The sequence below is a fragment of the Rousettus aegyptiacus genome, unplaced genomic scaffold (assembly GCF_014176215.1).
Source record: "Rousettus aegyptiacus isolate mRouAeg1 unplaced genomic scaffold, mRouAeg1.p scaffold_m13_p_3, whole genome shotgun sequence".
NCBI lineage: Eukaryota > Metazoa > Chordata > Mammalia > Chiroptera > Pteropodidae > Rousettus > Rousettus aegyptiacus.
Genome location: NW_023416306.1, coordinates 135252760 through 135396938, shown reverse-complemented (window position 1 = coordinate 135396938; position 144179 = coordinate 135252760). Strand labels below are relative to the sequence as shown.

The 144179-nt window shown below is 38.7% G+C and overlaps 2 protein-coding genes, 1 long non-coding RNA gene and 3 pseudogenes across 5 annotated transcripts; 2 read left to right on the top strand and 4 right to left on the bottom strand.

Annotated features, from left to right (window-relative positions):
• Positions 1-8868: 8868 nt before the first annotated feature.
• SPESP1 (sperm equatorial segment protein 1) lies at positions 8869-36875 on the bottom strand. Of its 2 annotated transcripts, none has more exons than XM_016145744.2 (2): positions 36682-36875; positions 8869-9959 (listed from the first exon to the last, which is right to left on the bottom strand). In XM_016145744.2, the coding sequence occupies exons 1-2, from the start codon at positions 36743-36745 to the stop codon at positions 8971-8973; spliced, it is 1053 nt and encodes a 350-aa protein (XP_016001230.2). In that variant the 5' UTR covers positions 36746-36875; the 3' UTR covers positions 8869-8970. The 2 variants fall into 2 exon arrangements, 1 of the variants encoding a protein (XP_016001230.2); XR_004950066.1 differs by lacking the exon at positions 8869-9959 and adding an exon at positions 36124-36551 and having other exon boundaries at positions 36682-36823.
• Positions 36876-59144: 22269 nt separating this feature from the next.
• LOC118600869 lies at positions 59145-59260 on the bottom strand (annotated as a pseudogene).
• A 25036-nt stretch (positions 59261-84296) lies between these two features.
• Positions 84297-84393, top strand: LOC118601096 (annotated as a pseudogene).
• A 2961-nt stretch (positions 84394-87354) lies between these two features.
• LOC118601280 lies at positions 87355-87473 on the bottom strand (annotated as a pseudogene).
• Positions 87474-100497: 13024 nt separating this feature from the next.
• LOC107511423 lies at positions 100498-105503 on the bottom strand. The gene is made up of 2 exons (XR_001597078.2): positions 105316-105503; positions 100498-100838 (listed from the first exon to the last, which is right to left on the bottom strand). It is a non-coding gene; the product is annotated as an uncharacterized LOC107511423 (long non-coding RNA).
• A 96-nt stretch (positions 105504-105599) lies between these two features.
• On the top strand, positions 105600-142879 carry ANP32A (acidic nuclear phosphoprotein 32 family member A). Of its 2 annotated transcripts, none has more exons than XM_016145746.2 (7): positions 105600-105867; positions 134696-134845; positions 135081-135203; positions 137598-137796; positions 139065-139162; positions 141296-141359; positions 141619-142879. In XM_016145746.2, the coding sequence occupies exons 1-7, from the start codon at positions 105814-105816 to the stop codon at positions 141678-141680; spliced, it is 750 nt and encodes a 249-aa protein (XP_016001232.1). In that variant the 5' UTR covers positions 105600-105813; the 3' UTR covers positions 141681-142879. The 2 variants fall into 2 exon arrangements, with proteins under 2 accessions (XP_016001232.1, XP_016001233.1); XM_016145747.2 differs by having other exon boundaries at positions 105652-105867; positions 141622-142879.
• Positions 142880-144179: the final 1300 nt, after the last annotated feature.

The following is a 144179-nucleotide window of genomic DNA, read 5'->3' as shown; positions in this document are numbered from 1 at the left end:
TTGGGTGAAGGGTACATAGGACTTTCCTATATCATATTGACAACTTCCTGTAAAACTGTAATTACTTCAAGATAAAAATTTAAAACAACAGCAAGTTTGGGGTCTCCCGCATCCTGGTATTTTATTACCAGCCTCTAGTACAAGCCTTGGCACAGAGAGGTGCTCAGTACATGTAAGCTAAAGAAGCAAAGAGTCTCCTCTTTCTGGGCCTCAGTTTCTCCATCTGCACAATGAGGCCGCACATCTCACACATGTCCAGTCCTCACATTCTGTCCTGTTTGGGCAGCACATACTCCTGCCCGTGAAGCCAGTCAGATGACTGTCCTTCTCAGCATAGAGGTCCCCACACATTCTTCCTTCTCTCTCTCTCACCCCACAGGCTCCATAGGCTGAAATCCCATAAGTTTCCAGCAAAATATAATGATAGTGTGACAAAATTGGTAGCCAAATTAAAATCTAGATCTTCAGAGTGCTAGCTCCTCTGGGACCAACCCTGGTGCTTCCTCCAGGCCCTGCATGGTTGCCTGGGCCTCCTGATCGAAGAGTCTGCTAGTGCAACAAACTTTTTTTTCATAAGTCATTTCTGTGTCTGCATGTCTAATCCTGTATTCTTGATTACCTTTATAATAATCAGCACAGAACTAAGCACTTATTCTCCATTGATCATTTCATTGAATCTTAGCACAATATAGCTCTTCTACCTGCAAGGTTTTTCTGGCTGGTTTAACAATCAAATAGACATGAGACAAGCAACCAAATTGAATACATACACTTGTATGGGAACCCCAAAGATAGGAGAAAGTCAGAGACCCCATATGCAGGAGAGGTTCAGAGATAGAAAGGGAACATGGGTGTACAAGACATCCTGAGCTAGGGGTGGGGTAATGCACCTTGCGGGCTTCAAAGGGTCATTGCAGGATGATAAAAAAGAATAGACTTGAGTAAATAGAAGTTTGTCCTGCCCTGTAGGTAAGTCGAAAGTAATTACCTCTGATAATGTCTTATTATGGTCAAGGCCCCTAATCAAGTTCTTCTAGGTAATCAGTGAAGAGGCAGAAGTTTCTCTTGAGCCTAAGGTTAAAGTTGCCTTTGGCTCAAAACAATCCACATACCACAGAGGCACATCTTGGGGTGACTCATTTTGAACCCCTTTAGGAGTTTATGGGAACCCCCATTTGCCCTCCTCCTGCCAGCTAATGTAATAATAATAATGAGGTAACTACTCAATGGTAACAGGCAGATCAGAGTGGAGGTTGGGAGTGTGATCTTTCAGATTGGCCTGTGTAAATTCTGAATCCTGGCCCTGTCATTTTTAACTACATATACTCAGGCTTTAGTGTCCTCACCTGCAAAATATAACAGCACCCACCTTGTTGCAGAATAATCAGACTGGCAAGATACCAAGCAGCACTTGGAGAGTTTGAGAACTCAGATTTATTATGCCAGCACTCCCAGAAGAGCTAGCACTCTGAAGATCTAGGCCCCAATCTCAAATGCAACCTTGCTTTTATAGGGCTTAATCAGCAGTTACAGCTTTACAGTTGGCATGGGCTGATTGGTTAATTTGTCCTCAGGCATTTACAGACTGTGGGAGTTGCTATGGGTTACAAGCAGTCACAGTGAAATTTTCAGACAGGGACTCAGACAATACATCTGTTATCTAGACAGAACAAGCAAACGGAGGGATGAGTGTTTAGTTAATTTCAAGGTCCCAATGCCCTTTGGCCCATGCAGCAAGCATATCTACAGAAGCAGAACAAAGAGCTGATTATAAGGTTAGCCACTTGAATGAAAACTTCCTCTTCAACCTCATATATTGTGCTGAGATTCAATGAAATGATCAATGGAGAATAAGTGCTTAGTTCTGTGCTGATTATTATAAAGGTACTCAAGATTACAGGATAAGACATGCAGACACAGAAATGACTCATGAAAAAAAGGTTTGTCGCACTAGCAGATCCTTCGATCAGGAGGCCCAGGCAACCATGCAGGGCCTGGAGGAAGCACCACGGTTGGTCACGAGGCAGAGGAACAGGGAAAATCAAGGGTAAGAGTCTTTATTTTCATTTCCGTGGACGAGATGAGTGAGGCAAAGTAAGCATATTTAGGATTGACTGGTTCGAATAATTTTGGCAGGTTCTGGAGAACAGTGGCTGTCCCTAGGTGTCTGGTACCTAGCCCTGGGGGTAATTGGGGATGGGGAATAGTATCCCACAGTGTAAGAGCAAAAAAATAAAATTTGGGTGGGCCTATGGGTTCTGGATTAGTTGGTTTGCATATGAAAAGTGCACTTACAGTTACTTGCATTCTTTAAGAACTAGCTAATCCTGGGAGGGTCAGCAAGGCCTCAGAGGTTAAGGCATAAAATACAGAGAATAAAAAAACTTGGTTAAAACACTGATACATGCCCAATACATTTTTATCACACTGGTCAGACCGTGTACCATATGCCATAGACATTATCTTATGCCTTCCTGTAGCAGTTCTGCAAAGTTATTTTGATCATCCCCTTTTCATGAGTGAAAAAGCTGAAGTTCAGAGAGTTCAAACAATTCACCCAGGGCCACAAATCAGTAAGGAGCAGAACCAGCATTGGACCAGGTCTGACCCTTGTGCTCTGTACTCTGTTTTATATAGGTCTTTGTATGAGCCCTCTGGCCAGGATGGGCACTCACAAGGCCTCCGTTTATCAATACAGAAGAGTGGCTTTGTCCTTGGAATTAGATAGTTGCAATGGTTGTAAAACTTTATGAATACGCTAAAACCATTGAATTATACACTTTAAAACAAGTAAACATTGAATAATAGTGATAACACCAAATACTGGTGAGGTTTCAGAGAAACTCACGTATTGCTAGCAGTGAATATGAAAGGATCTAGCCAGGAAAAAGTGGGCAGTTTCTCATAAAACTGAACGTGCAGCTAATGTAGGAAGGAGGCAAGAGAACTAAAATGTTAAATCAAGCTATATTCAGAGACTGCAATATGATGATCAGCCCTGCAGAACCTGCAGAACAAAGGAAGAGTTCTGCTGGGATTGCTAACAACCTATTTCCCCACAAGGTGAAGAGAAAACAGGAAAACCATCTGTAAGTGGCACCCTCCACAAAAATCATTCATTCCCTATAGCTAATACCATGGGGACCTACGTATGGATTGAAGGCTGGGAATTGCCAGCAGGCCTTCCATGCTACATGTTCTTACCTTTTCATGCTACCTACTCTTATGCTTCCTCACTGCATGTCTATATCAAAGGAAAATGGGTAAACAAAGTTTTTAAACTGTAACTCACAGGAACTAAAGAATGATATATAAACCACATTCCCCCTTTTCACCCTTGTCTTGGTTGTATGTCTTTGCTTTCTCTTGTCTTTGCTTTTTCTCCCTAATAAACATTTCTTTGGACTCTAACTTTGGCGTGTTTGAATTCTTTCTTGCACTCCACCGAGAACCTTCTTCTGTCTCAGTGCAGAGTGTGAGCCTTCCACCCCACTCCAACTCTGGAGAATTTTCCCTGTCCTGCATTCCAACTACCCTACGGTACAACAAAGCATTTTGACATCTGGTCATTTATTCCAGAGAAATAAAATCTCATGTTCACACAAAACCCTGTAAATGAATGTTTATAGAAGCTTTGTTTTTTAATAGCCCCAAACTGGAAACAGCCTAGAGGTTCTTAAACAGGTGAATGGTTAAACATACTACTCAGCAATAAAACTGAATGAATTGATTCATGCAACAACCTTGATAAATCTCCAGAGAATTGGGCTAAGTGAAAAATGCCATTCCCAAAAGATTATGTACTGTATGATTCTGTTTGTGTAACATTCTTGAAATGACAAAGTTATGAAAATGTAGAACAGAATAGTGGTTACCAGTGATTAGGGAGAGGTGAAGGCAAGAAGAAAGAGGTTGTGGCTGTAAAGGGCAACATGAGGCATCCCCCTGTGGTGATGGATATATTGTTTCTTGTATAAATATCTATATCTTGGTTGTAATATTGTTTTAAAGGATTTAAAGGATTTAAAGGTTTTAAAGGATTTACTGTTGTGAGAAATGGATGAAGAGTAGATTTCTTTGTATTATTTCTTACATTGTATGTGTATTTATAATTATCACAATATAAAAGTTTAATTAAAAACTAGTAGTTCATAGGGGTGGCTCCATAGTGTAGTGGTTAGCACATCTGCTTTACATGCAGAAGGTCCTGGGTTCGTGCCCCAGGTGCGCCAGGCCCTGGGTGTGCCAGGCCCCAGGTGCACTAGGCCCTCGGGTACACACCCCAAGTGTGTGGGAGGAGACACCCCACCTTCAGAGATCCAGTCCTCAAGAGGAAATGGCAACATCCATAGGTGAGGGGTGGAAGTGGTGGTGGGGGGGCAGGAATTAAAGAGGGGGAAAACAAAAAAAATGACTAGTAGGTCACAATAATGAGACCACTTACCGCTTAGAATACCTCTAAGAACAGTAAAAATGCAGATCATTGACAATACCAAATGCTGATGAGGATGTGGAAAGACAAGAACTATCTTCTCTGTTGCTTGTGGGAATGCAAAATGATACAGCTTCTTTGGAAGAGTTTGAGTTTCTATAAAACTAAACATACTCTTACTATATAATCGAATGATTGTGCTCCTTGGTATTTACCCCCCAAAATTGAAAACTTATGTCCACACAAACATCTGCATATGGATGTTTATAGAAGCTTTATTAATAATTGCCCACGCTTAGAAGCAATCAAAATGTACTTTAATAGGTAAATAGATAAATAAACTGTGGTACATTCAGGCAATGGAATCTTATTCCGAGCTAAAACTAAATGAGCTATCAAGTCATGAAAAGACATGTAGGAAACATAATGCATATTACTAAGTGGCAGAAGCCAATGCGAAAAGGCTACATATTATATGATTCCAACTACATGACATTCTGAAAAAGACAAAACTATGAAGACAGTAAAAAGATTAGTGGTTGTCAGAGGTTGAGGGAGACAAAGGGTTAAATAGAGCACAGAGAATTTTAGACCAGTGAAACTATTCTGTATGATGCTATAATTGTGGATACATGTCATTATACACTTGTCCAAACCCACAGAATGTACACCAAGAGCGAACCTTAATGTAAACTATGGAATTCAGATTATAATGTGTTCAAGTAGGTTCATTAATTATAACAAATGCACCACTCTGGTAGGGATGTTGATAATGGGGGAGGCTACGTATGTGTGGAAATAGGGAGTATATGGGAAATCTCTGTACCTTCTGCTTAATTTGCTCTGCTCTAAAAAATAAAGTCTATTTCTTTAAAAAAGTTAAAATCATTATAACACTAGAATAAAACAGAAGAGTGCTGTAAAAACTCACAGTAGGAAAAGCAAGATGCAATACCTAAAGCTTCCCAAAGGCAAAAATGTATACATTTGATTTATAAATGTTTTAAATTTCTACACGGAAAAATCAAAAGATGAATAATAAACTGAACCAAATATTTGTAAAAAAACAATACAAAATTCCTTATTATATAAAAAGATTGTATGTATCACTAAGAAAAAACAAACCAATAGAGAAATAAACACAAACAGATCATTTCCAGAAACAAATAAAAACATAAACTTGAAAAAAAGTCCAATTTCACTCATAATTAAAGAAATATATATTAAAACTAGATAACATTTTCATCTATCAAATGAGCCGAAACGTAAAAGTTCGCTAAAATAGTGTATGTTCAAAGGTGTGAAAAAACTATCAAAATTGAAACAAGTCTACACGAAAACCTGCTCACAGATGTTTATAGCAGATTTATTCATAATTACCAAATCTTGGAAGCGATTAAGATGTCCTTCAATGGGTGAATGGATAAACGGTAGTATATCCATACAGTGTAATACTATTTAGCACCCAAAAAATGAGCTGTCAAGTCACAGAAAGACATGGAGGGATCTTAAATGTGTATTGCTAAGTGAAAGAAGCCAATCTGAAAAGTCTATACTCTACGCTTCCAACTATACTGTATGACATTCTGGAAAAGGCAAAAATATAGTGACAGTAAAAATATCAGTATTACCAGGGGTAAAAGGGGTGTGAAAAGAAGAGAAAGGGATGAATAGATGAAGCACAGAAGATTTTTAGGATAGTGAAACTATTGTGTATATTGCTGCAATGGTGGCTACATGTCATTATACATTTGTCAAAACCCGTAGAATGTAAAACATTGTGAAACTTAATGTAGACCAGAGACTTCAGTTAATAATAATGTATCGACACTGGTTCATCAGTTGTAACAAATGTACCACACTAATATGTAAATGTAAATAATAGGGGAAACTACGGGGGAGAAGAGGGAAGTATGTTGGAGCTCTGTACTTTCTGATAAATTTTTCTGTATGCCTACAACTGCTCTAAAAGAATAAAGATCAATTTTAAAAAAGGTCACTATTGAAGGATTCTATAAACTAATTATTTTGAAATTATTATATTTATATTTTAAATATATAAAACACATAATATATATTAAATAAATAAAATATATTTTATGCTATATTATTATATAAACTAATTATTTCCAATACACACTGGACCACTGGGAAACCAAATAATAGTGAGAAAGTTTCTCTTTATAGACATTCCAACTAATAAAGGAAGGAATGATATCTCCATTTTGCAATACCTGATGAATTAATCTATCTAGGTATTGATCATCAAAGCCTGCTGAAGGTACAAAAGGAGATACAACCAAATGGTAAAATAGGACATCATCTTGACAAAAAAGAAGAAAGAAAGAAAGAAAGAAAGAAAGAAAGAAAGAAAGAAAGAAAGAAAGAAAGAAAGAAAGAAAGAAAGAAAGAAAGAAAAAGAAAGGTAAAAGAGAAAAACCTGAGTCTGATAAAGATCCTAGATCCAACTACTAATTTACAGAAAATACAAAGGACAAGAAAACATGCTAAATGGCATCATGGGGATGCAATCAGCAAAATCTATGTTGTGTAAAACCATACATAGGTCAAATGACAAAATTCTCTGATGAATTTCAAGAGGTGGAAGAAAATCTTTATATTAAAAGAGACTTACAAGTCAAATCAACCAACCTCAATTATGAACTTTACCTGGATCTTGATTCATACAAATTCTAAATTAAAAACTTATTAGACAATTGGAAATTTGACTAGATATTTGATGATATGAAAGAATTAAGTGTTTATGTGTGATATTGTAATAGTCTCTTTTTTAAACTTATTGAGCTTCACACTGTTCAATTTACATATGAAATGAAAAAGTATCTAGGATTTATTTTAACATAAAATAGGAGAAAAGGAAAGGGGATAGGAGTTTAGGTGAAGTAAGACCGGTTATTAGTAGAAAATTAGTGGATGATGCGTGTGTAAGTTTATTATATTAGTCTGTTTATTTTTGAAAGTTTGAAATTTTCCATAGTAAAATTATTTTTAAAAAATAAGCAACAACAGTAAACATTAGAGTGTTATAAAATCTATGTAGTCCTTTTTATAATACAGCTAATTGTGTGGGAATTACTTTTAATCCCTGTGATTCTCGGTCTCTATATTCGTTCAGTGACCAAATCCTGCCAATTTTACCTCTTAACTGCCACTTCTTTGTATCTGGTCCAAGCTGAGTTTGGCCTATGTATAGTACACGTCTACTTTTACCTATCTCCCAAAGTGTAGCCAGGGTGGTATTTTTTTAAAAACAAATTTGATCATACCCATCCTTTGTTTAAAATCCACTAATGTCTTCTCATAGATCGTAGGATAAAGGCTAAACTCTTCAATATACAATTTAAGGCCTTGCAGACCTATTCCAACTGACCGTGCATACCTCACCAACTCTATCTTGAGATACACTCCCTTGACTGTCTACGCTCCAGGTACTTCTTAAACTTACCATACTCAGTGCATTTGCACATGCTGTTCCCTCTACACAGAATCCCTCCCTCCCCCTTACACACACTCTCAGGGTAGCTTTCCCATTATTTTGGTCTAGGTGAGGTCAAATTTCTCACACCTTCATAACAACTTGTCAGAACTGAAATTTAAAATTTGTCGAAAGTATTTGTTTAATGTCTGTCTTTCCTGCTATAATATAATCTCAAAGAGAGAAGGAACTAGGTCTTATTATTGTATCCCGAAAGCCTAGCATTTTGTCCTGCATATAGTAAAAGGTCAATAAATCTTTATTATACTATAAATGACTGGCTTGGTGAATAAACAAACAACAAATAAATAAATTTAAATGTAATACTGTTAAAGTCATGAAACAGAATTACCTGCACCATAATTACAATATTACACAGTTAACCTTAATGTTAGTCATACTCCCAAATAAAATATTTGCAAAACTTCAATGCATATATATAAGCAAACAAAAAGAGGAAATAAATGAAAATGACTTCACTACAAATCCAGGTTACAGTCCCTCACTGATATTTCAAAAGTGCTTAACAACAAAGGAAAAGAGGTGTATGTTAATACATTATCCACCTTTCAAAGGCGGCACACATATAGCCAAATAAAAGTAGTTCTGATACAAGGTCCTCCTATGCTATTCAGATGGAAAACTTGGCTTCTCTGAAAGGGTAATAAAAACCATATACACTATAATTTTACATTTATATGCAATTATTTTAAAAAGCTACATATATAGGATGCACACTGTCTCTTAACTCACAAAATGGGTGAATTTAGCTAATCTATTCAAGTAAAACCAAAGCTTAGACATTTTCAAGATTAGATCTTGATAACTTTTTAAATTAATGAGAAAAAAGTACAAACTCCTGAACCAAAATTTTATTTTAAATTATTAGGCTTTTTAGGGCATACGAAAAATTTTCATAACACGACATGTAAAGATGTTAGCACATTAAACTACAATAGAACATATTTTTATACAACTTTTGAATCATTAATATGCTCATTTCTCCTGTGAATGAATGCCCAGTTTGCTTAAATCGCCTTCGTCAAGGAACATCAAGTAGGTTTAAAATTTTTATATTGTTGTTTAATAACTTCCTAATAAGGTTTAGAGTTTCTGCTTGACTTATACATATGTCTCTTTTCAATGTATTTAATACTATAGTAGCTTTTTCTCTCATCTCTGGTGGAACATATTTAATATCTAAATATTCAGATAACTTAGATCTAGAATTGTACAGCATGGTAATAACAGTACCAATGTCATCAATTTTACCACTTCGTTCTGATGGTAAAAACTGGGATTCGTACATTTTTTCTAACTTATGTTCTGCCGCTGCCGCTAGAGCAAGGCTTCGCTTCAGGTGCTCTCTAGAGGCTAGAATGTCCTCTCTATACTCTGGCTTGAGACTCTCAGCATGAGGTACATGGTGTACCTCTGAATTAATATCTGAAATTTTTTTCAAAATGTCTTCATTACTCAAAATCAGTGTGTATCTTTCAAATGGTAGTGTTTGATATTCTCCTGAGAGCTGAGGAACATCTTCTTCTGTGGAGGTGTCGAAGTCAGTCCTCAAGGTACCTGGGGATAATTCAGTGACATTTGGCTCTGGCTTTGGTGCCTCAGTTGGTTTTACATCTGGCTCTGGCTCTGGCTCTGGCTCTGGCTCTTCTTTTTCAATATAAGGTTCTTTTGAATGTAAAACAATAGAAATATTGTTTGGTTTAATAGACCAGAACGCTGTACTTTTAGTCCGTTTTCCCCTCCTTGCTTCCAGTGTGAAGTCTCTAGTAGGGAAAGTTGTAGCTCCGTCAGTGGCGGGGTTGATTAGAACATCATTCGCAGTTGAAGTGTCATCGTGAGTAATTATCTCCTTAAATTTTGATATCTTCGATCTCATAGGATAAACATTATTTGAAGACTCTGATTTTTTCTCATGGCCTGGCTCCCTAGTGGGAACACTTAGTAGTACGTTCTGTAAAACTTGTACATAATGATTCAAGTTTTGTTCTTCGTCAGGTGTCACAGTTATGCCTTAAGGGAAAAAAAATCAAACGATAAGTCACATCTATTATCATATATGACATACTGACAAAATCTACTGGCCCAAACCTACTTCACATGCCATCACTTAAAAGTTGAGACAACAAACCAAGAAATAAAGCACCTCTGACACAGCCGACTCTCAAAAAGAGCAAAATTATCTTTTCAGATTCTTATTGAAACAGATGAGCAAGATTAATGCGAAAGGCGCATATTAACACAATTCTCTGCATCTTTTTGCTTTTATTCTCCCATTTAACTTATGATTCAGTAGGCAACTTATTAAAACAAAATTCTTGATTATGTCTTCCAACACAGCAGTGTGCTGGAGTATGTTCACACTGGCTCACCAGAGCTGTTTATTAAAGTTTTAGGGATTTTATGGGACAGATCTTAAACATAGACATCATTTAAAAATTAAATTATCTAAATTTGCAATTAAATAAATTATATTAAAAACAAAGGTAATAAATATTCAAAACTCATCACTTTCTTATTATTTCATAATACTATTTTCTATGCTCTTGAGGTTACTTACATCTAGGATATCTGTATGATAGAAATACTATATAATGGCATACTACTGTATATCTTTTTCTACCTCCTTGTTCAGTGATGTCAAATAGGTAGCTTGAAATCAACCATGATGGGGCAAATACTATAAATCAGGGCTTACCCATCTCTCCAAAAAGTCAGTTGTTAAACATTTATCAGTATACCACTGCCTTCAAGCTAGCAAATATCTAACTACAACCTGTGGATCATATCTACCCTCAGTTTTTGTAAATAAAGTTTTATTAGAACCCAGACAGTCTTGCCCATTCATTTCTATATTGTTTATTGCTGCTTTTGGCTGCAACAGTAGAGTTGAGTAGTTCAACAGAGACCACAGAGCTAAAAATGGTGTCTGGCCCTTTCCAGAAAAAGTTTGCAAGTTCCAGTGTAAACCATCAACTTTTCACTCTTACAACAAAAATGACCCTTGTATTTATGTTAGTATTTTGCAGCATCTGAGTGGTGAAGCCTCTCATTTCCAATGTGGAAAACAGAAAAGATTGTTGAATAAGATATTCCTAAATTCTGCTCAACTCCCCTACTCCTGAGACAGGAATTTTTAATGTTAAGAGCTGAAATTTTGTATTGCCTGTAATTTTGAATTGATTTTACCACTATTGTGGATAAAAATTGATTTAATTCAAGGAAGTAAATCACTTTTTACCAAACTCTAATGTATAGCTCCTACCTGAACCTTTTCTCTGCAGGCAAAATGAAATATAGTAACAAACTTTCTGTTCAGGAGGCACTTTTATTCAGCTGTTTGACAAGCATGAAATAGTCTAAAAATGCTTTATATTTACATTCCTCTTTCTTCCTTAACTCTTCTGTTACAACTTAGACCGGATGAAGTTTAATCAATATGGAAAGCATATTTTTAAATTAAAAAAAATTTTTAATGGGAACAGTTTACACTTTGATTTTGGCTCAGTGAAACTGATTTTAGACTCTGGCCTCTAGGGAGAAAATAAATTTCTGGTATGTTGAGACACCATAAATTTATGGTAATTTGTTATAGCAGCCACAGAAAACTGACACAGGAATATAATAAAATCTTCTGAAAAACATAATGCAAACTTCTACACATGGAAAGATACACCATGTTCTCAGACAAAATTCAACAACGATGTGATAGTAAAAAGATACTACACTTGTCTAGAGATCTAGATTTTAAAAGTAGATTCTCAATTTTATGTCATGCTTAGAAACGCCTTGCATGCTTCAAATCCATATGATAATGACTGGGCAAAAAAGGAAGCTATATAACATAAGTTAGATTTTTATATTAACCTTATACTCATATTTTTAAATCATGGACATAGTATCATACTTTGTGGATTTAAAAAAAAAGACAGAAGAGTAACAACAAACTCATATGGATAGTTGCCTCTAAGGAGAGGAAATGGGACTGAAGTTGGTCATTAAAAGGGACTTTAGACTTATCTATAAAAAACACACAAGCACACACACCCAATTACTTAATATAGTAAACCATTAAAAGTTACATTTTAAAAAGTTAAATATCTTATGTAAAAATTGCATTGTCTTGAAGGAAAATATTAAGTAAAATGAATATGAAGCCTAGTGCAGAGAAAAAAAAATCTTTGATTCTGGTCCTGGCTCTATCATTTTCTATCATCATGACCTTAGGTAATTACTTAATTTCTCTGAACATTTACTTAACCAGAAAATTAAGATACTTTATCTGCCCTTTTATCTCATAAAACCAAATAAATTAGACGTTTGAAAACACTTTAAAAGCTACAGAGCACTATATAAGATAATAATATACTCTATAAAGGTAATTGCTTAGATTTCTTACTTTGAAATATAAACTTAAGTCCCTAAAAAAGAACATCAAAAATGTGATTTGGATACTAAATGGTAAAAACTCTAGAAGTTTTCCCGCTAAAGACAGAAACGTCAGGTGCTAATATCACCATTACTGTTTAGCATGGTATTGGAGCTATTAGTCAAAATAATTAGATAAGAGGGCATAATTGGAAGCATGAGAATTCAGAAGAAAAAGGTTAAATTATCTTTATATGCAGATGATTTAATTCTATATCTAGACAACACACAGGAATCCATTGAAAAGCTACCACAAAAGTAGCGAGTTAGAAAATCAACATACAAAAATCAATATATAAATATAAACCAATTATGAGATAAAATGAGAAAGAAGATGCTATTTTAATAATTAAAAAAATGAAATAAAATATCGAATAATAAATTTTAAAAGACATCCTTAAATCTACATGAGGAACTATGCTTTGCTAAATATAGATGTTCAGAGATCATATCCTAATCCATGGAACCTATAAATATTACTTTACATGAAAAACAAATCCTTGCAAATGTAATTAAGTTAAGGATCTCGACAAAGGGGATTATCCCAAATTATCTGGGTGGGTTCTAAATCCAATTACAAATGTTTTTATAAGAAAGAGACAGAGATTTGATACAAACATAGACAAGGAGGTGATAACATGGAAGAGGTAGGTGGCAAGGATTAGAGTGAAGTAGCCACAAGCCAAGGAATGTCAACAGCCACCAGAAAAGTGGAAGAGGCGATGAAAACATTGTCTCCTAGAGCTTCCAGTGGGAGCACAGCACTGCCGTACACCTTGATTTTGGTTCAGTGAAACTGATTTTAGACTCTGGCATCTAGGGAGAGAATAAAGTTCTGGTAGGTTGAGACACCATAAATTTATGGTAATTTGTGATAATAGCAGGCACAGAAAACTGACACAGGAATATAACATAACTTTCTGAAAGAAATAATGCAAACCCTTCAAAGAAAAAAAGATGCATCACATTCTCAGACAAGAAGATTCAACCTCATAAAGATGGTTAGATGTCATATTCTTTCTGTTAATGTATACATTTAAAATGGTCTTAATAAAATATCATTAATTGTTCTTTGGAGATAGGAGAATGGATTATGAAGTTCATTTCAAGAACAAATGAGTAAGAATAGCCAGAAAAACAGGTGTTAGTTCTACTAGATATTAAAATATAAAGCCTCTATTATATAGGACTGTCTATGAATAGAGAATGGAAAGAACAGAAAATACAGAAATAGACCCAACTGCATATTGAAATATAGCTCAAGATGAGGAAAAGTTTTAATTTATAAAGTATTCCAGCTAATAAATGAAGAAGCCATTTGTAATTAGAATATGATCATTTTGCAATGATTATCAACAATGATCATTTATATCACACACAAAAAAAATACAAAATCAGACATTATATGCTTCCTGATGAAAGAACACAATACCATCTATAAAGTTGTATTGCAAAAGAGGTCAAACTTGAATTTAACAAGGTCTCTCTAGGTCTAACTAATAATATACATTGAACAACAAAAATATATATATAAACTACACCATAGGGATGTAACCAGCAAAATCTAGACTGCAGGAAACTACAGGACATTTAGATCCAATTTCTTCAATATTTACATTGCAAGGGGGAAAATAGAGGTGAAGGAAGAAATATAGGTTAAAAGAGAACTAACAAATGTATCAACAAATTACATGTACAAATCTAATTTGAATTTCAATTCAATCAAATGAATTAGAAGAGAAAATCAGGAAAGTTTGAACACTGACCAGATTTTTTTTTTAATGTTAAGGAATGGTTATCTTTTTAGGTGTGAAATTCAAATTGTTGTGTGTTTTTAAGTACTTATATTTTAGTGCTACATGTTGAACTATTTACTGATAAAATCATATGATGTCAGAATTTACTTCTAAATAATCCAAGTCTGAGAAGTTGGGGAGAGGGAACAAGGAGGTTAAAGGGAAAGGAATGTGGGTAGAGATAGCAGTGAAACAAAATCAGTTCGGGTTAATAATAGTTGAAGTTGATTATAGATATAGGAAGATTTATTATTTCATTCTTTCTACTTGTATGTATATTGAAATTTTTCCATAATAAAATGGTTTTTCAAATCTGTTCTGAAAGAATTTTGATTGTGAGTGTCTATTCATTACCCAAACTGAAATCTGCTACCAACAAAGGCTTAAATGTTTTTAAGAAGACATTTCCATTAGTCTGGTAACCATTCAATTTTTAATCATTTAACTTGTCTCTTATCTTATTTAACTTAAATAGGATACCAGGTTACTAAGAGATGAATTAGATTATCAAAGGACAGGAAAAGGAGATATTTACTGCTAGCTGATTCCTAAAAAAACCTGAACTACTCATTATCCCTTTATACTGTTACTCAGGCAACACTTTAAAAAGCCTGTTCATGGCTGCCTAACAGAGCACTCTACCTTTAACTTCACTTTTCCTCCCTTCTTCATGTACCCTTTGTCTCCACATAGTTCTGTTATTAAATCCATCATTTTCTCCTCCACACACTTCCCACCTCCTTGCTTTTGTCCCTCTAAAACATCTACATATTTTATATTGAGTTTCTCAGTTCTACTAATCAGAACTGCTCCTGAAAATCAACTTGACCTTTATAAAAATATTTGGAGACAACATAGTAAAAGATAGTCAAGCTTCAAATATCCCTACGATTGGCTCTGGCCACTGTGAAAACCTGCTTTTCCCCATTTTTCAGGAGGTACTAGAAGGATGAACAAAATTTAAATTCTTATGAAGACCAGAGTAGTCAGCTAGAAGCTGTATTATTATACATTGAATATTGGTAGTCCACACTGGTGTACTTTATAATATACCGTCTATTTTTACCAGGTAGTGATCCAACCAAGCATAGTAAAGTCTCAGGACATAGCCAACCAAGCTCTTCCACCTTGAGAAACCACAGCGCTGCTCTCTAGGCCTCTAGCAGAATGGCTACCTGCTAAGCAGGCTTGAGATTAGCAGGAATCACAGATATGAAAGTTAAAGCTCAGCATGAGGCTGTCTGCACTTCTCTTCTTGAAATAGAACAGAAAGAAGTAATACAAGAGAATAACACATGACAGATATAACAGGAAAGTAAACAACATGGTAAAACAACTGTAGGAACAACTGTAGGAACAAAAGTGGTATGAAATCTGAAGAGGAAATTGGAAAATAGTAATCAAAAAGACCATAATAGCTCTGACTGACTGAGCAATTACTATATGTTAGGCACGATATTAAGGGCTTTGAATGTGAGGAGTGCTTTTATAAAGAGGAAAAGGAGGGCACTTAGAAAGGATAAGTAATCTGCCTAAGATTATATTCAACTTTAAGTGGTAAGAATGGGATTCGAACACAAGCTGCCTTATTTCAAAGCAGGTACACATAACAACTACACAATGCTGTCAGAGAAACATAATACAAGGATGCTGGCAAAAAGCAGGAACATAATGATAAAATTGTCTGGAAATAATCAACTCTTTTAAAATACATGTGAATATTAATATATAATCAATTAATGAAGTAAGTGAATAAAATACACAAAATTTTGCTCTGCTGACAACTGGACCAAAATATACCCTTTTCATATATTTGGATGTATTTGGAAGTATTTAAAACAACTGATCCAAATTTACTATGTTTTCCTACTATAAAGCATGGGTAGAAACTGACAGTCAATGACTTACAAAAGAATAAATTCACTCACATAAGGTAAAAGACAAATTAATTAGTTTTGAGTTTATCCTAAGGAAAATAATAAAATCATGATTTAAAATGAGCAATGAAATATAAAATTTCAATTAACAATCAATACATTCAAAATATGTATTTCCTTCTCATAGAATGGCCCATTAAAAGAGGAAGAAGAAGGGATAAGGGATAACATAAAAGCCAACTGACATGAAAACTTGCTAAAATTCACTGTTCGTAAAAGAAATGCAAGTTAAAAACAATTTTTATTCTGCCAGTCATGGAGGCAATTTTTTTTTTAAACAACAAAACCTAGGATTGTCCTGTGTATGTTACTTTCTTAGTAACAGAACTTTCTCACTTCCTTACTTCCAGATCTTTCATTAATCTCTCTCTAGCACACTGATTTTTTATTTACAGAACTTACGGTAATTTTAACTATATGTTTGTTTAATATTTGTTAACTGCTACATAGTTAAACTCTTTGAGAGCTGTGACATCTGCTTTGTTCTCTATATCCCCAGTCTAACCAGTGCCTAGAACCAAAGTAGACAGTCAAAAAGCACTTGTTAAATGAATGATTGAATGAATGAACCAAATGCTGGCAAATATAAAATTAATTGTGCCTCCAGTAATTATCTTAAGGAAATAATCACAAGTAAAAATTTGTATAGAAGAATGCTGTAGAGGAAAGACTGATTTTTTTTTTTCTAACTGTCCAATAATTATTAGGGAGAAAATTCGGGCAATTAAAAAAAAGGTTCTCTTATTTTAGGCAAAGTAGGCAGTTTTGTTAAAATAATAAAAGATACAGCTTTAACCTTATTTTTCTAAATTTCTAGGTCTAAAGTTTATCTAAAACAAAATAAACATTGTAGTTAAACTGTTCAAATTTACAGAAACTCCTGCACATCTTCTAACTGGCCCTTACTAAATGGCCTAGTATAAATTTAGATCACATTAACTAAATTTGTATAAGTTCTATTCATTTTATTTTATTGGATTTTATCAATATCTAAAGTAACAAAGCATTAACATAATTTTAACTAAATTATAATTTTAAGCAATGTTATAATACTTCCATAGTTTTAAAGCATACAATTTAATTCTTTTTAGTTTAGTCACGGTTGTGCAACTATTACCACAATCTAAGTTTAAAACAGTTCCATCACCCCTAAAATCAATCCATTCCCAATTTCCCTACCTCTCTTATTCCTAGGCAAACACTAACCCACTTTCTGTCTCTGTAGGTTTGCCTATTCTAGACATTTCATACAAATGACCATATGTGTTCTTGTGTGACTGGATTCTTTCACTTGGCATAATGTTTTTAAGGCTATCTATATTGTAGCATGTATCAGTATTTCATTCCCTTTTATGGCCAAATAATATTCCATTATATGAATATTCCACATTTTGTTTATGCTCTCATCAGTTGATGGGTTGTTTCCACTTTTTAATGATTATGAGTAATGTTGCTATGAGCACATTTGTGTACAAATGTTTGTGTGGAAGTATGTTTTCATTTCTCTTGAGCATATGCCGAGGAGTAGAATTCTAGGTCATATGGTAATACTGTGTTTAATGCATTGAAGAACTGCCAAAGCAGCTGCATTCCCACCAGCAGTAGATGAGGGTTCCAATTTCTCCATATCACTCCAATACTTGTTATTCTCAGTCCTTTAGATTACAATACCTTTGTGGGTATGAAGTCATATCTCATTGTGATTTTGATTTGTATCTCTCTAATGGCTGTTGATATTGAACATCTTTTCATATATTTGTTGGCCATTTGTACATCTTTGGAAAAATATCTATTCTGTTTCCCCGTGTTTGAATTTTTTTTTTTTAATTATTGAGTTGTAAGAATTCTGTATATATTGTGGAGACCAGTTCCTTATCAATATATATGATTTGAAAATATTTTCTCCTACTCCATGAGTTGTCTTTTCACTTTCATAAGGTTATTGTTTGCAGCATGAAATTTTAAAATTTTGATGTACTTAAATTTATCTATTTCTTTCCTTTGTTGCTTGTGCTTTTGGAGTCATATCTAAGAAATTACTACCAGATCCAGGGACACAAAGATTTAGACTTATATTTTCAACTAAGAGCTTCATGGTTTTAGCTCTTACATTTAGATATATAATCCAGTTTGAGTTAATTTTTATATGTGGTTTGAGGTAAGGGTCCAACTTCATTCCTTTGTCTGGTGTCCATATGCTGCAAAGACTTTTTTTTCCCCCACTGAATTCTCAGCATCCTCATCGCAAATCAATTGATCATAAATGTAAGAGTTTCTTTCTGGACTCTCAATTCAATTGGATTAATCTATATATCTATTATCATGCCAGTACTGCTTTTGTACTGCAATTGTAATTTTGAAATCAGAAAATATGAATCTTTGACCTTTCTTCCTTGTTTTCAGGATTAAGGGCTGTTCTGGATTCCTTGCAATTCCATGTAAATTTTAGTATCATCTTGTTAATTTCTGCAAAAAAAAGCAAGCTGGGATTTTTTTTTTCTGACAAAGGTAAGATTAATTTTTTCCCGCCAATGCATATTCCAGCACCTAGATCAGTGGATGCCTAGAATGTTGTAAATGTGTGAAACATTTTTATAGGAAAAAATTAAGAAAAAATAATTGAGTTAATATTATTTTCAAGGAGTACTTAAGAATGGATCAGTACCAGTTACTTGGTATGTCCCATGTGATGAAATTCTATAAAAGTACTTTTGGACAATTAACTGATAACATCACATTTCAAGCACACCTTACTTTCCCTGTTATCTTTCATACAGAGGGTGGCTACAACTTTCTCTGATGACCACAGGGTGACAGCACTTTTGCATACTATATTAAGAGCATTCTAGTATGTGTTTTGTGTTTTATAGTTTGTCTTTAAAGTCAAACTGAAAAATTTACACACACAAAAAAAAACATGTAACATGCTGAGCTTTTGCTAGGGATTGTAATGAATCCATAGATCAATGTGGGTTGTATTGCCTTCTTATATACTTATTAACAGTCTTCAAGATTATAAATAATATATTTGTACAACTAGAATCATTTTATATGTACTATTTTATTTAATCAGCTTTTGTCAGTGTTTAAACATTTTTTGAGATATGCCTCTTACATATTTTTAAGTCATTAAATTTTCTTGGCCTTGAAGCCACAAATTCAGGAATCTAGAATATTAGATATCTTTCACCTGAGGAGTAAGCAACACAAATATATTATTTCTCATTTCATCTTCTAGGACTAAATAGTACAAATTTGATTTACAGAGCAAGATTATTTTGGACCAGGAAAACAGAAGACCCGATGTGTAAATCTTTGGCTTCTAACATCTTTGGGATGTTTTATCCACTCTATTTCTTTCAAGAACCACATAGGGAAGAAGAGAAGGTAAGGTAGCAACCAGCAACAACTGGTGAACCCATTATCAAATTCACTTGGCTTTGGAGCACCAAGTTCTCTTTATCCTGTTGTGGTAGAGCCATCAGAATCAGTTGGAAGAGCTCTCTAGTATGAATGGACCATTCTGACGCATTTCATTAACTCCTGAAACAATAAGGTAGTTTATCTTCTAATACATGAATTTTGTCTGTGAGTATCCTCTGGGGGGAATAGCAAATAAATCATGAGCCTGTCCACAAATATTTTATCGGAAGAAAGTACACTATTTTTGTAAGCAATGATTTGTATTAGTTTTTGTGTTTTGAAATACTTCTGCTATCTTGGGAACACAAATAAAATTAAATGTAAACAATATTTTTAAATACTTGAATAAAATTCATCTGAGTAAAGTATTAATTCTTTGCAAAGTAGTTCTTAAAATTTTGAGTTTTATTATGACTCTGGGCTTTTTATAGTCTTAACTTATATTATCATTTTCTTTTTTTATACTCTAATGGTCATAACTTAGCCGGTTGGAGCCACTGTAAGCTGTCCTTTTTCGAAGTAACCTCTGAATTTTTAAAGCATTCTTGCTTGTTCTCTGGCAGTTATTCCTGTCTGCCTCCCTCTCATCTCTGTACCGCTTCCACTCATAGCCCTCCTGTCCATACTGTATCTCCCTAAACATTAAAATCAGCTCTTTTCAAAGAGTCTGGTTTCTTCTAAAGGAAAACAACATTAGAAACAAAAATCTGAGGACTAAATGTGCATATCAAGAATGGTGTTATGGAGTGACATTGTTCTTAGGCCATTTTAGTCAATAAAATTAGAAAAAATATATATTTAAGGCATTAATTTTTACTGATCTTTTCCAATTGTTTTTTAAGCATTTTATTTTGTTATTAGTTTCAAGTATATAGTACATTGGTTAGACATTTATATAGTTTATGAAATGATCCCTCTGATTACCCTATCTTCCCTCTGTCTCTATACATAGCCATTACATTACTCCAGACTGAATTCCCTATGCCATGCTCATCTCCATGACCACCTATCAACTACTAATTTGTACCTCTTTAACTCTTTACCCCTTTCTCCCAACCTCCTCAACTCCCATCCCCTCTGGCTGTCACCAGATTGTCCTCTATATTTGTGACTCTGTTTTCAGTTACTTTGTTCTTTTTATTCCTTAGATTCCACTTGTAAGTGAAATAATATGGTATTTATCTTTCTCTGTCTGACTTATTTCACTCAGTATAATAACCTCTAGATCCATCCATGTCATTATAAATGGTAGGATTTCATTTTTATGGCTAATATTCCATTGTATATATATATGAACCATAACTTCTTATCCAATCGTCCATGGATGGGCATTTAGTTGCTTCCATATGTTGGCTATTGTCCAATTATGTTTTAACATTAATTTAAGGCATTCCTACCTTAATTTTAAACCCCTCATCTAAATATATAATTGCTTTCCTTTTTGTAATGTGATAAGCCATACAACTATTACTTTAGCTGGAAATCTCGATGAAAACTGGCATAATTATTAGTTTCTCAATAACACTTTATTAATATTAAAACTTAACATAAAAGTACCAACTGAATAATGAGGTTGAACATTAATTACAAATGCCTTTGTATAAATCGACTCCACTCAACTAATTGTCAAATTATTTATTTGAGATTATTGGTAGTTCTTAAAAGTTTTGTTGTTAAATACACAGCTGTCTGATATATTCTCTATTTCAATTCTTTAATTCTAATTTGAGACTGTTGATGCTTGATTGACAATGCTTTCTTGGTAGCAGCATTACAATAATATTTAAGGGAAGCTTGGTCTTTAATAGATGGATGAAAAATATAAGCAGTTTGATCTGTCGTATTCAAAATTTTTATTTTTATTTGGTTAACCTAATGATTCGTGTGGTTACATGAATATATATATATATATATATATATATATATATATATCTGGATAAACCCAGTTTATCTAGACATTTAGAAAATTCTAGTCACATAAATTTCTATGCAAGATTTTAAATAGCTGCATACATTAAAATATCATGTTTGTAAACTAGGCTAGGCTGGGAATATTTTAATATGTGGTTTGGGTGCTGGTTACACAGTGGTATTAACTACAAAAATTCATTAAGCTATACACTTGCAATTTGTGCACTTTATTGTATGTGTATTATATATTTAAAATGTCATGCTTTTAGTTCTGTTTTGCATTACAGTTACTGGACATTAACACAAAGATAAAACAAAAAATCCTTTTTAAAGAACTAGAGTTTACAAATATGTGGTGACAGGAAGAAATCTAACTATGGATGGTGAACATACAATGCAATACATATATGACTTACTGTTGAATTGTACACTTGAAATTTACTGGATTTTATTAACCAATGTTACCATAATAAACTTAAAAAAATAAAAAACTAGAGTATATAATAATTTAATTTTATCAATAGATGTTATTTTTATTTCCGTTAGTAGAGCTAATTGAAGACATATAAACCAAGAGCTTTATTTCCCTGATTCATTATGCCATAATTTTTATTACTTTGAATGAAGAGAAAATTAATATAAAATTTCTTAAATTTAAGACTATTGGTCTGAAAATGGAACTCATAAGATTTTTTCTCTCTACCAAAGAGTTAGGGGTGGTTTGGTTTCACTATCTCAGCTGAGAAACTATGATTTCTATAGCCAAAGATATTAAAAAATTTTAATAAATTAAAAAAATTTTTAGGTCTAGTCAGTCATTTTAAACTACAAATACTGGTTATACGTATGTAAATAAACCAGCTTATTTTATTTTTTTAAGAAATTGAATTAAAAAACAAGAAAGTTAATGCTCTATCATCTCTGCAAAATACATTATAAACTGAGTTTTTAAAATGATATTTGTAAGACTCAAGTTCTAAAAAATGCACTATCAAGCACCAATTTAAATATCTAATTGCATACATAAACCACCAATTGGTAACAGGTATAAAAAACAAATAATTTCTTCTACAATATCCATTTTAAAAATGGATATATTTGAATGTGTTTTGGGTAAAAACCTAAAAGGCTATACCTTTAGCTGTTTCTGGAGAGATTTCCTAATCAGTAAAGCTAAAATGAACAATTTTGTTCTAGAAAAACCATACACTCCAAAAGAAAAAAAAAAAAATGCTTCTATGCTCCTAAAAAGTGATGGCATGCCAAAAGTTACAATAAAATGTAATGATAGTAAAATGCTAACATTAAATATCTTACACAGTAATATACCTAGTTTCTTTGAAACTGAAGTTTTAAGAAAAGAAAAACCATGTCACCTTAGTCTCAAAGAACCAGCAGTTTCTACACTGAATAAAAAAGGAAAACCAAACCAGTCCCACCTCTTCTTTGGCTCAAAAAAAAAAAAAAAAAAAAAGAGTGGGGAAAAATATAGTTTTTAAAAGTATGTAATCTCAAATTTGAGAACTTTTATATGAAATATCTTTACTTCGAAAGATAATAAAATATATGACTAAAATGAAAATAAGCAATTTTAATATTTCTTTGAGGAGTTCCTTATTTTATGCTATAATTTAAAATTTTAGAAGAATAATGGTAAAATTTAGGTCTTTTTAAAAACTTTACTTTTTTAGAAGAGTATTTTCTTATGCATTGCATTTGTGTGCTGATTGTGTAGTTATCATAGAATGTAAAACTGGAAAATAAATAAGGCATATCCAAATCTACATAGAATTTGGATTTTTGTACTTCAGCTAATATAGCTAACCTTTTCAAGAATTGTTTTGGAAAACATACAAATATAATGTTAAGAGAGGAGAAGAGGCATCTGAAAATTGCAAAGGAAAGGGCCTGCAGAAATGACTGACTCTGCAGATTAAAGTCCATTCTTAACTGCTCCCCCTGCCTTCTGCTCAGTGCTCTCCAACTAACATGTTTTCCCACAGCTACCTCCCCCACTTCAAGGACTCTCCAGCTCACATCTGTTGATTCATAGCTTGCTATCCAACTAATGTTCTTCCTTATATCTGTAGCTGTGTAGGAATAACAAGACTGCTTGTTATGTTACAATTGGAGCTCAGCCTTTGGATAGGAATACACCGAGCCGGTGCCGGCATCAATAAGTGCTACTTCCTGCTTATAGCCTTTGTGTCCCATCTCTCTGTTCCAGAATCCTAGAACAGTGCTGATAACGCCAAGGTCGCGGGGTCTACAAGGGAAAGTGTCCTGTAGATAGATAAGACCAGTTGTCTGGAAATTCCTCTCCCCTTGCAGCCTCTCCCCATCCTGAGTCACAAAATGCATGTAAAACTTCAGACAAAGGAATCACATGCCCCTTGCATGGACACTGCAGAGGTATATAAACTGTAATAAATCTAAGCAAGAGGAGCTCGTGCATGGTGTTGTTAACCCCATGCGCTCCGCCAGCCAATAAATTCTCCTTCCTCTGAGTGTCCAATTTCCTCTGTCGGGTGTCGCTTCCTGCAACATGCGAATAGGGGATTTCAGTTGAAATATGTTACAAACCAAATACTTGGTGTCTTAAAAACTGGTTATTATAAAACCTACTCATTATTGTAGAATTATAAAGACCAAAAGAATTTTTCAATTAAAATGTTCTATGTATAGTTTTTAAGTGTTGTAATTCTCCGATTATATTTAATATGAATTGTATTTGGTTTTGGCATTACCTTGATTATATTTCCAGACATTCTTAATCATGCATCTGTAGATTAAAACAGTTTTAAAGTAATAGCATGTGTATTTATCTAAAGACTTTTAAAAGAAAAAGACTTGAGGTTTGGGATCAAACCGCTTATAAAGTTAAAAGAAGGCTGCTAGTTAAGAATGCCTATAAAAATGCAAAGCTAAAGGAGAATTTTAGACAAATTCTCAAAATATTCAACTTATTTACATTCTAATTTATTTAGAATTACCACTCAGATAAAATTCTACTTAAATAATTTAGACATATGTCTGATAGTCAATTAAGACTTTGTTCTCTTTTCTAAGAACTAGTACTTTGTACACAAACTGAAAATCATAGACAAAAGCATTGAAAACCTAATTCCAACATATTTTGATCAAAATTAAAAATAAAAACAGGTCACATAATACCTATGTATACTCCACTTAGATGTTCTTGTTTACTTGTTAAACACATTGTCTCTTCCATAAGCCCTATAAAATGTTTTAAAACAATATATCTGAACCTCTACTTCCAAAAAGATAGAGAATATGTACTTTTCCCCTAGTCTTCCTACCAGAGCACAGTTAAAAACCCTGGACATTATATATAAAATAAGCATAAGAAGACTCTGAAAGGTGGAAAGAAAGAAGACCAACTAGGGACTTCAGGATCCAAACAATGACATAGCAGTGAGCTCCCTGGGTTTTCTTTTTGCCACATACACCTCAGACTGGGGGCTGGAGAAACTGGCAACCCAGAAACACCAATGGACAAAGACAGAAAAGGCCCCAAGAAAAGACTGCTCCTTTTATAGCCAAACAACCAGGAAAGTGGTAGCCTAGCAAGACAAAATACTTTTAAGACAATAAGCACTGTATACTAGCCAAACGCCAGAGAAAACATTGAAGCTTGACCCCATCAGCAAAGGCTGAGTGGAGAACCTAGCTCCCACCCTCATCCTGCTTCAGTGAGGTGCTTCAAACCCTTTGCCCTTATCTCACGAAAGTGCTACTACCAAGTATAAATTAATACCTTCTCTTCTGGTAGATAAGGCTGAGAACCTGGATTTTCATCTCCACCTGGTGGTAAGAAGGCAACACTCCTCTTCCACTGCTGAAGTGATGTCAGAAGCCTCGTTTAAATCTATAACATAATACCTAAAACGTCTAGGTTTTATTCAAAAGCTAGTGTTCACAACAAGAACAAGGAAAATCTCAATTTGAATGAGAAAGAATAGTCAATAGATGCCAACATTAAGATTATACAGATATTAGAACTATCTGACAGGGATTTAAAAGCAGCCATCATAAAAATGCTTCAATAAGAAATCATGGACATGCTTGAAATAAATGAAAGATAAAAAGTCTTAACAAAGAAATAGAAAATCTCAGTAAAGAAATAGAATATATAAGGAAGAACTCAACTGAAATTTTAGAACTGGAAAAAAACAATAATAATTAAAATGAAAAAAATTCAATGGATAGGCTCAACAGCAGGATAGAGGGGACAGAGGACAGAAGCAGTGAACTGGAAGATAAAATAATAGCAAATACCTGATCCGATCGCTACAAAGAAAATAAACCAAAACCAAAAACAAACAACAAACAAACAAACAAACAGAGTCTCAGGGACTTGTGAGACTATAACAAAAAGATCTAACATTCATGTCATCTGAGTCTTGGAAGGAATAAACCCAAAGAAACCCATGCCAAGATATAGTGTGATCTAACTTCCAAAAATTGAAGACAAAGAAAAAACCTTGAAAGAAGCAAAAGGGAAATGACACCTTATCTGTGGAGAAAAATGATCTGAATGACAATTTTAATTCTCATGAGAAACCATGGAGTTCAAAACGAAACATCATACTTTTCAAGTGCTGAAAAAAAAAAATCCAGAATTCTCTATCAAGGGAAAATATCCTTCAGTAATGAAAGGATAATCAAGATCTCTCAGATAAAGGAAAATTGAGAAGTTTTTGCCAGAAGTCTTATCCTAAAAGAATGGCTAAATGAAGTTCATTAAACAGAAAGGAAATGATAATAGAAGGAATCCTAGAACATTGGGAAGGAAGATAAAATAACAAAAGAACAAAAATATAAGTAAATGCAATAGACTTTCCTTCTCTTGAGTTTTCCAAATTGTTTGACAGATGAAACAAAAAATATAATACCATCCAATGTGGTTCTTTAGGAAATATTTAGGACAATCATATGAGTAGGAGATGGTAAAAGGACATAAAGAGAGGTAAGGTTTCTACATTTCACTCAAACTGGTAAAATGTTGACACTAATAGATTCTGATAAGTTATGTGTACATAATGTAATACTTAGGCTATACAAAGATATATACCCAAAGCACTCTAAGTCAAATGGAATTCTTAAAAAAATCAATATCTCTCAGTATGAATGCAATCTGATCACATGCTTAAAATATAATTTACATTTTGAAAAACTAAGGCTTTAAAGCCAATTAACATTGCTAATTTAAACATATAGTTTGATATAAGAATAAATACCTAGTAAGTTAAAGGTAGTAGCAAAATGTTCCGTATAATTGGGGGAAACCTGGTAGCTCAGTAAAGAGGAAAACATAAACTTTAAAATTTTTACATAAAAATACAAAGTTAAAATTCAATTAAATATATCTGGTCTTTGTGCTTTAAGAACTCATACATTTTTACTTGGCCCTGGGCCCATAATCATAATGTGGCAACTGGTGATTGCAACTATAATTTAACCCAGAATCAGGAATGCTCTTTTTAAAAGACACAAATATAACTATGATTTTTAAAAATATTTTTTATTTTTCAGTTACAGTTGGCATACAATATTAGTTTCAGGTATATAATATAGTGATTAGATATTTATATAACTCACAAAGTGATCACCCCAATAAATCTAATGCCCCTCTGACACCATACATAGTTATCACAATATTATTGGCTATATTCCTTATGCTATACTTTATGTCTCCACCACTATTTTGTAACTACCAATTTGTACATTTTAATCCCTTCCCCCATTTTCACCAACCCCCCACATCTCCCTCCCGTCTGGTAATTCTCAAAATATTCTCTGTATCCATGAATTTGGTTTGTTTGTTTGTTTTTGTTCTGTAGATTCCACATATATGTGAAATCATATGGCATTTGTTTTTCTCTATCTGACTTACTCCACGAAGCACAATGCCCTCTAGGTCCATCATGAAATATCTTTTCCATCCCTTTACTTTTAGTCTGTGTGTTTTGTAATCAGAAGCAAGTTTCTTTGTAGGCAGCATATGTAAGCATTTTGCTTTCTTATCCATTCAGCCACCCTATCTTTTGACTGGAGCATTTAACTCTTTTTCATTTTAAGTACTTGTTGATATATATGTAGTAATTGTCATTCTTTATTTATATTTTTTTCTTTTTCTTAAAGAAATCCTTCCAACATTTCCTGTAATACTAGCTTGGTGGTATTTAGCTATTTCTTGTCTGGGAAGCTCTTTATCTGTCCTTTGACTCTAAATAATAGCTTTTAGGGTAAAGTAATCATGGTTGTAGGTCCTGGGTTTTCATCACTTCAAATATTTTATGCCAAGCCCTTCTGGCCTGTTGAGAAATGGCTGACAGTCTTGTAGGAACACCCTTGTAGGTAACTGATTGCTTTTTTCTTGCTGCTTGTAAAATTCTCTCTTTGTATTTAACCTCTGGCATTTTAGTTATGATGTGTTTTGGTGTTGGCTTCTTTGGGTTCTTCTTGTTTGGGACTCTCTGAACTTCCTAGAGTTGTATGTCTATTTCCTTCAACAGGTTAGGAAAGCTTTTTGTCATTATTTTTCAAATAGGTTTTCAATTTCTTGCTCTCTCTCTTCTCTTTCCAGTACCCTTATAATGCAAATGTTTTTATGCTTGATGCTGTCCCAGAGGCTCCTTAAATTATCTTTTTTTTTTTTTTTTGGATTATTTTTTCTTGTTGCTGTTCTGATTAGGTGTCCTCAGCTCTTCCATCCTCAATGTCACTGATTTGATCTTCCATTTCATCCACTCTGTTGATTCCCTCTACTGTACTCTTCATCTCAGATATGGTATTCTTCACATCTGACTGGTTTTCTATTATGTTTTCCATCTCCATTGTTATATTTTCTATCTCTTTATTAAAGTTCTAAGTTTATCTATTCTTCTCCTAAGTTCATTGAGCATCCTTATAACCAGTGTCCATGTGGTAGATTGCTGGTCTCCATTTTGGTGAATTCTATTTTTGGAGCTTTGTTTTGTTCTTTCAAGTGGGACATGTGTCTTTGTCTCCCAAATTTGGCTGCCTCTCTGTGACTGATTCTATGTATTAGGTAGGGCTTCTAAGTCTCCCAGCTTTAGTAGAGTGGCTTTGCGTAGTAGTTGTGATGTGGGATCTGGTGGCACAGTCCTGGGAGGGGTCTAGCTATAGTCCAAGTTCAGTCACAGCCTGAGTGCCTCTGGGACCACCTGATAAGGGTCACCAAGCAATCCATAGGTGGCTGCCACCCATGTTGGGCTTATAGGTACTTTGAAAGGTCAAGTTGGAAACTGAGGCTAGCTGCCACTAGGGTGGGGCTAGGTACTACTCAGCAAGAGGTACAGGGCATGCTGAGGTGAAATGCTGTTTCTTTGGGTTTTGTGTACCTTTAGGAGATTTTAGGAAAGTCTGCAGTAGAAGCCAAGACAGCTCATTTGTATAGAATAAACCACTAGAAGTAGCTTGAGTGGGCCCACAAGTTAGGAGAGGTGGAATCTCATGGAATCACCTGGGCAGAGCAACCTGTTACCCAAGTTGGTGAAGACCCAGATATGGTGGTGCCTGCATCTGCAAGCTGGGAGTGGGGAGGGCTCAACAAACGAACAATGGTCACTTCCATCACGTCTGTTCAGGAGAAATCCACCCCTCCAGCCCTCACCCTGAAGCCTAACAACTCAGTGCCTCCCAGTGTGTCCCTCATGTCCCTTGAGCAGCTGCCCCAGCACTGTTGTTGAGCTCAGAAAGAGTGAGTCCATCAGCGAGTAAGGCCAGGCATAGGCCCTTTAAGAGGAACATCTGCAACTGCTGCAGCCCTCCTCTCAGCCGCAACCTCTGTTGATTTTCACAGCCAGAGGTTGTGGGGACTTCTCTTCCTGGCTCTGGAACACTGGGCTGGGGGAGCTCAGTGTGGTGCTGGGACTTTTCACTACTCAGGTAGGGGAGGGGACCCTGCAGCCAAGATAGCCCTCCCAATTCTCGATGGCCACATGCAGTTTTGGGACCTAGCTGTTTCGCATCTCCGCCCTTCCTACTGGTTTGTGGTGACCTGTTATTTTGTCCCTAGTTGCCCCTAGTTTCTTCTGTTCAGCCAGACCTCAGGCAACTCCGTGTGCTGGCTGCTCTGAAGTTCTGTGATAATTTGGGTGTGGTCTTGAGAGGAGGTGTACACAACCTCTACCTTCTATGTATGCCCCCTTGACCGGTCTCCATCTATAATCTTTAAAAAAAAAATTTTAAATTTAGTTTCAAGTATACAGTACATTGGTTAAACATCTATACAGTTCATAAAATGGTTCCCCCAATTGCATCCTCCCTCCTCTAACCCTCCACCTAGCCAATGTATTAATGCTAACTGCATTACCTATGCCATGCTCTCCATCCCAGGGACCATTATTAATCAGCTACTAATTTGTACTTCTTTAGCCCTTCACCCCATTTTCCCAGCTCACCATTCTCCCAGCCCCCCAACCCCACTATATTTGTGAGTCTGTTTTTGATTAGTTTGTTCTTTTTATTCCTTAGATTCCACATATAAGTGAAATCATAGAGTGTTTATCTTTCTCTGTCTGACTTAAATACCTTCTAGGTCCATCAGAGCAATATCTTTTTCCATCCTCTTCCTTTTCATATGTAGAGGTCTTGTTTTCTTATCCTTTCAGCCACTCTATCTTTTGGTTGGAGTACTTAATTCTTTTCCATTTGAGGTACTTGTTGATAGGAATGTAGTTATTAGCATTCTTTATTCCTGTTTTTGATACATGTTTTTCTTCTTAAAGAAGTCCCATTAACATTTTCTGTAATACAGGCTTGGTAATGATGAATTCCTTTAGCTTATTTTTGTCTGGGAAGCTCTTTATCTGTCCTTCGACTCTAAATGATAGCTTTGCTAGAGAAAGTCTTCTTGGTTGTAAATCCTGGGTTTTCATTCTGTTGAATATCTTTTGCCAAGCCCTTCTGTCCTGGATATTTTGAGAAATCAGCTGTCAGTCTTGTGGGTGTTGCCTTATATGTAATTATTTGTTTTTGTCTTGCTGCTTTTAATATTCTTTCTTTATATTTGAACTTCAGCATTTTAATTATGATGTGTCTTGATGTGGGCCTCTTTAGATCCCTGATTTGGGGGATTCTCTGAGCTTCCTGGGGTTGTATGCCCATTTTCTTCATCAGGTTAGGGAAGTTTTCCATCATTATTTTTTCAAACAGCTGTTCGACATCTTGATTTTCTTCAGTTACACCGATCAGATGAATATTTGGACCCTTAATAGTGTCCCATATGCTCCTTAAATTATTTGTATAGTCTTGGCATCTTTTTTCTTGCCATTCTGATTGAGTGTCCTGATTGGCTTTCTCATCCTCTAGATAGGGCATGTGATCCTCTTCTTTATTCATTTTGTTTATTCCATTTAATATACTTCTCATCTCAGATAATGTGTTCTTCATTTCAGACTGATTCCCTTTTTAATATCCACTTCCATATTTTTTATCTCTTTGTTGAAGTTTTCACTGAATTTATCTACACTTCCCAAGAGTTCATTGAGCATCTTTATAACCAGCATTTTGAACTCTGCATCTGTTAGATTACTTGACTTCATTATATCTGGATCTCTGTTCTCTCATATGGTTTCTGCTTCTTTGTCTTCCCATTTTGACTGCCTCTCTGTGTCTGTTTCTATGTACTAAGCAAAACTCCCAATTCTCCCAATCTTATTAGTGTGGATTTATGAAGTAGGTGTCCAGTGGCACAGTCCTGAGAGGGAGTCAGCTGCAGTCCAAACTCAGCCCAAGACTCTGCCCCTCCGGGGCCACCTGTTAAGATTCAGCAAGAAATCCACAGATGTTGTGCTTACAGTTGCCTCAAAAGGCCATACTAGAAACCGAGGCTGCCTCCAGTGTGAGTCTTGGCAAGGAGCACCTGACTCACTGAGGATACACCTGGATGTGGCTTGGGTGGAGCCGCGAGTTGGGGGAGGCAGGTTTTCAGGGAATCCTCTGGGCGAAGCGACCTCTGTAATCCAGTTTGATGATGTCATGGCTATGGTGGCGCTGTGTGCGCACACTGGAAGGGGAGAGGTCTCAACAGGAAACAATGGATACTGCTGGCACTTCTGTACAGAGCGGGTCTCGCCTTGGCCCTTGCTCAGACAATGTCTCCCTGTAAGACCTTGGCGTACCCTGCAAGCAGCCGAATCAGCACTGGTGCTCAGAGCGAGCAGGTCCGACACCGCGAAAATCCACTCGTGGTTGTGGCCCCTTTAAGAGGCTTCTGCAGCTGCTGCTGCCGCAGCCTCCGTCTCACTCAGCTGCTCCGACCTGGTAGCCCCGCGTCCTTGCCCCGTCCTACCTTCTGTTGTTGTAGGGTGCTTTCTTGGACTTCTCCCTAGTTGTATGGCTTGTTCCTCTAGATCCCAAGCGATTTTCCCTTGCTGCTGCTCCTTGTTTCCATCACAACTTTGATTTGGTCATCAGAGGGATGAACAGAGCCTCTATCATCTACGCCATTTTTTTTTCTCTCCGCCTATGATTATTACCACAAAAGTGAAAAACAACATGGCTTACCAATATTAAAAACTCACGTATATAAAGCTTAACATATATCCAAACACTGAATTACTTAATAGGTGGACCAGACTCTGGATGAATATCCTTAAGTTTGAAGAACAAATTGCTTGTATTTTCCATCCATGTTTTGAAGTGAGCTCACAAAAGATAGATTGTCCTTACTCTACAGAAGTTAGATGTTGCAAGTAAGAATTAATACCTGAAAGCCATCATTATGTAAGAACTGCCAGCTAAAACAACAACATCTTCAAATTAAAATAAACTTAAATAATTGAGCTGAAGTACTACTTCCAACTCAAATAACTGTGCTTCATAGTGGGGTATTCTTAAAGCGGTCACAAAAAGAAACATTATATCTTGTTATTTATCCAGAAATTTTCCTATAATCTGTTAATTCAAGTTTTAATTTTTGCTGACAGCTAAAACAAACAAGTAATTATATTCATATTAATTAAATGTACCAGTGGAAAAAAATATAACTGTAGAGTTAAGGGTTGGAGAAAACAGGGAGAGGCTGGTAAAAGGGTTATAAGACATAGTCCTGGGGAGCTAATGTGTAACATAGTGACCTTAGTCGATACACACAAAAAGGTAAGTATATGAAGTGATGTGCATTAACTCAATGGTGGGAATCCTTTCACAATGTATGTCAAATCATGATGTTGTACACTTTAAATGTAATTTTGTCAATTATATCTCAATAAACCTGAAAAAAAAAAGAAATGTAACTTTATGACTTTGCACTTCTTTGTCTTTATGTTTTTGGGTAGTGTCTTCCCACACTAAATATGAGCTTGCTCTATGTGATTGTCTTGGCCTATAGGACATTAGCAAGTCTGACATAGCATAGGCTTGATAAAAGCTTGCATTCTGGAGGTCTGTAAAACTCTCTCCTGGAAGCAAGCTACTATGGTATAAAAACACTTGAGCTAGACTACTGAAAGATGAGAAGTCATGTAGAGAAAGGACCCTGGAAGATGAGAGGCCATGTTGGATGTTCTCACCCCAGCTGAGCTTTCAGCTGAATACAGCTGTATGAATGACCTCAGCTCCACCATATGAAGCAGAAAAACTGACTAGCTGAGTCCAGTAAGCCACTGAATCAGGAGAAATAATAAATTTGAGGGGGGGGGGGAGTCTTTTATCCTGAAACAGATAACCAAAACAGCTTCATAAAATTATATTGTCAAAAAGGAATACAAATTGAGTTTCAGTGAAGAATTAAAAACCAAGAAGTTATCCCATGTATAATGTTAAAGTTAAATGGAAACAAAATAAACTCGTGACTTTGAAATATATCTCTTTTAGGTCTGTTCAGTAAAATGACCTAAAAACAATATCGCCCCAGCCCATAAATCTGAAATGGATTCCAGGAACTTTGGTCTCTGATACCATGTTCTACTATGTCTCCAAAGAAAGAGGATGGCTGATCTCATTCAGAGCAGGGAAGATACAAAGCAGTCTTGAGAACAAGCTGTCTTTAAAAACGTATGGGATCCTAAGAAAACAACGTAGAAGGCAGCTCAAAAGAACAGAAAGACAGAATTCCCCCCCCCCAAAAAAAAACATTAATAGACAGGTTAATAAAACTACTACTCCCCTAAAGGCCACCCTCTGGACATTCACGTATTAGATGACATACTCCTCATTATCTAAAACATCAATGAAGTGTGTTATGATATTCCATTCCCAGGTTTGCAAGACCCTCCACAAGGGCCATAGCCTTGAGCCTTGAAAGAGTGGAAAGTGAACTTGCAGCACCAGAAACAAGTGAATTTTACCTTTTGAATGTACCTGAAATAAAAAGGATCTGCTTCTCCTTTTAATATTTATTTGCCAACAGATTTGAACAATTATTCTTGTTTGCTGTCTTACCACTTCCCTTGCATTCTGTGGTCCTTTAGGACAAAGGCCTTCCTAAGGACAAAGCTAGATGTTAAAGACTGACATGTTGAGCCTTCTTTGACACTAACCTAGAGAAGCAAGTTAAGAGGTTTTGTTTTCCGAGCTTAAAAGAATCCTCTATCATTAACTCTACCTTTGCTGAGCTATCCAAAGAGAGGATCAGGAAAAAAAACAATTTATTCATGAGAAACAAACAAACAAAAAAAAACCCAAAACAAACAAACAAAGAAAACAAAACCCAACCTAATATTTCACATTCTTGTGTTTGTAACTTCGGGTCCATGAATATTTAGTGACTCAAAATTATAAAAGGCAAATTATATAATTTATTTCAATAGTAGTTAATAGTACTTAAATATATAACAATCATGTTAATAATACTTTAGAAGTTATACATTTTTAAAAAGCAAAAAGAATTCTCATTAAAAAGAGAAGCATGGTATAATGCAAATACATTAAAGATGATTTTTAAAATTGGAAAATGTTTAAAATTGTGAAATAATCAGATATAGGGAAATTAATTGAATATACATAAATTTTAGCATAAAGAAAGATGTTTATCCAGCACCATCAGGATGTGTGTGTATGTAGAAAAGTGTAGACTGCTATACACTCTAGTCTCATTCATGCCCAGCTGAATTTAGATTAAGTGGGTGCTAGCTAAACTTGGCTTGGACCCATTAGAAAGATATGGGCAGTTACAAGAAGTATTGAGGTTTTCAACAAAAGTAATTACTTAATATCCAAGTTGTTTGTTTAAGATAACCTCACAACTGTCTTAGTATTCTAGAAAAAAAGCATCAAAGTTGCTTCATTATAAAAACCCATTTGCCTTTTCTTTGGCATGAGAGGGCATTTTTTTAAGTGACTCTCTCACCAACAATTGTCAGAATAGTGGCCATATAAAATAAAGAATACATAACTGATTTAAATCAAACGCAATGATAAGACTAGCTTCTTTTGGCATACTATTGCAAAAATAAAGAGACAAAATTAAAATTACTTAGAGTAAAAGAATGAGAGAGACAGATAAAGTAGCTATGTTAGCATTGCCTTACATATCCCTTCATCTACTTCTGTGGATACGAGATAAATTACATTTTCCAAGATATCTTCTATGATCTATGATCTATACATATTTTCCTTATGTCTTATATCACCTATATCTTCAACACAAAATCATTCCTTTTCTGAGAAGTATCTTTTCATTTCCTACTAGCCTTAAGAAAGCTTAGGGATGAAGGTACAAAGGGAAAGAACGGGCCATGAAATTATGAAGTTAGGTAGGTGAGTGCATTGAGTTTGAGTATCCAAGGATTGCTATTCAGCAGTCCCAAAGAGTACTATATTACAATATTAATGTCACCTCAACTAAACTCTCCATATATGTCAGTAGACCTACTGATCTACAACTACCAAAATGCAATAACTAGTATTAATAATAATGACTATCAGGCATCAAGAAAAAATGATATCGTCGTTGGTATGTTCTGTTCCTTTATGGCAAAGAAGAACATTTTTACAAAGCTTTTTTGTTTAAAATAAGTAACAATAATAAGTGCTAGTATGTAAGGGGCTAATTGTAGTTGTCTAGGACACTTTATCCAGAACTTTTGCCACTACTATTCATAATTTAGGATGTGTTGTATTTTCATTCTCAAAATATAATTTTTAACTAAGGCCTTTTAATGATTCTGAAATATAGCTATATATAACTTTAGTAATTTTTTACACATATCAAATTTTATTTGGTTGAACCAAATCTCAACATTACAAAATGTTACAATGAACTACAGTTAGACTGATGGACAAGCCTCAAGTCATATCTAGACTATTAGATCAGATACCGAACTGAAATACCTCAAGGTGTCCACATGCTAATATAGTAGTCTTAGTGCCCATGAGTTTGACCTTATCAGTTTTCAGCTATTGGAGAAAAACAAGTCGTAAGTTATAATTTTGCTTGACTGAGGTTTTGAACGCTGTGCTCCTGAGAATGCTCTGTGGGAGTGCACAGGTGGTCAGTAAGTGTCCCAGACCATTGCCAACAATCCATGTTCTCCATGTTTTACCACAGGGATTAAACTTTCTCTGTAAAGGGCCAGACAGTAAATATTTTAGGCTTTGTGGGCCATACTGTCACTGTGGCAACTACTTAACTCTGCTGTTATAATGCAGGAAAGCAGCCATGGACAATATATAAGGGAATGAGTGTGGTCGTATTCCAATAAAACTTTATTTATGAACAATGAAATTGGAATTTCATACTTTTTCACATGTCACGAAAAGATCACATTTCATTTCACACTTAAAAATGTAAAAACTATTCTTAGCTGGCCAGCCATACAAAAACAGGCCGCCTTGGCCCACTGGACGCAGTTCGCCCACCCCTACTTGATCACACTGCAGTGACTCTCCAGCGACTCTCCGGTAAAAGGGGTCAGGGTTCACATCAAGAAACGTCTCTGCTAGGAAGAGGAGGTCTCACGCACAAGCCCCATGTGCCCAGCCTGGCGCATTCCCAGACAAGTCTGGGATCCACTGTCTGGATCACTGTGTTGCCAGGTCACTCTGAGGAATGCAGGTTCGCGAGGAAAAGGTCCTGAGCAGGAGAGGGACACACCTCGGCATAGGAGGCCAGGACCCTGGACAGTGGGGTTTGGAAGTTGTGTAAGACCAGAGCAAAGAAGAGCCTGGATTCAGGCGGACCCCGAAACCCCGTGGTTCCCTCAGGAATGTCTCCTGACTCGCTGCCGCCTTAGGCAAGTCACTCACTCGGATACGCGGGCAAGGACGAAGGCCATAGCAACAGCGCAAATAGAAGCACTAAGGACTTCATGGGCACCAACCGCAGCACTCCGCCATGCGACCGGAACGTCCTAGGGCCACAAGGCCGGGTACCTCAGGGCGGAAAGAGGGAGGTGTTGGAGTCCGATGGTCTACCTCAGGGCCCTGGGCGCCCTGCAACGGTTCTGCCCAGAGCGCAAGCGCAGCCTGGGTGGGCGTGGAGCCGCGCGCAGGGGGCGGGGCGACCGACCCGCTCTGGTACGCATGCTCCCTATGACTTAGACGCTCTACGCCCAGCGCAGGCCTCAGAACGTCTCGACACCCCGACGAGTGCGAGGCTCTGGGGGATGGGAGTGGCGGGGCTCGGCCCATCCGTGGAAGCTAGGCACAGAGCTAGCCTAGAACACCGTCCCTACGCGGAAGGAACAGTCTGTTGAAAGAGATGGACAAATAACCTAGCAATTACAACAGAGTGAAAAGTGCTGTAATGGAGGAGGTGCTAGGCACTGTGGACCACTAAGCAAGTCCCACCCCACCCTCATCCAAAATATGTTGGGAGGAGGTTGCCTAGTTGGAAGAAATCTTAGCGCTCCCGAAGAACTGAAGATAGGGGTTAGGGACTGGGCGCAGTTGTGGGAGGTGAGGCAGGGAGAGGTAAGCAGAGGCATTATTAAAGCCATTGCAAAGGACTTTGATTTTGTTTCGCTTTCTCAAAAGATTACATTTTTTCTTTCTTTCTTTTTTTTTTTTTTTTTAAAGACAAAACTATAACTTTGGAGAATAGATCCGTGGTTGTCTGAGGTTACGGATAGGGGAAGGTGTGGCTATAAAGGGAGAGCATAAAGGAATTTTGGGGGGTGGTGGATAGTTGTGGCCACAAAATCTAAACATGTCTTAAAATTCATAGAACTGTTCAGTGTTACTTTATGATAATTAAAAAAAATTCGCCGACATACATCGCTGCCTCAGGATGCAAGGGGCTTGGATTTTCTGAGGTGTGGGAGAAATACTGCAAGGTATTAAGCTGAGAACTGTGTAATTAGATTTGCATTTCAGAAAGTTCACTCCTTGCAGCATCAAGTATTGGTTGAAGGGAAGCGAGACTAGAAGCAGGGAACCAAATTAGAAGAGGATATTCCAGTAATCCAGGCATGGATTCATAGGGGCCTGGAGTCTTGGTGGAAGAGGGCATGGGACATGTGGACAGATTTGACAGACATTTAGAGCTAGAATCCACAGACTGGGAAATTGATCGAATGTGAGGAATGAGGGAGAAGGAGATGATGCTCATATTTATGGTTTGGACACCTCTTCACGTGGTGTGAGATGGGGGTGTAGAGGTGGAGGAAGATTATTTTCAACATGGTTCTGTTGAGATGAGCTGTGACCTACTAGAGTGGTCAGTACAGGAGCAGAGGGATGTAGGGCCTTCGAAAGAGTTAAGATGGGAATGGAGGTTGAGGAGGCATCAGCATCTAGAAGTGGGGATGTGTAAGATTGAGGGCAGTTTTTAGAGTGAGCACTGGACCTTAGACAGATCCCTGGGAGACACGGGTAGGCTACAAAGGGTAGGATAGGCCTGCAAAGGAGACCGAAAGTGGGAGGAGGAAAACCAAGAGAGCATAGAAGGCAAAGATGCTTCATGGAAGAAGAGTCCAAAATTGTCAAATACTTCTGAGAAATCAAAAAAGAGAAAGACTTCGATTTAGCAACACGATCCTTGGCAGAAACAGTTTTAGTGGAGCGGTTTGGGCGGAAACCAGACTACAATGCGTTGAGGAATGAGTAAGGTAAGGATATGATGATAGTGCAGACAATTTTTTGAAGTTTCATGCATGAGTCTTTAATGTGCTCTACTAGGGCTTAATTCAAATATAGCAGCCTTCCAGAATCAAACAGTTATAACTATTTAGAAAGCAGCCTGGAATGTGTAACAAAAACTTTAACATACTTTAAATACTATAATATATGTATTAAGGTAAGGGGGGGGATATTTTCTAAGATATGTTGTAGTGGACCACATTTGAAGTATTAACTGAGGTCCCACGCTCCCTGAGCTTCTTCGTCTCTTACCTTTCATTCTACCTCTGAGATCAATGATCACCTAATGCATCTTGAACAGAGACATTAGAAGAGGGGCTGATTTTTTTTTTTTTTTTTAATTCATGGTGCGGTTAAAAGTCAAAGCAATTCTTTAAGAGCTGCTGCTTAGGTGAAAAGTTTGTTTTTTTGTTTCTTTTTCTTTTTAGTTTGTGTTTTTAGTGGACATGCATGGCTTTTAATATCAAAAGCCAAGAAACTTGGAGGACAGGAGAACATAAACTATAGGTTAGGGGAGGATTCAGGATGATTTAGGTCTGTTTCTTGATCTAGGGTAAAGTTTCTGGGAGCAGAAAAGGTGGGGGTTGCCATTTGTATACAGAGCCCCCTGACAGTTTTGAGGGTTGCAGAGATAGCTTGTGTCTCCCTTTCCAGGATAGAATTCAGGGGAAACGTCAAGCCTCTCAGTCATGCTGCACATCCAGCATGGGGCCAGAGCAATTTCATGGCTATGCCTGGCTGACTCAGTTAAGTGGACAGGTCAGATGACAGCTCAGATTGGAAGAGCATTCTAGCGTTCCTATGCCCTAAGGGATCTCAGGAATACTGAGAGAGCGCCTTTGAACTCATCCATGCCTGTGGCTTAGAACAGAAGGAGGCAGACCTGGCACACAGTACTCAATAAATATTAGCTTTGGTGTGGCCGGACCTAGTAACTTGATTCTAATAAACTGAATACAACAAAAGTGATAGGATACCACTTTGGAGATGGGAACGCAAAAGGACCGTGGCTTCCATAGTGGGCACCCTCACTCACTCTCTTATTGATTCACTGTGAAGTAAGCCAGCTGCCATGTTTTGAGCTTCCATGTGGAGGGATCCACATGCTGAGAAACTGATGTCTCCAGCAAAAAGCCAGCAAGGACCCAAGGCCTGACAACAACCATGTGCGTGAACCTGGGATAGAATCCTCCCCGGGCAAGCCTGGAGATGACCACAACCTAGTTGACATCTTAATTGCAGCCTTCTGAGGGAGACCCTGAGCAAGAGGTACCCAGATAAGCCATGCTTAGATTCCTGACTAAAAACTGTAAAATAACAAATGTTTGTTGTTTTAAGCCACTTAGTTTGAAGGTAATTTGTTACACAGCAAGAGATGACAACTAATAAATAGTGTTATACAGAGCCAATGATTGTTGTACAGGTAAGGCAGCTGGAGCACCTGTTGCTGACAATGCTGCCATTGGTACTACCACCACCGTGACACTGCAGGATCTCTAAGACCTGAAGACACCTTCTTTTGTTGCCCCCACCACAACCAGAGTCCAGGATCACTCGTTCTGTGACCACCAAAGTACCTACTGCTACTGCCATCTCTAGAACCACATGGGAATCCCACTCTTGGCCACTGCTACTGCTGTTTGGAATAGACTTCCTAGGCCTATCAAAATCCTGTTGTGTTTCAAATCCCAAATACCACATCTGCTAGGAATCGACCTCTCCTTTATCCCTCCAATTAGAATGTATTATATCTTCCCTATCCCATATTTCCATAATGCTATATTATAGCCATTATTTCACTGAATTACTGTATTTTATGTTTTTATAAGTCAATCTTCTCTAGACCAGGTCTTTGAGGTCCAGGAACCAGATCTAAGCTATCCCTGCACTGCACCCTCCCCAGCACAGCCAAAGTCTTGCATTCACCATTCACCAGGTGCTCAATAAAGGCATGCTTTAGTTCAATTGAAATTAAAGGCTGGGAATTTTATATAGGCTTTACAGAATCCTAAAAGGAGCTAAGAATGGCAAGACAGCTACAGAGGCAACTTTCAGCACAATTTTCAATTTCAGGAAGGAACTCCTCAGCTCTAAGTGTCTGTGACGCCTTTATTTAAGCCCAGGTGAAATAAATAGCACGTTGTCTCTTCGTCTGTTCTTTCCTCTGTACACATCTGCAAGTAATTCTGGACAATAAGTTCCTAGTTGTGGAATTGCTATGTCAAATGGAATGCACCGGTTTCTATGCTTATCAATAGTATAGAGACTTACTAATACTGGGTGTCGTCATCTTTGAGGACAAGCCATGTTAAATATGGTATCTCATCGTTTTAGTCTGTTTCACTTTTTTTTCAGTGAGGCAAAGGGTTCTACCTACTCTCTCTTTCTGTCCCCACCTTGAACTTTCCCTACATTTCTTTTCCTCCTAAAGCTCACATTTACCTGCTTCGTATTCTTCTATTAACCCAGTGGATTTGAATTAATAGGCTATGACTTTGGGGAAAGAAACATATTTGGTAATTCCTGCCTTCATCATCATAGGCCACTTGCCTAGTCATTGCCAATGCAGTTTTCAGATGTCAGTTCTCAAATGTTACTTCCTAACAGCACTTGTCACAGTGCATAATAAAATAGTTCTATATGTACCAACTGAAAGAACAAATGAATGAATCCACCCATCTTCCATCCATCCACTGCACCATTCTAAAAATCACCGTAGCGCTTAGCATAAGAGCACCTGCAGCTTTGTCAGAGAAAGGCTTCAGCCACCTGGGGGCAGCAGAACTTCACTAATGCCTGAAAGGGTACCTGGCAATTACTGGAGAGCAGATGCGAGTCCAGGAACTGGATTCTGCTGTTGTTGCGCTGGGGCGCGTTTTGCTATTTACTTTCATACCTTACATTCTAAGTGCACCAAATAGCATGTAATAATATTTTAAATGATTGATTAATAACAGCCTTTGTTCTCCAAGTGAGATTTTCTTTATTGGAGGCCATCTAGAGGAATGTTGCACATCTAGTCTTTCTCTAACTGTTAAAGCTGCTCCAGTAATGGCTAGGTGGATAGCCATAGGAAAGAAAAGAGCAATTAGGGGGACTATATTATAAACTATATAAATGTTTAACCAATTTACTGTATACTTGAAACTAATAAAATTTAAAAAAAAAAAAAAAAAAAAAGCTGCTCCATATCCAGCCATTGCATACAGACCCAGGCTGAATTTAATTTATAAAATGAGAACTGAGAGCACACAGAAGAGGCACACTGATCATCGGGAGTGCCCTCTTTCAACAGGCTCTGTCCCACTTACAGTAGATAAAATGCATTTTTTATTCACTATACAGGATTCTGAATGGGCTTCATGGAATGTTTTTGTTTTGTTAATAAATGGATGGCAAAGGAAGTACTGGAATGGGGTTGGGAATAGCTGGGAAGTGGTTTAAAGCATATGAACCTCAGAATGTTTTTAGTTCTGTCCAGGAAAACCCTTCCTCTGTTCTTTTGGCTCTACCAAAGTCATTGTGCACCCTCGTGACAATCTGAGAAGGTAGCTTCCAGAGATGTCAGAACAATGATTTATTGCTCCATTGATTCATCCACATAGGAAGATCCTGGAATTCTAAAAGATTCCTCAAAACAAACTTAATTTGAATTCACTTAACTTTTGAAAAATTGAATATGTTCCCACTGTGAAGGAAGTAAGGACAGGGACCATGTCCTTTTATGTTTGTGTCCCAGGGACTTTTCACAGTGCCTAGATGAATGAGGGCTCTCTGTAAGTATTTATTGAATACCATGTTAAACTTCCTGATTGATGCCACCAAATCAAATAGAAGGTGATCTCAGATCAGAAGGACCTTAATTTCTCTGGATCTCATTTTTTTCCCTTATTCCTCAAATAATAACCCTGTATATTTGAATGCTGGCTTTAGTCTAAACCTCATAGACTCTACATTTCTTTTTATACTTACAAGTATACTGGAAGGGTAGGCTATTATTAGCATCCCAGTTCCATAGATGAGAAAACTGAGGCTCAGGCTAAAAGGTTGGTAAGGTAATGCAGCCACAACCTGATACAATAAGACCGCAAAACCCAGGTCTTTTGACTCTAAGTACAGTACGCTTTTCACTGAACCTCTCTAGATTATGAGCTCATCGGACTAGTCAGTCTCTTGAAACCCTTTTTCTAGCTCCAGCAGTGGCAGTGGTTCTCAGTCCTTACTACACATTAGAATTAAAAATAATCAAAACTATGTGGTATTTGCAGAGGGGTAGATACATAGATCAATGGAACAGAACAGAAAATCCAGAAATAGACAGACATATATGCCCAACTGATTTTTTACAAAACACAAAAGCAATTTAATGGTGAAAAGGTAAACTTTGAAGAAATGGTGCTAGGGCAGTTGGGCATCTATAGGTTTAAAAAAAAACTCAAGTTAAACCTCACATCTTATACAAAAATTAACTCAGAATGGATCACAGACATAAGTCTATAAAACTTTAAGAAAAAAATAATAGAAAATCTTAAGGACCTAGGACTAAGCAGAAAGTTCTTAGACTTGACACCAAATCATAATCTGTATAAGAAAAAATCAACAAATTAGACTTCACGAAATTAATAACATTTGCTCCAAAAGGATGAAAAGACAAGCTACAGACTTAGAGGAAATATCTGCAAACCACAAATCTGAGATAAGACTAGTATCTAGATTATATAGAGTTCTCAAAACTCAACAGTAAAAGAAAAAAATCAATTAGAAAATGGGCAAAAGACACAGACACTTCGGTCAAGAGGATATACTAATGGCAAATAATGTACATGAAAAGATATTCAATATCATTAACGATTAGGGAATTGTAATTAAAATCACCATGAGATACCATTACACAAATATCTGAGTGACCAAAATAAAAACAGTGACACCAAATGCTGCCAACGATGCAGAGAAATTGAATCACTTATAAATTGCTGGTAGTATGTAAAATGGTGTAGTCATACTAGAAGACAGTTTGGCATTTTCTTACAAAACTGAACATTAAACAACTGTATTACTTGGGAATTGCAACCTTGGGCACTTAACCAAGAGAATTGAAAACATGTTTATGCAAAATCTGGACATAAATGTTAATAACAACTTTATTCATAATAACCAAAAAAATTGGAAACAACTCAGCTTTCATTCAGTGGGTAAATGGTTAAAAATCTATGGTACATCCGTACCATGATATACTTTCCAGCATCAAAAAAGCATGAGCTACTGATACATGCAACAATTTGAATGAATCTCCAAGGAATTAAGCTGAGTGGAAAAAAAAAAAACAGAACAATCCCACTTAGTCCTGGTGTATAGTCCTTTTCAATATGCTGTTAAATTTGGTTTGCTAGTATTTTGTTGAGTATTTTTACATCTATACTTATATATTGGTCTAGTTTTCTTAACTGTGATGTGTTTGTCTGGATTTGGTATTAAGGTAATACTCACTCTATAGGAAGAGTTAAGAATTGTTCCCTCTTATATCTTTTGAAAGAGTTTGAGAAGAACTGGTATTAATTCTTCTCTAGTATCTCATAGAATTCACCAGTGAAACCACTTTGGCCTAGACTTTTCTTTATTGGGAATATTTTTTATTACTGATTAAATCTCTTCACTTTTTAATGGCCTGTTGATATTTTCTATTTCTTCTTGAATCAGTTTTAGTAATATGGATGTTTCTAGGAGTTTGTCCATTTCGTCTAGGTTATCCGATTTGTTGACATACAGTTGTTCATAGTATACTCTTACAATCTTTCTTATTTATTAAAGGTCAGTAGTAATGCCCTACTTCCATTTATGATTTTAGTTGTTTATGTCTCATCTTTGTGTCAGTAATTCTAGTTAAAGTTTGTCGATTTTGTTGTTCTTTTTAAAGAACCAACTTGATTTCATTGATAACCTCTGAATAGAATAGATAATTCTGTTCTCTATTTTGCTTATCTCTGCTTTAATCTTCATTACTTACTTCATGCTGCTTGTTTTGGGTATAATTTTCTATATTTTTCTAGTTTCTTAAGTTGTAAATTTAGGTGGTCGTTTTGAGATCTTTTTTCTTTTTTAATGTAGGCATAGATTTTTCCTTCTAGTACTGCTTTCATTGTAACCTATAAGTTTTGTTATGTTGTATTTTCATTTTTATTTGTCTCTAAATATTTTGTAATTTCCCTTATGATTTTTTTCCCTTGATCCTCATTGGTTGTTTAAGAATATGTTGTTTAGTTTTTGCCCATTTTTAAATTTTCCATTTGTCCTTTTGTTATTGATTTCTAGTTTTTTTCCATTGTGTTTGGAGAGTATACTTTGAAATCTTTCAATCTTTCTAAATTTATTGAGACTTTTCTGTGACTTAATATATAGTCTATCCTGGAGAACGTTACATGTGCACCTGAGTGAAATGTGTATTCTACTGTTGTTGGGCAGAATTCCTATATACGTTAGGTCTCGTTGGTTTATAGTGTTGTTATTATTATTATTATTATTATTATTATTATTATTATTATATTTCCTTATTGATCTTCTGTTTAGATGTTCTACTCATTATTCAAAGTGGAGTAGTGAAGTCTCCAACTATTATTTTAGACTGTCTATTTCTCCCTTCTTTTCTGTCACTGTTTGTCATTAGTGCATGTGTTTATAATTGTTATAACTTCTTGATATGACTTTATCCTTTTACTAATATATAATGTCCTTCTTTGTCCCCTTTTAATAGTTTTTGACTTAAAGTATATATTTTTTTTCTAATTTTAGTATAGTCACTTCCGTTCTATTTTGGTTACTGTTTATATGGAGTATCTTTTTACATTCTTTAACTTTTAACTCATGTATGTCCTTAGGTCTAAAATGACTTTTGTAGACAACATATAGTTGGATCATTTTTAAAAATCTATTCTGCCAATCTCTGCCTTTTGTTGGACAGTTTAATTCATTTACCTTTAAAGTAGCTGCAGGTAAGGAAGAGCTTACTTCTGCCCTTTGCTATTTGCTTTCTGTATATCTTATACCTTTTATCCCTCATTTTCTTCCTTATCACCTTCTTTTGTGATTAATTAATTTTTCCATAGTATAACATTTGCTTCCCTTCTCATTTCCTTTTGTGTATAATCTTTAGGTATTTTCTTAATGATTACCATGGGCATTACAATTAACATCCTAAATTTATAGCAATCTAGTTTGAACTGATTCCACCTTAATTTCAATAGCATACAAAACCCCGCTCCTATACAACTCTGTGTCCCCCTTTAGGTTGTTGTTCTCACAAATTACATCTTTATACATTGTGCACCCATTGACATAGATTTATAATGATTGTTTTTGCTTTGTCTTTTAATCATGTAGAATATAAAAAGTGGGCTTAGAAACCAAAAACACAATACTAGTTTTCATGTTTACCCATGTAGTTACTTTTACTAGAGGGAGATCTACATTTCTTTCACATGGATTTGAATTACTGCTTATTGTCCTTTGATTTCAACCTGTTGATGTAAAAAATGTCCAAGCCTGTAGAGAATCTGTGTAAGAGTTTTCTTGAACCAAACTGATGACATATGCTGGAGAACAAGATCTTAAATGTTCCAGAGAATAACAGTTTTGCAGCTTCTTTTATGCATTTAAAATTAAGGAAGGGACTGAGGAAGATTACATGGAGATGGGAGAGAGCAAGGCGGGGATTAGATTACAGGATAGTTAACAAAATTATGTGTTCTCTTGGGGGTAGCTATTTCAAAGGTGTATTAACCTATATGCACAGAAATAATGAAGAGGGCTTGCTTATGGCAAAGAGAAACATTTTACTAAAGAGTTATATGCATGAAGCATAACTACCCATCATGACCTGCCCAGTTAGGAATTTTTAATCAAATCACCCTGTGACGTTACTTTCCATAGAACCCCTCTTTCGTTCACATACCTGAAGAACATCTTTAACATTTCTTGTATGGCAGTTCTATTACTGATAAGTTTCCTTAGCTTTTGTCTATCTAGGAATATCCTAAGTTGTCCTTTACTTTTGAAGGATAATTTTGCCATATACACAATTTTTAGCTGCCAGGTCTTTTTCTTTCAGAACATTAAAATATATAATCTCACTCCCTTTTGACCTCCATGTGTTTGATGAGAAATCTTCCCTTATTCTTATCAAGGATCCCTTTTATCTACTGTGTCATTTATCTCTTGCTGCTTTTAAAATTTTCTTTTTGACTTTGGCTGTTAAGATGTTGATTATGTTCTCAGTGTGGATTTCTTTGTGTTTATTCTTCTTGGAATTTGTTGGGTTTCTTGAATATGTATATTCATGTGTTATATCAAATTTGGGGATTTTGGAACCATTATTTTTCAAATATTCTTTGTGCATCTTTCTTTCTCTTCTCTCCTTCTGGGATCCTCATTATACATATATTGGAGTGATAGATGGTGTCCTGCACATCTTTTAGGTTCTGTTAAGTTTTCTTTATTCTTTATTCTTTCTATTCCTCAATCTGGATATTTTAAATTGATATATCTTCAAGTTCCCCAATTGTTTCTTCTTCCTGTTCAAGTCTGCTATTGAAACTTTCTAATGAGTTTTTCATTTTAATTATGGTATTGTCCAGCTTCAGAATTTGTTTGGCTCTTTGTTTTTTTATCATTTCTAATCCTATTAATATTCCCTATTTCTTCTTATCTGTTCTCTAGTTTTTATTTGTTCATGGTTTCCTTTAGCTCTTTGAGAATATTAAAGACAGCTGATTTAAAGTATTTTTCTTATAAATTCAATTCTTCCTCAGGGGCAATTTCTGTTAATATCATCTGTGAATGGGCCATACTTATTTCTTTTTATACTTTGTATTTTTTTTGAAAACCGAATATTTTGAATATTAAAATGTGGCAGCTCTGCAAATCAGATTGTTCTTTCCTTCAGTGTTTGTTTTTGTTGCTTGCTATAGGCTTCAGCTGTTTGCCTAATTACTTTTCGAATTATTTTCATAAAGTCTGTAATATTTGTTATATGTGGTCTCTGAAGTCTCTATTCCTTTAGCTTGTGTTCAGCTAGTGTTTTGACAGATTTCTTTGAATGCCAGCAACTGAAACACATATACACAGAGCAGGGGTGGGAAAAGAGAGAGAGAGAAAGGGAGTCTATCTCTAGCCTTTGTACATTAGCGCAGTCTTAGGGCACTCCTTCCGTGCTCCTTCATCTTGTTTCAGTTTCTAATTGCTCTGATTAGAGCTTCCAGTATGATGTTGAAAAGCAGTGATAAAGAGGGCATTCTTGTCTTGATTTAGATTTTAAGGGGAAAGCTTTCCATCTTTCACCATTGAATGTTGGTTGTGAGTTTTTCATAAATGCCCATAGCTTGGGGTCTTTCTGTTGTGTTGTTTTCTTGTCAAGCCTATACAGAACCACCGGTCTGGTTTCAGAAGAGAATTACTGAATGTTGGAAGTGGAAAGAACCTAAAGTTTATAGTCCAAATCTCCCATTGTATAGATAGAGAAGCTGAGGCCCAGAGAGACCAAATATTTTGTCCAAGTTCACTAGAGTTGTTAAAGGCAGAGCTTAAACCAATAATAATAGTAACTATGATTTATTATCTGCTGATTGCATATAAGGTACTATGCCAGAAAAACACCCTCATTTATTCTTCATATTAATCCTATGAGGTAGGTACCATTATTTTTTATCTTATAAGTGAAGAAGCTATAGCTTGAGAATTTAGGAAACTTGTTTAAGGTCACTAACTTATGAGTTGATGAGCCAATGAGCCTGGGTGATCTTGTTAAGTCAGAAAGTAAGGAAACTTTCAAAGGCTTATACAAGCTTATCAAAGGGAATAAGTCAGCTTGAAGAGGTACTACTAGCCAAATGTACAACAATGTGAGCAACAAAAATTACTTAATGGAATTGGTTGAAGTACTTAGAATTCATTATGATATGATATAATACATCCATAATGCTATTCAAATAATAACAAAATAACAAACTCATTTGCTAACAGTTTTGGTGGCTATAACATTAACCTTCTTACTTTGAAAATAGGCTATTAAAGGAAAATGATTAAGCATTTATCCCACATTTTCATTAGGAACTATTATCAGAATAATCAAATAAAACTTGTTGATGAGTGAAAGTCTTATTTACAGAGGAATGTCAGATAATAAATGTAAAGGAATAATAAAATTAGCAAAGCAATTTATAACCCTTTAATGAAGTAATCGATTCAGACAAAGATCAACAAAAGATGTTAAAACCCTTAGGTGAAAGATTGAAGGAGAACTACTATTTACATGTTTACGAAGTTTATTTCATGGGTTACTAGCTAAGCATGAGAAGAAAAATGTAATTTTACAATTCTAGGATCAGGCTATCATCATCTTAACCAAGTATCACTCTTAGCACTGCAAATATTGGGAGAACTAGATTCATGCGCCTTCTAATATGAAGATATATGAAGTATGAAGCACCACCTATGAAGTATTTTTTGCCAAAAAATGTTTAACTTCTAGTTGAAAGGAAGTAGAAGGAATGGAGAAACAATCACGCTTCTCTATGAGGAAGCAAGAGACAAATCCATAGGTGGGGCTTCGACAAGTGAATGGCAAAATAGTTTAAGATTAAAGAGACATTCAATAAACACAAATGAATAAACCAGCTGTAAAGATATTTTGGGAACAGTTGGAAAGTCTTTAGTAACCTCTGGATATTAGATTATATAAAAGAATTATTATTAGTATTGTTAGAGATGATAATGTTATTGTGATCAGGTAAGGAAGTGTTCTTAATTTTTAGCGATACCTGCTGAAATACTTAGGGTGAAATATGATGATGTCTGTATTGACCTTACAACATCTTGACAACAAGGTCAGCATGGCAAATATGACAGTGTTGACATTTACTAAGTCTAGTTGAGTGGTATGTGGATATAAACTCTATTTTTCTTTATGTTGAAAATTTTTATCAAAAATATTGGGGGAAACATTCCAGATGAAGAAAGTATCCCTGTTTGTCCTTAAGACACATCAGTATGAAGAACAAATTTCAAGGGAAGTCCCAGAATGGGAGGCTAAGTCACAAGGAACAGCCAGCAGTACCACTCCAAAGTGACCAGCAGGGAAGGAGGCTGGACTAAGAGCCCTGCACCTAAAACGAAAGGTCACCACCTAAGATGAAAGGCTACCAAGAGTGCTTTGCTCTAGGTCATACTAAAATTTCTTAGCAGAGGATCTGGAGAAAAAGTGCAAGAGATGATGGAGGATGTCCTGTGGAGGGAGGAGGATGACGAACACCTGCAGCAATTAGGATGATGAAATGGGAGTGGTGTCTAGAAAACTGGAGGCTCCACGTGGCAACTTTATCCACCCCAACAAGACCAGAAACACACCCGCATTTTTCCTCAAGAATATGGTGAAGCAGGACATCTATCTCCCTGAAGGGACTCTCAGAAGCCCCAGAGAAACTGATGAACTTAGTCACCCTCTTCCTGATTTTCATGCATTTCTCAGAGAGGCTTTTAAATCATAAAGCTTTCCTTTGTAAGAGAGAGACTGTGTTCGTAGATTGGAGAACTCAGTATTGTGACAATGTCAATCCTTCCCAAGAGAACCCAAAAACAGACCCATACATATACTGTCACCTGACATTAAAAAGAACAGGGAGTCCCTGGGATACTGATAATGTAATATGTCTTAATGTAGGTGCTGATTACATGGGAGTGTTGAGTTTGTGAAAATTCAACGAGCTGTACGTTTATTATATGTGTACTTTGGTTTTTGTGTGTTATATTTCACTTCAAAGTTTATTTCTAATCCCTTTATGAGTTCAAATGATGCTTTCCAAAATTAAACTGCTGTTGTTTAAGAAGCTCTCAATTGTCTGCATTTTTAATACTCTCCATTAGTTCTTAGATTGCTTTCAGAGTATTAAGTCGATTGACAGGCATTGCTAGTGAGTGGGAACAGAAGTGCCATCTTGGTGAGTTACCTGTGGTCTCTGGATAATTGCTCTTCAGTTTCTTAATAATTGTTGGGTCACTTGTTGAATCCCACAAGTATGTCCTGACCTACTTCATTCACCCAGCCCATTTGCAACCTTCCAGAAATACCACTTCTTTTAGAGCCACCACAGACAGATTCTGCTTCCTAGTCTAAAATATCTTAAAATTTACTTTAATTGAATGGTGTCTAGAGAGAGACAGATGTAGGCTTGGGAAGATCCAGGAAGTGAGAAATAACTTAGAGAAGAAGGAAAAGCATTCTTTATCCTCCAAATTTAAAATAGAGCAATATGAATAGCTATAGATATAGAACTTTAATTCTTTAACATTATATTTGATAAGAGACTTTCATGTGTTACCTAATTGAAACTGTTTGCCAGAAATACAGTAGGGTAGATCAACTCTTTTTTTTTTTTTTTTTTAATTTCATCCCTGTACTTGGGATTGTGTGGAGAGACCTGATTTCACTTACAGGATTCATGGTATCTTTTTGCATACAATCACCACTGTCTTTTGTGTCTGATGTGGTCAATACAATGATTTTCAGAGTCATAACCTAATTGACAACATGTTCCTTGGTTCTTAAAAGAAACAAAAAAGAAATTCTGCCTTAAAAAACAAAAAGTAATGTAAGTACATCCTAAAAAATTCAAATGAAGCACTCCTACTCTCATTCTCAAGCATTAATCACTCAAACAGTTTGCTGTGAATATAGTATTTCCTGAATTATTTATGAGCACACATGTGAATATGTACTCCGATTGCTTTTTTAAAATTTATTTTACAAAATAAAATTATACTATACATGCTGTTCTGCAACTTGCTATCCTCTCCCTAATAAGCCCCAGACTTATGTCCAAGTCAGTGCTTATAAATCTACCTCCCTCTTTCTGATAGTATTCTTCAGCATGGATCTATAATAAAGTTTTTAACTCTATTGTTTGACATCTAAGTTGTCAACTTTTCACTATCACAAATGTTATAAATACTTAGTAATGAGTTTCTCTTATTCGTGTGTTTTAGCAAACATGTACCAATATTTCAGTGCGCCAAATTCTTATAAACGATCTTATTTAATCAGAGAACATTGTATTTAAAATTTTGTGTATAGAGCCAAATTGCCTTCTAAAAACTTAGTACAGTACTCATTACCCATGGTTTTACTATATGTGGTTTCAGTTACCCATGGTCAACCAAAGTCTAAAAATATTTATTGGAAAATTTCAGAAATAAACAATTCATACCTTTTAAATTGCACATCATTCTGAGTAGGATGATGAAATCTCTCACCGTCCTGCTCTATTGTGCCCAGGACATGAATCATCCCTTTGTCCAGTGTTTTCACGCTGTGTACACTACCCAGCCATCAGTTATTTAGAATCTATCTCGGTTATCAGCTCAACTGTCAGGATGTCACAGTACTTGTGTTCAAGTCACCCTTATAGTAGTCTAATGTTATGTCATAAGGCCTACTTTATCCACTTCATTTCATGTCATCACATAAGCATAGTATCATCTCACATCATCACAAGACGTGTGACTATGCTACAATATTTTGAGAAAGAGACCACATTCATATAACTTTTATTACAGTATATTGTTGAAATTGTTCTATTTTATTATTAGCTATTGTTGTTAACCTCTTACTCTGCCTAATTTATAAGTTAAAGTCTATCATAGGTATGTATGTATATGTAGTAAAAAGCATTGTATATACAGGGTTTGGTATTATCTGTGATTTCAGGCATGGGGGTCTTAGAACTTATGCCCCGTGGATAATGGGGGTCTAATGTACTAATTTACCTTCCCACAAACACAGAAGTGAGTGTTCAAACCATGCCCTCCATTTCTGTAAAGCTGATCTATTTTCAATCATTCATCAATTACAATGGTCTTCATTTGGACTGATATTGCTGTTTAAATCTTACTGTGATCAGTTAATGAAGTTTCTGTAACGTATTTATTCTTTTAGCATGATAATTATCTTTCAGGTCTACAAGTATTTTACTGGCTTTTAAGTAACAACAGATAAGGATGTTCATCACACTTGATTACAAATGACTTTATTCCAAGACTTGAGTCCTACCATAAATCATCATTATTTGTGGATTCCCCAGATCATACCATTGGTTGGAGGACAATGCGTGATGTACAAAAAACACCATCATTTTCTTTTACAATCATCTGTTTCAGCACAAAAGCTCCACAATATAGTAGCTTAGTTGTCAGAAACATTGAGTAGTGTTTTTTAGTTATTTAACTTATGGGAGGTACCATTTTAGAAGGACCCTATACTCTCCAAAACTTTTATTTCATTACATATTCAAAAATCTGTATCCCTCAGCTGTAGATTTGACATAGGTAATGATGGCACACTGTTATAAAGATAACTTCAATTCTGTCATTCTTTGTGACCTCTGGAAGTTTTTACTTGTGTTTAAAATTCAAAGCAGTGAAATAGCGTGCCAATTTTGATATACATCTCAAAAATATATCGTGAGATATAATTTTTGTCACTGAGTGCAAATTTTAGTTTATATATGAAATATTTTTAAAATAGTTGCTATAAAACCGAAGAACAAATCCGGAAAATTATTCTTACTGATCGTAACAGAAAATAATTTTATCATATAAAGGATAAGGGGGTGTTAAATATGTCTGTATTTACATGTATCTGCTTTAACATTAACTTTTTAAAATTTTGTTTTTGTCTTTATAAATCAAGTGACTTGCCCAAGATCACACAGTTAGAAAATAACTCAACAGAAACTTAAACTCTGTTTTCCTACTCTGACATCAGCACTTCCCACAACCGCACGATCATCTTTCACCATCTGTTCTTGCTTATTTTTCAACTGTAATTCAAAGTCTTAAAGGTCTAGGTCTAGATGTTCAGCTGCAAAATAATCTATTGTTTAAAATACAAAATGCCTTTCATGTGCAAAAATTTATTTTACACAAAAGTAATCATGGTTCTTCCAAATGCTGTCTATTTCTTTTTTTTTTTTCCAAGCATAAATTAATGTCTGTGAGAACTTCCTATCTGTGAGACAGCTCTTCTGTGAACTGTGCATCCTTCTGGAATGCTCTTCAGTGAGTACATAGCTTGTTGGGAGCTAGACCAGAAGTAGAATATTCAAAGGTTAGTTCCCCATCCCTGCAACCTTATGGATGAGATAAGACCCACACAAGGAATAATCCCAAGAGTTAACTGCAGTGGTTGAGGAGAGAGCCATAGTAGACACTTGAAGATTTTGTGTTGATGTTACACATCTGCATGGACAATTTCATCTCAGTCCAGTATTTAGATAGACCCTAGGCATTGTCACAGAGTGGTCCGTTATGCTGCTAATGACAGTAACAGATGGAAATGTTTTACATGTCCAATGAAGGCATCAGTTGTTTCATACCTTTCTATTTTCTTCCCAAGCTAGTTCTAGCCTTTAGTGATGAACCAATATTATGAAGCATACGTTACTACTCTCTGTTTTCAAGGACAGATATTTATGGGGTTTTTTTTCCCCTCTCCCCTGGAGATGGAACATAAAATATAATGGCAATACAAACACTTTATATTTCTTACTAAAGCTTGGTAAACAAGGGTGCATGTTGAACTTTAGCTTTAATTTAACACATTCTAGTCTAGCTAGCAGTGGCCCCTCAGTAGCCGGTTTCTGATTTTTTTCTGCTCTTATCTATGAAAAGATTATACAGTTTAGCTTGAATAATTTGCCTTCTTTGTTCACTAATTTGTAAAAGAACGAACTCAACTGTTAGATTTGTGAAAAGCGAAATACTTTAATAATGTATTAATAATTCAATTGATAACAGAATCTTGCTACCTTCACTCTGGATTATTTTTCCACTCAATCCTAGCCTCTGTGGCCTCCTGGCTACTTGCTCAATTGTGACATGCAAGAATGGCTGGAAGGCTCATGTAAACTTGGCATGTATTCTTTCATAGGCATCATTTTATGTATTTAAACCCGATGGTGTGCCTAGTCAGACAATGTCTTCAACACTGGGTTTTAAATATATTAGGAGATGTATTCCAGCAGCACACCAGAATTCACCCTTACTGGGTTCTCACTGGATTTCATGGCTTCTCTGGAATGTCTGGCCAACACACTCTGGCACCATCCTCTGGAGGGCAGCCCTCTGCCCACCTTCTCCCACGACAAAATTCACCTTCTCTTTATTTCTTCATTATTATTTAGTTCAATAGACATGTTGGTTTTTATTTTTTCTGTTTGTGAAGTGAGTAAAAGAAAATTTTTTTGAACTTCCCTTTAGGAGTGTATTTTAAAACTAAACTCGGTCAGGATTTTACTTACAGCAATTTAAGAAATTGGCTTTCCTAATTTGAGAATAGTACATGTAAACAACTGAAAAATTATTGCTGTTAGTGAAAATTAAATGATATTAGCTTACAAAATATGAAATAGGTAACATATTCACTGATACAAAATGCAAATGAGTCAATCGCTTTTTGTTATTCTGTGATGTAGGGGAGGAAATAAAAGGCTAGCCTTCATTTTTACCTCAAAGAATACAACCAAGACCAAGCAATTTAGATTTTGGCAGATGTGGTCTTTTTAGGTCAGCAATGGGGTCTTAATGACATTATAATTTTACTTGTAATTATATGAAAATAAGAATTATTCACAATAGTGCTCAAGCCATAGGTTTGTTATTTGGGGAAAAATAAATTAGACCCTATTTTATACTGAGTATAGTACTATTCATATAAAAAGAAAAGAAAGTCTCTATTTGGAGTCATTAGAGTCTCATGACTTTTTATAATAGACTTGTTTTAATAAATTGTATTTTTAATGAAGCTTAAATTGTCGCACCTTAGCAATGGTGATTCAGTGTAATATCAAAAATCTCATCTGATTTTTAATGAAACTTGATAAGCTAAGTCAAAAACTCAATGGGAAAATCAAATGTAAAGAGTGTTCAGGAAATTCTTTAAAGAGCGTTGAGGAAAGATATAGACTTTCTACAGAGCAAAAGGTGCTATAAAGATGTCAATGTTTAAATCGTGGGGTACTTTAGAGCAGTCACACTCATAGAGACAGAAAGTAAAATAATGGTCGCCCAGGGCTTGGTGGGGAGAGAGGGATGGGGAGCTATTGTCAATAGGTACAGAGTTCCAGTTTTGCAAAAAGTTCTGGAGATGAATGGTGGTGATGGTTACACAACAATGTGAATGCACTTACTGACACTGAACTATACACTTAAAAATGATTGACATGGTAAATTTTATGTTATCTATATCTTACACAATTTTCAAAAAATTAAATATCAATAAGAGTCTTGTGGTACTATCACAGAGAAGTTACAGTAATGGAAATATTAGATCACGTATATAGTAGCATTCATACTGCTTCTCATGTTCAGGGTTGCCCCAGGCTCCACATGGCCTAATCTTCCACAGAGACTTTGAATATCAGTGTATGTACTGGGCTCAAAAGGCTAGGTGGCAGATTACTCTCGCTGTAGCCTGGAATAGTTTGGGAAGTGTTCTGTTTCTCTGGGCCTCACTCAAAGCTGGCAAGGTTTTGCTCCTCCAAGGTATCCTATAAAGTATTGTATCTCTGTGAAGATTATAGGGGGCTACAAAATGAAGAGACTTATCTTTCATTCTGGAGCAAGTATCCATCAAATTTCAGATTTGGCCTCTTATAAACTTTACTGATATGTTAGTCCTTGGTTTTTCTTGGGATATATCTTCCACTTTCAGCATGCAGGTATATTTCCAAATCAGCCAGGTACCTGTTCCTTCCTGTTCATCAGGCCCTCTTAGCCTGATGACATGAGTGTAGAGGACCAGGACTGTATCCTGTGGGTTAGTGAGATGATCAAGATTTCTAAGTACAAAACTAAAGCACAAAACCATAGAGCTGAATAAGTCTGAGGAAAGAAAGTGTTTTGAAGTCCCTGCCATGTGAAAGCAAATGGCTGCTAGTGTCATTGTTTACTGGGATGAAGAAAGAAGCACTTGTCATATTGATAATGACACATCAGGAGCTTTGAAAGAAACAGTATCTGTAAAAGCAGATGCAATTAAAGTCATTGTCATTGCATTCCCCAAATTCCTCTACACTGTGTATCAGCCACATCATCAGGTAAACTGCAGATGTGATAGAAATCATCACTCCTGCATCTTTCAAGTTTGTCATGGTGGGACTAATTGATGCAATCCTCCCAGAAATGCAGTATTACTCCTTGATTTGATAAAAAGGGGGAAGTTGAGTTTTCCAACCATAATGGCTCTCACTGCATGAATTAGGGATCCAGAGTAAAGATTCTGCCAGTTTCTAAGTGTATCAATGGTATATTCAGGGACTTGGAAAATAATTGCCAGATAGGTCTGAAATACCACAGGTTCTTTAATTCCATGATATAAGTAAAATAGAAGTTTATCAGCTTCTGTCATTCTTCTCTCTACATATCTGTGAGCATAATTCTATGGGATAATTCCTAAAAGATGGCTGTGTCAAAGGGAACACACTGTTTTCCAGCCCATAAACAATGCATTGACTTACCAATGAACTTCGTAAATGGGTATCTTGTTTTAATCTTCATTTCTTTAATTTTTAGTGATTCAAAGAGCTCTATCTAGGCTTCTCTTCCCCACCCCCAACATCTTTGAATGTTCTTAAAGTCTATATCCCAATGAACCTACTATGAGATAGATTCAAATCAAAGCACCATTTTTACCCCTGCCCACTAGGATCCCCACCCTCAGTGATAGACCATGGTGGCTGTTGAGCTCATGGTTTTTCTCTTTTTGTGGCATATAGTTACTTAGTCAAAGACCACCAGTCTCTTTGGCAAAGGCTTAGAGTAAGATTCTCAGTTTATCCTTGTACTGCCATTGCTGAGTGCTTCCCTTCCATTCTGGATCTGTGACTTGATTCAAATCTTGGAATTGTCAGTGGGCCCATGACCCTCTGGAGTGGTGTCTCAAGACAGGGCTGTGTTTACCAAACCCAGTCTGAGTTTTGTTGTTATTGTTCAAATCAAGTAGAATCTTAATGGTTTGCCCATTTTATGTTTGATCATATGAGGATAGTTAAGTAACTAAGCTGTGCCATACCATGGACTAATAGTTAAAAAAATAATGAGGTGTATCTAAATAGACTGACATGTAAAGTTCCCTAAATACATTGGAGTGAAAAATAAAAGTTGAAGAAAATGTTCAGAATGTTACTTACCATTTATATAAAACACAGAGACCAAAAAACTACATATTTGCATATGTACAAATTTGTACATAAATACATAAGTTCTGGCAGGATTCATACCAAACCAGCAATGGTATTTATATGTGGGGAGAGATATGGGGTTGGAGGGGAGTTGGGAGTGGTAAAAGGAGGCTTTAATTTTTTCTTATTATTTATGCTTGAATTCTTGCTGAAGTGTTTTCAGGTATGATTTATATAACATTAAGAAATAATAATACTTTTAATCCAAAAGCCTGACGAAAGGAGGTGGTAAGATCATACCTTTTATCTCTCCCTTTGCACAATTTATTGTGCTTTTCCTTTCTTATGATAACACTTTTAAACACATATTCTTATACCCAAAATACATTATTTATTTCATTATAATTACTGTATATGAATTTGTCACATGTCAGCCTTCCCTTTTAAACTATGTTCCTGGAGGGCAGAGAGCCAGTTGTTACCCATTCTCATCATAATGCAGTTCTTTAACCCTGCCAAAGCCTTGTATCAGAAGGTATTCATTAAGTGTGTTGAATTGAACTGAAATTAAAAGTATAGAAGAGATTGTTCTTATCCACATGAATCTGCTTTTACATAATCCTACGTGGTACCATCAATGGTAATTCAGCCACTGAGACAGCCTCCCACATAATACCTACCCTTCCTATCTCAAAAAGAAACCTCTCCTCCAGAGGGGGCTAGGATGCTAATTATTTAAGCCTAGCCATGCTCCCTTTCTCTAGACTTTCCACATATCTCTGCCTATTATTTTCGAGGGTCATTTCCTAACAGTGAGTCTGCTGGGTCAGAGACAAGACTTTCCATTTTCACCAGCGCTGTGTTTTATCCACTTTGTTAGATGGCTTGATAAAACGTGGCCCCTTTTTGTTTTAAGTTACATTTCTTTGATTTTCAATTCTACATCTTGTCTCCCTTCTCTCCCTTCCTCACCTACACACCTTTGTCCCTGGATTCAACAATTTTCTGCTTTTAATGTTTTCTCATATTAACCCTATGGAATGACTAGGTAATCATCTTCACTCATCCAGCAGTATTTTTGTTTACTTGGGAAAGAGACCAAGTCAGATTAAGGAGGGCCTGCCTCCAACTTCATGGGTCATTTGCCCAAGGGCAGGGATACTTGAAGGAAATTCATTACACCACCTTGACCTAGTTAACTCCAACTCACTCTTCAGATATCCCTTCAAAAGTCAGTTTCTCAGGTGAACCTTTGTTAACCCCTAGATGAGCTCAGGTCGCCCTGTTTTTAGCCCTAATAACTATTAAAGAATTATGTATTTATTTTCCTAATATCTGTAATGTACATGAAGACAAGCGACTGTTCATTTTTTTTACTTATCATCTCTCTTTTATTATTATTATTATTTATGCTTACAGCACCTAGTCTTCCTAGGTGGTCTCCCATCCAAGTACTAACCAGGCCCGACCCTGCTGAGCTTCCAAGATCATAAATCAGGCTTGTTCAGGGTGGCATGGCTGTAGACGATGAACTGTGTCTCCACTGGGGCATGAACCCAGGACCTTCTGCGTGTAAAGCAGACATGCTAACCGCTACACTATGGAACCACATCCTCATTATCTCTTATCACAGTACTTAGTACCTAGTAGGGGCTCATCAATGTTTTGTGAAGTGAATCATTCAAAGAAAACCATCAATTGGTAATTCTAAATGAAATTTTCCTAGCACAGTGATTCTCAGTCATAGCTACATATTAAAATTACCTGTGAAGTTTTTTAACAATTCCAATGTTCATCCCAACCATAGACCTTTTTTTTAAGTACTTCATTTTTTAGAGCAGTTTTTGGTCCACTGCAAAAATAAGAGGAAGGTATGGAGAATTCCTATATACCATTTTACTTATATATAAGCATATGTAACATACCGAAGCATCATAATCAAGTATATTATTAGGTCAATTAAGAAAAATAAAAATTTTTATTTAACCTTCACTTAATCCTTCTTTGATACTCTTCCTTTCCTAATGTAGTTCCAGGTTTCTGACCTATATTATTTTCATTCTCTAAAGAAGTTTTTAAAAACATTTCTTGCAAGACAAGTTTACTGGTAGCAAATTCCCTAAATTTTTGTTTGAGAAAGACTTAATTTGTCTTTCACTTTTGAAGGATAATTTCACAGGGCACAAAATTCTAGGTTGGTGATTTTTCTCTCAACACACCAAATATTTCACTCCACTCTCTTCTTGCTTGCATGGTTTCTGAAGAGAAGCTGGATGTAATTCTTATTTTGCTCCTCTAAGGGTGAAGTGGTTTTTTTCCTCTAGTGTCTTTCAGGATTTTCTCTTTAGCTTTGAATTTCTATAATTTGAAAATGATATACCTAGGGGTAGTTTGTTGGTTGGTTGGTTGGTTGGTTGGTTGGTTGGTTGGTATTCGTCTTGCTTGATGTTCTCTAAGTTTCCTGGATCTGTGGTTTGGGGTCTGACATTAATTTGGGGAAATCTGCAGTCAGTATTATTTCAAATATTTCTTCTGTTTCTTTTTCTCTTTCTTCTACTTCTGGTAGTCCCATTACAAGTATGCCACACTTTTTGTAGTTACCCTACGGCCCTTGGATATTCCTTTCTTTTTCTTTTTTCAGTCTTTATTCTCTTTGCTTTTCAGTTTGGGGGGTTTCTATTGAGATATCCTCAGGCTCAGAGATTCTTGACTCAGCCATGTTTAGTCTACTAGTAATCCCATCAAAGGCATTCTTTATTTCTATAATCATGGCGGTTTGTTTTTTTTTTTTTGTTTTTTTTTTTTGCTCTAGCATTTTTTTTTCTGTTTTTTCTTAGTATTTCCATCTCTGCTTACATTGCCCATCTGTTCTTGCATGCTCTCTATTTTATCCATTAGAGACTTTAGCACATTAATTATAGTTGTTTTAAATTCCTGGCTGATAATTTCAACATTCCTGCTATGTCTGTTTCTGATGCTTGCTTTGTCTCTTCAAATTTTTGCCTTTTGGTATACCTTGTAATTATTTCTTGGTAGCTGGACATGATGTACCAGTTAAAAAAGAACTACTGGAAATTGGCCTTTAGAAATACAGTGGTGAAGTGTGTTGGGGAACGGAAGCATTCTATAGCCCCATGATTACGTCTCAGTCTTTCAGTGAGCATGTGCTTCTGTACTGTGAACTTCGGAAGTGTTTTTAATTGTTATTCTCCCTTTAGGTGAGAGAGGATAACTAGAATGGTTTGGAGTTGGGTATTTTTACTCTCCCATATGGATAGCTAGAGCTGACTGGAGCTGGGTATTTTCCTCCCCCCAGGCCAGTTAGGCTCCGATAATATCCCAGCAGGTTAGGCTCTGCTTAACTAGTTTCTCCTGAGGGCAGGTGTTAAAAAAGAACAGAGTGCTCTGGAATATTTTTAAATGGATCCTTTTCCCCCTCCCTCTGCCAGAAGCATGAGAGCTATTTTCTCTGACATTTACTGCGGGAATCTGGTCAAGCTCCTGGAGGTAAATCTCACAATATTTTGCTACTCTCCCCCATGAGAGTGTCCCCCTGGAGTTTTTAACTCTCAGAGTTCCCAACATTAAGCCTCCGGCAATTCATCAATCACTGTCCAGGGTTTCTTACTTAGCACTGGTTCCTGCAGCGAGTGTCTGTTCTATTAAGTTGTCGTTCTCTGTATTCTCAAGTCAGTCTCTTCAGTCGTGGGGGCAGCTGTTTACCCTGTGTCCTCACCTCTTTCACAAATCCTAAGAAAGTTGGTTTTTCAGTCTGTTTAGCTTTTTTACTGGTTGGAACGGAGTGGTGGCTTCTAAGCTCCTTCTATGCAGAACCAGAAACCAGAAGTCCCCTAGATTTTTTAAATCAGAATCTCAGGATGATTATTAACATGTAGCTAAGGCTAAGAAACTGATGATGACCAGTGCCAATAACCTCTGCAACAGGGAAGGTCACTGGCCAACAGGCGGCGCCCAAACAACACCAATGGCTCCAGGAACACACAGCTACCTAAGGATTCCGCCCCTCCCCCGCCCCGCCCCAACCCCGCCCCCGGCTTGGTAAGTTCATCTCTGCAGTGAAAAAGTTTAGATGTGAGGTCTGCTGATCATGTTTTGCTTGTGTAGGACACACACGCACGCACACATTAGCTCCTTGAATAGCAAATGCATTAACGATCATGATGGTTATGTGGATAGTGATTCAAAAATAATAAAGAATAGCCCTCACTCTCTAAGTGAGATTTGTCTCAGTCCAGGATATCTAATTAGAGCGTTTCTGCTTGCCATTTCTTTTAAAGCTTACTATCTGCAGCTAGATTGAAGATGGATCTTGGGCCGAAACCGCTTTGTAATATAAAAAAGTGGAAGTGAACAGCGGGGGCATGGTGTCCCTTGTGACTGGTGCCCTGCCTTGGTGAGGCAATATGAAGTTTTAATCCTCTACTGCACAGCATTTAATAGGCTCTGTGGAGGAGGAACAAACTTTCCTCTACCCTCAAGGTTCTTCCGGCTGGTCTAATAATCAAATAGACATAGACAGATTAGCAAGGGAAAATCACCAAATTTAATACATGAACCCACATACACAAGAGAGTTAGAGACCCCATATACATGAGCATTTCAGAGATAGAAAGGGAACATGGGTATATAAGATATCTTGAGCTAGGGAAGAGGTAAGTTTCCTTGGGAGCTTCAAAGGGTCTTGCAGGATGATAAGAAGAGCAGACGCTTCATAAATAGAAGTTCGTCATGCCTTACAGATAGGCCGAAAGAGGTTAATCTCTAATAATTGCTTATTATGGGCAAGGTGCCTAATTCAAGATCTTCTAGGTTGTTAAGGGAAGGGCAGAAGTTTTCCTTGAGCCAAAGACTAAAGTTGCCTTTAACTCAGAACAATCTGCATACCACAGTGGAACATCTTGAAGTGACTGACTCCTTCTCAACCCCCATTGGTTTGTGGGCTTCACTGTTTTGTTTTAACATATGGTTGGTGGGAAATTCTTGGTTGGAGGAGTTGCAATGGACAGGCACTAGCTTCAGATCTCTTAGGAGGTGTCTGGGAGACAACAGCCATCTTTCCTTTTGGCTACCCCGAAGTCAAAGTCCAACCTTCAGTCTTAGCTGCTTGGTTTCGAAGTTTAAGGCAAGTCACTGTTCAGTTTGTCACCTTTAAGTGACAACTCTACTCCCAAAGGTTTGTGTCCCAAATACCAACTATCCCTTTGCTGGCAGAAATATTATTCTAGAATACTCAACTTTGTCCAAATGGTGAACACTCTTAGCTTCAGCACCTTTTGTGGGTGAGGCTCTATGTTAATGATTTCAGTTCATCTACACATTAACTCCCTCGATCGTGAATACCACCCTGAAAAATAGCTATTACTATTTACGGATGAGGAGGCTTGAGCTCAAAGAAGTTAAGTCATTTGCTTGAGAGCACACCCATCTTTTGAGTATGAGACCATGGATATAGACAAGTCAGACAGACCTATGATCAGATCACAACTACACCACTGACAGGCTGTACACACTTGACAAGCCTATCCTCTTCCTGAGGCTCCATTTCCCCATCTGTGAGATAGATTGTTACGGAAATCAAACAACATTCAGGAAAGGAGCTAGTAACATACCCAAATATGGTAGGCACTTCATAAATATGTCCGTTTGTTCATTTTTTTTTCTCCCTTATTTTTTCTAGCTAGAGTAAGGTGGGTGATCAGATGTTAGCTCTAAAATGGAATATAGTCTGCTGTTCAGTCTTTCAGAATATTTCCAGCTCTGGCCACTCTCCACTTGTGGCTCCACCCCTTTCCTGGTTGGACAGTAAAGCCCTTGCTTATGCGTACCTTCACCTAAATGTAAAAGGGAGTATTAGGAGAATTCCCAGATGATAAATGTGCTGAGACACTGAAACACTTCTACTGAGGGAGGAAACTTCTTCCTAAGTTTCCAGGAAGTGCATGGTTTTGTCTCCTGCAGGGTTTGAATGCCCAAAGGGCAGGAAGTGGACTGAGACAGCACAAATCATATTGTTCTTTTTAATCATGCAGTTTGATTCTTGCTCTTGTCCATTCAAAGCATACATGAACTAACTTTAACAGTCAAAAATTTTATAGCATTATTTTTTGTCCTTGAACTCAAAATTTCCCACAAAATATATCTTTATATTTCAAAAGTTTTTTAAAAAATTGCTTACCCTATCATTCTTATGTGCAGCTAAAATATTGGAAATTGTATTTTAACTTTTTAATTTCATGCAACCAAGAAGCTCTTAATGTTTTTAAAAATTCTAGATTGAGTTGTCATTGCAATTATTATTAGTATAAAATCAACTAAAACATCATAATTATATATTTTCATGTTTCTTAAATTTTTAAATTATCTATATTATATTTAAATTATATTAAACTATATATGTGTTTCTTAGTATAATGGCTGGGGTTTTATCTTTCAGTTCATATATCTGCGATAAATGTTACTGATTATTAGAATGAGACAGCATTCAGCATAAATTCTATTCTTGTTCTGTTTCCATTTCTGTACATGTAAATAATTAGAAAACATGCTTACATATATCAGTGAGCGGGCATGGATGGAAGTTTGTAATGCAATGTCATTCAACTCTTTAAATGGTCTTGAGTTATATGTCAAAAAATTCTATAATCTAATGCTATGCTGTGCTCTTCACACTTATATGTCTAACCAATGAAAAACACAAAGCCTTGCCTTCAATGTATGGTGTCATGATTAATATTAATAATTAATATTTCAGAGTAACTTTTGGTGCTTCAGAGGCAAAGAAGCACAGTAAAAAGTGAAATGAGTGAGTGAGTTACCTTTCTTTTGTAAAGTAAGAGAACTAGGATTATAAAGGGAGATGAAAGGAAAAGCTTCATGATACCTGGGCTGTAGACACATTATCAGGCAGATACAGGGGCTTTGTTTCCTGTTATGGCAAGCTGGGTTAATCACATGATCTTGTAATATGTTAAGCAAAAGTGGACAGAATTACAAGGATAAATAGACAAATCTGTAGTACAATGGAACACTTTAATATACTCATCTCAGTAATTAATAGGACAAGCAGACAAAACAATCAATAAGGGATACAGATTTGAACAGCATGAGTAACACGCTTGACATAATGCACATATATAGACCTACAACAACCATCTGCAACTTATACATCCTTCATATCACACATGGAATATTTATAAAAATTGACTGTACACTAGACAATAAATCAAATCTCAACCATTTCAAAGGATAGGCTATAATGCAATTAAGATAGACATCAATAATAAAAACATAATGGAAAATCCATTCCTCCCAGTGACATATTGAGAGATTAGCTGGTGACTCCAGAGATGTCAAAGCAATATCTTCTTCCCATTGGGTCATAGGAATGCCCTGAGTATCTGTCCACGTAGAAGAGTCCCAAAATTCTTAAGTAATCTTCAGTCCAAATCAGTAAGAAAAGGAAAACTCGGTAGAGAAATGGCCAAAGTCTTGAGGGAGCACTTCTCAAAAGAACTCCAAAAGGTCAATAAGCACATCAAAAGGTGTTCAACATCAGGAAAATGCAAAGTAAAACTAAAATGAAATACCACAAAACACTGGTCAGACTGGCAAAAATTGTAATGTCTGTCAACACCAATGGGAGTAATCTCATACACTGCTGGTAGCAAGGAGAATTGACACAACCACTTCAAAAAACAATTAGCATTCTCTAGTAAATGTGAATATACCCATAAGCAATGACTCAGCTCTTGTACTCCCAGAGCTCTCATGCACATGTGCCCCTGGAGACACATTCACGGATATTTTCTACAACACTGTTCACAATCTCCCCATACTAGAAACAACCCAACTAACTGTCCATCACTAGTGGAATGGGTAAATAAACTGTAGTTCAACATATGATAAAATGCTATGCTGCATTCAAATCTGATAATGCAACAGAAAATTAAAATGAATTCAGTTTGCCTTTCTGTAGACTCTTTATTAAACCTAATATATATACAGAAAAGTATACAAATTATCATCGAACAGCTCCATGGGTTTTCACAAAGTGAACATATCCATGTAACCAGCACCTGTGAATCTAATTTATTTTTGAAAAAGAAATATATTACCCCACCAGATGATGAGTTTCTTTAGAGCAGGAATAACCATGTCTTTTATTATTTGTGTCATTTACATAATGACTGGACAAAGAGTAAGCTCTGTCGAATTTGTTGAATAATATATGGAGCTCTTTTGATTGGTGCCACCAAATCGAAAAGAAGATTACCTTGAGTACAGCAGACTTTAGACTGTTTGCATTTTATTTTCCTTATCTATTTAATAATAATCTCTTACATTTTCATTATCTTTTGACTTTAGTAATGCCTTTCACACCCTCTATCTTATACTTGCAACAATCCCAGAAGTAGACCAAGCAGTTATTGCTCATCTCTCTGTCACGGTTGTGGAAACTGAGTATCAAAAAAGCTATAAGTCCTGGCCAGTTAGCTGGATACCGGATGGGCCAAGATGAGGATGCCTGGGCCTCCTTTGCCTTGACACAGCATTCTTTTTCCTATACAACATTGAACTGGTTATCTGGACTTCTCAGCCTCCAAAGGGCTTCTTACAGTTTTAACTTCCCAAGCCCATGATGCTTTGGGGTCACAGACTCAAAAAAGGAGTTGAAGATGACCAGCGAGAAGCAAATACAGCAGGGACATACAGCAGGGACTGTACCAAGCAGTCTTTGATTAAACTGTACACTCATGGGCTTGGGAAAACCTCCTGACATGCTCCTTTTAGCGTCAATGTACCATATTTTTCTGAACCAAATTTTTTTACATTTTTCTAGTAAAAGTTTAAGAATACGATACAGTTTATTGTATGCAAATTATACCTCAATAAGGTTGATTTCTTTTTAAGTGACAGTTATCACTCATAGTCCCCAAAGCGGTTAAGGTTAATACAGGCTGGAGCCTTCTCACTGGTTCAGCAGTGGCCACATGATGACAGACTCGAATTCCAGGGCAAAATCTATGACATGAGAATCTTAAATTACTCCTTTGAGACACAAAGAAATACTTCGACAAATGAAAGTTTGCCACATGTCTGAGAAGGATCTACTAATATGTCAAGGATGTCAATTTCCTTAGGTTAATATGTTTTACTTTTTATCTATATGTGTGTATTTAAACAATGGTTTTCATTTTTTTTATAACAATAACACAACAAGTAATAATATTCAGAAGAATTCTGATAAAAATAATTAAGAGCCAACAGCCCTATCTGATATTAAAACATAAAACTATAATTATAAAAAATGTGGTACTGAAATTAGTGGAAAATAATAGGAGATTCAGAAATAGATCCAAATACAGACAACAATATAACAAAGGTGGTAGTTCTAATCAATGGGGAAAAGATGGATCATTTTATAAATGCTACTGTAACATCTGGGTAACCATCAAGGAAAAGTAAACACCCATGTCTTACAACTTACATAACAACAAATGACAAATGAATCAAAATTTATATGTAAAAAATGCAAGAAACCATAAAAGTACTAGAATAAATAAGAAAAAATTTCAGTGTAAGACACAGGAACCTCTTTGATGAAAACTTCAGAAGCTGTGGAAAAGGAGGGAAAATATATGTGTGTGTACATACATATATATGTGTACATATACATGTATATGATAAATTGGGCTGCATACACATAACACCATAAGAAAAATCAAAACAAAAATGCCAGAAATACTCGAAGTACATCCCAAAGGGACATATAAATCTCTAATAAGATAAATAACTCCATAGAAAAATGAGGAAAGAATTTGAACAGATGGTTCACAGTAAAGAAATAAAAATGCATCTTAAACATATGAATACATGCTCAACTTCACTCTTATTAAGGAAAAACAAATTAAAACCCTACTGAGATATCATTTTTAATCTAGTAGGCTGTCAAAAAGCAAAAAGATTGATAACACACTAGAATGGCAAAGATTCAAGAAAACAAAACATCTAACAGTCCTTGTGGAAATGAAAATTGCTGTACTTATGGTGGATAATTTGGCAGTCTCTGTCGAAACCACAAATATATATCCCTTTTGGTCTAGGAGTTTCCTCTTAATTAATTTCACAGATATTTTCACACATGGGAATTACCAGGTTATGCAATTTTTTGGGTAATATCAAAAGATTAGGAACCATCTAAACATCTATCAGTACATGACTAGTTAAACTATGATACATGCATACAGTGTAAATTATGTTATTGATACAAATAATTTCATGTACTAAATGAAAACATCTTCAGGATAAATTAAGTGGAAAAAGTATAAAACTATGTATTCTACCATTAGTGTGCAAAGGATAGGAAAAGGAATATATGCTTGTTGAGATACACATACACACGTATCTAAAATCTCTGACATAGTTACGAGGATCTGACAATAGTTGCTTTTGGAGAGAAGGGCCGACTGGGGCATGGAAAGGAGAATTTTCATTGTATATAACCTTTTATTGCTTTTGAATTCTGGAATATGATACTGGATTACCTATTTATAAACATTTAAATATGTAAAAATAAATAAAAATAAAAAAAAATAAAAGAGAACACAGGAAGTAAGTAGACAGAATTGAATCTAACAAAAGGCCCAACCAGCAGCCCCAACACTAGGCAAAACCTGCCATGGGGCTGAAGACAGTGAGGCTTGGTAGCAGGTCAGAGAGGGTCCTCCTGCCCAGCTCAGGTTGGAGAGCACTCTCCCAGTAAGTGCTTGAATGTTCCTGATCTGCCGCCAGAACCCTAGGCTGGAGAAGCCACCATTCATTGTCTCTGCTGCCCACAGAGCTAGAAGCTGTGGGTGTGGTCATTCCTCCCTCTACAACACCTGCCACATGCCCCAGGAAGACTCCTGACAGCTGAGATGGGCCCCTCCCCCTCCTGCTCTAGGCTTCTCCAGTATAATAAACACCTCTGAGGAGGGCTCCACCTGGGAGGACTGCCCTCCTCACTACCTCCTCATTAGCTCCCTCCCTGCCTCATAAGATGGCCCATTTCTTTTTTTGTGGTGAGAGTACTGAAGATCTCTCTTAACTTTCTCCTAGATGTACCCTGCGATGGTCTCCAAGGGACTGTGACACTTTGGGGGGCTCTGGCTCACCAAATTTCAGAACAGACTCCCAATGGCCCAGTCTCAGTGGCTCTCTCATTTAGATTAGATGCAGAACTGCCTCAGTTTACTCCATACAAGAGACATGGTAAAACCTGCCAGCCTCCCCCGATAGCTCTGGCCTGACTCACTAGTCCAGGGCCGCTGCTGGAAAGCGTGTTGTCTAACATCACCAATGCTGCCATCTCTATTAGCAGAAGTAATGGAGTTCATGGCAGTTGCTGCTAACATATCTCTGTCCTCGGATTTCACCCACCTCACTGGGCCCTAAATTTATTTATTTATTTTTCTATTGAATTTCAGACACAAAATAAGATTAGCGATAATACTTAATTCGTATTGCACCAATGCCATCAGTCCATTCATGCACCTTTTTTATTGTATTTATTCATTCTTCCATATAGTACCTAGAACTTCAATAGTAACTTATAGCTACCTGTGTGCTCTTCCCTATTTGACCCCTCCTCCTCCAACCCCAGGAAACCATTATCCTCAACTGTATGTTTACTATCCCTTTGAATTTTAATAGTCTCTCACATAAATATGTATGCCTATATAATATATTTTTAAAGAGTAAATTAATATTTATATAGTTGTTAACCACAATGAAAATTAAATAGGTGGGAATTTATCTGTGGTACACCTTGAATGAGAAACTAAATTACCATGAATGCAAGGTCTTTTTCTTGTTTCAACCTAAAAATAAAATTTGTTACGAGAACTAATTTTAATCAAGATTATGAGAGGCCTAAGCTGTCTTTGGTACCTTAATGCACCCCTCGGTGCTCCTTCTCTTTTCTATCCCCCGTACCCTTTCAAGAAATTTGAAATCCTTTTCATTTTGCTTCCCATCAAACACATCCTTAAAAAGGAAATATAATATCAATCATTTACTCCTTATTGTAAATTTAATTTGTAGGCTACCTCTCTTCAAGGTTATTTGCATTTTAAATATCTCCATTTGAGAAATGAGAAAGATTAGCATTCTGTTAAAAAATTGTTCATTCCAATAAGAAGATAAGGGAGGTATTTTAAGAAATGGAAATTTCCCTTCCATAGGAATTTGACTCATAAAAAATACAATATAGGGAAACTAGTAGAACCTTATCTACTAGGAATTTTGCTTCGATAAGATGTTAGGCCTATTTTGGCCACATTACAATTCTACCTTTAAAAAAAAGAAAGGTTTTTTTTTAAGCCTCAGCGACACAAAATTGAGGTAATTCTCCCCTCAATTTATGCCATACTTCACATTGTTCTTGCAAATGCCCTCTTTTGTTCTATTTTTTCCACTACTGTCTTCACCTCCTCTTTCTCTTTCCCCCATACACAACCACTTTTAATAAGTCTTTTGAGTTGATTTTTCCCCCTGTTTTATTGAGATATAATTGACATATAACACTGTGTAAGTTTAAGGCATATGATATGTTGATTTGATAACTTACACGTTGCAAAATGATTACCAGAGTAGCATTAGTCAACACCTCCATCACCTCACATAATTACCGTTTCTTCTTTGTGGTAAGAACATTTAAGATTTACTCTCCTAGCAACTTTCAAGTATATAATGCAATATTGTTAACTATAATCACCAGTTTGTATATTAGATCCCGGGAACTTGTTTATCTTATAACCGACAATTTGTACCTTTGACCAACATCTTCCAATTTCCTCCAATCCCCAGCCCCTGGCAACCACCATTCTACTCTGTTTCTATGAGTCTGGCATTTGGTGATTCCATATATAAATGATATCATACAGTATTTGTCTTTATCTGACTTATTTTACCACTTGATCATGGTGTGTGATTCTTTTTAAGGTGCTGTTGAATTTGATTTGCTAGTATTTTATCAAGAATTTTTGTGCCATATTCATGAGGGACATTGGCCTGTAGTTTTCTTTTCTTATAGTATCTGTCTGGCTTAGATATCAGGGTAATGCTGCTCTGGTAAAAAGAGTTTGAGAGTGTTCGCTCTTTTATTTTTGGAAGAGTTTGAGAAGAATTTACATTAATTCTTCTTTAACTGTTCGGTAGAATTTACCACAAAAACCATCTAGGCTTTTCTTGTCAGAAGGTTCTTGGTTACTGATTCAATGCTTCCCAAAATTTATTTATTTCTTCCGGATATACAATATATTTATGTATAATTATTAGTAGTATTCTCTTATGACCCTTTATACTTCTGTGGTACCAGTTGTAATGCCTTCTTTTTTATTTCTGATTTTATTTATTTGAGTCTTCTCTCTTTTTTCATAGTCTAATTAAAGGTTTACAATTTTGTCAATTTTGTTTATGTTTTCAAAAAGCCAACTCAGTCTCGTTGATCTTGTTTCCTTTATTGTTCACGTTTCTTGATGTTTCATGTTGCTTTGAAGCAGCTGTCCCCGCTTCCAGTTTTTGCTAACTGACTTTGGGAGAAAACTACCTAAAGATTCTGAGGCTTTCTCAGAACTTCTGTGCGTACATCGGCTCCATTCTTCTTGCTCCCTCTTGTGGCAGAATTCTTAAGCTTGTATGCCTTCACTCCATCCTGAAACGTACCAGGCTGAATGCTGACAGCCTCCCTTTTGTTTTCCCAAAGGTGGTGCTAAAGCTCAAGTTTGTGGTCTCTCCCTGGTCTGCAGATTGGGGCTGTCTTTCTGCACATGCTTGCTAGCTGTATGCCAAAGCTTGCTGTCACTATCAGGAGCACACAGGGAGCTGGCCATGGTGGGGGTGGGAGTGAGAAGCACAGAGCACTGTGGGTGCCTGTGGACCAGTTGAGAGATCTATGACTAAGGTGTCCCCAGTGGCCTGTATGCAGGTTTCTTGATGGAGTCCACAGAGCAGTTAATAGGATCTGCATCCCTTTAATGACCTCTGAGAGTTTTATCCGCTGCTCTCCTAGCCTCTTCTTACCCCCTGATCATGCAGCTCATGATTCAGTACTCTGGATGCAGTGAAAGAGAAATGAGCCCCTTTTGGGAGCACCTCACACAGCTAGGGAAGCCAGGTACTCGCATGCTTTCACTTTCTTTTCCTTATGGGAGAATATCTCTCTTGGCCCTAAACTATGCCACCTTGAAATAGGGTGATTCGGGTAAAGTCATATTGTCCCTGTTGTTTTCTCCAATGCACGGAAAGTTGTATTTTTGCTCCAGCAGTGTACTGGAACTTCTCCACTGGAAATCTGAACTTCCATAAAGGCTTTCTCATTTGTGGGTGGATATCTAAGATAGTGTTTTCCAGTGGCTCCCAAACCATGGCCCATAGGGACTATGGCCAGTTCACAGCCACCGTAGGGTCCAAGCTAGAACCAAGGTCTGTGTGCTTATTATTCAATTCACTGGTGAGTGAAACTCCTCCCAGGTCCCTTGGTGTATGGTGCTCCATCCCACAACTCCCACACAAAGGAATTTTTGTCCATGGATGCCAAATTGTTGTTGGAGGAAAAGACACAAACGAGGGACATCTTATTCGGCCATGATGCTGATGTCACTCCTTGAATATTTTAAATAGGCATCATACTAGTGTTGCAAAAGTTATTTTCACTCCTTATTATGTTAATAAAGTTTATCCATGTTGTTGATGTATTCTGGTACCTTCTTTTTTCTTCTTTTTGGTGTTTTTAAAATTATCGAGAATTCTAAGAGTTTTTATTTATGAAAGTTATATCTATCGGTACCATATTAGAAATTAACGTGAGAATGTAAAAATATTTGTTTATCAATTAACTTTAAAATAGCAAAAATAACCCATTGAATATTAACATAAATAACATATTTTATTAAAATAACTATATTTTAAAATCAAAAAAATTTAATGAGAAAACTAAATGATCACTTTAATTTTTATAAACCTTCTTAAGATTGGCCTAAAAGAAGACAGAGTCTTATATCTGCTTCTGCATTTAATTTCTTGTGATGTTATTTTGTAGAAGTAAATGAAGATAATCTTATTTCATATAAATTCATAATTGGTAAAGGGAGAAATATTTCAATAATCTTTCCAGATTATTGTGGTCAATTTTTTAGGTTAGTTGCAATGTAGAATCTGAAATCATAGTGATAAACTTTTAGTATGCTATTACGTCAAAATCCATTGGTATATCTTACAGTTTGAATAGATTTTTGCCCATGCATGATTTTTAATAATCAAATTGACACTAGAACTCTCACTTCAACATTATAGCCATATGTTATCCAGGGGAAACAGGGAGCTGAGGGATGAGAGGTGGCTCCATGACCCAGAGCAGCTTACGACAGTGCCCTTAAGGGTTTCCTATCTTCCAGCTCGTGACAACGCACTGACGTTTACAGGCACTAGGTCAAGTGGATTCACAGACTATATTATCTCCTTTTAACTTAAGTAACTCTCTCAAAATGTTTTAAAGTTGGACTTTCAAAGGAATCATGGATCAAAGATAACACTAATAAAGCAAGTAAACTGAACAAAAACAAAAAAGGGCAAATATGACTTACCTCCTACCAATTTACAAGATTGAAAACAGCAACCATCAAATAATCGAGTCTGACAAAGACTCAGTCCAAAAGGCTTGAATTTATCAAGAAGACTATTATATTATTACACACATTATGGTTAACCATCAATATCACCTCAAGTATATACTAAGTAAACCTAAAGATATTAGCTATGACACTATAAGGCAAGAAATTTAAATAGTTCTACGTGTATATGTATGTGTGTGTTTCAGAAAGAAGCATCAGAGAATTTTTTTTTTGTATAGAAAGTTCAAAATAGTCTTTGCGTCAATAGGAAAATATAAATTATTCAATCTTGATCGCATATGACTTAAGTGCATATAAGATGCTATATACAGATTGTTGCTAAACATTTCTTGACTTTACTTCCAAAAAGAGTTCCTAATTAAAAAAAACACATTAGAAATAATGAATGAGAATTAATGGTAGGGCGTTCTTAGAATCTTGCATCTAATACATCAATAAGAGACAAAAGAAAGGTTGCCAAAATTTGGTGCCAATATTATATGTCCAATAATATGCTAGGAACACCCATTTAGCTTATAATTAAGTATATAGTTGTATACCTCTGTTCAGGCCATGAGCAGAAGGTGACAATGGTGAGGAATATATTGTTGTTTGGAAGAACCATCAGAAATTATCTGAGTTTTTTTTAAATTCCTCTTTTACAAAGGCCACTGAATTGATAGGTAGAGAAAGGAGAACTGTACTGGGGTTTTCGATATCAATTCTCAAGGGAAAATTATTTCTGCTACACATCTGATACAGGAAGAACCATCTGGGACCTAGGGGAGTCACTGGGGTGCCATTTGGAACAGGGAAAAATAGTAATTGCATGCCCAATATGAAAGGTCAAATAAAGATTAAAGTAGCTGAAGAAAGCCATGGAATAACAAGGACTCAAAACATTCAAGTATGAAAGTATTTTTCACCAAGTAAATAACCCCTGATTAAGATATTGACTGAAGGCCAGAATAGCCTGGAATGGGTAGTGGAATAAAATATCAATGATAAAATGATATTTTATAAGTGATAAAATATTAATGATAGCATAGTGACCAGTTACAGAAATGAGAACTGAAAGATCTATGCATATTTTTATGTACACATAAATTGTTGATATCTTTTTTCCCTTTTCTTCCCCTGGTATTTTATATGAAGAATGTCGTTGGTGTTTAATTTCACAATGAATTGACTAGACTATGAGAAACCACATCCAAATTAGATTGTGAGAACTGAGATTCACCTGTAGAGCTTGGACCCAAGAAGAATATGATGACTGATGGGATTTGCAACTCCTGTCAGAGAGAAGGAGAAAGTATTTGTAGGAGAAAGGTGTTTCAAGTTGAAGTTGTTAAATGTAGGTGGAAGGGTGAGAATGAATGTCGAACAGTAAAGGAGGTGGATTGTACCAGTCTTGGGTCTGTTTCCATCAGCTCCATTTCATCCAGACCCCCTTCCCCTGCACTGCTCTGCATTTCAAGGCTGATCCCTGAAAACTCCATTTCCCAGGCCCCTGGGTGGGTTTGGCCAATAGAAGGTCCTGGAAGGAGATTATAAAGTGGGAGGAGGGAAGAATCCAGAGTATTTTCTCCAGCAGTCTTTACTTCAGGTGCCATCTCCAGAAGTAGCTGCACTTCCTCCATGGTTCTAACTTCCACAGGAAAGGTCTGCACTGATTCTGGCTTCTTCCAGGTGATCCTAGCCCTGAGTTCCTGTTGCACTGCCTTTTTCCTCTCTCCTTACACCTAACGGTAGTAATGCCTTCCTGCTGTTCTAAACTTTGGGTTATTCAATTTCCCCTGTTTGCATTTTCAGCTTTCCTATGATCTTTGTAACCAATTTTCTGCATTAAATTCTTTCTGTTCTAAGTTCTCATGTGGTTTCTATTTCTTAATTAGACCTTGACAGTTTAACTGTCCGAGAAGAGGGAAGCAATTAAAGGATGATAATAATAATCACAATCATTTATATTTATTAAGAACTTACTAAGACTCAGGCCCTGTGCTAGAGATTTTATATGTATTAACTCTTTTAATACTCTCAGTAATTCTAAAAGGTAAGTTCTCCATTTATTCTCATTTTATAGAGAGATGGCACAACTTGCCTGAGGTCACACAGTCAATGGCCCAAGTGAGAAGTGAACGTAAGTTTGCATAACACCAAATTCATACTCATCATGGTCATTCATCACCATAACGAGTATTACATAATCATCAAAATAATATTTTCAAGAAATAAATATATAAATAATATTAAGCTTTTAAAAGAAAGATAGGAAACTCAGTGTGTAGGATCCTGAGAAGTTCTTTTTTTATTGAATATCTATCTAACTCATAAATGATATTGGATATGTCAAAACAGGCTACAGGAGGTGGAATTACAGGTCATTTTAATTTTCTTTTATATACACTTATTTTTTTCATTTTTTTAAATGAATTTTTTCCATTTTCTAAAAATGGAAGTGTGATCATATATCAGTGAAGATTAGGTGTGACACCTCCAAGACTTCATCAAAGACCTAAGCTCTTGCTCTCTTGTGACTCCCATCAGCCTGGTATGCTACCTCAGGGCCTTCCCATTCCCATACCAGTAGCAGGAAAGAGGGAGGGAGCTCCCTTTCCTTTGAAGGAGATTTCCCGGAAATTCCCGACACTTCTGTGTCTATAGCATTGACCTTCTGTTTAGTCATAGGGTCACCTCAGGCTACAAGAGAGGCAGTAAATGTAACCATTCAACTGAGTACCAACATGGGTCTGTTAGTAAAGAATGGATATGCAAGCAATTGACATTCTCTTCCACAGACCATTATAATCAGTATAAAATAAAAACAAATTACATTGCTTTAATTTCTTAATTCTACCACATAGCATCTAACTAACTGAGTTCCATTTATATCCAAATAAAGATATTTGACCTTTTGGCCTTCACTGAGTGTAGTATATGGGGGAGTGATTTTTTTAAATAAACTCTAATTTTGGAATAATTTTAGATTAATTCTAGACTTTCGGAAAAGTTGCAAATACAGTATGGAGAGCTCCTCGTTCACTAAGTTTGTATCTCCAAATATTATCTTCTTAAATTACCATGGTGCATTTGTTAGTAGTAAAAAGGCAACATTGGTACATTATCATTAACTAAACTTCAGATTTTGTAAGATTTTACCAGTTTTTTCATTAATGTCCTTTTTCTGTTCCAGGATCCAATCCAGGATGCACATTACATTCTAGTTTTCATGTCTTCTTAGTCTTCTCTGGTCTGTGACAGTTTCTCAAGCCTTTCCTTGTTTTGTTTTGTTTTCTAATAACCTTGACAATTTTGATGAGTATAAGTAAAATATTTGTAAAATATCCCTCAATCTGCATTTGTCAAATGTTTTCTCATGGTTAGACTGGGGTTACAGGTTTAGGGAAAGAATAATAACACAGAAGTGAAGAATGCTTCTCATCACATCCTTTCAGGGGGTACCTGATACCTACATGACATTACTGTTGATATTAACTTTCTTCACTTGCTTAAGGTGGTATTTGCAGTTTCTATACTGTAGTTATTATTTTTTCCCTCTCTACATGCTATTCTTTGAAAGTGAGTCACTGAGTCCAACCATACTTGGGTAGGAGGTAGGGCATCTACATGTATTATTTGGGATTCTTCTGTAGAGAAGAATTGCCTCTTCTCACAGGGGGAGAAATTTTTAAGGCTCAAATGCATTGCCTTTGCTTCAAGACAAAGTACAGATGAGGAGAACATTGTATAGGCATTATGATCGGTGCTGAGCATACCCTGATATATCCCTGGTTTCAAAGAAAATACGATCTTATCAGAGACAAAAAAATTAAGCAAAAAGTATTGGTCCAAAGTGAAACATGCTTTAAGAGGTATGCACTCAAGGTGCCAAGGAGCCCTGATGGCCCAGGTAAGTAGGGCTTATTCTCTGGGAGAGAGCAAGTCAGGAAAGACTTCAGGGAAGAAACGATATATGAGGTTAACTTGTCTGGTTAAGTAATAGCTGGAGACCCCATTAACCACTGTCCACTAAAAGGCCCAAAATCTTATTTGTAGGCTATGAAACTCTCAGTGTTTGGTTTGCTGAATTTGAGTCGGGAACATCCAGTAGACATTTGAATAGTTCGACCTGGGTCCTGGGAAGAGGAAGGAGTTTGAAAGACATTTGGATATCTCCCTTGGGAGAGGAAGGGAATCAGGGAGGCCTTGGGAGTGGTTTAAGTTTTTTAAGAGAACACGAAGAGTGAAAGAGTGAAAGGGGGTGGAAAAAGGATAAAAGGAAAGGATACAAGTGTCTCTCCAACTTATAATGTCTACCCAGACACACACTCTATCAGAAGACCTGGGACAGACAAAAGCACATGTCTCCATTATGGTGTGACGCAAGACCACATTTACTGGTAGGAAGGAAGTATGGATGCATAGAAATCATTCTGCCCCCAATCTCAAAGCAAATAAGCTAAAGAAGGATTTTTTAATAACTTATTGCTTGTGCTGATGGATGATGCTGAGCAGAATTTCTTTCTATTTCCTGAACCCTTGCGATAAGACCTCCATGCAAGAGTAAAACTAAGGAAAGATGTCTTTTTCTTAACTTTAAAATGCTCAGGTATATGTTTTTTTCCTGATTGCGTTATGTCTGTTTAACATAGAAAATAAATAAAATTAAGAAACAAGTAGTAAAAATTACTCATATTCCCACCCCACAAAATAATTAACTACAACTAAAAGTTTTATATATGAATACATATACATACACACAAATAGCTATCATAATATATTTACACTGTGGAAATTTAGAAATGATAGCTGTATGTGGTAATTAAAGTCATCTATACAGCCTCCTAGAGATTTTTTTATACCTATGTCTGCATATCTTATTTTTTTTAACCAAAAAATAGACTCATACTGTGTAAACTGTTCTATAACTCTCCTTTGAAAACATGCTATCATTAATGATTATTATTACCATTATGAATATATTATTTATTTAAATATATACTTTAAAGGAAGTATCATTATCCCAATTTTACAGAAAAAGAAATTGAGGATGACAGATGTTAAATAAATTGTAATCTGGAGCAATTTTAATTATGTTTTGTAGAATCCAAATCCATGCACTTAATCTATGTCAATGAATGCTCACTTAGAATATTGGTTTAAAATTAATTGTTCAGTTTATAAAGGTTACAAAAACCTGGTTCAATTTATAATATTATTCTCTTATTTTTCTTATAAATATAGAAAGTTTTAATTTTGGTCCCATTTACAAATTTAATTAAGTGCTTTAATTACTTCAAATTGAATTTTGAAATTTAATATAGTCAGTTTCCTTTTTAGGTATTTCAATATTTGATTTATAGAAAGACTTCTCCAAAGTATTTAAGTAATATTTATAAATTCAATAAGTTAAATATAAATATAATGAGTCAAAAAAGCCTTTAATTGTTCCCATGCTGTTTGTAAAATAAGTGATATTTAAATATTCAGAGGCAAGTTTAAACCAATTATTCAATTACACATTATAATTTACAATCTCAAACCTAGCATGCCAAATTGTATTAAACATTATAAATACCTAAAGTATCAAACAGAAATGAACTCATTAAGCATTAAGACATAAATATTAATACTGCTTGTTCAATTTACTTCATCTTTATAGTTAATTCTCGCTCTTTCTTTCTTTCTTTCTTTCTTTCTTTCTTTCTTTCTTTCTTTCTTTCTTTCTTTCTTTCTTTCCTTCCTCCTTTTCAATTCTTTACTACCGTAATTCTAACTACGCTTGAATCGAAACATATTTATCCAGTTCCATTTCGTGTAATGGAGGAATAGCCTATACTGGATTAACTCTCTTGCCAAAAGCAATTACAGATCCTGGACAAAATGTAAAAAATACCTGTATGAAGGCACTGGACAGAAATCCAAAGTAGGAAGAAATGGGAAGGATATTACCCTTGAAAAAGGGACACTTACTAGGCGATGTCCACAGATAATGAGCTTTTCCCTTGAAGGCACTTCATGGTTTACTTCAGTGCCTGGGGAAATAGAGCTCAAGCAGAGAGTAGCAGTTTTATTAGGCTGACAAGACAGAAGTCAGAGTTTTGGGAGTGATTGCGAAGCACTGGAAATTGAGGTAGGGAAATCCCACAAAGGAAGAAGCCGCAAAATAAGGAGATCCAAAAATTTCATATAAATTTCTCTTAAAATCTTTGACTGATTCTTAAATCGTGTGTGCATGGGGCAAGATTCCAAGAAACCTAGCAAAAGGAAAAAGGCTAAGGAACTGAGCTAAGATTTTAGGAGCTGCCTAGGACTCAGAAGTTTAAGTTTGGTGTTTAAGTCCAACCAAAATAGAGGAGTTTGATAAATAGCCTTGGTTTTCTACTGACTTTCTAGGAGATCCTCCCCTTAGGAGTAAAGATCACATCTGAGGACCAAGGACAAAATTGAATATAACTAACAAAGGCTAAAGCTAACCCCCCAAGGGTCAAGGTGATCTGCCAATAATTTAACTACTGCCATAACAAAATGCAATACTCTTTAAAGGAAGATAACTTAAGCCAGAGTTTCTACAACATATTATTCACAATGACCAATATACAATTTTTAAAACTTATTTAGACATTCAAAGAGCCAAAATATGTAAGCTGTAATTAAGAAGTTAGTAGAAGCAGACCCATAAGTGACTCGTATGTTGGAATTAGCTAAAAATGATCTTAAAACAGGTATAGTAAATTTGATAGAGAACCTGTAAAAAAAAAATATGAGGAATCTCAATGAATAATAGGAAAACTTTTTTTAAAGAGTCAGATAGAAATTCTAAATGCATAACCTAAATCTAATCATGAGAAATTATTAGACAAACTCAAATTGACTGACACTCTATAAAATACTTTCCCTGTAATCTTTAAAAATGTCAAGGCCATGAAAGTCAAGGAAATACAAAACACTTTTATAATGCTCAGCTCCTGTATATTTTTGTTAAATTTATGCTCATTATAGTCATTCATTACCATGATTCATATTATATAATCATCGAAACTATCTTCCAAAAATATATAGAAAACTGTTTATGGTATAATATTCATTTTTAAAAAGATGAAAAACTCAATGTATAAGGTCCTAAAAATTTTCATTTTAATCTAATGGCTATCTATCTCATATATATACTAGATATGATGATGAAGAAAGCCCTCTTTATACAAGAATACCAGCTAACCAATGATTAGAAGTAATAATTAAAATAATCATTTTACTACAACCGAAAAAAATAATTAAGTTAGGCAGGCTCATCAATGAATGCCGAAGCCTTTGAATGAAAGATTGGTGGGGAGACACATAGTTCAAGTCTCATACCACAGGTATAATTACAAGAGGGAAAAATCTTCCCTGGAAGCATCAGGTTGTCAGCACCTTAACTCAATGATCAATCTTATCCTTCATGGTAAGACAGCAGGACATATGCTTCCTGGTGTGATGTAACATGAACAACACAGTGTTACCTATGAATATTCTTTCCAAAAATGTTTAAACTGAGTTTAACTGATTATTTAGATCTAATTTTATTTTATGAGAAATGCAAGGATAGATTAGGGTAAATTGACACCATGAGGAGTCAAACGAATCCAGCAGGTAGAACATGCTTTAGGATAACTGTTCTAGTATCTTGAAAAAACATGTCATGATTTAAAAAAATGGAGGCTCCTGACTGTCCTAAATTTTAAAAGACGTAAAGACATGTAACCATGTTACATTAGTCCTTAGTTGGATTCTAGTTTGAATACAGTGAATTTTAAATATAGCTTTGAGATATTTGGAAATTTTAAAATATAGACTAGATATTAAATGATATTGAGGAATTATTGTTTATTTTGTTAGAGGTGACAATGGGTTGTGATTAAGTAGGAAAATGCCCTTAGTGTTTGGATATGCTTTAGTAGTACATTATTGTTCTCAATTATTTGACTCATCTTTCCTGGATAAGAATTACATATCTTTCCCTGCAATTTGTAGAAATTCCTCAAGAAAGAGTATATCCTAACCCCAGTGATGTCATACTGGTCTTGGGGCAGTGAAATATGAGCAAAAGTGACATGGGTCTCACACTTTTTTCAAGGACAAGCATTATGTATGTCTTTATACTTTCTAGATATCTCTAAATTGTGGAGAAGCCTTAAGAAGGCAGTTCTGTGAGTATGTATGAGTGCATATTGTGCCTCAGCCCCACATGGGGTGCTGCTGAAGACACAGTAATATGTGAGACTCCGTGACCTGATACCGCAGGCTCACAAGCGAGCTTAAGATACACATGGGGAAAATCCTGAAACAGTGAGTGGCATTAGACGACAGGTTACCCAGCGTGGGCAGAAGGAGGTGAGAGTAGCCTGCCAACAACAGTCAAGACAGCAAAGCTTCCTTGAAAGAATGAAATTTACAACAGGCAGGGAAAGGCGATAGGACTTAAGTAGATAGACAGAAGGAGGAGTGAATGTCTTAGCTGAGGGAAATGGCATGACAGAAAGTACAACATCAGGGGTGAGCGTGGGATACTGAGGAAAGGTGGGTGGCATTCAAGGTAGAAAGACAGGGTTTGGCCAGATAATAGAAACCGTCCATCCAGGATGGCTGGGATGCAGTGAGGTGGTGGAGCTACCCTTACAGGATTGTTTGTGCTGCAGAAATGTGAAAAGGAAAGACAGATCTGGTGGCATCTGTGAGACAGGGCTGGGATAACTTCCAAAGCAAAGAAAACAGAGAAGCATTCTCTACCAGCCCAGGTACCCGTGAAAAAGAACTTTGGTTTAGGCCTGGGCAGTGAGAACCTAAACGGAAAAATGCTGAGGGAGATTTGAAGGGAGAATTGGCAGAATTTGGAATATTTATGTCCCTTGCATTCAGACACTTATGGTAAGCAAACTGTATTATAAGCTGATTCAGTGTTTAATGATTTTGGATGCATATATGCAAAATTGGAGGTTCTTTTCCTCTACCAACTGTTATCTCCACTTTTTCATCCTAAACGCAAAATTTTAGTCACTTGGTAAACAAAATTTTTCAGCTTAGTTTTTCATCCCTGAAAAAAATTCTAGTGCAAAAGCAAATCAAAAGTATACATTAGGAAAGTTTGTTTTAAAAAATTTTCTATTTGTTGCTGTTCATCTATAGCACTTAAAACTCATTTATTTTATTTAGATTTAGTAGTTCAGTATTTATATTCTAGACCAGCACTTTCCAATATATGAGCCAATATTGAATATATGAAATATGGCCAGTTCAAATCGAAATGTGCTGAAAGTGTAAATTATACACCAGATTTCAAAAAAAGTACAGTGAAGGAGGGTAATTCTTATATTGATTACTTATTGAAATGATGATGCTTTGAATGTGTTGAGTTAAATAAAATATGTTATTAAAATTTTACCTATTTCTTTTTACTTTTTAATATGATTGTTAGAAAATATAAAATTTTCGACTCACATTTGTGGCTTGCATTATATTTCTTTTGGACAGTGCTATTTTAAAAGCTTAATTTTATCTAGAAATATTATGTATTGAGTGGCTCATACTGCAGTTAATGACAATAATAGGTTTTTGCATACCCAGTGAAATGAAAAATTATTCCATACATTTCTGTGTTCTTCCAGGCTGAATTTGTGATTCAATGATAAATCATACAAATATTTTGAAGCACATGATATATTATATGCATTCATGGACAGCTATTTATGTGATTATGATATCTTTTTCTGTAGGGGAGGAAATATGAAAGAGATTTCAATAAAAATTTCCATTCATTAAATAGTGTTAACAATAAATATTTTCGATTATCACTGAAGCACAATAAATAATGTACCTAATCATTTTAGCATCAATTTACAAAATCTATATGTAGCCAGCAGGAGGAATTTACTGAACAGGTGTGGTATTTTGTTGTTATTATTGTTTAATTAGGTCTCTCGAGTGTCTTTTAACCTACAGCAGTCTCTATGCTGCTGCTTCTTTTTTTTTATGGTTTTGAATTTTTTTAAGATTTCAGGTCAATTGCCTTATAGAATATCCTGCCTGGTGTCCTTTAGCTTGTCCCGTTATCCTCTGAATTCCTGGATAAAGAAGATCTGATCTAGAGACGTTTGATTACATTCAATTCAAACCACATATTTTTGTAAGAATATGTAATAATTGATGTCGTGGGTGTGATATTGTGTCATATTAGGAAACATATATATCAAGTTTTTCTATAATTGGTGATGTTGAATTTGATCACTTGTTTCAAGCAGTGTTTGCCAGATTTCCCCATTGCAAAGGTATATGTTTTCGTTTGCAATCAATGAGTGTTTTTAGTGGATGATACCATGTGAATATTTGGTTCCCTAATAATTGTTCACTTAATGGCTATTACCAATCTTTGTTTGAGCCAATTATTTCATTACGAGTTGCAAAATGGTGGTTTTTAAATTCTATTTTCTTTTACATCTATTCGCTAGTACTCTTCTATAATCACTTTTCTCTCTTTTTCTCCTTGTGATTACCAGGAATTCATTGATTGTTATTTATGGAATATATTCCAATCAATTTCGGTCATTCATTTTGATGCTCGGATTGTCCCAAATTTGGCCAATGTCTTTTAGATATATCCCATCATTATTTGAGCACTTCTTTGCTTTCCAGCACAATGAAATGTCCCAGGCTCACCCCATACTTTCTCTGTCCTAGATTGGATCCCCTTTAGTGAAGAAAGACATTTAGAAAGTAAAATCTGGAGATTAGGTATGCTCAGGGCTACTAGGGTCTCTCAATGAATAGCTTTTTAAATTGAAATATAATTCACATATAATAAAATTCACCCTCTAAAAGTTAAGAATTCAAAATGCAAATCAAAACCACAATGAGTGCCTCCTTCAGCAGCACATATTAAAGTTGGAATGATACAGAGAAAATGCCCCTGTGCCAAGATAACAAGCAAATTTGTAAAAAAAAAAAATATATATATATATATATATATATATATATATACACTCTACCACAATGAGGTACCATTTCACACTCTTTAAGATGATTGTCATAAAAAGAATTTCTTTAAAACAGAAAATAACAAGTGCTGGCAAGGCTGGAGAGAAACTGGAACTTATATGCATTGCTTGTGAGAATGTAAAATTTCAGCCACTATGAAAACAGTATGGCAAGTCCTCAAAAAAATAAAAATAGAATTTCTATATGACCCAGCAATTCCACTCCTAGGTATACACCCAAAAGTATTGAAAGCACAGTCTTGAAATCTATTTGAACACCTATGTTTATAACATTATTTACAATAACCAAATGGTAGAAGCAACCTAAGTGTCTATCAGTAGATGAATGGATAAACAAAATGTGGTATATACATACAATGGAGTGTTATCTTGCCTTAAAATGGAAGAAAATTCTGACACATACTTTAGCATGGATGAACCTTGAGATCATTATACTCAGTGAAATAAACCAGTCACTAAAAGACAGAGTACGAGTCCACTTATATGAGGTACCCTAGAGTAGTCAAATTCACAGAGGCAGAAAGTAGAACAATAGTTGCTAAGGGCTGGGACCAGGAGGGAATGGAAAGTTATGGTTTAATGGGGTATGCTGTTTTATTTTTGCAAGATGAAAAGAGTTCTGGGGATGGATGGTGGTGATGGTTGTACAATAATGTAAAAGTACTTAATCCCACTGAACCGTACACTTAAAATTGTTAAGATGATAAATTTTATTTTATGTATATTTTACCACTATTTTAAAAGTGTCCAATTCAATGATTTTTAGTGTGTTCACAGAGTTGTACAACCATCACCACTATCTAATTTTAGAACAGTTTTATCACCCCCAAAAGAAACATGCTAGAGGAACTGCCAGACTGTTTCCCAAAGCAGCTGCACTATTTTACATTCCTACCAGTGTATGAGGGTTTCAAGTGACCAGTTTTTACATGTTGTCATTTTCTAAACTTTCTTAAAAAGATTGTATAACTTCATTTAAATCATATAGCTTTGTCTTCTGTTTTGATTTGCAAATTTGTTACAAAATAAGTTGAGAATGTCACATGTGAAAATAAATTATTTTAATAATAAAATATATAATACAATCTCTGTTATCTATAATCAAGATTATTTTTCTATTCAACCCTAATACTGTGGCCTTCTGACTACTTGTCTGACTGACTCTGACACATCAATCACTATGGGGCTGATTCTCAGATCTAGCACTCAGCCTCACTCCCACCTCTTCCTACGCAATGCAGAGCAGCAGAGAACTACATTTCCCAGAATGCTCCCCCCTCCAGGTTGGCGTTTGCATGAAAGGAATTTAGGGTAAATTTGGAAGGCAGAAGGAAAAGGGAACCTATTATTCTCCAGAGATGGTGACAGCCAGATGCTGCACAGATGTGAGAGTCACCGAGGCTTCCCAGCAAGTCTCTGGAGCCACCCGCTCCAGGCTGAGTCTTCCAGCGTTAACTTCTACCTTCTCAGCAGCTGCCCTGAGGTCTGCTCTCTCTCGGCTCTCCCAACAATCATGTAAGCCCCTAATGCTGTATTAAACCTTTTGATCCAAAAGACGTAGAGTGGCTTGAGTTTTCCTGAACGAACGCTGAGTAATACACGTGTGTGTGTGTGTGTTGGCGGAGGGCAGAGGTACCATTTAACGTTTAACATATTTGAAATACAGTGAGAGGGGGTGGAAATGTGGTATGTCTAGAGACCGACAGCGTTTTTTCACCAACCGGGAATGTCTGGTTAGGAGCCAAACTGGAGACCAGCCATACTATCTTTAATTTATCACGATCATTTCAAAAAGCATAAAAAAAGAAAAATGTGTCATTAAAAACTCATTGTACATACTATTTAAAGGTAGAATAATCCACCAAACAGCTGTCTCGCGATTTAACGAATTAGTCCCATCATGTTATTATTTGTTATTTTTATTATTTTGGCTATTATGAATATTCCGGAAAGGAGCGACTTTTTTTTACTTCCTTTAGACAGATTCCAAAAAAATGCCATTCTGGTTCAAAGAATATAAACATATTAAAGACATATTGCTAGATTTGTTTCCAAAAATATGACAGTTTTACACTCCTGCAGGTAATGACCAAGAATTTGTCTTGCAATCATTCTATGGCTGCCCTCAACTACTATAAAAAAGTTTGCTAATTTGGTAGGCAAAGTTTCAGGTTTACTTTTTATTCACTTGTTGATGAGCCATTTTTGTCCCCTCCCTTCCTTTCTTCCTAACTTCCCTCCCATCTCCTCCCTTATCCTCCCCTTCACACCTCCCCTCTCCACTCTTTTTTTCTTTCCTTCTTTTTTTCTTTCTCTCCCTTCTTCCTTCCCTCCATTCTTATTTCCTGTCTAGAATTCACATACTTTGCCTATAAATCTGTCGAATATGTTTTTATAAATCCCCCAACTTCCTGTTGCATTTAATTTTTATGTTTTATTATATATCAACATTTTTATGCAGCAAAAATCTGTTCCTTTAGATTCCTAACATTGCTTTTAGCATTAAAGTTTATTTGCCATTCAGAAATCAGATAAATATTAACTTTTACTTTCTATTATTTATGGCTTAATTAACAATTATGACTTGATCGTATATATCAACTCTTCAACTTACCTGAAATTTTTTTTTCTTTTGGTATTTATTAAATGAAGATCTAACTTAATGTTTTTAGTAAAATAACTACTTACTTGAGCACCCTTTAGAGAAATTGTCTTTGTGTAATATTTTTAGATCTGAAATGTGATTCTTGTTAAGAAGATATGCTTGTTGAAAAAGTGCAAACACCTTAGAAATACATACATAATGTGGAAAGTGAAAGAATCTATCCCCTAGACAAAAACCACTGGTGAGGACTTAGTGAATTTTAAATTTTTTATTTTTTATTTATTTTTTATTTTATTTTATTTTATTTTATTTTATGCCTACAGCACCCAGTCTTTCTAGATGGTCTCCCATTCAAGTACTAACCAGGCCCAACCCTGCTTAGCTTCCAAGATCAGACAGGATTGGGCTTGTTCGGGGTGGCATGGCTGTAGACAATTTTGAATTTTTTAAAGCATTTTATTTTATTTTATTATTTTATTATATATTTTATTTTATTTTATTTTATTTATTTTATTTTATTTATTTTATTTATTTTATTTTATTTTATTTTATTTTATTTTATTTTATTTTATTTTATTTTATTTTATTTTATTTTTTCACTCTCCTGGTCATTCTGCAGCAGCCGCCGCAGATCACGAAGCTTTTTAAATTGAGTTATAATTTACAAAAATAATATGCATAGATATTAAGTATACAGTTTGATGAGTTTTAATATATATGCACTCATGTAACCAACCAATCAAGATATAAAACAGTTCTACACCCACAAAGTTCTCTCTGGCCTTTTTCCAGTCAATCTCCAGTCCCCCAAAGAAACAATTATTCTAATTTCTATAGTTCAGTTTTGATTGTCCTTGAATTTCATATAATGGAATCATAAACATAAACTCATCTGTGTCTGGCTTCTTTCACTCAACATAATTATTTTGAGATTCATCCATGTTGTTCTTTGTACCTGCAGTTTGTTCCTATTAATTGCTGAATAGCATCCATTGTATGGATAAACCACAATCTATATATCCATTCACTTATTGATGGACATTTGGGTTCTTTCTAGTTTGGGACTTTGTCAAATAGACCTGCTAAGAACACTCTGGACAAATCCTTCTGTAGACATTTTTAAGAGTGGAATATTGGGTCATCGCGTAGGTAGAACTTTAATTTTATAAGAAACAGACACACATTTTTCCAAAGTGGTTTACTATTTAACCCCCCACCAATAGTGTGGAACAGCTGCTCCATAACCTCACAAACATTTGATATCTTTTGTGTGATTATAATTTAATTTTTAAAAGATTTTTTGATAGAATCACAAAAGTTGCAAGCACAGTAAAAAGAACATTTTTTCTGTCATCATTTTAAAATAAGTTGCCAACCTGCTGTCCCATCTCCCCATAATTCTTTAATGTGTACTTCATATGAACAAGGACATTCTTCTATATAACCATCAAAATTAGGAAGTTAATATTTGTGCATTACAACCATCTAACTCTCAGACACTAATTCAAGCTTTAACAGTTGTCCCAACAATGTCTCTTCTAGTAAAAGGATCCAATTCAAAAAGTATGAGAGACATTTAATTGTCAAATTTCTTTATCTTCCATCAAACTGGAACTGTTTTCAGGTTTCCTTTTTTAAAGTTTTGAAATATCTAAGCTAATTATATTGTGGAATGACCCCAAATTTTGGTTTATCTGATTTTTTTTTTTATAATTACATTGAGGTTATGCATCTTTGGCAAGATTGTCATAAAAGCACATGAATTTAATTCGTCCTGTTACTGATGTTGTTCACTTTGATCATTTAAATAAGGTGGTATCTGCAAGGCTTAATCTTTTCCTATTGTTATTAATACTTTTGTGGGGAGGTATTCTGAGATTAGGTAACTGTTCCATTGCTTCCTAAACTTTTAATTTGTTTATGTATTAATTGATATCTGTGTATACTCATGATTTCTCATGTTCTTCAGTGGGGAATAATTCATTGTTATCATTATTTTGATAGTCAAATTATACCAGATTTGACCCTATGGGCTGGCTTTTGTATCCTTTTTACATGTCTCTAACATTCTTAGAACAATTATTTGCTTTCTGGCACAGGAATATCCAGGATCATGTTGTACTTTTCCTGCCCAGCCCCAGAATTAACCATTTCTCCAAGGAGGCTTAGTTTCTTTTAGTGAAGAATCGTGTTTAGGTAATGGTGTGCTAATTATTATTGGTATATCACTGATCCTAGTGCCTCTCTCAGGAAAGAATTAGGGAATATATGGATGGACACACACACACGCACACACACACACACACACACCCCAAACACATACATTTAGATCTGTATTTATTTCTACACCTCTCTCCATGTATTGAAAACCATGAATCTATACGAATACTTCCAATTCCAGTCCTACTCATTGGGTTCACTTTAGTTTTTCCCCTTTCCATATGTGTAGCTCCTTTCTCTGACATGTGTTATACTTACTATATTTACTTATTTAATCACTTGCTGAATATATTCAGTCTCCCATGTCCACTGCCATCCCCTCCCCAATGTGGTCATCCTCCTCCATATGTTACTCTCTGCCACTCCACTCCAAGTCACTCTTCTACCAGGATACCCTCCTTTCTGTGTTCGCATTCCGCTTTGGGCCTCCTGTCCAAGTGGATGCCCTCCTCAGTCCACTTAGACTCTCAATGCTGGGCCATCATCACGTCGACAGCCTTCTCACTCAGCTCAGCTTCCCATACAGGGCCATTTCCTTTATGGACTATGTTCTCCTGTTCAGGCTCAGACATCTAACACTGGGCTTTCCTCTGTGTGAGCACCTGTCTCACCCTGCTTATACTTCAATATGCCATGATAGACTGTCCCTGACCACAGTCACCCCCTCACCCTGTTAGAGCTCTGATGTATTTTCTAACCCAAATCTCTACCATGTGGCACCTATCTTGTTCTGCTCCACATAAGGGCTCTAGGATTAAATCATTTGGGAAGAGAATGGAAGGGAAGAAGGAAAGGAAAGAGGAAGGGATGTGAAACTATTGTCATTCCTTTAAATTTTAGTTATTCTAAAGGGTATGACATGGTATCTCATGTTTTAATTTGGATTCTCTGATGACTAATAGTGTAGAGTGCCTTTTATGTGCATATTGGCCATTTGTACATGTTCTTTTTTATATTGTCTGTTTGAGGGTTTTGCCCATTTATAGAGCTGTTTGTATTTCCCTCATTGATTTGTGTTCTTTATTCATTCTGGATCCAAGTCCTTTATTAATGGATATATTGAGAAATGTATTCAGCCCTTCTGTGGCTTACTTTTTTATTTTTTAATGACGTTGATGACCAGAAATTTTTACTTTTTATAAAGTCCAATTTATGAGTTTTTAATTTTATGGCTTTTTACATTTTAATTAATTACAATTAAATTAATTAGTTTTTAATTTTTTTGTGTCCCTTATGAAATATTTGCCTCCCCCAAATTCATGAAGATATTTGCCTACGTTTTCTTTTAAAAGCTTTGAAGGTCTAGATTTTATGTTTAAGTCCCTGATCAATCTCAAATTAATTTTTGTGTATGCTGTGAGATGAAGGCCAAAGTTATTTTTTCCATACTGATAGCCAGCTGTGCCAATACTTTTTGTTAAAAAAGATCTTCATTTCCTAATGAATTACCTGCATCTTTTGTCAAAATGTAATTGTTGTCCATGTATGCACTTATTTCTGCACTTTCTGTCCTGTTTTCTAGACCTGTAGTTTACCAATACACTAATACCCTCACTGTCCTTGATTATTGTAGCATTATAATCAAGTCGTGTAAGTCCTCCACTTTTATTCTTTTCAAGATAGTTTTGCTAGGTCTTTTGGGTTTCCATATAAATTTTAGAATCAGCCTGTTGATTAGCTACAAAATGCTGCTTGGAATTTTGATTAGCATTATGTTAAATCTACAGGTCAAATTGATATTATAGCCACTTTAAAATAATATCAAGTTCTCTATTCCATAAATATTATATATATCCATTCATTTGCTAAATTTTCTCACAATGATTTATAGTTGGCAGTATAAATAAATGTCTTACAGATCTTTTTATCAAATTTATTCCTAAATATTTTGTTTTCGAATAACATTGTGTTTTTTTTAAGTTCATTTAAAAAATTGTTGGTAACATATGCAAATACAGTTGATTTTTGTATATTAAACTTCTATTATGCAATGTTTTTAAATTCACTTTTCAGTCTTAGTGTTTTTTTCCATCAATTAAAATTCTTTTTCAATGTAAACAACAATGTTGTCTGTAGTAAAGACAGTTTTACTTGAATCTTTTTCACTGTATACTTCTTTCTCTTATTTTATCACACTGGCTAGGACTTCTAATACAATGTCAAATAGAAGTGGTGATAGTGAGGATCCTTGCCTTTTCCTGATTTTAGGGCAATCTTTTTCAATATTTCACCATATTGTATAATGTAAGCTAGGGGATTTTCTTAGATACTCGTTATTAGATTGAGGAAGTTACCTGCCATCCCAGCTTGAGATGTTTTCATTTTGAACTGATGTTCATTTTTATCAAAGGCTTTCTCTGATCTACTGAGAGAATGGTATGGGCTTTCACCTTTACTTTACTATTGTAGCAACTTTCATGAATTGATTTTCTAAAGTTAAACTGCCTTTGTTACACTGAAATAAATCTCATTTGCTAAATTTTGTTTAGGATTAATGTACCTATGTTCATGAAAGACGGTCTGTATTTTCCTCTTTTGTAATGTCCTTGTCAAGTTTTATATACAGGTTATGCAGGCCTCATAAATGCATTAGGAAATGTTTATCTTTTACTGAAATAATTTTTGTAAAATTAGTATCTTTCCTTTATTAAATATGCGGTAGAATTCACCAGTGAAACCATCTGTACTTGGAGTTTACATTATGGAAAATTTTGTTAGAACACTTTCAATTTACTTGATAAATATAGGACTATTCAGATTTTCTATTTCTTCTTTATTATCTGTTGGTAAATTGTGTTTTTTAAAGGCATTTGCTCATTCATTAAATATTCATATATTTGGCATAAAGTTATTTATAAAGTCTCATTCTTGATATAGGTATTTTGTGTTTTTTTTCTGTTTTCTTATTTTATTTTGCTAGGATTTTTCAATTTTATTAATTTCAAAAAATAATTTTTGGCTATGTGGATATACTCTTCTACATGTGTGTATTCTATTTCATTGATTTCTGCTTTTTTTGTTATTTTCTTTTTTCTGCTTTTGGATTTTCTTTGAGGTTCTTTTTCTAACTTCTTGCACTGAAAGCTTACATCATTGATTTACAACCATTATTCTGTTCTAATATATACCTTTAGATCTATAAATTTATTTCTAAATACTGCTTTTGCTGCATTTTGCAAGTTTTGATAGGTTGCTTTTTCATTATAGTCAACTCAGAATATTTTATAATTTCCATTGTAATTATTTCTTTGACCCATGGATTATTTTTGAAGTTTGTTCCTTAATTTCTAAATACTTTGAGATTTTGAAGTTATAATTCTGATAGTGAGGACAAATTTAATTCTATGGTGGTCAGAAAGAATATACTGTATGACTTTTGACTTTTGGAATTTGTTGAAGCTTGCTTTATGGACCAAGTCATGTTTTATTTGATGTTACATGTGTGCTTGAAAAGAAAGTGTATTTATACCTTTTGGGTATAGTATGCTATAAATACTAGTAGGTAAAATTGACTGATAGTGTTATTTAAATATTTTATATTTTAATTTTCTGATTGTTCTATAAGTTACTGGGAAAGCTGTGTTGAATGCTTCAAATGTAATTGTGGATTTATCCTTTTATTCTGTCAGCTGCTGCTTTAAGCATTTTAGAGCTATGTTCTTAGGTGCATATCAGTTAAGCATTGTTGTTGCTCTCTATTGAGTTAGCTTTTATCAGTATGGAATTTCCGTCTTCATTTCAAGTAATAGCTTCTTGTATTAAAGTTTACTTTCTCTGATATTAACATAACAATATTTGCTTTCTTTGGTTAATTGTTTAAATGACACATTTGATTCATCATTTCATACTAATTTGCATTTTCATATTTTGATGTGTTTCTTGTAAGCAGCATATAATTAGGTCTTTTAAAAAGTCTAACAATCTATGTTTTTAATTGGGAATTTTGTTTCTTTACATTCACTCTAATTATGAAATAAATACGTTGCAGCTAAATCTACTCTCTTGCTAATTGTTTCCTGTTTTTTCCCATCTGTTGTTTCGTCCTCCCTTCATGTTTTCATTAATCAAGTATTTTAATATTCCATTTTATCTTTTTTTGTTTTCCTTTTATTATCAGCCTTTTAACAGTTAGTCCTAGAATTCGCAAAATATGTTCTTAACTTATTATAGTATACCTGTCATTGTAACAAATAATGCAGGCAACTTACAATGGTTTATCTCTATTTACTCCTACCTACATATTTTTATTGATTTTATTATAGATTTTATTCCCTGTGTTATAACTCCACACATATTTGTTATGATTGTTGTTTTAATAGTCAATAGTGTTTCATTTACTCATTGTGATGATATGGGATAATTTACCTTTAATCTTAATAAGTTCCTTTATAACTTATTACCATGTTAGCTTGCTAAGGATGCAATTTTACAGCTCTTATTTGTCTGAGGACATTTTTTTCTTTTTACTTTTTTTTTCTATGTAGAAACCTGGTTTGGCAGTTCTTTTTTTCCTTTTAGTCTTTTGAAGATGTTATTCCATTGTCTTCCAGCTTCCATAAATTTTTATTAAAGTATCAACTATTTATTGTCGTTTTCCCAAGAGATATTATATCTTTGTTTGGCTGCTTTAAATATTTTCTTTTAGTTTTAAGTTCTCAGAAGTTTGACTATGGTGTGCTTAGGTATGGTTTTATTATGCTGCTTGATGTTGGTGAAGATGTTTGAATCTGTGAGCTTTATCACTCATTAGAGTATGAAAATCCTCAGCCATCATTCTTTAAATATTGTTGATATCTGTCTCTCTCTCCTCTCCTGGGACTCAAATTAATTGTGTATTAGACCTTTTGCCTGTGCCCCAAATTTTTCTCATACTTTATTCTATTTCATTTCTATGATTAACTTTGAGTCTAGATTGGTACAGTAATCATTCAAATAGTTCTTGGATTCAGGTATTTCAACTTGCATTTCTAGAATGTCCATTCGATCCCTATTTATAGACTCATATTCTCCACTGAATTACTGTCTTTTCATCCATTTTCTCTACCCTTTCCTCCAGTTTCTTTAACATAACAATTATAATTATTTTGAAGCTTTTAAACTCTAATCTGAAATATCTCTGGGTCTGCTTCTTTTACTGTTTTATCTCATGGTAATTTTTTTTTTGTTTTGCTTTTGTTTTTTCTTTTTTCTTTGCATGACCAGTGGGTTTTTGTGTGTGTGTGTGGTTGTTTGTTTTTTGTTTTTTTGTTTTTTATTTGTCTGCTGATTAATATGGTGGTTAATACAGTGAAGAGGCTCTAGATTATGTTGCCTTCCTCTGGGTTCTGGAAGCAAGTGTCTGTTTAAGTTTAGTCCTTACTCTTATTGCGTAATACTGCTGGTTCATGGTCCTTAATCCTATGATGTGGCCTTTCTGTAATCTTCATTAACTGCCTAGGTATTCATGAAGGTTTATACATTCCACATTAAGCTGGGCCTAACTTCTTATGTCTTCCCATTGTTGTGCAACCTCTGAAATCTCTGTTCGGCTCTCAGTCTTCCAGACACTGTTCTCTGCTACGTCTCTTGGAGTCTTGGCCTGCTCATACATATCTTAATAGTAGGTCGAGCACCTAAGGGAAATTTTTATGCAATTTTGGAGGGCTGCTTCCTTGCACCTCCCACCTCTATGGGACCTTGCGCTCCAAACCCAGCTATGTTAGTAGACCTAAACTCTGATGTTTCCTCTGCGCAGAGATTGCTGTTCTCTGCTTGGGCTCTGTATCCCTGTGCTGAAATGAATGTGAGGCTGGCCTCATGTGCTTCCCTTTTCTGAAGGGCAATAAGCCTGCCTTCGTTGCTGTCCAGTGCCTGCAATTGTTGTTTTACACAATTTGCCTAGCTTTTATTTTTGTTTACAGTAGCAAGGTGAATCTAGTATGAGGTACTCAATCAGAAATAGAACCGAAAGTCAAGAGATTCATATTTTAAAAGAATGAATTTAAGGAACCATTATGTTTTTTCTCAACTCAAGCTGTAGTGCCAGGCTAAACATAAAAAGCCTCTTACCACATGCACCCACTCTAATCCAAATTCCAAGTTGAAAGTCCTATATTTCTGTATGGTTCTGCCTTTTATTTTCATGTCTTTTAAAAGGTTAATAGCTTAATAAAATATACACATCCTAATCTTTTTTAATTTTTCTATCCATATAATTGGAGTAAAACTAAAATAATTACATATTTATTTTCATATTTCATAGACCACTACAGAAAGAAATGTTAGATTTCTTAGTCAAAGATAGAAAATGGAAGTTCAAGTGCTCAGATTTCCTTCAGTTATTAAATAAGAGTGAAATCGATGAGCTTTGTCATTTCATTCTTTCTTTAAATTTTTTTCCAGTTTTATTGAGATATACTAGATCTGTAATGTATTAGTTTTAGGTGTACAACATGATTTGATATATGGATATATTGTGAAATGATTACCATGATAACTTTAGTTAACATCCATCAGCTCACATAAATTCTTTTTTCTTGTGATGAGAAATTATTTGACCTCTTTCATCCATTCTACCTACTCTCCACTCCTTGCCTCTGGCAATCACCAATCTGTTCTATTTATGAGTTTAGATTTTTTAGATTCCACATATAAGTGAGTTCATATAGTATTTGTCTTTCTTTGTCTATTTCATTTAGCATGATGCCATCGAGGGCCATCCATGCTGTTGCAAATTGCAGGATTTCCTTCTTCTTTATGATTGAGATATAGATATACAGATATCTCACATTTTCCTTATCCATTCATCTGTCTATGGACACTTGGGTTTTTTTCACCTCTTGGCTAAATAGGGCTGCAATGAACATGGGGGTGCAGGTATATTTTCAAGATAGTGATTTCATTTCCTTCAGATATATACCCAAAAGTAGAGTTGCTGAATCATAGTAGTTCTATTTTAAATTTTTTGGGGAATGACCATACTACTTTCCACAGTGGCTGTACCTATTTACATTACCGCCAACAGTGCACAAGAGTTCCCTTTTCTTCGAATCCTTGCCAGCACTTATTTCTTTTTGATAAGAATTATTCTAATAGGTGTGAGGTGATATCTCAATTCCCTGATTATCAATGATGTTAAGCACCTTTTCATGTACCTGTTGGCCATTTATATGTCTTCTTTGAAAAAAAAGATTATCTAGTTCCTCTGGATTGTTTCTTTGCTATTGAATTGTATGAATTTTTAAATATATTTTGGATATTAACCCTCATCAGATACATGATTTGCAAATATTTTCTCCCATCCCATAGGCTGCCTTTTCATTTTGTTGATGGTTTTCTTTGCTGTGCAGGTTTTAGTTTGATGTAGCCCCACTTGTTTATTTTTGCTTTCATTGCCTTTACTTTTGGTGTCAAATCCAAAAAAGTTATTGCCAAGACCAATGTCAAGGAGTTTACCCTGTTTTCTTCTAGAAGTTGTATGATTTTGGATCTTTTGAGCTTTGTCATCTCATTCCTTCTTGCTTTTTGATGAATATAAAACTATAAGGAATAAATATTATGTACCTTCACTAAAATTGGTTTAGACACAAAATTAAGAGTTAGGAAGCTCTATAATTCCCATCTCTCCAACAAATCGCCTTTTTAACACAATTCAATCCCTGGGTAGGAGCCTAAATTGAAAGACAAGAAAATTCTTGGGTAGGAGCCTAAAATAAACTTTTTATAGTAGAAAAGCTTCTGTGTTACGGTCATAGAAAAAAGACTTTGTTTCCTTCATGTTGGAAAGAATAAAGAAGTTACTTGGCAATCTCTGTTTTCCCAATATCCTATTGCTATTTACTTGACATTCAAGTTATTTAAATGCTTCAAAGGGGCTTTTTAAAGTAGGGTGCCCACTAGGTTCAAAGCATTTATTTAGTCATTAAATATATATTGAATATTTAATGTTCAAATAATGCAGGGGTAACAAAAATATGTTAACCATTCTTATCTTCAAGGATTTATTTTTGAGATGGGTAAACAAACAGTACACGGAAGTAAGTGGCCCTATTGCTACCCTTTATAGTGTTATGAAAACTCAAGGAGAGGAAAGATGTTTGGGTCGATCAAAAAAGGTTTCATGAAGGCAATGGTGTCAAATTCAGTCTTAAATTTTGCCAAGGGGTAAAAAAAGAAAGGGTATATAAGCTGAGAGAATCACATAGTCAAAGATAGAAAAAAAAGGGAATAGCAGGAGGTCCAATTTATCTGGAAATTAGAAATAACAGTGGGAAAGTAATGCAGGGTCTCTTTGTTGGGAGTTTACATATCAGGTTTGGGGAGGGAAGGGTAGACCACTGGGAACCAGAGAGGCTCTGGAAGGAGAACTATGACTGGAGCATTCTTTTGGCCATGAGAGGACATCAGGACCTCAGCGCCAGTGCTGGTCCAGAGAAGTTTTCAACTACTTGAGTAGAAAATCTTAGATATTGTAGTGTTTGCATAAAATTAACTTTATTTAATGTAAAGACTTTCTATTCTGACGTTGAGTCCTCTCTACAATAGTCTTTTAAACATAGTCTATAGAAAAGCAAATGATAAATGGCCATGTTCATTGAAGCATTATTTACAAGAACCAAGACATGGAAACAATCTAAGCGTCCACTGATGGATAAAGAAAATGTGAGCTACACAGACACACACAGGAATATTATCCATGCATAAGAATACATTTTTTAAAGAATGTTTTTATCTTACAAAATTAAAAGTTAGTGATCCTATGTTGGTCCTTAAAACACTCTTTTTGAAATGTTATTGGTGAGAAAACCAGAAGTATGAGAACTACTAGCACATGGAGTCAATTTAGACATGAAGGAAACTGGAGCTTGTTTGAGCACCCTTTGATACATTGGAGAAAGTGGGCTTTAAGGAGGGAAGATATTTGGAAAACAAAACTTAGAAGATGAAGCAACTCTTTGGCTATGTAAGTAGACAGAGGCCAATTCCAAGGGTACCACTGATAAAAACAGGAGAGTGAGGAGCACAATGGTATTTTGATAGAGGCAAAGTAGGCAGAGGCTCTCAGGAAAGATTATTTTAGTTTTGACAATGTTCTATGGATGTTCCTGTAGGAGAGCTGTTCGGAAATGGCCCATGGGCAACTGAAATATCAGTATGGAGCTTGAAAGGGAGGCTCGTTTATTGATGAAACAACAGACATTTATTTTGTACATATTATGAGCCAAATACTAAATTTGGGGAAAATAGGTATATTTGCCTGTCACTTATACTTTCTTACAATTATCTTTTCTGTATTAAGTACTTGTTACTTAATATTAACTCATCTCTGTTTTATGGTGCTTCTGAGAACCTGTAATTCAAAGACATATTACAAACACAATAATAGATCTTTGAAATTTACAACTGAGCTACAAAATCATAAGTAAATAGAAAAAGTAAGACTGAAAAAAACTTTTTAAGTGTTAGCATAGGCTGCAGTAATAGTCTGAAACATGTAATGACGCAGAACCATAAAAGTTTCTGTCTTGGTCACAGTTCATCTTTTGATGAGCAAGTGAATAGTTGGGAGACCAGCTCTCCCTAGATACCTAGGCCAAGGGTTTTTCCAGCTTCATGAAAAACAAACACTTAGTTTCCAAAGTCATTCTGTCACTTTCAGGCCTCCAAGTGGCGAACATCCTTCTACTTCCACTCCACTGTCTAGAACTCAGTCTTATGGCCCAATCTAACTACAAGGGCAGCTGGTACACAGTCAAACTCTGTGTCCAGGAAGAAGAGGAAATACATTTTGTTGAACAATTAGCAGCCTGCCATGATTTGGATTAAATCATCTGAGATAAAATTCTAACAAATAAAACACTTGGTCATGAAGAACCTTTTGTGTATCAATGAACAGACTCTTTAGCACTGCATGTCTGGAGAGAAGTTATTGCCATTTATAAGGAACCTCTATTCCTGTAATAGTTAAACTATGCTTTAATCGTTATAAAAATAAAACTTAGGAAACAGTTGAATTTCTATAACATTGTTCAGAGTTCTTGCAAGGGTATTATTTGCTGTTTCTAGCTGAAAAGCAATCTAAGCCAAGTGACCTGAAATGATGGGGGCATAAGAGGAAAGAGGACAACATCCCAGAATTAATGTTTTCTATAAGCAGATCATTTACAAACCTTCCTTCCAAATAAGGAAGGTTTGTAAATGATCTGCTTATAGAAAACATTAATATGGGCTTCTTTTGATATGTTCGTGGTTTTTGCATTTTTCACCACCAGCATTTTTTTCTTCAAAATCGTCCTTAAAATGACTACATCCTTTTATGAACCTTTACTTTGCCTATGATGACTTGCCTACTTCCAATAAATTTTTACTACATATCCTTTTCAGCTTAGTTCTGCACTTGAGCCTGATGTGCTCAGAGTGGTGGATAGAAACGCATCAACAGTAATACATCACTACTCAAGATGTCCCATCACTTGATATCTAGAGATATCTGCTTTTATTCATGAAATATAATATGTAGATTATTCGATCTTTAGTGTATTCCTCAGGGCTAAATTTCTTATAATTTAAAATCAAATATACCTCTATTAGGGATCTTTCTTCTCAAAGTCTCAAAGTTACTATCAGCTCTGCCTTGTTATCATTGACATCAACAAAAATATATTGATTCTTCTAGCCTAGGATTTGGAAAAAGAAGCATTTGAAAGAAAATTATGAACTTCAGATATTAGCTGTTCTGGTGGATCCTAAATAGGTGATGCAGTCCTTAGCCCGTTTGGTCTGCTGTGACAAAATACCACAGATTGGCTGGTTTATAAATTTAAAAACTGTTTCTCACAGGGCTGGAGGCTATAAATCCAAGATTAGGTGGCTAGCATGGTTGGGTGCAGACCCTCTTTCAGGTTGCAGACTTCTAGCTATATCCTTACATAGTGGAATGGCTAGGGAGTTCTGTGGGGCCTCTTTAATAAGGGTGCTAATCTCAATCATGAGGGCTCGTGACCTAGTTGCCTCCTGTTAGGAGGAGGCCCCACCTTCTAATACCATCACCTTGGGGATTAGGATTTCAACATATGGATTTGAGTGGAAGGAGGGGGTGGGGTAGAAATAAAAACATTCAGACCATAGCAAGTCTCTTCCTAGTAAGTAGTTGGGAGCAGGAGTTAAGACAAAGGTAATTTAGATCATTAGAAAACCTTCACAGTATTAATCAGAACACTTTAATGGATTTTGCTTTTGGTGACCTAGCATCAGAATACTTTTTTTTTTTTTTGGTGGGGGCAGGGGAGGATGCAGAATCCTAAAATACATGGGAGGCAGTGTCACATATCCCACCATAGAAGCTAAAGGAGGCAATCATTTCCCGACAGCTGGGACATCTGCACGTGTTCCTGCCAAGGGCTTTGAACCTTGAGGGAGTGATGCAAAACAGAGGCTCCTGAGAGATCATTTGTAGCAATGGAGGGGTGCTGAGTCCACAGCTTAGAGATGACTTCCAAGTTGTGGGATCCTCTGCAGACTATACCTGGAGCACCATCTTGACTGCTCCAGGCTGGCCAGCTTTCCATTTCCTGCTCTTTTCCCGGACTGTTCTTTTGTTCTGTGATAGCATTATAAGAAATTGTGTTTTGCTTGCATTGGTCAGGGAAAGTTTCTGCTGCTTGCAATCAAAAATTCCAAATAGCACAAACACCCCCCAAACCTGCTATACCTATATATTTTCACTAAAAATAACTTATTGCAGAATTTATCAACAGAAAATAGACAAAGCAAAAAACACTATTAACCCCATCACTCATATAGAACCTTTGTAAAAACAAACTTAAAATATTTTTCTGGTGCACACTCTCCCAGACTTTTTTCCTAGGCATATTAATATAGTTTCTTTAGCTTTTATAAAAACTGCCATCACATTGTGATCATTGAGCTTGTTATTTGCCCGCTATTCTGCCTCATCCTGTAGTACTGCTTCCCCACACTTAATTGAGTTGTCTTTAAATAAATATATGTAGAAGGCATATAAAATGATTTCAGGTAAATTCTTGGGACAAAAAACCAATCCAGCAGAGTAAAGCTTGTGTTCCTCTACTGGATAAAAGTTTCCAAATATATAATGTGGCTATCTCATTTGGTCATGTGCAAATGAATATGTAATTTTTATATTCAAGTTGCTGGAATTCAGAATTTCTAGAGAAAGTTTAGGGTATGGATATACTGTCCCAAGGACCTACTATTTCAACTAGAAATACATTTAAAAATTACTAAGGTCTCAGAATGCATTAAGTTGATCTCCAACTCAAGAAGAGTTGTAGAATATATATTTAAAATTACAGAATTACTTCTAGGTATAGATAAGAACTATTTCAAAGTAGATTATTTGAGAGAACAATTTTATCGTATAGATAGCTTGAAATTATAATTACTATTTGCAAATAGTAACTATAATAAAAATTCTTAGAAAGTCTGTTCTCTATCTCATATCTTAATAGCCTTTAGTACCCTTTCCTTCACAGAGGTAAACTTCAGCTCCAGATACATTAAAACAAATTAGTAGAGTCTAAATTAATTGCATTTTAATTTTTTCAACCTAGATTGCCTTTAGTCAGTCATTCTGTTATTTGCCTTTAAAGCATCAAATTTTTTTCCTTTATAGCCATATTTTAATACTAAAAACAAGAGCTTATGGCACTGTTTTTCTTCCCGGTGAATGGTAAACTTTTCTCTTATTGCTACCCCAAAATTTTCTTTGATAAAGAAATGGATTCACAGAATTTCTAGTAATTTCCAAACAAGTGTGCAGTTTTTTTTTCTTTTCAAAATAAACCATCTTAAAGCTGCTTTTAAGATTTTTACTATTATTTAAATCATATGACTATTTTCACCTAATGGTGCTTTTTCTTTATGATCAGCCTACTGATAAGGTAACTATTCAATAATTAAAAACTAAAACCATCTAATGCTTTATTAAGCAAATAACAGGTATGAATAATTAAATTTTAGATCCTAGGCATCAACAGTCCTTTGCTATTCAAATCAAAATGCTGTAGTAGTCTCACATTTGTTACCATGGATTTCAAAAGAATAATCTACATTTCTAAATGTCCTATTTATATAGGACAAAAGAGAACATAAGCTGGAGTCTTTCCATATCATTGTCTTTTGGGGTCCAGGCAGCAAAACATTGATGTAGGTAAAAAAGTATTATGGTAAGGTTCCAGTGTATGTGATTCAAGCTGAACAACAAAAGTTGAACTATGAATACATTAGCTTAACTCATAAAAAGGATGCTAACCAGAGGTTCTCCATCCTTAAAAACCAAACAAGGGCAAATGAGCTAAAATGGCAGCATGACCAACATGGCTAATTTATAAAACTACTCTCCAACAAGTATCAAGAGGCTAAGGACATACATTGTTCATATCTCCTAGAGAACAAGATAGGCTGCTTATTTGTTTGAAATGGCTCTTGATGGAAAATATTCTGAAAGGCAAGAAGATAATTTTTCCATACTTGGAAGTCCCTCTTTCTCCCTAAGGGCTCAAACCTTTGAATTTTATCTTTTATTCTTCTCAGTGTGAATCAAATCCAGTTCCAGAAGTTTACAGACTCTCCATCTTTCGCAACCTAATCCCCATTGTATAATCATTCAGCAGTTAGGAACTTATTCTGTTCCCACGCCACATCAAAATTCAGCCAAAATTCCTTGATAGGGAGCTTCTTTTCTTACTATATCTTCTAATATGCAAAGCCATTCAGAATATTTACTACTATAACATGCAATGAAATCTAAGAAACAACTCTGTAAAATAAGGAATATAAGGGGTTTTTTGTTGTTTTTTTTTCTGGTTTGGTCAAGTAGTGTGGGGCAAATGGCTGAACTTTAGCTTAGCTATATTCCTATTTCCTTTTGATAATTAAAAAAACATTAAAATTTCCTTAAAAACAAACTACAAATAAATCTATTTGAGAGGAAGTCTCTTCTTTCAAAGCATGTTGGAAAGATGGGACATTAAGTATTGTCAAATGGTTATAAACACTTTTTGGATATTTCAACATCTGTAATGATTGACATCTGGCAAAAACTTATTTTCATTTTCTAACACCAAAAGTTGTTATAAAAATGTATAAAGGTGCATCTAAAAACACCTGTTAAATTTAATATTTCGACTTAGTGATCAAGCCATAATTTTTTTCAATCCTAGTTTTAATTTGTATCTGTCCACTTTCTTTAATGAGGGATTGGGCTTCTAAGTCATCCTCCTCAGTCTTTGTGTGATAAAGTGAGTTATTTGCTTCTGTTTAGCAGAGCTGGATGAGGAACATCCCGGCATTTGATTGGTTGGCTTTTAAGGGATTATGCCACTAGAAAGGCACTGTCCCGTATCACATTGCTAGAGGTGTAGACTTAATTGGGCTTAAATATTTAAATTGAAGATGAGCATTTACCATCAGAGAACATGAACTTCAGGACGCCTATGTTACATAGATTCTACACATATTGACTTAATGTGCTTATGATGAAGAGCTGTTTTGAAATATCATATCCAGAAATAACAACTGACTCCAGCAAAGGAAGGGAATATGGAGTCCCTGTTTTATAATGAAACCAATTCAATTTAAAAAAATTCCAACTACACAAATTGACTTCAATAAGATTTAACAAAACATGAAAACAAATGTCAGCAGTCAACAAGTCAAACAATACTATTTATAGCTATCTGAAATAAAACAATGACTTTCCATTTTTATTCTCCATTTCCCAGCTATTCAAAAATAAACATTACTTTTCAAATTCTATTTATTTTATTTGAAAGAATTTACAGAGTAAAATGCTTTTTAGTTGCAGGATTTTACGTTTTTAATCCATCAGGTTACAATATTGAAAGTTCCTAGTTTCTTCCATGGTGTAAGCATTTTGTATGTGTTTCATTTACATTCTGTCACTTTTTATTTCCTCCTATACTTTATATGCCCAAGAATGAAACTGTATTAGTGTTACATAACATTTCAAATTTGCAGCAAACTGGTTTCTCCCTCCCTTGAACCCACGTCCCTGAAAAATAGACACATGTATCCAAAAAGAAAAAACTACCTTAGAGTGTATGGGGAAGTGCAGACGTGTAGAAAAGCACTGAAAAACAGTTGTATGGAAGGATAGATCTGTCCCTGTTGACAACAATCCCCATGATTTACTTACAGCCACGGGCGTCCAACTTAGTACATGACAAGGTCCTAGGCCTGCCCATAGAAGTTGGTAACCCAGTGGGATTATGGCTTGCTTTAAGGTCTCTACAACTAATGTGATCCGAAAAACAAAGCAAACAGAAAAACCTGGGGAAAGTGCTCCAAATAGAGCCTCTTTGGCAACCCAAATTGAAACATATGACTCAGGTGGACGATTAGAATAAACTGCGCCGTTTTTTTCACTAGCTCTATAAAGCCCATAAATTGGTCCAAAAAAACAGGAATTAGCACGTTCCTTTTCTACTTTTTAATTAATATTCAATACATTCAGCAACAATTCTTAATCTATAGTCTTCATTCATTTATTGACTATACAAGATTCTGGGTGCCTCTAGGTCATCACTCTGGCCAAGCTGACATCACATGACAGCAAACTGAAATGTCCCTCGGTGCAGAGGGTCGAGGCCACGAGGTAAGTCAACCAAAGGTGGACGCATCTTGCTTTTATTTACTTATTAGAGGGGCGGCGGTGGCCGCGGTTTGACTAGGACGAGGCGGGAGACGAAAGGGCGCGCGGGTTGTGAGCCACAGGCAAGAGTAGGAGCCCGAGGAGGAGGTGGGGGACAGTTGCCACGCTCCACCAGCTCGGACCGCGGGACCCAGAAAAACGACCAGCCCCTCCCCCCACTGCACCCTTGACCCCTCCCCCTCTTTCCAAGCCTTTCATCCGCCCGCCCAGCAGCCCGCGTCCCCCAAACCTCTCGCTGCCCGCGTCTTTCCGCAACCCGGGTGGGCGTCGCTCACAGGCCTAGGGCGGCCCAGAAAAGCCCTGGGCTGGGCTAGGACCCCGACCCGATCCCTCCGGCCGCGTCCCTCCCCCTCGTATAACGCACCTGCGGCCCCGCCCCCGGCCAAACGCTGAGGCGACGGCAGGTTGGCGAGGCCGGGCAGCTCGGCCCTCGAGGCAGTCACCTTCCCTTCCCCCGCCATTCCTCCCACCCCCCTCGCTCAGCCACGGAGCAGCCGCCGCGCTCCTCAGCCGCCCCGAAATCTAAAGGGGTCCGTCTCCGGCACCACAACCAAATGGCTGAGCCTCCCTGGCCGACTGCGCAGCCCGCCCATTGGTCCCTTCCCCCCCCCGCTGCCACTGCCACTGGCTGTTGCCCGGAGACCCTCGGCGACGATTGGCTTAAGTTGCTGCCGTTCATCCACAACGCCGCAGATCCCGCCTCCACGGCGATCAGGTTTGTGTGCGCCGCGGGTGCTGGGGGCTCGAGGACCGAGCGGAGCTGGTTGAGCCTTCAAAGTCCTAAAACGCGCGGCCGTGGGTTCGGGGTTTATTGATTGAATTCCGCCGGCGCGGGAGCCTCTGCAGAAAGAGAGCGCGAGAGATGGATATGGACAAACGGATTCATTTAGAGCTGCGGAACAGGACGCCCTCTGATGTGAGCATTTGCCAAAAATATCTCTGTCGGTCCATTCTCCTACTTTGTGTGTATGTGTATGTACGTTGCGGGGAGGCACTTTTTTTTGAGGGGGGGCGCCTAGGAGGTGTGGATTTAGGGGTCGGACTGCAAATGAATTGCAAGGTTGGGGGGTTGAAATGCCATCCGAGCATGTTCCGGCTGCTGCCGCCGCCGCTGCCCTTGGTGTGTGTGACTACCTGTGCGTGTGCTCCCGCGTGTGCGAGTGTGGGTGCGAGAGTGTGCGTGCGAGTGTGCACCCATTGGGGGCCAGCGGGCGCACGCGTTTGGGTCGGAGAGAATGAGACAAAATCATCCTCTGAGCTCGCTGCTCCCATGACTCTGTCTAGGGGAAAGATTAACGAGAGAGGAGGAGGAAGGGGGCTGCCTCCCGGATTCAACAACAAAAAAAGGGGGTTTATGTTTTATAAATGAATCTCCCCTTCCGCCCCCCTCCCGCGCCTTCCCCCTCCCTTTCTCTCGCTCGCGCACACACAATAAGTTTTGGGCTTTGCGAGTCCGGTTTAGTTTCTGATAAATGTGGGCCGGGGCCCCCGGGGAGAGCGCATGGGGAGGGGGCTGCAGTGGAGTTGGGAATGGCTCGAGTTTAAAGTGCGTCTTCATTTCTTTGCAGTGATGAGGCGAGAGACGGGGGAGCCATATTTGTAACTTTGTAGTGTTCGTGAACGCGCCCTTTCTCTCCCTCCCTCCCTTTCTCTGCTTCCCTTCCTCTTCTTCTCTTTCTCCCTCACTCTTTCCACCCCACCTTCGGGCCAGATGCTGATGTTTCTCCCTTTCCTTCCGAAGGGAAGATAAATTGGTAGGAGGGGGGAGGGATTTTCTAACGTGCAAAGGCACAGATAATCCCCGCGCCTCCCCACCTCGAGCGATCGCTCCCGCAAGTTACCCAAAGGCAACGTCCCGGTCCCCCCTCACCCCTGCTCCTTCCGGCCTCCCTAAGATGCTATCCTTCGAGCCCTGGCGTCCCCCTAGTCCGCACCCCCGGCCGGTTTTTCTCTGGGGTGGGCTCCTCGGCAGCCATTCGGAGCCTGGCTAATAAATGGGCACGGGAAACTTTGTCAGGACGCGAGCTGCCCGGAGCTGGTGCCTGTGGTGGGTACTGGCTGGGTCCAGATTGATGCGGGCATAGAGAACACGCAGCTTTGGAATGGGAGTTTGCCTTCTCGTCGCCGTTATTGATTGGGCAACGGCGCGAGTAGGGCCGGCGGAAACTTACACGGCTGGGAACTGGAAGGCTCGGCGAAAGCCCACTTCCGAAGAGGGGGAAGGCCAGGGTGGGTTACTCAACGCTCCTTTTTATTTCTGGCTCCCTCGCTTTCAAACTGTTTTATGCGAGTTGGCGGCTCGGCGGAGGAGACCCTAGGTCTGGGGCGGAAACGCTGGCCGACTCCCCTGTGGTCCCTTGGGGGACCAGGAGAGCGCGGGCGCGAGGGCTGCCGCTCCGGCCTCGGTGGCTAGGGTTCCAGAGTTGAGAGCACTGTGTGCCGACCTGTCGCCCCTCCAGCTGGTTAAAACCCGAATTCCTTGCGAAGACAGGCCTTGCTTCCTCTTTTCTCTAGTTCCTCCCCCAAACCTGAGTGAGACTTTTGAAAACAAGATCCTTTTTGTGCCTCCCCCTCATAACGCAGCTGTGGACTGTAGACGTGCAGTGCCTGATGGCGCGCAGGGCGGGGAGGGGTTGGCGAAGGGCGGGGAGAGGTGCTCCGCGGAGAAGGCAGAAGTTGCCGCGAACAATTTGCCCGCGGCTTGCTTTTCTCTGGCGGGTTTCATCCCGGCTCGGACCGGGAGCCGGAGGATTTGGGGGCTGGGTGTGGTGATGGGGGAGGGGACCGAGCCGCGGTCTTCCCGCGTACTTCCGGAAGCCCCCCGTGCTGAGGGGGAAGGGCGCCAAGCAGGGGGCCGGGGTCGCGGTGGGTGTGGAGGCGAGGATGGCCGGGCCAACCCTATCCACACTACTGGCCAACTGGGAGCGAGCTCGAAAGCGGGTCGAACCGGCTCTTTAAACTTCCCGAGTGTGTGCTGGGGGAGGGGAGCGCGCAGAGCTCGGAGCTATTTCTCACGCTTCGCCCCCTCGCCGCCCAGGCTCTCTGCCCACATGCCTTCCCCCGGCCTCGAGGCGGGGTGCGGCGCGGCGGGTCGCGGGGTGGGGGGGCACTATCTATACGTTTCGGGAGGGGAGAGAGAAAGCTAGCTAATGAGGGACAAAAGGGGTGGGGGAGGAGGAAGTATTTTTTTTTTAATGTCCTTAAGACAAATAGCTCCTGAAGAGCGCCCCCTGCGCCCCTGCCCGCAGCGCTGCCCCCCTGGGCCCCCACACACCCACCTTCCGAGCCTCTCCCAACTCTGATCCGGGGGCTGGTGGCCACGCCGCGACGCCGAAATAGGACGAGCAGCCATGTTTCCCGGGTCTCGCGCGGCCCGCCCCTCCCCTCCCCCACGGCGCGGCCGGCGCCGAACGCCGGGCCGCAAATGCGGGTGTCGGGCTCCATGCGGGGCGCGGGCGGGCCAGTCGGCCGGCGCCAGGGAGGCCGAGCTTGGTGCGTGCGGGCTGGGGCGCGGGCGAGCTGGGATGGCCCCTGGGCGGGCCTTTGGGCGTCCCGAGCTGGTTTGGAACTCGAGGTGTTTTATTTATTATTTTTTAACGGTCGGGCACTCCCGAGGCTGAGCCCGAAGGGCGCCGAGGCGTTTTTGGGGGACGGGGGCAGCCGCCAGGCCCTGCGCGCCTGTGGCACGACTGCCGGGCGCCGGGCTGCCATTTTGTCACCGCGGCTGTTGTCGCTGTGGGGGGTGGGGGAGCAGAGTCTTGCGCCATCACCCAGACGGCCCTGGACGTGGAGGCAGCAGGGAGACCTGACTCTAGGGGACCCCCCACACTTGTTCTCTGGGCTCCGATGGGGGGTTCCCACCCGTGTCAACGGCCTGAGGCTTTGCTAGAGTGTCGTGGAGGCCGTTGCACAGGGACGACCAAGATCCTCCGAGCAAATGCTTCCCCCACCCTCATCATGCTCTCTACTTCCTCCGGTCCCTTTTCTCTCCGGTATTTCGCCCTTCATCCTGCAGGCGTTTTAGACGCCTTCGTGTTTGTTCTTTCCGCGGAACTGATAGGATGGTGTGGGGAGAAATTGTACGTGAGGTTTCTTTTTTGGGGGAGAGGGCGCGCACGCGACCCTGGTGGCCCTGACTGAAGCCAAGGACAGCAGCCGCTTCCCCGGGAGGGACGAGTTGTCTAGGCGTTGGGGAAACGCCCTCGGGGCTGGGCTCTTCAGGAAGGTAGGTTTGGCTCGGTGTTTCAGGTGGGTGTTGCAGCGACCTGCAGGCTGCTAGGGGAGCCCCCCTCCCCTTCCCTGCCCCTTTTTTATTAATTTTCTAGGGAAAGGTAGCTACAAAGTAAGTATCCCTAAACCAAAAGGAGAAAGGAACAAGCTTTGCTTTTTTAAAAAAAAGTGCTGTCTTTCTGCCAGCTGCCTTTCTCTGGGTGTTGATTGCAGAGCCAGGCAAGGCATCGTCGTTGGCATCTCTACGGGACTTTTGAAGCCTATACAGCGGTGGTTAGGCACCTCCTTGCTGGTTAAATTCTGGTGTCTGCATGGAGACTAGCTTTCATGGCACGGCCCAGCCAAGGCTGCCCAGGAAGCCAGGTTTAATTTTGACCTTTGGAATACATCGCACGATGTTTTCCAGTCTGACTTACTGCCTAATTGGGTTCAAGTAGCCTGGTATTAACTCTAGTTTATGCAAGCCAACCAGGAATTCACAAGCAGAAAATTGGGCGTGAGCTCCGGATAGTCACAGTTAGTTATATTTTTGTTACTGGATTGCTGATGCTGATGGTGGTTTTGAGTCTGGGGACTGAATCCACAGTAAACGTGGGTTCTGGAACCACACAGACCTGAATTGAATTCCCCCTCCCACAAAGATGTGAGATAAGTTAACCTGCCCCTATGATCTCGGGCAGGTTAACCTAACCTGCCTTTTTGAACCTTAATTTCCTTACCTGGAAAATGGGAATAATAATCCCATTTAATGAGTTAAGTGACGAAACTGGCTTGATCTAGCCTCCTGTGCTCAGCCTCTGATAATGTTATTCTCTAAGAGATATTGGGATGCAATGAGGAACAATTTTGAGCTGCTCTGTGGTTTAGAATAAAAACAGTAATAGTTAATGCTTACATAGCACCTTACATGCTGTGCCTGGCATAGTTCTAAGTGGATTATGCATATTAATTTAGTCTCTACAACCCTACTATGAGGTGTAGGTACTGTTATTATCCTTATGTTACACATAAGGAAATTGAACACAGGTTATTACAACCAGTCTGTACTCAATGTCTACTCTCTATTGCCTCCCCTAAAGCATGCTTTTCTGTAAGATACCTTGGGGAAGAGCTGTTTTGTTTTTCTGGCTTTTAAATGGTACCACCTTATTTTAGTGAGTTTTCTGTCCTTGAAGGTTTCATTTGAAGACTAGAGAGCCTCTTGGTTGAAGATGTTGAGGGGGTGGTCAGGACTGTCATTTTAAGGGGGAAGCTATACACTTTGAGTTTGGTTTAGCATGCCACCTCTGGTTAGGCTGAAATAATGAATCTGGCCTGTAGGTGTTGGGGCATGTGTTTTGGGTTAATGAGAAGAGAAGCAGGAGCCACTGTTAGGCAGTGGTTTGTATGGGATCTTGCATGTAATGCATTTTCCATTTTTATTAATCTCCATCTGTAGCCAAAAATACTGGACAGAATTGTCATGTCCTTGGTATCTAATCTAGGACTAGTATACTAATAACACCTCATATCATTTCACTTAATCCTCTCAGCAACTCCTTCCGGGGTAGGCCAAGCAATGTGACATCTTTCCTGTTGTGAGAGTGAATCATCGAGGATGAGAGAGAAGGTCGAACAACCAATCCTGTATGCAGCAGAATTGGGTTCTCCTTCCACTGTAAAACTGGAGGACCTTTACTTGGACAGTAAGGACTTTGAAAATGGTAGTCTATTTGGTCCCAAACATGGCCCATCACTAGAATCACCCAGGCCTGTTTTTGTACAGGCCATGAGCTAAGAATAATTTGTACATACAAGCACTGCAATCAATTTGATGATATGTAAGACAACTTTGAATCCCAGTTAAGTGGAATGTTCCCCCTGCTGTCGAATTCTACTTAATTACCAAATATATATATATATATATAATTTTATTAATAAAAGAATTGTGGAAATTTGTTTTTTCTAGTTGTACAAGTGCCTGTGTAGTACTGTCAGTTTTGCCTCTGGGTAAGGTTTACTATCTGACCCTTTACAGAAAAAGATAATCTCCAGTTTAGTAGTTTAGGGGGAGGGACCCTGGGATCTGGCTTTTTAAATTCTTAAAAATTTATTAAGCATGTGACAAGCCATTGATTTGGGTGGTACTTTAGGGATCTTTCCAAGTCATTTTATGTGTGCCCTTTAACTAGTTGATACCTAGTGGAAATTGGCCTCAATCCAAGAACCTGCATCAGAAGAGAAATTATCCTATTACCAGTTTAAAATTGAATACTCCTTCTATCCAGAGGCACTGTGCAACCAACTGAAATTCCTTATCTTACATATTCAGAATATTTCAAAAGGCTTTTGCATATCTTGCAGTTAAATGGTTACTCTTAAATTTTAGATTTCTTTTTAGAGCTATAAGGAAGATGCTTTGAACTGCAGTGGTTCAAGCTCTGAGGCCTGTGGAAGGTACAGCAGCTGTGTACCCGGTGGCTGACATCAGGTCCTCAACACAGATCATTGAAAACCACAAATAATCTTGGAATCTCTGGTTCGGGAGTGCTGCTTTTCCACCATGTATATTTCCTGGGGGACGAACCAGCAGCAAAGTGGCTTTCGGTTTCAGAGCCCTTCTTTCTACCACTAGCCTCTTGTGCCTGAGCTAATGAGTTGAAGGAATGGATATAAGGTCGGCTAGGAGGAGAGGAGGAGTAGATAAATAAATGGGGACAGACTCAGTTCTCTGTCTTGGCCACTGCTGTACCACCAGCCTCTCAAGGTGACTTACTCTATCTAGACTTATACATCCTTGTTTGTAACACAGGCACCTGATTGAGTTTTGAGGGCTGGTCATCCCAGAGCTTCAGTCCAAAGTAAACATAGTACATTGTAGTAGAAAATTTGGGGCTGTTGGTGATCCTTTATGGAGAGTGTATGGGATTCTTACAGATGTCTCCTTACAGTTGTGCCTGCCCTCTCTGCCTTGGTATAGTCACTTAGGAAAGAGAGCTTGTTGCTGAGTGGTGATGAGCCTGGGTTAAATGAGCTTGGCCCCAGTTGTTTGGCCTGAAATCTGACTTGGTTTGGTAAAGAGGAGGCTCATTACTCTGGTGTCCAGAGAGGGCACTTACTTTCTCATGTTTGCTTGCTGCCATGCCCTCCTCTCTTCACCACTGCATTTTGATATGTCCAACCCCTGTTATAGCTAGTTTTCTAGTCTCCTAGAAACTACCTTTTACTAGTCCTCACCACTGCCTTCCACACACAAGTAGAGAAACATGGACTTGACTGAATAACATTACATTGAAATATAATTGTATGACAAATGATAAATACCCAACAATGAGGTTTTCATTAAAGAGATGGGAGTCTGGCAGGGATGGAGAATTGTGAAGGCATCTGTTGTTCAGAACTTCTCATTTAATAAAATTTGTCGAAACGAGATGAGCAAAGCACCCATGGCCCTGGGCTACCTGCCCAGACATGGAAGCAGCCTCCTTGTATAGAACCAGTTGTCCTGATGATATTATTACAAAGTCTGTAAACAAGATAAAATGTCTTTGTTCTACCACACCAGTCCCTGTCCTGTGCCTATTGGACCACACCCCGCAACCCCCATGTTTTCACTCAAATTTTTTTAGCTCTACAGCTGCCCTGGTACACTCAACCTATGGTCTCCTTTACCAAAACTTGCTTCAGGCAGCAGATCTAAAAGATCAGTTTACTCAACTCCACTATCACTTACTCTAATGTGGATTAAAGTCAGGGCTGTCTTTCCCAGAGGTATTTGCATTAGGAGATTCCAGTTTGGTGAGGAAATTACCAGAGAACTATTAGAGACTTGAGTGCTGTTTTCAGCTTTATTATTAACTAACTTGCACTTCGGCTGCTTCGGGCCTCTGTTTTCTCTGCTCTACAATGGGGGTGTTGCGTTAGATGAGTGGCTTTCAAACTTTTTGATCCTAACAATAAGAAATATGTTTTATGTCACTACCCACTATGTATATACATATGTTGCATGAAACACTGAGTGTGCCCCCTTATGTATAAAAACACTTTTGTTAAAAAAAAAAAAAAAAAGCTGGCTTTGACCCATTAATTAATTTCATTACTTGTTAGAGTTTACAAGACATTTAAAAGATGAATGTTAAGGTTCCTTCACACTCAAATATTTCGTGGTTTGATTTGGGGAAATGAAGGAATGCCTTTTATAGCTTTATGAAATCTGTCCCCTGAGGGTCAATAGTGATTTCTCTGGCTTTTAAGCCTGCTTATCTCTGGGTCCCATGGTCTCAAGCTTCTAGCTCTTTCCCAACCCAGTTTCTCATGGCATTAGGGAATCATCCTAAATTCCTACCCCAGATGGATGCCTTCCAGGGTTCTTGATTGTGCCAGTGGCCCTCAGCCAAGCATGTTCCTCCACACCCTTCTCTCTACCCTCAGCACCACGTTGCCCTCCATCTTTCAGTGTGCTGCATATACTATGCAGGTTGCCTGGGGGCCTCCCACTTTTACCAGCCTGGAGGAGAGAAAGTTTTAGAGAGAGGAACTCGCTCCTACCAGACTGCCTGGGTGTTCATCATGTAGTTCAATCCCTTCCCCTGCACTCCCTTCAGCTGCGGCACTTGGTCAAGAGCCCCTTTACCTCAGAGTTCCTTCCCTGTCTCTGCAAAATGACAGTGTGATAATATCTACCACATAGTCTGGTACACAGTAAGTACTCAATAAGCATTAGATGTTATTGTTATGTGGTGTGTTCTACTAGAACACCAGTTCGCATTCACTTAAAAAAAAAAAATCAGACATTATACAAAAAAGAAACACTTGTTTCGGTGGGAAAAGAGGTTAGACGCTATAGAGATTCAAACTTGCCCAGTTATTTTTCTCCACAAGCACTTTAATAGTAAATGTGTTGCTTCCAGATGAGTGTAGCTATAGCATCTAAACATTGTGGAGCCAGTTGCCAGGTCCATTCTGCTAAAGATAATGTCAAAACTTGCCCCTCTCCTGGACAACTCCCTTTTGTCACTGCCCTCAGCAACTAACTGAGATTCCTCTCAAACTGCCCACCCCATCCTCCCAGAACTGCCCTTTCTCACCTAGCTAGCGACCTTCTCCCTCACAGAATTGAAACCTGGTTTCCTAAGAAGTTCCTAGACCAAATCTGCCCAGCTCAGCCAGCTAGCTGTCCTTTCCGTCTTGGCCCTGCCTGGCCTCTGGTCCCCTTCTTCCTACCAGGCACCTAGCCACTCCTCTCATTTGGATGTTTCTTTAGCTTGGGATGTCGCTACCATCTTAAGACAAACAAAACCTCCCTTGATTCTTCTATCTCGTTTTATCTACTGCCCATCTCTTCCTTTTAGCATGCAGCTTAGTGAATTGTCTGTAACCACCTCCGTTCCCTCACTTACCTCACACCTCAACCCTCTTCTGGTTTGCTTCCTAAACTCCAAAAACCCCAACAGCCTTTACTGTCTTCTCATGTGATTCCTCAGCAGCAGTATTTACGCCCTGCTCTTCATGCCATAGGTTTTCCCCTTGCCCCTCCCTTTCTCTCGTCTGTCTTCTACAGCTCTGGTTGCTCCTCAATTTCTGTGGCCTTTTGCCTTCCAGACCCAGCTTGGAAGTACTAGACTCAGTCAAGTCTGGGCCTTGGGCCCTTTTCTGTATTCCCTACCTATGGAGTCTTGTCTCACCAACAGCCGTAGGCACTGTGTGATACATGGGGTCATATGTTTACATCTCTGGCCCTGACCTCTAGGCTAAGCTCAGGACCCACCCAATGTCTTTACCTGAGTGTCCCCAAAATATCCCACATTCAGCATGTTTGAAGGGAGCCCATGACATTTGTAACCTCCTCCATTCCCCCCAACATGCACACACGTGATTTTTCTATCCATCACAAGTTCTGTCAATTCAAAATATCCTCTATTGTTTTTCAGTTAATCTCCCTGCATCACAGCCCCCTTTAAACCATGTTTCCAACTTCAACCAGCTCTTAGCAAGAAATCTTGTTACCCTTTACTTAAAGTACACCATTGTTCTTAGGATCAAGTCCAGGCTCCTTAGTAAGACCAACAAGGTCCTGCATGGATTGGCCACTGCTGGCCTCCGCCTCTCATCTTTTCCCTTGACCCCCTTCCTACTGCACTGGTACTATCACCTATTAGCATCTAATCCTTTTTACCATCTCTATCTTCCACCCCTCAGTTCTAGGTCTGTTTTTTTTTTGTTTCTTTTGTTATAAAATTTTCAGAAATTTCCTTAGAAGTGCTTGAGTTTGTAATTATACATTCCCGAATGTGAATGTTTTAATTAGCATTTTTCTTGCTTAGTGGTAAGTTGCTTGATTTAAAGGTCCTGTTTCTGCTCATCGCTGTATATCTTCAGCTCAGCACTGCACTTGGCACATGATGGGCACTCTGGAAGTGTTAGTTGGATGAAGGAACCATTATACTTGCATGTTCTTGTCATTTTCATCACCTTCTCTCTATCTGGTAAGCCAAGCACAAAGCCACAGAAACAAAGCATCGGAAATAGCTATCAGCTTGGTGCCCTCAGCTTCCCCCTGGGTGGGTGTGTGCCTCTGGGTAGGTGTTTCATACTTTCTCAGCCCAGCGGTCCTCAACTTTTTTGGTTTTTACGTCCCATATCAGTAAAAAATTTGAACCTGATCCCCAGTATGTTTACCTTTTATTAATGGATTATTCACATATACTACATTTAAAAAAATGTGTGTGTTATAAAGTATAACACTAAAAATTAAGGATAAATTAAAAGATATTAAAAGTCCAGTGGATTGTCTAGGGTGATCCACTTAGGAGACCACTGCTCTCATTAGTTATTTATTTTTAGTTCAGTTATGAAAGTTTCTGCCAATCCGCTCAGTGCTGTCTGTTTAGGCTGTGTATACAGACCCACCAAAGCTGTTCAGGTCATCCTTTAGGGTCCATCAAAGGCCAACCCCTGGGCTGTTCTTGCAGATGTCTAGAGGGTGAGAGGATTCCATCAGTAGGCCTAGGCTGGTCAGTGGAGAAGGAAGAGGCTTTCTCCTACTTATCCTCAGGCTGGGAATAAGTCAAGGCAGGATCAGCTGCAGGCTGGAAGAGCAGAGATGGAGAGCCAAAGTGAAGCTGGAGGAGAGAGGCCTGTCATGTTGTGTGTGAGGCACTTTAGTAAAGTTGTGCTGGGACCTGGAACTCACAGAGTTTAGAAGGGCTGGAGTGCCATATTCTACTGCCTCCTGCAGAAGTAATAGGAGGGGAAGAGAGTGAATGTGTGTGTCTTGGCAAGGGAGGATAGGTTTGAGGCAAGATCCTGTAATAGTAAATTTAAAGGGATTACCACTTTTCAGGGGCATGCATCCCAGGGAGGGACTCATCACACATTATGTAACCACCTTTTACCTTAGCTATATATAGGCCTCACCAGTACACCCAAATGATGTGACTAGAGAGAGGGGTGAAGGGAACCCACTTCCACTTACAGGGCCTGTATGTCCAGCATCCAGAGTGATGCAGGGAGTTATGAATTTATATAGTGGATTGAATTTGTTGAATCCAGTACCTGTGTCCTGGGCATGGGGAGTGCATGACAGAAAGGTAGTGTAGTGTGGGTTTCTGTGGGGATTGGGGTTGGGTGGAGAGCTCAGCACAGGAGAAAAGAAGGCGCATGGTTAGGGGGGCCAATTACAACCCCAGCTGTGTGTAGAACCACCAGGGGAAGGGGCATTTTAAGAAATTTCCAGGTTCTACACAACTAAGGAATCTCCTCTGAGGGTGGTGCCCAGTCCGTATTATTAGAAGGCTCTGAAGGAAACTCTGAAGCACAGTTGGAAGCCACCATCCTGAGGCAGGTGCAGAACTTCACAGCAGGTAAGAAGTAAACTAAGTGGAGGTAAAAGGAGAGGAAAACAGAAAATAGGAAAGAAAGGTACAGGACCTAACTTGCTGGGGAGCAGGGATAAGGTCTTTGGCCCGACTGCTGCACACACCACATTCCTGCTCATCACACTTATAATTTTTCATTTACCTGTATTTCATGAGGCTGCTGCTCGAACGTTGAGTGGACTTATTGAGCAAGGCTGGACTTGGCCTGTTGGCCTGTCCTCAATCTCCAGGGGATCGAGAGGCAGGCTGGTGGGCCTTTTGTAAGAAGGAGGGGACCTCAAGGCCAAGCAGTCGGGTGTAGTGGGTGGTGCCCAGCACTACAGAGCTCTACTATCTGAAGATATCTGGCAGGTACCTCATCTGTAAAATGGCAACTAACAGTGATGCTGCTTCTTTGGGATTGTTGTCAGGACTGAAATAAATAAGGTTTGTTTCAGGTATGTGTGTGGACAGCCCCTGAAATTTAGTAGATTCTAACCAGCCTGGGCTTGAACAAGCTATTTAAAACAGGGGGAGCCCGCCTGCCTAAAGGAGGCCTCTTGCTTGTTGTCTAAGCTTGTAATGGTGGAAGCAATTGTTGGGAGAGTTGTCTTTGCTTGCCTCAGAAGGAGGCCTTACTTGGAGCTGCTGAAACAGGTAGGAGGAGGCAGGAGGGGCCCCAGGCAGAGGACGGAGCCCCCATATTTTGTTGAGGTGGAGCTGGGGCAACATTAGCTATGCTGTGGACTTCCCCTGCCCCAGGGCCTCCCTTTCTTGTTGTAAGGTAGGAGTTTGGGGCTCTTTGCCTGGCTAGCCTTTTCTGGAGCAGTTGCTCTGTCAGTGGTCTTTCCTGCCTCTTAGCTCACCACTGGACTACAGAAATCAGTCTGCTCCTCCTAGGCCTTCATAGTGCTTTCATAAAGCTTCTGAGAGGTGTCCTTCTCTAGGAAGTCTTCCTTGACTCACTGGAAGAAAGGGAGCAGATTGTGTCCTTCCCAGGTGACATAAAGATGTAGAAGTCTCCAGAACTTCCAGGTAAATGCGGCAGCATTCTCCTGTCTGCTAATTCTGGTAGCGACTCACTGATGTGCTTTGAGGCTCCCTCTGTTCCCCTCATTGGATTGGTCATTGTCTCTTTATTCCCCCCTCCAGAGGGCAGCGGAGAGGGCTTGCAGGGCCCAGCACAACTCCCCTGCAGCTGGGTGCATCCGGAAGGCTTTGTGGTGACGTCATGTGGTCTCCAGCCTGGCTGCCTGTGCGAAGGATCTGTCTGTTCTGGCACAGGGGCCTGTTCCATATGGAGGGCCAGGAACTAGCCATCACAGTTACCCAGGGCATTCCTTCCACTTCTGCACGTCTCCCCTTACCCATGGAGATTTGGATGTACTCGGGGTGTGGCTTGGGGAGAGTGGGCAAGCATGTACTTCAGCGAAACTCCCCAGCTGTCTCTGGTAGGCCTGAAGCGGCCTACCTACAGAGGTTGGCCTGCTGCCATACCGAGTGGTTCTTCTCCTTTTAGCCCCTGTCCAGTTTGCAGCTCTATTGCAGACATGCCTTTATGTGTCTTGGTTAAGAGAGCTGGTATGACTACATCTTTAGGTGTGGTCTGTGTGTCTAAGGAGGGTTCTCTTAGAGTAGGGCCCTCCAGAGCTGCTATTAGGGGTGGAGGTAGAGGAGCAGGCTTGGGAGCTGAAATGGAATGCTGTCCTCTTAAAAGCAAAGGGGTACTTAGTTCAGGGCAGGCAGCTGGCCTCAAGTTGCTCAGGAGCCTTCCATCATTTCCAGTGGCCAGTATGGTCATTGCCAGGAGCTGCCACAGGGAGGGGTTGGATGTGGAAATGAAAATGCACCTCTGAGTTTGGCCAGTGGCCGTAGACTCTAGCAAGGTCCAGGTGTGGACTGAAAGGTGCCCACTGGGCCGGAAACCAGGCCCATGTGGGCAAATGTCTTGCCAGCCTCAGGAGGCTTATTACAGACACAAGTGTCCCTGATGATGAGCAGCATGGCCAGCTAATGTCTGATGCTGACCAGAGTTAGTAGGGTGATTTCTGCAAATAAATACTGTGGAGAGGCCATTCATTTTCATATAAGATGTACCTCGCTTTATTGCACTTCACATTTTTTACAAATTGAAGGTTTGTGGCAACCCTGTGTAGAGAGAGCAGTTTTATCAGTGCTATTTTTCTAGCAGTTTTAGGTGATAGTATTTTTTAGCAATAGAGGATGGTTATTTTTAGCAAGAGTGTATTTTATTTAAGGTATGTACATTTTTTTAGACATGCTAATGCATACTTAATAGAATACAGTATAATGTAAACATAACTTTTATATGCACTGGGAGACAAAAAAATTCATGTGACTCATTTGGTTGCAATATTTGCTTTATTGCAGTGGTCTGGAACTAAACCTGCAATATCTCCGAGGTATGGCTATATTGATTGAATGCTCGCTGTGTGCCGCGTTCTGTTCTCCAAATTCTGCATACAGATGAACACATCATCTATTCTGAAGCTAACATGACTTTGAAAGGGAAATGGTCAATTAGCCAAGCAAAGGCATGACTGTTGACGTGAGAGATCTTATGAAGACAAAGCTGTGTTAAAGGGGGTGGGTGATTCAGGAAGGCCTCTCTGAGGAGGTGACATGTGAACAGAGACTCAAGTAACCTACAGTGGACTTCTTCTGGCCCTCATGAGCCGGAACCTTAGCTGATCTAGAAGTACCTAGAAATCATCTGCTGATGAGCAAGCTGAGGCCCAGCATGGTTAAGATGCAAATTTATGAGCTGATTAGTAGGAAAGATTCAAAAGTGAGAAAAAATATTACTGGCTAGTACTCTGCTCACAACCTTAGGCACTTCCCCTGGCCAGCTGACCCTCTGCCTTTTCATCCCAGAATGTTTTTTATTATCCTCTTGAGACTCACACTTTGAAAAATATATAATTCCAGATTGCATTTATTAACAATAATAGATTTATTTTCTCATTCATGGCTGAGTGTGTTGGGGTGGGGGGCAGAAATGTTTAAACACATCTATAATCGCTAGTCGGCCCTCCAGGCAAGGGCTGACCACCTGGAGTTGCTCTTTTTCCTGCCTAAGCAGGGATATGGCCCAATTTTGGTAACCACAGGCACTTGCCTCCTGTCGCAGTGGGATTTCCATTGGTCTTTCTGAAATGACAGTTTCTTGGAGGGCCCCCATTGCTCCTTTGTAATCCATCTGGACCTTTTAGGCCCTTCCACCTAGTGTGAGGGTCCAGGTGCCTTTGGGTAGTCTGGGGAGACCTTATCAATGCCTTCGATCAAAAACAATGAGGCAGGACTCAGAGGGTCCCCAGCCAAGGCTTATTTGAGGGAGAGAAGCCCACGGTTAAGTCAGGTTACAAATTCAGCCCTTACCCACCTCTCCAAGGACAAAGATGAGCCTTAATTGGCTGATAGTTTTCATCTACAAGCAGGCATCCTGCATGAATTTGAAAGGAGCTTCTGGTGAAGTAAGACTTCATTAATTAGCCTGTGAGGGAACTGGCTTCCCAGTATTATGGGGGCTAGATAATTCAATGCCTGTTCTGCTTTGAGATTCTGAAAGGAAAGCACTAGATATTCATCTTTTTGCTAAATGTTGAGAAGAAATATCTTTTGTGTATTTTTAACTGTTGAGTATGTATGTATCAGATACCCTATTTATTCTTATTTAATCTATACAGAAACAATACAAACTGAGTAAGATTATTCCCACTTTAACAGATGAGGAACCTGAGGCTCAGAAAGCTAGTTAAGTAATCCTCAAGGTCAAATACTACTGAGGAGCCGTGCTTGGGTGCAAAACCAGGTATTGTCTTTAGAGCTATGCATGGAACCTTGAATCTTCACTTTGACCCATGTCTTCCCAGCTACTTTGGGGCTTCTGATAATAAGGAAATACTCTAGACTCCTGACTTCCATTTCTTTTCTCTATCATAAAATCTGCATTTGTTTCCCTAAGAAACTGAAACAGATGATGCCAAAATTTCTGATTTTTAAAAATGTTTTATTGTGAAGTAGAACACATATTAAAGTAAACAAAAAAAATGTCAGGTTTAATAATTTTTCCTCTACAATGTTGGGGAAACCCCAGTGAAATCAACTTTCTCTGTGCCTGCCCTTGTCTTTCTATACCAGGGTCTATGTCTGGGTTTCTCTTAGGCTCTGACATGCCGCATATGAGGGCTTGTGCACGCAGCTGAGAAGCATGCCCAGGGTGCCTCAGGGATACTAAAGAGGTTCTGAAAAGTAGGAGAAGGCCAAGTCGTTCTTCAATAAAAGTAGGCTAAGACATATTTAGGGGCTTAGGTGTTGCCTCAAAACCAACCGCAGTATAATTCCGACCTTCTATGAGAAAAGAGTAGTAGTGGTTGTGGAGCAGACATGGTGAGGCTGCGTGTTTTGCCTGGAACTCCTTGCTGCACTTGCCATAAGGAGGACTCCTTCTGGGACAGGAGTTAGGCTTACCCCTTACTGAGCACCTGTTAGGAGCCTTGTATCATGGTATGTACTTGGCAAGCATTACGTTTTTGATTCTTGAGAACACCCCTAAGGTGTTGGTATGCCCACCCATTTCTAGACAGAGTGAATTAGATGGCCTTCAAGGCACACTGAACTGTCCCTGTGTGTTGTAGTAGTCCCTTCTGCTTGTGCCTCCCAGACTAGACACTGGAGGCAGAAGGCAAGGATACTTTTATCATTGGATCACTGATGCACTGGCATTTGGTAGGTTCGGAGTAGCATGCACTGGATGAATGAGGGTGAAGTAACTTGCTCACATAGGTACCATAGTGAGACCCTTAGATTGGAGGAGTCCAAGGTTCTATGACTGCTGCCTTTGTAGGTCAGAAGTGGGATCTGATTCCAGCTCTTTGGTTAATAAGCTGGGCAAATGCAAAATGACATAAGCACCAGCTTATTTGTATTGCAGAATTATAGCAGAATATTGAAAGCAACCCAAATACTCATCAATATCGGACTGGTTAAGAAAAACAATGGCACATCCACACAAATGGAATACAATGCAAATAAGAAACAAGAATGGTTTTATGTCCAATACTACACGAACTCCAGGAAAAAAAGGGCAAGGCAAAGATCAGTACATAATAACGGTAGTTTGGGTAAAAAGGAGGAAAATAAGACTCTAAATTTGTTTTTATGCGTGTAAACCCTGGTGAGATGGTTAACTAGATGGGATGGAGAATTAACTGTTTATCTTATACTTTTTGGTTTTGAAACCACAAGAATGAATGTTTGTTTGTTTGTTTTAACAAAATTTTTCTAAATAACAGAAGTGACTTTGGACCAGGTCTTCTACTTATCTGGGCTTCAGTCTCCCTGTCTGTACATTGAGGCAGTCAGATGTATTGTGTTTCCCTGGCTTTTCTAGGCTTTTCCATGAGGCCCTGGTCCTGTCCTAGAATGGTCTGTAGTCCCTTCCAATGGTGGCCTGGAACTGGATCAGCTCAGACTGTTTTAGAAAGGCTGTGGTGGCACAGAGAGCAGCAAACCTTTTGCAGAGGTGTCAGACCTTGTTACTGTCCCCATATCTGGGAGTTTACCCTCCTAACATCCTGCCCTGTTGTGACTTGATTCTCCCAAAGTGAAAGATTATAGGGAAGAGAGACTGTTCTGGAGGCTTCTGGCAAAGTGCTGCAATTCATAGGAAGGAAAAAAATGGCAGAATGTTTTCCCACGTTATTTTTAATGCTTTTCAGTTCAGCTAACATATATTGAGAGCTATGTGTGAGTGTAGGGGAATTAGAGCTGTATAACACCATGTTTCTGCTCTCTGGGGTACAGAGTCTTAGGGTGAGAAAGTTGCTTATAAATTCCTTTCCTCCACGACAGCACTTTACCTCCTCCAGTCCCATGGAAACCATGAGATTAGTAGGGATCCTCCCCATCTTACAGATGAAGAAACTGAGTCTCTGTGAAGTCTTACCCAAAGCCACACAGTTCTCATGTGCCCAGTCACCATCAACACATTCTGCCATAGGATAGCCTGTTTCTACCTGGACACATTGTGAGCACAATCCTGAGTAAAGCTCCTTTTTTCCTTTAAAGGACGGGGAAGGGAAGTCTTGGGCTTATGTCAGGTCTTGGGTCTTACTCCCTTTGCTGTGGTCCAAACAATGCTGATGCCACTGCCTGAGAAACCAACCACCTACCAGCAGTTACTTGTGATAGCTGCTTTAAAGAGGAAGGAATCAAACCATAGCACTATCAGAGAAGAAAAGACCTAAGGCTCATCTCTTTACAGCACTTCATCATACAATATTATTCATTTAATAGTTTATCACTTGTTTATGTGTAGAGTTCTTTGCAGACACTTAGCAGCCTCCAATTCATGTGCTTACAGGGATAGGGAGCTCACTGATTTTTTTTTTTTTTTTTTCCTCCAGAGCAGCCTAGCCTATTCTTCTGGGGACAGCCTTAATGATTTAAACACCCTTTTATGTTTTATATTGGGCTGAAAACTGCCTCTTTGTAATTCTTGCACACTACTATTAGTTTTTGAACCATTGAAATACACAGAATAAGTGTACACTCCTTCGAATAATGGGAGAAAGACAGCTATCATGAGTTTCCTCTACCCTCGACCTAAACATCCCTAGTTCCTTCAATTGTTTTCCAGTGTCACAGTTTTCAGATGTCTTCCCACCCTGGTTGCCATCAAGTTCTGCCTCAGGGTTCGGAATTTGAAGTTTGGTCCTGTTGGAGTAGAATGTTTCAGCACCCTGACCAAGGACATTGGTTCATCCCACTTGTTTCTGTCAACACAGCCCAGGATGACCTTGTCTGTGTTGGCAGGGACCTCCTTCACGAGTTTCTGGTGAAGACTAACGTCATTACATTCTTTTTCACATAGTCTCTAGTTGTCTAGCCCCCCTCCCTGATTCTTCAAGAATTATAAAGATTATAAGGTTTTTGTCTTTGTTTTGTTTTTTAGCATTTTGAGATGAAAGCAGCTGTAGATCTGTGAATGACAATGAACTCAACCTCTATCTTAAAGAACAGTAAATATAGGTAAAGTTCTATCACCAAAATTCAGGTGAAGAGGGTGGAACTCTGAAAGTAAAGTAAAATTTATAAGCACTGTAACTTCTTTCTTTCTCTTTTGACCACTTGTGTCCTTTTCTCAGGTGTTCTGTCTGTCTCTCCCTCTATGTTCCATCCTTTCCTCCTTCCTTCCTGTAGTGCCTTGCTTCCCCATTCCTTCCTTGCTCTCATTCCATCGCTTTCCATTTCCCCCCTTCTAGTTATTAGACAGGTAGAACTAACATTTACTCCTTAGCATTTCTTATATTTTACTTTTACCCTAATTATTTAATTTTCCAACTTGGGCAAGTTGCACATGTCTCATTTCTTCAAGAGAGGAAGAGCTAAGGTTGAATTGCTTCTTACGTGTGGCCTGGGGCTGATTTGTTTTGTGGCCTTGAATAGAATAAACTTTCAGTCCCCGGCCTTAGGTTCTTCTGCATGCTTGTTTCCTGTTTCTGCCCAAATCAGCAGTTTCCGATTGATGATTGGACACTAGAGCTTCGGTGCAGTGGTGTTTGCTCTGCTTCTGTCATTGCCAACGCTGCTGTCATTTTGGATAGAGGAGGCTAGGTGGAGGGTTTCTTCTCAGAACACTTAGCCTTTCCTCTCTTCAGCATTCTGGTCCTGCCGGGGTGAGTGTGGAGGGAGGGAGGGAGGGTGGAAGGCCAGGTTCAGGCTGGGGGCTCTTGTTCCTAACAGCTGTTTCCCACCCCACTCCCTGCCCCGCTTCCTCTGGCTTGAAAGAGTTCACCATGGAGAGGCCTATGATTTTGGGGTATGGGTCTTCATTTAGGGGAATTGAGATCAGCCCAAAGTTTGATTCCACAATGGGCTAACTGATCTTGGGTGAGTCACTAGGTTGGTTCCATTTCCTGAGAAGCTGGATTGGATCCTCTCGTTTCCTGGAGTTGGTAATGATGGGGGTCCCTTAATTCCCTGAAGCATTTTTTGAAAGCCAATTGGAAATTCAGTAATGGCCCATATTAGGACTATGGAAAGTATCTTGACTGCTGAGGCTGAATGCATGGTATCTTTAGATGGGTTATAACACTGGTGGACTGGGCAGGGCAGAGGCTTTGAATTGCTAGTTCATAGGTCTCTGAGTAGTAAAACTTAGGAATTAAATTAACTTTTGTTTTTCAGGCCATTCTTCCACTTGAGGGCTATCAGGGAGTGGGTAGCCATCAAGATCCACAGTGCACCCATGGCAGAGATCCTGGGCTTTGCCCCCTTTTCAGACCTTGCTGACCCAAGGACTCTGGTGGGATTTCTGCAGTAGACAGCCCCAGTTGTCCACAGGTGGTCCCAGCCCATCCAGGTGTAAATCTTTGAGTCTGATTTCAGGAGCCAGATCAGTCATCTGGGACAGAGGACCCAGGAAGGCGTTTTTGTTGATTTGCCCAAGAAGAAAATTAGTGGGGCACTTTGTTTCTGAAAGTGAATAAGGGGTTGGCCTTTTTAGAATCTAGATGATTCTGCAGACTCCCCCCCATTTCTTCCCCTCCTCTAGCTTGAGTGACCTGTGTTCACTGAAAGTCAGCCCCTCTGAGCAGGGCACCAGGGGAACACTGAGACCTCAGACCTTAGCAAGACTGTTTGGAGGAGAGACAGCAGGAAAAAAGACTACCAGATGTCTTGTGGCCACACAGGAGCTCCCAAAGGGCCCTGGTGGACCAGGACAGTTTTCCCTGTGAGGGGTAGGATGGGTAGAATTCCATTTGGTCTGCAGGCAGAGCCATTGAGCTGATGATGCCTGGGGAAGAAATGCCAGGTGGTGTTACCGTGTTTGCTGCAGGTCAGGGAGGCTGTCAGAGGGTTGAAGTCGGGGGGTGGGGGTGGTGTGGGGGGACAAACTGCCTTGGGAGGAGTCACAAGGAGTTTGATTGGGGGTCTGGAAATCCTCCTGGATTTGGACTTGATCCTCATGGCCATTAAAGGCTTTGGAACAAGGAATGGTGAGACACGACATGACATGATCAAAACAGTGTTTTAGAAAGATTGACCAGGATTTATCCCCTTCTCTCTAGGCCTTCCTCTTCAGTTTCCTCATGACTTTTCTGTTGCATGGGGCCAGCGCTGTGGCTCTAATGACATCATTGTGGATGATGTGGTTTTTTTATGAACCGCAGGGTTGTTGAGCAGGGAATAGGACCAACTCGTGAGTTGAGGTGCCTACCCCACACCACCCTATGAGATGGGAAGCATCATAAGGGACGATGCCAAACTTAAATGTTCGGAACCCAATAGCCCAGACCTCTGGGGGCTGTTTTTGTGATCCTAGTGTGTTTTAAGAGACTATATGATTGATTTTCCCATTTTAGTAATTACTGGGATAATTGCCCAGTGTCATGAATTTTCTTTCTGACATCCCTTAGAGATGAATCCTGGGCTTCTTTGTCCCATGAAATTTCCCACCTACTTTTGGGGAACAGTGACTGAGTTTGAATATAGGTGGGACTGAAAATGTGTAGACCACAGAATTTTGGAACCAGAAGGAATCATATTTCTGTACTCAGGCTCCATTGTCTAGTGTTTGGATTAGGGCAGCAGTCCCTAACCTTTTTTGGCACCAGAGACCAGAGCTCCTATGAGAATCCAATACCTACCTTATCAGAGGTGGAGCTGAGGCAGTGATGCTAGTGCTGGGAAGCAGCTGCAAATGAAGCTTTGTTTACTCACCCTCCACTCACGGCCCACCCACCATGCGGTCAGGTTCCTAACAGGCCACAGATTGGTACAGGTTGGTGGCGCAGAGATTGGGGACCGGCAGAGTATATGTAACTTCCCTCAGTGCACACAGCAAGTTAGTGGCAAAGTGGCACCAGAGTCGAGGTTCTCAGACTGCCCATCAGGCACCCTTAGCACTGTGCCTATATCCTTCTCCCTTTCTCCCAGCGCCATTGCTGGGACCAGTGTCTTCACTGGGCTCTGCTTCAACTCCTCCAGACCTTCCAGCACCTACTGAAGGTAGGAATGGACGACCATTTAGAAGACACAGCCTGATCTCTCCCTTTCTGAACGGTTCCTCACTCCCTGGGTCCCAGACAACCCTCTGGGCCTATTTTCTGCTGCTCTGGAAATATTTTCCTTCACATGCTCTTAAATCAGGCAGAGCTGGGCAATCAGGGAAGGCTTCCCGCAGGAGGTGGAACTGACATGTCCTTGAAGCACAATAAATGGCCCAAGGGGAGGAATGAGGTTTATGGGGAGGAAAGCAAAGGTACAACACCGGGGAGGGACCTCAAGCTTGTTAGGTCTCACTAGCTAAACAGGCACAAAGCCCAGACCCTACACCCATTCAGACCAGTCCTGGGGTTACTACCCGTAGTCTATTCTTCTGGCTGGAAGAAGCATCTGCAGTGGAACCAGCTTCTCCGTCTTGGTGAGGCGGAAACTGTCCTCCCTCCCCACGCTTGTAGGGAGGAGGTAGGAAGCTGGTTCCAGGCTGAGCAGGAGCCAGTCACAGGGTTTATGTTAATGTGGGCCCTCCCAGAGCCGTTGTGTAGCCTATTACCCTGGCCGGCCGACAGCTTAATTACTGCTGCTGCAGCCTGCTTGTGTTCCATGGTTCCCTAAAATAATAAGGATGGCGTCACCGACTTCCCGTGGCCATGTGCTCCCACCCGTGCCTTCAGAGCTCTATTGTAGGAAACAAACAAAATCCAGACACTCAGATGCTTTTATTTTATTGGAGAGATTTTTTTTTTATTATTAAAGTACTGTGAGACCCTGCCCCTTAGTTAAGATTTTTAAAGATCTTTAAAAGGTGTAGAAACCCTGAGACTTCGCTACTACCATCGAGGCTGCAGAATAGCCTCCTGTTAGCAGAAACAAAGCTACATGGCTGATTCCAGGATCTTCACTGGGGACCGTAATTTTGATCAGAGCAGCGGCATGGTGTACGCAGTGTGGCAGAAGAATCAACGAACTTGGGGTTCCTCGGCTCTTGGCCAACTCTGGACCTTGCTGCTACTGCTTCTGCAGAAAAGGTTAAATTAGACAAGCGTTTTTGCAAACTGTGTGTCCTATTTAAAAACAGAAAAGGAAAATTTTAACGGTAAGTTTCATTTCAGTGTGTATGCCTACACGCACACAAAAACATGTGTGCGCTGAGCTAGGTTGTACATGTATTTTCTGCTGTGGTTGTGGTCAGATAGCCACTGACCTAGATGATCCCGAAGGCATTTATAGCTTTTGAAATGTCTGACTTTTCTTTCCAAAGCCTGACTTTTCCCCCATGGAACCTCACTGATTTTCACAGGTTTTGCCACAGTTACTGTTAAGCAAAACTAGATTTTATGGTTAAAATAATAAAATCACAAGCATTTATCACTCTAATCAAACACCTTTGGGAAGCAGCCCATTTCCCCTCTACCTTGGTGTCTCAAACAGTCTGGCCTTCTAGCTAGAAACCTGCAACAAGGGATGGCCCATTTAAAAGCTGACCTATTTAAAACCCATGAGCACTGAAAAAACACGGGGTCAATTTGATTTGAGTCTTCTTTTCAGTGCAAGGCTGGAGCCTGAAAACTGAATTGGTCAGGGACTGACAGGTTGAGACCAAAACTACAAATATTTATTGAATTCTTGCTCAGTGAAAAAGAAAATCAAGGCTCAAAGTTAATGGAAAAAAGAAAACAAGTTGTGGGTGTAAAATCAAGAGGGGTGTATTTTGGACACACCATCATAATTCTTCAAAATGTTAAGGGGATTCCTCTTGTATTCCATGAGGAAGCTTTGCAAACAGCTTAGGTAATTCAGAGCTGCTGGCCTTTGTTCCCATTCTTGTACCTTGACAGTAGACACAGCTGTAAAAGTGACTATGGATCTAGGAGAAGACAAGCAAGTGGCTTTTTCAAGCAGGGGATACTCTACATACATTATTTCACTTAATCCAACTCTAGGTAATGGGCATTCTTGTCATTAGAAAGAATGGAAGCTCAAGAGAAGTGAAATGAGCTAGCCAAGTAGGGACTGTGGACTTGAGCCAGGTTTGTCTGACTTCAGAACCTGCCTTCTGTCCACCTTTCCATGTTGCCTCAGGAAGTGCTGGGGGAATAAGGAGCTGTTCCCACTCAAGCTTCCTTCTCTCTGGTTCTGGACTTCTGAGGACTCCCTTTGATGCCCAAGCTGTCCATTTAAATTAGGGCCAACTTCACGGGCTGTGGCCTGTGCGATCACACAGGGCCCCATACTTAGAAGGGCCCTGTCTTGCTCTTGGGTTTCAAGCACTGCTGTCACTGTCTTGGAATCCTTGATAATTTTCGAGCAAGGGGATCTCACATTTTCATTTTGCACTGGGCCCTACAAATTATGTGACCAGTCCTGTTTTGATATAGTATGTCCCTTTCTTGTGGTCTTTCTGAATTCCTCTTGCCTGCCTTTGTTATGCCTGTCCTGTCTGGGGTGGAAGCATTTGAAAAATGTACTCTGTCCCAGCCTCAGGACTACTAACTACCTGGCACACAGAACTGTAGTTGTTTACCAGCCGTCTGTCTCCTACCTGGCCACTGCACCTCCTGCTCACTGTCACCTCCATGTCCTCTCAGCATTTGCCCAGGTGAACAGTGTCACAGGAGTACCCGGTGTGGAGAGAGGGGTTTCTTACAGACAGACAGTACTAGGTTTGGTCAGGAAGAGTGTGCACAGTTGGCCTACTTCTTAGAGAGGGGCTTATGCTTGTCTTGAGGGCGCAGGACACGGGAAAACACTGCTGTTTATAAAAGGTGGGGTTCATTCAACTTGTATTGAACCAGTTACACCGTAAGTTTGACTTGCTCTATATGCCTGGCGCCTAGTGTTGTGCCTGGCACAATAAACAGGACGTTTGTTAAGCAGTTGCTCTGGTGTTGGCTCCCCACTAGGCTGATTATAGAGAAGGACAGTCCCTGACCTCTAGGAGGATCGGATGCTTAATACACGATTAAATGATTCATGCGGCAGCTGCCCTTGGTGCCCTGGGATGCTCAGGGCTGGGCGCAGGGACGGCCTGGGGGGAGGAGCTGGAACTGGATTTGTAGTGCAAGAGTGAGAGGTGGGGAGCGATGAGATTGGAGGAAGTGGGTGGAGGTTGAGAGTGGAGGGCCTCTTTAGGTCAGTTTAGGAACTTGAATTCTCTTCCCGCCCCCAACCCAACCCCCATGTTGCAGGAAACCAGGAGTGTTTTCTAGGCTGGGGCATGCTCTTTATAGGTTAAACAGATATCATCCCCTTGCTGCAGAGGTGGAGCCTGAGACCTGGGGCGGGGCGGGGGGGGGGCGGTGCGGGTTGCGTCTGGTTAGGATCATTCAGCCGGCTGTGTCCTTGGCCTCTAGGTCAGGCTTATTCCCAGTAGTCCACCCACATCTCTGTCACAGAGACCCCATTGGGAGGCAGAAGCAGGCTTAGAGTGTCTTAGATGACTGTGACCAGGACTACAGTGTTGAGAATCAAGAGGAATGGTCAAATTGGAGCAATCTGTGGAGAGATGATTTCACAGTTTTGAAACAACCAATGGGGTTGTTCCTTAGAGCGATGTGTTCTTGTGGGTCATGGATGTTTCAGCTCCTGTTGAAAAATGACCATTGCGACCTTGTTTTGGGGACAAGTGTTTCAGGATATGCCAGAGTGAGGAAGTCTGATTTTTAGGGAACTTTTCAGTGCCACCCTACTCACATCTCTTTGGGGGTGAGTACGAATAATTCTGGCTTCTCTGGGGTGTTGACATTTGAGGCGCATGAAGCATAAGATCCTGTGGAGGTTTAATGTTGGGCTATTTTCAAGAGCTCCTGATACAACCAGTTGTTGAACTAGAGAGAGCGTAACCACATTTGGATATTTTTAAATGGCTAGTGGAATTGGGAGAGAGTCTAAACCCAAAGTACAAATTTTCAGTTTAATTTTAACTTTGCACTTAGCTCACACCCAGGATTTGGCAGAGGGAAAGGGGCCTTAAATTTCTTTTTCTTTCTCTCTCTCTCTCCCTCCCTCTCTCTCCCTCCCCTCCCTCTCTTCCTTTCTTCCTTCCTTTCTTCCCTTTCTTTCCTTTTTCTTTCTTTTCTTTTCTTTTCTTTTCTTTTCTTTTCCTCTTCTCTTCTCTTCTCTTCTCCTTTCCTTTCCTTTCCTTTCCTTTCCTTTCCTTTCCTTTCCTTTCCTTTCCTTTCCTTTCCTTTCCTTTCCTTTCCTTTCTTTCTTTCTTTCTTTCCTTTCCTTTCCTTTCCTTTTTTTTTAAGCAGAACACACCCTGGATGTCAAAAGGATGTTCTTTTCTTGCATGGAAGGGTTTAGAGTATGGCCACCCAGTAGAGATAGGACGTTGAAATTGCAGCAGTTGGAGTGTGGTAGAACTTTTGAAACACTGGTGGAGGCAGGAGGTGGGCGGAATGACTTCCACGGGTTGGCTGTTGGGCTGATATTTTTGCTTTTCCCTACTTGGTCTGTTTCAGACACGTCACAGACAGTTTACCTGCCATCGCCAAAGTGCCACATCAACCCACAAAGAAGCAGTAGGTTTCCCCCAATGTGGTTTGAGCTTTTTAGTGATAATCAGCAACTTTGGGAGCTAAACCTGGGCCTTTCCCCAACTCTTTGATCTCATTCCAAAGAGTGCTGAAACCCCTGCCAGGAAGGAAGTGCAGATACCCCGGGGATCCCCAGAGGCCCCACAGACATGGCCTATAACCGCCACAGCCCTCCAAACACCACAGGCATCACAGTGATTGGAAGCAGCCTCTTGCTCCTTATAGAGAGAGGAGTCCCACATCCCAGCCTCTCTCCACATCTGTATTCCCTGACTACAGTGTCATCTGAGCAAGGGCTGAATCAGATTTTGTGTTTTGGTTACGGAGGCAGTGTAACTGGGTGGGGACTGCTGGGAGTGACTCCCACCTGGCTGGTGGAACAGTTAGAAGAGGGGCTAAAGGGGAGCAGGTACTGTCAGGGTCACTTGTCGGATTCATTTGGGGGATCTGTGAGAGCTTGTGCCCTACATCTGGGAACATCAGAAAAACCACCAAGAGCCATTGCTGACCACCTGGGTCCAGTAAACACTCCCCTATGACCATTCCTGGCACTTTAGGATGTGTAGGTGCTTCTGTTGAGGCTGTGAAATGGGAGAATACTCCCATGGAGCCATTGTGAGCCCGTGCAGGTGTGAGCTTAGGGGGTGCCTGGTGAGGGCTCAGGAAAGGTCCCATCATCATTATTAGTGAAAACAGTAGCAATAGTGACTTGCCTATTGTCCCTGAGAGGAGTGGCCACCAGTTTGGGTGTGGCAGTGCTGGGACTAAAACCTCTGTTTGTAGAATTCCCAGGCAGCATTGCGCTTCTCTAGGAAAGAGGCCGACTTCCGGAAGGAATTCCCTTGACTCCCCAGCACCGCCTCCTCACATCTGTGTGGTCTTCTCCTTGGCTAACAGTGGAGGAGGAGAAAGCCCTTGACCCATCTATAAAAACCACCTCTGAAATCATTGAGGGTGGACTGGAATCCCTTCTCATATTTGTCTTTCTTTGGTGGAGCTTAAAGAACTCCCAGGGCTTTCTAAGGAAACGAGCAACTAAAGAAGATTGGACCTTGTGACTCCAGAGTTCACTGCAGATGGAGGAGATGGTCCTCCCTTCCCCAGTACAGTCGATCTCCCTCAGTCTGCTCTGCTCCCCCTGAGGCCTGGCTTCCTGGCTCTATCCTGATTTCCTGCCCTAGGGCAAGAGGCCTCACAGGATTTATTCCCAGGCACTGTTGCCCCACTGACCTTGAGAAGGTTATTTGACCTGGACATCTGGCCTCCCCTGGGGAATAAGAGAGTGGGAAAGGACAGGAAAGGTCCAAGAGACGGTGGGCCTTGGCGCCAGTGCCTAGGCCCAGAGTTTCCTAGCTCTGAGAGAGCTGCCATGCCTGTCTCTGTCCCTCCTTGCAAATTGCCACTGTGCTGAGCTGTGTCCCAGGTGTGCCCTGAGCTCCCTGCCCTGCCTACTGGCAAAGGTGGACTGAAGAGACAGCAGGCCTGCTGTGGGTTCTCTTCCTCCAAGTTGGCATTTGGCCCATAGGTTCCTGACTAGGAGGGACACCTGGATAGCAAGTTGATCATCCTGGGTCCTACAGAAAAAAACTAGGCAAATCAGCCTGCTTTGGGGAGCATGGGAGGGGGCAGCCCTGCACTGAGTCTGGATAGAAGGCCCATCTGCTTACCCCTGAGAAGAAAGAGTTATGAGGGAGCAGGAATGACCCTTCAGACATGTGTGACCCATGGGTGAGAACTCAGAACCTGTGGCCAGAAGTCACAGGGATCAGCATATCCAGACAACAGCAGTATGTGTTTCTTGGAGGCTGCAATGAGCGGGCAGAGGATGCTATGTCAAGCACCAGATGCAGACAGGAGGATGACCTTTAAGGTTGCTGACTCCCCTGGGTCATGTCAGGCTTGATACTCTTCCTTAGCCCATCTCCCTGCCACCTGTACCAGAGCCTGGCATCTCACCTTTAGCCAAGTCTACCTTCTAACAACCTAATGAGAGGGTAGCTTTTGGTCAGTTCTTTCTACTTCCTGGGCAATAAAGGATCTGGGGTCCAAATTTTGGGTAAGAAGAGAGGAGAATCTAAGAACTCCTAACAGAATGAATGAAACTGTCTCCCAGGAGTTGGGAGAGGGACAGACAGGGCCACAGAAGTGCTTCCAAAGACCAACGTTTGGACTTTGCAACCTCATTTTTCATTATGGGTTCGTCCTGGCTTTGTGGATTTCCATTATCTCTTGCATCTACTCAGGAACCTGAAAGATAAAGTCGAGAGCTGTGATATCTGATACAGTAGCTTGCATGTCTCTTTACACTTAGTTAAAAGTAAATAAAACTTAAAACTGAGTCCCCCAGTCTCACCAGCCACATTGCAGGTGCTCAGTGGCCACATGTGGCTAGTGTCTTCTCTCTTGGACAGTGTGGAGGTTTCCATTGTCACAGGAAGTTCTATGGGATGGCACTGGTCTAGCAAATGGAGAGTTGGAGGAGCCCCTGGTTGGCTGTCTCTACCATGGGACAGGCCAAGCAGTGACCATGGTGATAAATTCCAGGCCTGTAAGCAGGCTTTGATTTTGGTGGCGAGAGCAGGTGAGGGGGTGTGTCACCAGGAAGAGGATCGTGGACACGTGACAGTGAAGGGAGCTCCGGGGGCCGAGGATGGGCAGTAGGGAGCTAGTCTCCAGAGGTGAGTCAGACCGGGGCCATGATGGGCTTGGAATGAGGCTCAGAGGTCCCCTAACAACATTAGAGATGTGGGCTATTCTTTTTTTGATGAAGTTTTGGAATAATGTGACAGCAGGGTTGGGATGAGACCAGCAACCTTGCCAGTGGCAGCAGGGCTTACTGAGTTTGTTGTCTCCAGTTCAGCCATGGCTCCTGTCCGGTGTGGGCCCTGGTTCAGCAGCTCTGCTCACCACTACCACCGCCCACCTCCATGCCCCCTGAAAGACCGGGGAGGGCATGTGCAGTGTAATGCTCCAAAAGTGACAGAAAAAGTACTGCTTTCATTATATGATGGACTGCTTCCTGGGTCTGTCTCCCTGTCCTCTGACGAGGCCTCACACCCTTCTGCCTCAGCTCCATTTCTTGCCTCCATTTATGTGGTCCTTCCTTTTCCAGGTGAAAGAGCTTGTCCTGGACAACTGTCGGTCAAATGAAGGCAAAATCGAAGGCCTCACAGATGAATTTGAAGAACTGGAGTTCTTAAGTACAATCAACGTAGGCCTCACCTCAGTCGCAAACTTACCAAAGTTAAACAAACTTAAGAAGGTAAATAGAGTGTAGGAGTGTGGACGTGGGGAGGCTGGGGTAGGGAGGAGGAAGGGTCATTACTTTATGTTTAGGGTGCATGATTGAAGGTGAAGCAAGATGCCTGCACCAACACGCCTGAAGATTCCAAGACGACTTACCCTTCCCCGCCTGTCTGTGGAGAGCTAGGCTTCTGTGAGCCTAGAACCTTTATTTTAAGAACGGTTTCTCCTTTTTTTCTCCCTGCCTTGTTTAGCTTGAACTAAGCGATAACAGAATCTCAGGGGGCCTGGAAGTATTGGCAGAAAAGTGTCCGAACCTCACACATCTAAATTTAAGTGGCAACAAAATTAAAGACCTCAGCACAATAGAGCCACTGGTGAGTCATTTGGGTCCTCCCCTCTCTCCATGTGGTGGGAGGTGGGAGGAACTGATATCAGGGAATACTACTTTTACATTTGTATAGTGTCCTTTTTTTTTTCCCCTCTTCTTTTTTCTACTTTATTTAACTCTCATTATGTGTGCTATGAGATGGAGTCTGAGCAACTGTTTCTGTTTCATCCATAGAGAAACTGAGGCCTAGAGAAGTTAAGTAACTTGGCCAAGGCCACATAGCCAGACTGGGCAGTAGGGAGGGGGTTGGAGACTGGACCTTGGTCTGAATTTTCAGTCTATTGCTTTTCCTCTTGTAGTTTTTGCTCCATGTTGGAAACTGGTGCTGTCATTTCTTCAGGCTTACTGCATGGCTCCTTGTCTGTCTTTGGGAATTGAGTAGCCATCCAGGAATTAAGCTGACCCTGGAGGTGGCCAGCCTGTTTTCTTCTTGGGTCTCTGGCCTGAGGCCAGTGCCTCTGAAGGGTGGAGATGGGTTAACCCTGACATAGGCATCCTGGGATGGCAGAGAGCTGTGTGATCTGGGAGCTCCGTGCAGGCCTCGTGGATTTATTAGCCAGAAAGGGGCAAGTCATAGTCAGAATAATGATTTCTACATAAGCTGGATTCGAATGACTATATTGTCTTGATTTTTAAGGAAATGAACTAACTATAAGATGTATCATTGATTCAGTAGTAGCTTTTTTGAAATACAGAAATACTATATGAAATAAACACGTTAAATATACACACAAGAGAGTCACTTCATTAGCCATGCATCTTAGAATCAGGGAAAAGTCCTGAGGATATTTTGCCAAATTTTGCCACGTTTCCCTTTTCTGGGTTTATAGGGTGAAAATTGGGGCATCCCTCAGTTTGGGTATGCAGGGTTCTTGTCCAAAAAGCACTCTGCCCTCCATGGACGCTTGAAGGGGGGTGGTTGATGGACCAGGGTGACAGAACAGGAAGCTAGCATTTCTTTTTCAAGCTCAAACTTTACTTGTTTATATGTGGCCTGGGTTCAGCTACTAGAATATGCTTCCCATAGAACTTTTCAGTCTTCCACTTACCTTCTAGGGGAAAACAAGACTATTTTGATGTGCTTGAAAGTCTCGATTTCATAATTTCATTACAAAAGAAAAAAATCTTTGAAGATCTATATGCGTATGTTTTGGGAGGCACAAGGAATGAGGACTGAATATGTAAAACATTGTGATTCAGTCACTATTAGAGATCAGTTATATAGACAGACACATACACCCTGCCCCCCCACACACACACACACACCACCACCACTGTCACCACCACATGTTTTTGTAGCTTCCATTTCCCTAGTTATCAGATTGATACATTAGGTTCATCCAGCCATACAACAGCCCAGACTCCCTCCCTGCCCTTGACTCTGCTGAGAACGACCAAGTCTAATCATGCTCTTGAGAGCAACATAGTTCATGACATTGACCCTGAGGGATGGTGACTTTAGGTCACCAATTAGGCCTGAGCCCGTTGGAACAGACGGGGACTCAGCCTGGGATAGGGTGTTCTATGCCTATGCCTTGAAGACATATTAGGTCGGAAGTCCGAGTGTAGCTCTCTTCCTTGCTAGCTATGTGACCCTTTCACTTCCTGGACCTGTTTTCTTTAGCCACCAAACAGACATAATAAGGACAAGAACCCATCTGGGATAAAGGTTTGACAGAGCAAACATTTTAAGTAAAACATGGACAAAATCTAGATTTTCCATTGGTTTTTTCTCTTGTCCTTTTTGACAGGCAGTATCGCAAGAGTAAGCTCACAGGTCTGAAGCTGGGCGGCCCAATCAAACCTCAATTCTCTGTCCTCCACTTCCTCATCTGTATAACGAACTAATAATTATTTATACTTTATCAGGATTCTAAGGACAAATTGAGTTACTATACAAAGTGCTACGTTAACTTCCATTATCATCGTTATCATCATGATTATATACAGAAGGAGTTAGTTTGTTGGCCGTGGCGCCTTTGTACTTCTCTGGCCTCTTAGTCACAGGGTCAGGCAGCAAAGCTCTTGGATTTGCCCACCAAGTGAGCTCCAGCTTAATTTCGCGGTATTTGCTGTTAAGGCCAAAGCTATAATTGTAGAATAAAAGTGTTGGCATTAAGTGAGGCTTTTAAAGATCATCAAATCCAACCCCTCCCCCCCCCCCATTTTCCAGATGAAGAAACTGAGGCCCACTAGCCAGTAGTGATGGGTCTGGGTGGACATTGTGGCTGGGCAGAGCCAAATAGTCTGTTTACCACATGCACCCTTGAGCTCTTCACGCTGTCTCCATCCCTACCTATTTCCCAGGTGGTTTCCCATCTCTTCTCCCCTCTCACCTCCCACAGATCCCTCACTGTTGACTTCATTTTTCTGCTTGCAGAAAAAGTTAGAAAACCTCAAGAGCTTAGATCTTTTCAATTGTGAGGTAACCAACCTGAACGACTACCGAGAAAACGTGTTCAAGCTCCTCCCGCAACTCACGTATCTCGATGGCTATGACCGGGATGACAAAGAGGCCCCTGACTCCGATGCCGAGGGATATGTGGAGGGCCTGGATGATGACGAGGAGGACGAGGATGGTGGGTGGCGAAGCGAAAGGGCTGGGCTGGGGGTCCTCCCTGCATTGCAGAGGTGGGCTGGGTGTTGGGAGGTGCCTACCCAGCTGCTGAGGGCTGGCTGGCTGTTGATCCTTCTTCAGAGCTGTGGAGGGTAATGGGGCTATCTGCTTTGTTTACTGTTGTCCCTAATCTGTCTCATTGGTCGATTCCCATAAAAGAACAAGGTGTGAGCCCTAGAGAAACATTTTGAGACCCTCCAATTATATAGTGACTCCTTAAAAACCATCTAGCTGAATCCTCACTTCAGTTTTTCCCTTTTCCAGAGGCCCCCCAGGGAATGAGATTCTACTGTGTCTCTGGTGTGACCCTAGACTCAAACACTCCTAGAGAGGGAGTGAGCAGATAGAGAAAGGTGGACTATAGCCTGAGGGTCCTTTTTCCCCATCTAGGTGTCCAGTTGAGGAGCTGGAGAGGTTGTGGGGCCCCCTGGTGGTTGCAGCCCACAGCACTTGAGGGGTGTGGACTGCAGGTAGCAGCACGTTAGGCTCCTTGGCAGTGTGGTGAGCAGCCAGGGCTGCAGAAAGGGAAAGAGGGAAAAGAAAGGGGCACCTCCTCCTATTCCCCTCTTACCGCCCCACACAGCCAGCACAGTGTGGCTTCTCTTCACTTACTCACGGCTGGAGTTAGGTTGAGATTGGAGACACTTGCCCAGTTACTTCAGACACAAGATTTTGTTTTTCCTTGTTAGGTGAGAGTATTTTGCAAGATATTCAGATACCTCATTTGCCTTAGTTTGTCACTCCTGTGATGCAGTATAGGGCCAGGACTGAAGTCCTGGGACCAGGTTTCTAGGCCTAGACTAATTTGAGGTGTGACATTGAACAAATCACTTCGCCATTTGTGCCTCAAATTTCTCCATTACAGCAAGGAGTTTGGCTAGATGCTTTTTCTAAATAAATTGACTTCTCAGCTTTCCCGGGCCCTGTAACTTGTTCCTCTGATCCAGCAATTTCTCTGCGCTTTCAACCTTCACAGAGGATCTTTCATATTTGTAAAACTTGGGGAGGAGGGCTTGTCTTTTGGACCACTTTAGGGTGCATATCTTTTAGATCGCGTTAGGGTGTGTTCAGTTACATTAGAGCATCCAGATTTGGAGCCTGGGTGAGGGTGGGAGGGTCATGGGCCCCACACCGAGGACCCCACCCCCGCTGCCAGGTGGGGCCTGTGCTATGTGAGGGAGGAGCTAGCTCACCATCAGTTCCTTTCTTGTCCCCATTTCCACTGCACAGAGGAAGAATATGATGAGGATGCTCAGGTAGTGGAGGATGAAGAGGATGAGGAGGAAGAGGAGGAAGGTGAAGAGGAGGATGTGAGTGCGGAGGATGAGGTAAATGGCTGGGCAGGGTGGGGGCACCATCTCCCTGAGTCCGCCTTATTTGCTGCCTCTGCATCAGTCCCACTCAATGCTTCAGTGACCAGCCTTTGGCAGCCTGGGAGCCCTGGTTAAGGAACTGAATCCATTTCAGGACCTTGTATTGGCCTGGTTTGGGAGAGGCCGGACTTCCAGCAATCCCTGAAAGGCTGGAGTAGGAGTGGGTAAGGGGATTCTGGAGACAGGTAAAGAGGATACTTACCTGCTGGGGTAAGCCTGGCCCTTGTTTCTGTGTGAAAATTAGTTCTTACTGCATTCATGTCCCTATTTTCTGCCTTTTTGCATTCATATGTTAACTCAGATATTCACTGAACACTTAGAGTATTAGGGAAATCAAAGACTGCCCTCAACTGAAGTGTATTAGAAGACACTGCTGGATCCCAAATCAGAGTGACAAGGGTCTCCTGCACACAGTGGAAGTAGTGTCATTTTCCTGTTACCTTGGCTCGTTCCCAGACTTTTTGACAAGATCTCTGAGTGGTGATATATAGAACAGATTTACCAGTGTGTCCCTGGACAAAGTCCTCACCCTTTTCTGATCCCATTTCCTCATCTGTGAAATAAGCATCATTTTACAACTAGGTTGTAAATAGGGATCAACTCACTGATTGTCAAGAAGATAAATTAATTTGTAAGTAAGATGCTTAAGGACAATGTCTGACAAAGGGTGTTTGACCACTTACTATTTTAGGCTTTCACACCTTTCTCCAAGGTGCTGACTCAGTACACTGGGTTTTGCATTTGTGTTGAATCTCTATATCAGAGTCATTTTTCATGATTTGTTCAGATTTCTAACTTGACTTTTTTGCTAATTGCAAAAGTTAGACCTGGAGAGGCTTAAAATGACAATAGCATGGACAAGGCACCTGCCTTCTCCCTGTTTCCCATCTCTCTTGGTCAGGCACAGACCCGCTTGGGTAGGATCTGCTAGCCTGACCAGCCCAGGCTTGGGAAAGGCAGGCCCAGGCAAAGAGAAGAACTGAGACAGGCTTGGTTCCTGCCTTGTCTGCAGCAGGGCTTTTCTTCTCCATAGGTGCAGGCTGCTAGGCTTACCTCCGAAGCCTACTGCAAGTACTTTAAAAATAAAGACTTAGGGAAAACAGGTTCCCCTAGGACAGGGCAGTAAGTTGTGTTGGCTAATTGATATTTTCGTCTTGTTCTTCCTGTCACCGGAGCTGCCCCGTGTAGGGTTGTTTTTTTTGTGTGTGTGTGTGTGTTTTTTAATCTCATTGACCATCTACAGATATACAGCTTCCAGTAAAAGAGAGCTTATACACACACAAAAAAAGTCTCAACAAACAGACTGATTAAGGAACTATTTGATGACATTATAAAAGGGCATTGCCCTTGACAAAAAGAAGTCTAGCACCAGTTCTTTTTAAGCAATGGGCTTGCCTGATGCTTTAGAAACAGTGTTCGACATGCAGAGATTTAAGTAGCATGTTACTTCAGGAGCAGATAAATCAAAATTCCTGTGTTAAGAATGAAGTCACACACTTGGCTGGATCTCTGGGGGCAGGGGTGATGTCCTCAGGGGGTCTTGAATTTATCCTCCCTTTTCTTCCAAGGGATCTAAGTTTGTAAGATGGTGAAGGGCTGGGTAAGGTGAGGTTGGACTTACCCACAGAATCTGGATTTGCTGAAACTAGAGTCTTCCCTTGAAGCCTAAACTATATTGAGGACAGATGAAAGGATAGCCTACTTTATATGACAGTGGGCTTGAGAACTCGTTCTCCAAGAGAGCAGCAGATTGGAAAGCTGCCTGAGTTATAGGGACTTCAGCTCAGGAGTGGAATTCCACCTAGGGGTAGAATCCACAACCCCCAAACATTGTTTGCAGATATTGTCTGTGATAGGTGTATTTTATGGAGAAGGGGTTCAAAACTTTCTAAAGATTCTTAAAGGGGTCCTGGATGCAAAAGAACCTCTGGTTTAGATTCATTCTGAGATAGTAGGGCCCTGTGTGGGACTCTGAGAGGCAGGAGATGATCCCTACCTTTTTGAGGTCAATGTCAGGGAAGATGGCTTCCTCAGCAAGTTCCTTGCCCTATTGCACGCCTAGTGCTTGACGTGCATCTTCTCTTCTAGGAGGATGAAGAAGGTTATAACGACGGGGAAGTAGACGATGAGGAAGATGAAGAAGACCTTGGTGGTATGGCAGTCTTTTTACTCTCAGCTCATGGCAGGCTGGTTCCTTCAGTTGACAGATTGTGTAGGCCCTGAGGACTTGGCAATGGGGAGAACATGCCCATCTGAGGCTGTAGGTGCCTCCCTGGCTTTGCAAATCTCCTGCCTCAGTTTGCCAGGATGGCAAAGCTTCCTAGATGTGTGGTCCCCTGGTTTTCCAGCAGACAGGCTGAGTTAGAGGCAGGATCATGTTTAATCTAAATGCCTTTTCCTTACTCTTCCAGAAGAAGAGAGAGGTCAGAAGCGAAAACGAGAACCTGAAGATGAGGGAGAAGATGATGACTAAGTGGAATAACCTATTTTGAAAAATTCCTATTGTGATTTGACTGTTTTTACCCATACCCCCCCCCCAAATCCCGCCCCCCGAAACTTATTTTTTTCTGATTGTAACGTTGCTGTGGGAACGAGAGGGGAAAAGTGTACTGCGGGTTGGGGGGGAGGAAGGGCGGGAGGGGGTGGAATAAAATACTATTTTTACTGCCACTCTTTATTTTTTTCCCCTACTTTTTTTTTTGTGTCTGTTTTTGTCCCTGTAAATGCAATAGCTGAGTACACACCAAGTGAGAGATAGCATTTGTTCTTTACTCTCAGAGAGGATGGTTTGGAGGTCTCTTTCATTTCCCGGTATTCCTTGAGTCTCCTGAGTTGGTTGGAAGGCCATGGCTGGCCTCACTTTGGTTTCTCAAAGCCCAGGAGCGGCTGAGCACTAGCCACATTTTACCTCTCGTTCTAGTTCACGCGTTTTCTGCATTTCTTGGGCCTGCTTAGAGGCATCCAACGCCCTGGTTTTAAATAGCAACCTTAAAGGCGTATGTTGGCACTGGTTGGGGGACAGTCCCAGTCTCTCATTCCCTTTCCCTCTTCACAGATGGTGGTGGGCTTCGTTCTACGAAGAAGACTCTGATGTCACTCTTAAGAGCTATGAACTACAGAGCTGAAAGCAGCAGGCTTATGAATTATGAGTAAAATGGATTTGGTGATTACAATGAGAAGAAACAAATCCTCAAACATTAACCTCTTTAAAAGATTTTTTTTTAACTGTCTTAACCTTGTTCTGTAAAATAATAGAACGCTTTGTTTTACAAAATGACAAGAGAATTCTTCCACATGTACTTCTGTGCTTTAGACCATTTTTACAAACCTAAGCACAGGAGACATTGCTGCATGTCGGCTGGTTTTTTGTTTTTGTTTTTTGTTTTGTTTTGTTTTGTTTTCATACACCCGAGCACGGAAAAACTAACACAAAATTGTATTTTCTTACCTAGTGGAAATCTGAAATGACTGCAAATTCCTAGTGAATGTACAGGTTTGCTTTCATGTCCCTCTTCTGGATTGCTTTAGAAGTGACGTGTTGTTTCCTAGACCTGTTTCATCTGTACAAAAACATCTGCACCGGTTTTTCTCCTCCCCTCAGAAGAGCCAAACTTTTGAGTTTTATGTCTGTTTGTCATTGATAAATTTCAATAAATCTTTTTATACAATTTTTTTGGGGATGGCTTTTTTGAGTCCAACAGGCCATTGATCTTTCTGAGATGCATTTCAGATAACCTGTTAGCTGACAGGGGCTTACCTGATAAAATAGCTTTTCTTATAGGAGATGTAACTTGATACTAAGTTGGATACTTTAGGTCTCAAAGCAAAACTGAGTGTGCTGTCTTCATTAAAAGCATCTGGGGGGCGAGGATCCAAAAGATGTAAAGAGATAAAGATATGATAAGAGTTACTTAAAAAACAGTCACCGATAAGTTAAGCCAAACTTGGGGCCTTATTCTGAATATCCACATTGCTTTCAGGCTATAAAAAGAATATATGCTTGAAAACCTCAGGAATGTGTGAAACAAATTTATTCCTTTTTTATCATTGTGGTAATTTCTACCTCTAAATGTCTTCAAAAGCATGTATCTTAAATGCCTGTGTAGTAGTTCATTAACTTCTGATTTGCTTAATCCTAATCTAATGGTTAGATGTTTGGGCTATTTCCAACTTAGCGCTATAGTAGACATTCTGTTACTTTTAGTGGATTTTTTAATATAGATGCTTAGAAGTAGCATCAGTGGACCAAAAGTTGACATTTAAGGCATGTAAGGTTTCGTGTTTTCCAGAAAGGTTATACCAGTGTACTGTGGTAGTTCGCATATATGTATATGTATTCATGCTCAGCCTTATAGTCGTGAACCCCACAGTGAGCCCTAGTTCCTGTGCAATTCTGGCAGATGAGGTGTGTCTCAGGAGAGACCAACCTACCTCACCCTCTGGGTGGTAGGTACCCTGGCACTCTGCTTTTTGGAGCAGATAGACATTCTCTGACTCCGTGTGTGGGACAGGGAGGGAAGTGGCCTCCCAAAGGCCAATGGCTTTGCTAAGCACAGAAGCTGTGAAGATAAACTAGGCAAGTGTGCTCTTCCAGAGCTGGTGAAGACATGGGAATGGGGGTGGGGAGAGGAGGCGGATCAAGGTCTACTTGGCCTGGTCTCAGGTGTTCTGGTCGTGATTCCCTTTATGGGGGATTTAAGAATTAGTTGATTCACTTAGATAGGAAAATGCTATAAAAGGTAAGATAAAATGAGTGATATTGAGTGGGTTAATGCTGATGGGACTAGGAGAAAAACCCTGTATCATACCAAACGTTCATATCATCCCTCTTGTACCCATTTTATAAATGAAAACAGGTCCAGTGACTTGGAAGGAGAGGTGGAGCCAGAGTGAAACCCAGGTCTGTTGTGAATTCTCATTGAACTTGGTCAGGAATGGCAAGGAGTAAGAGGAAGCTCAGCCAGAGGGGGAG

Coding starts and splice junctions, on each gene's coding strand:
- SPESP1 (XM_016145744.2), bottom strand. CDS start 36,745: ATGAAGTCCTTAGTGCTTCTATTTGCGCTGTTGCTATGGCCTTCGTCC. Junction 9,960..36,681: donor GTCCTTGCCCGCGTATCCGA/GTGAGTGACTTG, acceptor TTTTCCCTTAAG/GCATAACTGTGACACCTGAC.
- ANP32A (XM_016145746.2), top strand. CDS start 105,814: ATGGATATGGACAAACGGATTCATTTAGAGCTGCGGAACAGGACGCCC. Junction 105,868..134,695: donor GGAACAGGACGCCCTCTGAT/GTGAGCATTTGC, acceptor TTCCTTTTCCAG/GTGAAAGAGCTTGTCCTGGA. Junction 134,846..135,080: donor AGTTAAACAAACTTAAGAAG/GTAAATAGAGTG, acceptor TGCCTTGTTTAG/CTTGAACTAAGCGATAACAG.